General features: G+C 43.8%; 1 protein-coding gene across 1 annotated transcript; it reads right to left on the reverse strand.

Annotated features, from left to right (window-relative positions):
- Positions 1 to 42,011: 42,011 nt before the first annotated feature.
- GFRA2 (GDNF family receptor alpha 2) lies at positions 42,012 to 90,443 on the reverse strand. Its single transcript, XM_075858846.1, has 9 exons — positions 90,140 to 90,443; positions 53,543 to 53,836; positions 51,763 to 51,846; positions 49,875 to 50,214; positions 49,128 to 49,237; positions 48,899 to 49,039; positions 45,586 to 45,761; positions 45,418 to 45,465; positions 42,012 to 42,817 (listed from the first exon to the last, which is right to left on the reverse strand). The coding sequence occupies exons 1-9, from the start codon at positions 90,195 to 90,197 to the stop codon at positions 42,698 to 42,700; spliced, it is 1,371 nt and encodes a 456-aa protein (XP_075714961.1). The 5' UTR covers positions 90,198 to 90,443; the 3' UTR covers positions 42,012 to 42,697.
- Between the last annotated feature and the right edge of the window lie 53,736 nt (positions 90,444 to 144,179).

The following is a 144,179-nucleotide window of genomic DNA, read 5'->3' on the forward strand; positions in this document are numbered from 1 at the left end:
TGCCATGGGGTCTACAAAGTTGTAGGTATTAACCTCAGCGGGATTGGCATATGTACCCTATGTGCAGACATTTCAGCCGCTCTGAGGCCTATGGCGATGTAGGCCCTAGTGCACATCAGCCATTCCTGTGTGAATTTTTTCAGGGTCTAAATAGGGCAGAGTGAGCACACAAGAAAGATTACTTCCCGGTGAATTAGATTGGCTAATGCATATTTGCACCAACAGGCATTTTTAGACTGTGTTGAGCAATGCTGGACTAAGCAGGGGTGGGGCTTGAAATATCACACAATTATCATATTTTGGGAGTTATGTGTAAGGGGCAGGCACACTACTCTTCTACCATGGGTGGGTGCAGTAATCACCAAGGATGAAATGTCCAAGGATGGGACTGTGCGTGGTGGCATGAACCACCATCGTATGGAGGGCCCTCTCACCTGTAGGTACACAGTTTCTAAGTAGTTTATAATACTCTAATTCAGTCGCCAGGTTGACTAGCAAATCAGCCCTGCCTAAAGGTTGTGCCTCCTTTCCTTTATATATTCGGCTGTAATGTAATTTTTATTACTAGAGGAAAAGGAGAAGGACACAAGTGCCATTAAGAGGAGCTCTGTTTTAGCTACTAGGGGTGGTGGGGTAAAACCTCAATTGGGGAAAAAAACAACTAGGTTGACGTTTGAGGCCAGGCACATCATGTGTTTTCTATAGCCTTTGTTCCTCAACCAGATGGTATACACCCGAACCTACAGAACATTGGGAGGTCCTAACGTTGGTATTTGGCTCCTAGGCCTGGGTAAAATTTGTCCAGGTCTTCTCTAAGCTATAGCAGCCTATCAGATCTAATTCAGGGTGGGGAGCCAGTTAGTTCGCAGGCCATATGTACCCTTCCAAGCTTGTTGGTCCCAGTCGTCTCTGAAGAATATGACTTTCTTCTACTCTTTGTTACTGGTGTGATATGTAGATAACTATGTATTTATAACATATACAGAATCCGTGCTATATGAAGTTTTTATTAGCTTATCCCATGGGCAACTTATACTCTAAGTTATATATGAATAACATTCTTTAATCCTTCCATCCTGTCACTAGATTGCATTGTTCATATGCAGGACATCACATTACCACCTTGTCACACACTGTCCTTCGGTTTCATGCTTGGATTTGACTGCTGACCTTTAAATGTCACCTACGCTAAATGACATGTTGATGAGGTGACAATTGTGACCTTTGAGTGATGCTTTTCTGGCGTTGTGGCACTGAGTAGGTTAATATTGCATTGCCTGCAGGTTTCGTTTAGTGGGTAAAAATCATGATGTTGGATGTCGTGTGGGTGGATGGAGAGATAACATGAAGGTTAAATGGCTGATAGATACTATGCACTATATTGTCTTATAGAATAGAGAGCAATGTTATGGGATGAAGGACATAGAGATCCTCTGCATAATTGTTACATTACATTTTTTGATTGAAGGTGGCATACACGACTGGTTACTTAGATGGCAGAAAGTCTCAATCTCGGCATAGAAGTGTTGGTGGAAAGGTTAATGTAATCTACAATGTTCAGGGAAGAATTGTGATGCTCTGCATAGACCTAGCAGAGTTAATATAGAGATGTGGTGCAGATCGCAGAGAAGACAGGCTGAGCAATGTCTTTTTAATGTAGGTAATTATTGAGATGAATTTGGTGAGGTGGTTCCCAGCATTAGAGCGTAGACATTGATCTGTGATTGGGGCATCGATCGGGATATTATACTAGAGCAGCTTAGTCATAAACTCAACATAATGAGACAAGCATTGCTGCAGCTCTCTATACCATCCTGCATTGTCGTATATCACAATGAGAGGCACAGACAGCAGATGGAAGGAAGCAATTTTACATCAGGATTATATGAAATACTTATAAATATTAGTTATAGTAGTAGGTGGAGGAACCAGAGAAATGCAAATATGAGGTACCTAAAGAAAATATAGGAGTTAAAGGGAGTGATTAAAGGGATAACATGGAGGAATTATACCATGGGCTCCAAAACTACCACCATAGATAGAATGGCACTTTCTCTTATATGCTGATATCAGGCACAAGTGAGTTTACCCAGTGCCTGACCATTTCAGTGACAATAGAGCTGCTGCCAGATGGATGTCGCTCCTTCCAGATACCATAGATCAGTGTAGGAAGAGTAGTTAAAAGAAGTACATGTAGTGTTCAGGGGCGTAGCTAGAGGGGGCAGGTGGGGCATGTGCCCCGGGCGCAACATAGAGGGGAGCGCCAGCACCACCCCCTCCTGCACTATAATTGTACCTGCGTCTATAGGACACAGGTACAATTAGAAGCAATGAATAGCCAGGTATGTTCCGTGCCCGGCCATTCAGTGCCTTTCTACAAGTGAAGTGGCACAATACTTTGCGCTGCTTGCGTCGTTGAAAGGCGCTGAATGACAGGGAAAGTCACTCTGCTCTGCCATCAGCGCCTTTCATAGATGCTTCGTTCAACCCCAGGAGACCTGCGCAGAAGAGAGCAGGTCTCCATTGCTGCCGGACGGCGGCGGGAACGGGATTAAGGGGAGTTTGAATAGTTTGTTATTTTATTGTAATAAAAAAGTGTGTGGCTTTATCTACGGAGGTGGCTTTATCTACAGGGGGGGCTTTATCTATGTGGGGGGCTTTATCTACCAGGGGAGCTTTTTCTATGGGGGGACTTTATCTACAGGGAGGCTTTATCTACAGGAGGGGCTTTATCTACGGGTGGGGGGGGGGCTATATACTGGGGTGGGCTATCTATGGAGCACTATATACAGGGGTGGGCTATATCTACAGGGGGGCTATATACAGGGGTGTGCTATCTATGGAGCACTATATACAGGGGTGGGCTATATCTACAGGGGGGCTATATACAGGGGTGGGCTATCTGTGGAGCACTATATACGGGGCTGGGCTATCTGTGGAGCACTATATACAGGGGTGGGCTATCTGTGGAGCACTATATACAGGGGTGGGCTATATCTACAGGGGGGCTATATACAGGGGTGGGCAATCTATGGAGCACTATATACAGGGGTGGGCTATATCTACAGGGGGCTATCTGTTGAGCACTATATACAGGGGTGGGCTATATCTACAGGGGGGCTATATACAGGGGTGAGCTATCTGTGGAGCACTATATACAGGGGTGGGATATCTGTGGAGCACTATATACAGTGGTGGGCTATATCTACAGGGGGCTATATACAGGGGTGGGCTATCTGTAGAGCACTATATACCGGGGTGGGCTATCTGTGGAGCACTATATACAGCGGTGGGCTATATCTACAGGAGGCTATATACAGGGGTGGGCTATCTATGGAGCACTATATACAGGGGGGACTATATACAGGGGTGGACTATATGTGGAGCACTTTATACAGTTGTGGACTATATCTACAGGGGGCTATATACAGGGGTGGGCTCTCTGTGGAGCACTATATACAGTTGTGGACTATATCTACAGGGGGCTATATACAGGGGTGGGCTATCTTTGGAGCACTATAGGGGGAGTTATTTGTGGGACACTATATACAGGGGTGGGCTATATGGGGGCACTATCTACAGGGGGCTCTATGGGGGGGCACAATCTACAGGGGGCTTTATGGCAGGCACTATCTACAGGGGGCACGGTGTGTGTGTGGGACACAGTGTATGGTGCTATTATAATTAGAGGTGCAGTGTATGGCGCTATTATATTTAGGGGCATAGTGTGTGGTATAATGAGAACTTTATCTTTGTTTATAGGTGTAGAAATGTTGGAAAAGTGAGAAGCTTAAGACATCTGAGCGGCAAACTGCAGAACTGGGCTGTGACCGGGAGAAGTCATCATAGAGGTCTGGACCGGATGGAGAAAAGAACTGACAGTGAGACGTCACTGGTGAGTCACTTAATGTAAATGTTTATTCTGCCTCTAATCAGTAATGTAGTCACTGTATGATCTGCAGTGAGATGATGGATGGTATGATTATGATATGATATATTTTTTGTGAAACAGCAACTCCCAGCATATCCTTATCATTGTTCAGGCCATTCTGGGAACTGGAAACAAATTAATGCAAACCTATACGGCAGGGTTGCACTAAATTGAGGTGTATTTGTGCTGGTGTTGATTTATGTACTGAGCTTGGTTCTGGTGCTGTATATATGTACTGAGCTTGGTTCTGGTGTTGTGTATAGAACTACATTGCTTGTAAAATTTACAAATGTTTTTATGCTTGAGTTACATAAAAAGAAATATGGAAAAAAATGACACGTCATTGATTGGTAGAGAAAACAAACATGGCGAGGAAGAAGGAGATTTCGGAAAAGAGGTTTGGGGCGCCAAACTAAATCTTTGTCCCGGGTGATGGTGAACCTAGCTACGCCTCTGAGTTAACCTAAAATCAGCGTTGGAATGGCTGCTTGTATATAGCTTCATGCCAAAGGATGTGAAAGCAGACTGTTTGTTAATCCACCGAGCAACCTGGAATAAGATACTTGTTCCTGGTGACCCAGCGTTCCAAAAAGACTGGTACCACAGAAACAAGAAACTCTATGCCATCAGGTAAGCAGATGTAACGGAGTTACCAGGGAGTGGATGTTAACCTACTAGATCATCGCTACTTGAACCTATAGGACCGCCAGGGAATAGAAACTCGCCTGAGAATTATTTAAGGCTATGTACACCTTTTCAAATCTGTATAAATACATACATGTGTCTATCGGTGTGTTTGGTGCAAATTTCGAAAAACTTTTTATTATAAATTATTTTTACTTTTTGAGATACAGCTGCTTTGTAATCTGTATACAGAGCAGCTGTATCTTGCGCTGAGACCTGAATCCATTAGGTCAGCGTGACTGACGGGTTCAGTGGCAGCATGTCCTATTCCAGCTGTTATCGATCACATCTAGGTTATGAACTTAGATGTGATCGGTAACCGCTCAATCCTGCCTGTGAGAGAAAGGCAAGATCCGCTGACACTGAACCTGTCAGTCCCGCTGACCTGACGGATTCAGGTCTCAGCGCAAGATACAGATGCTCTGTATACAGGATACAAAGCAGCTGTATCTCAAAAAGTTAAAATAATTTTTAATAAAAAGTATTAAGAAAGTTGCACCAAACACACTGAAACACATTGTTGTAAAAAAATTCAAATTCAAAGATGTACATAGCCTTTAAAGGGGATGTCCAGTCCCTAAAAATGTATGGCCTATCCTCAGGATAGGCGATCAATAGCTGATGGGTCGGGGAGAAGAAGGCTGCAATACCTGTGAATTGCCGCTTCATCCGTGTTGACGATTCACAGTGAGCAAGTAGAAATGAAGGGGAAGCAGCGCTCATGCAAGAGCTGCAATCCCTGACTTGCCTAAGTAGAGTCGTGTGCTGTTGAACCCTTTAATTCTCCTTTTTTCTCACCCCCCCCCCCACCAAAGATAGACATGTGGCAACCGAGGTTGGATGTGAAATGGCCACAGCAGCCGTTTATTAATTTACATTAGTTAGAAAAAATGCTATTTAATCCGAAACATTCGGATAAGTACTAGGAATTCAACCAAAGAATTCCTCCTATAATTCACATGACCCAACATGGGTCAGTATCAGTAATAACAACAACATTAACACGAATTAGAGCAGGGGAAGTCCTTGAAGCCATTTTCCCGGTTTTTTACCTTGAGTTAGCCATCTGCAAACCACCACCAACTATTTACCTCCAGACGTAAACCAGCTCGGAGGCAACGCTCACCTCTGCAGATGGCTCCAACCACCAGAAGACCACTTCAAAGGGATAACACCCTATGAAGTCTTCCAAATAATATGCCTTTCTGGGGGACGCATACCCCCGATGCAACCCCCCCACCAGTTCATACTGACCAACCTCAAGGACTCCCCCCGCCACAGCGAAACAAGCCTTGACCACCTTAAGCCTGTGAGTTCCTCCAAACCACCACTGCCCTTTCAATCCCCTCTGCTAGGGCCAGGCTCCACAAATCCATCTCAACCTCGGTCAGATGCACTCTATCAATCCTCCAATAATTACCTTCCCCCGACTCAAAATCCCTGTGACGCACACAAATGCACCTATTCCTGGCCACAAAACGTCACACCGCCCGGTTCACTTTAATGCGGGCTTTGTTAACCCTCTCCACAGACCTTGCCAACCGCCAATGCCTCCTAGGGACTATGTCAGATCAGACTATAACTAGGCGTGGATAAGATGCCCATAAACACAACATATCGTGTTTAATATCCCACACGAACTCCCGCCCACGTGTAACACCAGGACCTCCAGAACCCTATCTAACTGAGAGTATGTCTGAAACTCGGTCAATACCCGGCTCCATAACATACCTCTGATTCCCAGCCAATGTAAGACCGCGTCATTACGCGGAATGTGTAGCTGACGGCCATCGTGGCGGACATCGGCAGTCAAGGCCCCCCAATGCACATTAGAGTGTCCTAACAGCCATACCAAGCACGGGCGCTGATCTGAAATGAAAAGAGGACAAGCACGCACACACGTAAGCCGATCCACCATGACCACAACAGCACAACCCACCTCCAAACAAACAATTAACAGTACAATCTTATAACAAATGAGGGCGAACATAAGTGCGAAACCTGTTGGACTCCCAATGCGACGCACATCCTCAGCTAAGCATTTTTTAAATACCGCACAAAATTGATCCCTAGACAAGTACGATCCATTTTCATGACGGAGCAATGGCAACTCAGATCCCCCTACCCGTGGCTTAAAAGCCATCATGCAATCAACCGGACATATCCCCGACCCCAGGAGGGCAAACAACACAATGCGCTTCCCCCGTCCCAATTGATCCGTCTTGTACCTCCGCAGAAACAATTCGAGTCTGTCCCCATACAGACTGTCACGAAGGGTCTGTGGACCCACTGGGCCGTACCGCCTTGGCGGTAAGGCAGCTGGCCAACAGGGAGCAGGTCAGAGTCTATAGGATATAGGGTACCTGTGGCAGCACGGACAGTAGCTTGGCAGGAACTAGGCAGCAGGTGGACGTCAGGCATGGGGAAGCAGACAAGCGTGGTATCCAGCACAGCACGACTATAGCAAGCACGGCACTAGATCGGAATACAGGTACAGGAACAGGAACAGGAAACACTGGGAGCAGGAAACACTAGGGGACCATTTGCATAGACAGACTAAGGAAAACACAACAACGCTCAGGCATAGAACTAGAGGGCTGGACCCCTCTTATAGTCCAGGGTACTCATGGGTCAAACTTCATCCATGAGGTCCGGTGCACGCGCTGCCCCTGTAAGAGCGGGCATGAGCACCCTATGGAATCCGGCAGAGGTGAGCGGACGCGAGTGCTGACGTCTCCTGAGGAGGAGGCTGGGGCCACCACTTGCCGACTCGTGGCTGCGGCTGTCAGGGGAAGGTTGGAGGTCAGAGGAACGAAGTGGGCCATCTTCGAAAATCGGTCCACCACCACCCAGACAGCACTGCATCCAGCAGAGAGAGGCAGGTCTGTGATAAAGTCCATCGCTATATGCTGCCAGGGAGCATTGGGCACAGGCAATGGCTGGAGCAGGCCAGCAGGTCTGGAGCGAGCGGCCTTGTTGGCTGCACATACAGCACAGGAAGAACCGAAGTCCACAATATCCTTGGGCAGAGTGGGCCACCAGAAATTACGATCAATCAAATCCCAGGTCTTACGTAATCCCGAGTGACCTGCCAGTCTAGAGGATTCTTCCACGATCAGCCAGGGGCATAAAAGTCCTCCCAGGGGGAATGTTCTCAATCTGCAGGGGATTGACCGAGACAATGCAGGATGGATCGATAATATTCTGTGGATTCTCAATGGTGTCTTCTGTCTCGAAAGACCTGGACAAGGCATCGGCCCTCACATTCTTGTCGGCCGGGTGATAATGAAGCTGAAATATAAACCTTGCAAAGAACAGTGACCACCTTGCCTGACGAGGGTTCAGCCGTTGGGCCGTCTGGAGGTAGGTCAGATTCTTGTGGTCCGTAAAAATCAAGATCGGGTGAGCTGCGCCCTCTAGTAGATGTCTCCACTCTTCCAGAGCCAATTTGATGGCCAGTAACTCCAAATCCCCAATCGAGTAGTTGCGTTCTGCGGAAGAGAAGAGCTTAGAGAAGTATCCACATACCCTTGACTTGCCCTTGGGACCTCTCTGGAACAGGAGTGCACCAGCACCGACAGAGGATGCGTCCACTTCCAACGAGAACTGCAGAGAGACATCCAGATGATCGAGGATAGAGGCTGACGTGAAGGCACTCTTCAGGCTGTTGAATGCGGACTCTGCCTCGGGAGTCCACACCTTGGCGTTCATACCCTTCTTAGTAAGTTTAGAGATGGGAGAAGTCAGTGAGGAGAAGTTCGGAATAAACTGCCTGTAAAAGTTAGCAAATCCCAAAAAGCGCTGTATGGTCCTCAAGCCTTGAGGACGTGGCCACTCCAGGACAGACTTTACCTTCTCAGGGTCCATCTCGAGACCTCAATTCGAGACGATGTAGCCCAGGAAGGGTAGAGCATCCTTTTCAAATACGCACTTCTCCAACTTGGCGTACAGACGATTCTCCCTTAACCGTAGCAGAACCTGACAGACATGTCTCTGGTGCGTCACAGGATCTGGGGAGAAAATCAAGATGTCATCAAGGTAGACTACAACACAAACATAGAGAAGGTCACAGAAAATGTAATTCACAAACTCCTGGAAGACAGCGGGAGCATTACATAGGCCGAAGGGCATTACTAGATACTCATAGTGTCCATCACGCGTGTTAAATGCAGTCTTCCATTCATCGCCCTGACGAATCGGATTAGGTTGTAAGCCCCACACAGGTCTAGTTTAGAAAAAAAATTTGCACCACGTATTCGATCAAACAGTTCGGAGATCAGTGGCAATGGTTATTTATTCTTCACTGTGATCTGGTTAAGACCATGGTAGTCGATGCAAGGACGAAGAGAGCCATCTTTCTTTTTGACGAAGAAGAGCCCGGCTCCTGCCGGGGAGGAAGACTTTCGTATGAAGCTCCTTTCTAGGTTCTCTTTCACATAGGAGGACATGGACAGAGTCTCTGGCAAGGAGAGAGGGTACACCCTACCACGGGGTAGGGATGCACCAGGTATCAGTTCAATAGGGCAGTCATACGCCCGATGTGGAGGCAAAGTCTCCGCCTCCCTCTTGCTGAAGACGTCCGAAAAGGCAGCATAATGACCCGGCAATCCTGCCAATGACCGAGGCAGTGAAGGCTTAGCCAAACGAATCCTCACCAGGCAACGACCTTGACACTCAGGGCCCCACTGAAGAACCTCTCCATAACTCCAGTCCAGAACTGGGGCATGCAGTTGGAGCCAAGGCAGGCCCAGCAACACAGGGTTAATAGCTTTGGGCAGGACATAGAAAGGCAGAAGTTCGGAGTGAAGAGCTCCCACTTGGAGCCTCAGTGGCTTGGTCACCGCTAAAACCGGGTCTGGCAGAGGTAGTCCATTTACTGAAGCAACTGTCAATGGGCTCTCCAGGAGGGTGGTGGGCAATTGCAGAAGGTCCAACAGATCTCTGCGGATAAAATTATCAGCGGAACCAGAGTCCAGATACACGGAGACCTGATGCGTTCTCTCACCGGACACTATAGTCACGGGTATGGACAATTTAGACGGAAGTCCATCTTTACCCAAGGTCGTCACTCCAAGCAACCCCAGGCTTTGGGATTTTTGGGGGCAAAGGCGCACTAGATGGCCATCGAGGCCGCAATAAAGACAGAGTCCAGATGTGCGTCTGCGTTGTCTCTCCTGGGTAGATAACTTATACTGATCCATTATTACCGACTTCTTTGGAGGATCGGCATCTGAGGACAGCAGGGGTTTCTGCAACGTAGGGACCAGACTAGGAAGGGCTCCCTCCCGTTGAACCTCTTGGAGGCGTTCACGGATCCGTATATCAATCCGGGCAGACAGAAGGATGAGGTCATCCAGGCTAGACGGCAGATCCCGGGCGGCAAGTTCGTCTTTAAGTCTGGAAGATAGTCCGTGCCAGAATGCAGCCACCAGAGGCTCATTGTTCTATGCGAGCTCTCCCGCCATGGCGTACTCACTCACGGAGGTGTCTCCTTGGCGCAGGTCAATCAAAGAAGCCGCTGCAGATGAGACCCATCCAGGCTCCTCAAACACCATGCGAATAGTCCAAAGGAAGGCAGGGAAGTCACGGGTCTCTGGTCCTTGTCTCTCCCAGACAGGGTTAGCCCATGCAAGGGCGTTTTCGGTGAGGAGAGAAATGATGAAAGCGACCCTGGCACCATCAGACGAAAATGTCCTAGCATACAAGCTGAAGTGGATCTGGCATTGATTAAGAAAACCACGACAGGTAATTGCTTCCCCATCATAGCGGTCAGGAAGTGGTAAATAAACACATGGGTCAATACTGCCAAGAGGTGTAGACTGAGGATCCACATTGCCAGGAGATGTAGTAGGAGGAACGGCAGCTTGTGCCTCCTGCCGACGTGCAAGAATGTTCAACGCCTGGAGGAGTTGGTCCTGTCGGGACCAGAGGTCCAGCATATCCTCTCGCATCTCCTGTGTCGTCGTCATAGTTTTGAACCGGCCAGCGGGGTCCATGGCCTGAGCATACTGTCACGAAGGGTCTGTGGATCCACTGGGCTATAGCGCCTTGGCGGTAAGGCAGCTGGCCAACAGGGCGCAGGTCAGAGTCTATAGGATATAAGGTACCTGTGGCAGCACGGACAGTAGCTTGGCAGGAACTAGGCAGCAGGTGGATGTCAGGCGTGGGGAAGCAGACAAGCGTGGTATCCAGCACAGCACGACTATAACAAGCACGGCACTAGATCGGAATACAGGTACAGGAACAGGAAACACTGGGAGCAGGAAACACTAGGGGACCATTTGCATAGACAGACTAAGGAAAACACAACAACGCTCAGGCATAGAACTAGGGGGCTGGACCCCTCTTATAGTCCAGGGTACTCACGGGTCAAAGTTCGTCCATGAGGTCCGGTGCGCGCGCTGCCCCTTTAAGAGCGGGCACGAGGTCTGGCAGAGGTGAGTGGACGCGAGAGCTGGCGTCTCCTGAGGAGGAGACTGGGGCCAGCGCTTGCCGACTCGTGGCTGCGGCAAACAGGGGGAGGTTGGAGCTGACAACCCGCAGCCACGGACATTACACAGACCCACATCCTCCTGTCTCAATCCCCCTGCCCACGCTGTACTAGGAGAAACCAACTCACCAATTCGAAATGATCCAAAGAACGCGAGAGAAAAAGCGAAACCAAACAGCTGAACTGAAAAGGCGAAGTACAAACAGACTCCACAGATGTGCCTAAGGAACAGAGTAAGTAACAGAAGAGTAAAAGACACGGGTCGCCTCTGATCTGCTTTAGCCCTGCCTCGACGCAAACCTTTCAAAGCTTGCCCTACCAAAAATTCCTTAGTCACATCCCGTAAACCCCGCAACTTAAAACCACAAGCCAAAGCAGAGACGAAATGATTAACCTTACCCAGGGAAAACCCCGCTTCCCAAGCGTCCCCCAACCAATACAATAATGCCACCAACATGTCTTGATCCGTGATGACGTTACCCAAACCTCTTACCCACTCCTCCCACTGCCTCCAACAAGCAGAATAAGCGCTCCACGTCGCGCTCGCCAATGACCTTTGAATCAAACGTTTCGCAGAACAGAAACCAGATCCCAGAGATGCTCCGGACAAGCCAAACCGAACAGATCCGCTCCCGGCGCCAATGGACTGAAACGATCCCACTGCGAGCGAGAAAGAACGTCAGCAATACAATTGTGAACACTCGGCACATGCACTGCAACCACCCACACATTTAATGACAAGCAAACCAGTACTAAATGTCGCAACAACTGAACCACAGGTGGAGAAGACGATATGTTATTAATCGCTAACACTACCCCGATGTTATCACAATGGAAGCAAATCTTTTTATCCCTGAGCCTGTCCCCCCAAATGGTTTCCGCAACCACAATAGGGAACAGCTCGAGCAGGGCCAGATTGCACGTAAGACCACTGACCACCCAGCTAGACGGTCAACTCCCCGCACACCATTGACCCACCCCATATGTGCCAAAACCGCCTACACCATTGACCCACCCCATATGTGCCAAAACCGCCTGACCTTGCCACGTCAGTAAAAAGGTCCAGCTCACTCATATCCTGCACCGGAGACATCCATAGAGATCTACCATTGTATTGACCGAGGAAATCGTCCCATACCTGGAAATCGGCCCGATGTTCCACCCCTATCCTTACAAAATGATGTGGTGCACGTACGCCCGCTGTCGCTGCTGCCAAACGTCTACATAAAACTCTACCCATGGGCATAATACGACATGCAAAGTTCAGCTTCACCATCAGAGACTGAAGATCGCGCAATGTAATTTTCTTTAAATGACAGGCTCGCCGCACCTCCTGACTTAACGATGTTAACTTATCCTCTGGAAGTCTACACCCCATAGCAACCGAATCAATCTCAATTCCTAAAAAACAGATATTAGTGACAGGGCCCTCAGTTTTTTCAGGCGCTAGTGGAATCCCAAATTCCCTCGCAACTTTTTGCAATGAGTACAACAAATTACCACAAACCACTGGGACCGACACACAAAAAATCGTCGAGGTAATGTATCAAAGAATCAAACGCGGCTACGCCCTTCGTTACTGATTCCATGAAGCAACTAAACGCCTGAAGTATGTGCAAGAAAGGGAGCACACCATAGGAAGGCACCGATCGATGTAAAACCCCCCATTCAAGAAACATCCCAACAACCGTTCACTCTCGGGATGAACTGGCAGCAATTGGAAAGCCGCCTCGATATCATTTTTTGCTAACAACGCGTCAGCCCCCGCCCTCCGAACTAACACCACTGCTTTGTCAAAGGACGTGTAGACTACCGAGCATAAATCATGATCAATCCCGTCATTCACCGACGACCACCTGGGAAAAAACAAATGTTGAATCAAACAAAATTTTAGGAACTCGCGCTTTGGCACTATTCCCAATGGGGAGACAATTAAATTCTCTATCGGCGGATCAACGAAAGGGCCCGCCATGTAACCTAAAGAAACCTTCTTAAGAAGTTTCGCTGAAATGACCTCGGAGTGCTGATAAGCCGACTTAAGATTGCGCCGTGTAACCGGAACCTCATGAGGAGGAGGGGGAATAACAAAACCAAAACAAAACCAATCATAAAATAACTTCGCCGCATTCCTATGTGGTTATTCATTTAGATACGGGGCCATCTTTTCCACCCTCACCGGCGACACCCCCTTGACCAGTCGAGGTGGACTGATTACTTGACAGCTTCCCCTTCCGCATACATTTTGAAGCCCCGTGCGAGGATCCATTGCATTTCAAACACACGTGTTTAAATTTACAGGTAGCCCCAAACTTACACTGGCCATCATTGAAATTTTGACCCAGAGCCATGCCCGGCCTGGCTAGACTGACCTCCTTGCCCGATGCTCCCGAGAAAGGACTGCTTAACTGGAGCTGTTACCCTTAACCACAACACAATATCTTTTTTTTATCCCACCTAATAGCCGGCCGAACCGCCTTGCGCTGGCGAAATTGGTTATCGTAAAGCAACCATGCCTGACCACCATACGCTCTATGAGCTTCACCGATGGCATCTAAATAGCAGAATAATGCCGAGCATTTTTCAGGCGCCTTTTGCCTGATCACACTATCCAAAATTGCAAAAGCTTGCAACCAATTGACGAACGTCTGCGGGATAAGCCTATACCGCCAACAGTCCTCCTCCTCCTTCTTACTCTCGTTTCGCTTGCCCTTATCCAAATTGAACTTTGCAAGCAGCAGAAGGAAATTTCAACATATTCATCTTTCCAAATCCGCTCGCGTACCTCCTGTTTAAGGTGAGCCCCTAACGGGCCCTCAAAACAAACGTACACCTCGCCACGAGCATAATCATCAAGACGAATTCTATCCCCGTCCTCTTGCGCCTCGGTTTGTACTGCAACCGCCTCCCTGGACGCCCCAAAAATTTCCCCGACAATGGGACGCGACTGTATCGCCCCTCCCAACCTCACGAGAACCTTCCCAGACTACAACTGGGGACCCCGCCGGGACTACTGGCGCCGATGCCCTATCTAAGCGCCCGACTAACTCCCGCTAACAACCCACTAAATCCGTTAAACCGTCGCTCCCTGCAGCGCCACTAACGATGGCCGATGCATCTGCGCTCGCTGACCTCCCACCCACAACACCCGACATAAAAATTGCTGGATACGGTAAAGAAGGAGTTATATACTCACCAGGCTGCTCAGGCGCTGTGCTCCCGCCAGCCGGAAAATCCTGACCCCGCTAATACACGTCCAACTCGCCATCTTCCAGCTCCTCTAGTGCCGACGACTGGCAATCACACCGACATCTGCGACACGGGGACCCCGGCGTGCTGGCAGATGGGCCGGCAACCTGCCACCTGACAGAAGGGACCCAGACTTCCGACCGGACTTGTTGCCTCACCGCTGCTAATGATCTTAGAGTCCTCTTTGACGACCTCAAGGAAGCTAGCCCCCTGACCGGAACATCGCCATGTAGGGCAGCCGTAGACATCTCCCTGGGAACGGCATCAGAAGGAGGTGGCGTGACTGGGAGCCCGACCTGCGACTCCCTGTGGACCGCCGAGCTCCGTCGCGGCTGAGGATTCCTGCCAGGCCGCAGGACCTGAGAGGAGACGGCCATCCCAGTTGCCTGGCCTGCAGCGTCCTTAGAAGGGCTCCTCCTGCGACGCCGGACCCGCGGGACCACCTCTGGGCTAAGCCTCTCCGGTGGGCGAGAACACCGGGAGCGGCGGGTTGACCGTACCTGAGCAGCTACCGCTCCCGACAGTGCATGATCCTCCATTGGTGCAGGAGCACCGCTTAATGATTCCTCTCCCGCCGCCATGCCACCAGAAGTAGAGAGGGGACCGGGGGAGGGGAGCATGTCTCCTGGCCAGCGCCGCAACATGTTTCTCCAGCCACCTCGGGCCATGGAAATCAGCTGCAGCACGGAGCTGCTCCAGCAGCCTGTTGGCGGACGCCATGACTGAGGTAAGAGCAGGGCAGTGGGAGCATACTGTGTTGCTGTTGCTCTTCCCACTGCTTCCGGCTCAATGCCGAAAACAGTGGGAGGAACCGTTATCCAACCCACCACTCCTCACTTCCCCAACTCCTCCTTGCCCTCCCCTGCACTGACTGACTGACTGACTGACTGTAATAATTAACCCCTTCCCTCCTATGGCAGTCATGGAGGCTTCCCCTTATGTCCTCTGTGCTGCAGTCCAGCCTCTCCTTTCAAAACAGCTAATCAGGGTCCTGTAAGTTGGACCCCGACCCATCAGCTATCGGCCCATCAGCTATTGATGGCCTATCCTGAGGATAGGCCATCATTTTTTTGGGGACTGGATAACCCCTTTAAGAATGAATGTTATGAATCTAATGGTATTTTATGACCAGGGCACCCTGCTAGGGCACCTTCCTCTACGACCTGCCTCTGTCCAATCTAGACTATATAAGCTGTCTGATAGATCACCCTCTGCTCCGTGACTTCTGCCTTTTGCTTTATTCCACACCATAGCAGTCTCTGCTTCTAGATGCCTGTGTCACCCTCCCACATCCACACCCTTTCATCTGCGTTTGCGCAAAACCTGCCATTTTACAGATGCTCTGCCCCAATTGTCTAGATATCACAATTTGGCCCTTGTCAAAGTCGCTCAGATTCATAAACTTGTCAATTTTTACTGCTTCCAACTCATCAACTCCAAGAACTGACTTTTCGCTGGACGCCTAATTTATCCCACCCCTGGACGGGCGCCATTGTAACCAGTTAATCAATGTTATTCACTTCACCGTTCAGAGGTTTTAGTGTTATGGCTGCATGTAGTAATAGGAGATGGGGAGATGTTTTGTGGAATAGACGTAGGCCTTTGGGGTTTGATGGAGTAAGAGGAGTTATAGAAAGCGCTAATATCGAGTGATAGGATGAGTTATGGTCATCCATATAAATAAGAGGAGCATAAAATAGTAAAATAGAATACAACATAAATAAATAATGGGGATTATGTAAGAAAACATTGAATTTCTACAAATCTATGAAACATATTTAACTCAATACCACATATTGTTTTCTAGATGAAATGATACAATATGAAGAACTTTATTTAGATATAAGGTGGAGAAACATACACTGGCAGTAGTAGTATGAACATATAATACCAATACAAAAACAGAAGAGAAATCTTTTTCCCAAGTCATTAATGTGAATGATCTATAGAAGTAAAGGCAGAAGATAGAATTTATAAATGAATGTTCTTGTCGCATGGTCTCCTGGATTTGTCTTCGCCCTACCATAATTAAAGTAAAAATATAAAACATTTCAAGTTAGATTCAGAAGATGATCCAGATGTAAATGTGGCAAACAACACATCTCCCATATTCTCCAGTCTCCGAGGTGTTCAGACATCGCCCCGGGCAGCTTATTAAATAGAAACATTCATGCAGACATAAGAGATGAACCAGGATACGGCACAGAGATGGTTCCCCTTTCCACTCATCTCCTCTGCCTCTCTGCCAACCCTACATAACCCTGGTCAACCCGCATCACATAGTGGACACTTAAGATCAACCCGATCACTCCGCTGTCCCTGAGTTAAGAATTTGGTGCCCTGATGAGTCCTATGTCCAAATCTTCTATTATTGTATGCATAGCCTCAGTGAGGACCATCACTTTGGGGTCTCCTATATAACATATTTTTGTTCTAGAAGGATAAATATACATAATAGGGGATGATGAGGATGATGCTCCATGTTGCACACTTATATAAATACACTCGCTGATTAGGGTCTGGGTGTCTCGCTACTCCTCTCGGCTGCTCCCTAACCTGATTATTTTGCTCCAGATGCCTTTATGATGCGGCTCATTACAATCCTAATGTGATCAGCCTGCGATGCGCTGACAGGGGCCAACTGACATGTCTGGAGCCTCCTGTGTCCCGTCTCTACATAGCGAAGAGTCTTCTTAAGGGTGCAATAGTCTGTCTGTTAGCACATCGGTGCAGGGTAGGCTTAGCATTTCATTTTTCTTTTTTCTCTAGGTAGATTCTCTGCTGGCGTTTTAGGAATAATGTCTTGAAGCAACGCTCTGCAGCAGTGTAACTATTTGCAGCCATAGTCAGCTATTTTGGAGATTACGGAAAAATCTCTCTAGTCATTCGATCACATGCGCAGAAATATACAGACACCTTTTCTGCCATCATCCTTCTCCTTCCCATCTCATCTCCTTACGTTTGTCAGTCAAGTGCAGTGAACTAGAAACTGACGGCTCCCCAGCTGTTGCAAAACTATAACTTCCAGCATGTCCTGACGTCCAGAGTTGCGGAACATTTAAAATGAATCATATTGCAAAAAATCTTAGCATTTTTTACTAGAGTTAAAGAATATTAGAGCATCTGGTATAATTTTAAAGGCAAATTGGAAAAATAGTATTGTGTATGGAAAAAGTGGGCATGAGGCTCTGTTGAAAGAATCGCCATTCCCTTTTTTTCTTTTGTTTTTCTTTCATTGTTTTATTTATTTTTGTTGCCGTATCAGACAGGCAGAAGTTGAGGTTTTCTTAAAATGTTTTCTTAAAAATAGTATAATGTAATGATTTATAAGATAAAAAAGAAATATATAAAAGTTTACAAAAAACCACAGCGTAACAAAAAGGGGGTTTCTTGCCTTGTAAAAAATAAAGAAAAATCAAGTGAACTGTATCTGTGCTAAAATAATATATAAGCAATATACTTATGTGTCAAATGCTTTGCCCCCTCGCACCGATGGTTCCCTGGTCACACACTATTCTTTGTTTATGCTCCTGCAGCGATGACGTGTCATCTCGGCATGTGACCTTAGCAGTCAAGTGGTGACGTCAGTATTGTCGACACGTCACCAATGTGACCAGGTATTGGCTGCGTGTCATTGCTGGGTAAGTATATCTTTAATTGTTATTTTAACACAGATAGAGTGTATTAAAAAAATGTTGACAGGAGTAGAAACTGCTTTGATCGCAGTCTTTTTGGGTCTATTGTCTTATTAATATAAAGGCTGCACAGTGACATGTATACAGAAGGGGATTCATTGGCATCTCAAAGCAATGTCACATTTTTGAATGCCTTCTATCCAAAGCACAGGTTAATTTAACAAGTGTCTCTACTTTTTAAATAGGGGGATGTTTTAATTTTGGCATTACATGCTGCCTACCCTGGAGCAGCAAAGCTTCATATAGTATTATATATGACAGGAGTTGCTATAGCGTTATTTTAATGATGTATTCCAGGACTTCAACAATGATAGCCTGTCCTTAGGGTAGGTCATCAATGGATGATTAGTGGCGGTCCGACCTCCAGGACCCCGGACGATCAGCACAATTGTTTATATAGGCACAGAGGCTCATCCCTACTGCATCTTAATCCCATTGATTATATTGTATATTTTTGTGTATATATATATATATATATATATATATATGTGTGTGTGTGCATATATATATATATATATATATATATATATATATATATATAAAAATAGGCTACACCCTAGACCAGCGAAAAATAAAATATGGTCTCGCTTAAAAGAGTATTACCATCTCCCCTACAAAAAATGTTTTCTCCCCCAATTCTAGTTTTTGTATTAAAAATACACTTTACACCACTTCACGCTCTTTTCTTACGCCAATGTCTCCACTACTTTTCAATCCTTGTTCCTCAGCTTCTCGGCAAGAGTTGACGGTACAAGGCCCTTTATTCACGTATCCTTGCTATTACAGCTTCGCTTGCAGCTGTCACATTGACTAAAGCAAAGAAAATTGTACATAGTTGACACAAAGATATCTGAGAAGAGGTGGTGAAGTCACTGCCCATCACCAGTTACACCCTCCATTGTCTCTACTGTAAAATATCCCTCTAATGCTGTGGAGAAATGGTGGGGAGAGGGGCTGTATTTCAGGTAGTAAATACAGCATATGGCCTCTTTCAGATGAGTGGATTTTGCATCTGTATTGCATTCGTTTTTTGCGAACCGTAATACAGAGCTTATGTTATTGAGGTTATTCACATGCAGGGCCGCCATCAGGGGGGTATTAGGGGTAGTGGTGTGAGGGGCCCGGCCAAACCTAATTGAAAGGGGGGCCCGGCCACTGCTGCGACTTGTCTTTGGTAGAAAAAAACGGGCCCCTGCAAAGGGGCCCGTTTTTTTCACCAAATGAATGTCGTGAGCTGCGGGCCCCCCCTCTCATGGGGGCCGTCAAACACCGCCGACCGATCACGCGCACCCGCAAACTCGCGACCGTCCGAGCACGCACCCGGCAAAAGCGCGCAACCGCGACAGCACGGGCGCTCGCAGAAGCAACAGCACGCACGCTCGCAGCCTCGACAGCACGCGCGCACCCGCGCCTGTTCACATCACCGTTCGCTTCCGTTCCGGGGTTCCGTCTGAGGTTTCCGTCGGGTGAACCCCGCAACGGAAAGTGACAGCACAGCTTCCGTTTCAGTCACCATTGATCTCAATGGTGACGGAAACATCGCTAATGGTTTCCGTTCGTCACCATTCTGGCTGGTTTTCGGACGGAATCAATAGCGTAGTCGACTGCGCTAATGGTGACGGAAACGGAAGCTGTGCTGTCACTTTCACTTTCCGTTGCGGGGTTCACCCGACGGAAACCTCAGACGGAACGGAAGCGAACGGTGATGTGAACAGGCCCTAACACAAAAGTTTAGTATTTTTTTAAGCTGGTTCACAAAAAAAAATAATTCCAAATTCTACTGGACCAACTGCCTATTTAGAGACCGGCAGCAGCTCCAGGAGCGACATCATAAGGAACACACTAGGCGGATATGCTGAGTAAAACTACACAGCTTATCCGCCCCGGTAGCCGCAGGGAATTCTGCCATCAAAACCGCACCAAATAGTGGCGCAGGTTTCGTGAGGCGTGTCCGCTGCGGGAATCCTGCAGTGAAAAAAAAGTTTAGACTTGCCCCGGCCGTAGTCCTGGTGACGCATCTCTCTCTTCTGAACGTAGCCCCGCCTCCTGGGATGACGCTGTAGACCATGTGACCGCTGCAGCGGTCACATGGGATGAAACATCATGACAGGAGGCGGGGCTGCGCTAAGAATAGAGGATCGCGTCACCAGGACTACGGCCGGAGCAAGTCTAAACTTTTTTATAAATTTAAAAAAGTGCCTTTTTATTTTTTCTCATTTGTGATTTTTGCGGCAGAACCGCGGCATTTCCGCAACAGAGGAGCAGCGATTCCACAGAATACATTGACATGCTGCGGCTTAAAAAGCCAAAAGCCGCACTGCAGGTCCATTTTTTTTGCAGCATGTGGATGAGATTTGTTCACATCTCATCCACTCTGCTGCGACTGTGATACGCTGCGGATTATCCACAATAAAATGTGCTGCATAAAATCCGCAGCGTTCATGCCTAGTGTGTTCCTACCCTAAGGCCGGATTTACACGAGCGTGTGCTATTTGCGCGCGCAAAAACGTGGCGTTTTGCGCATGCAAAAGGTCCATAACAGCTCCGTGTGGCAGCAGCGTATGATGCGTGGCTGCGTGATTTTCGCGCAGCCGCCATCATTATGACACTCTGTTTGTATGTTTGTAGCACGTGGTGCTTTTCTGTTTTCATTCATAGTTTATACTGCTGCGGAAGTGCTGGGCGTGATTTTCACGCACCCATTGACTTTAATGGGTGCGTGATGCTCGAACAATGCACAAATATCGGACATGTCGTGAGTTTTACGCAGCGGACACACGGACACACGCTGCGTGAAAATCACTGACAGTCTGAACGGCCCCATAGAGTAACATAGGTCCGTGCGAGGCGCGTGAAAATCACGCACGTTGTACGGATGTATTACACGTTCGTCTGAATAAGCCCTAACAATAAGGCCCAGTTCACAGAGTTTTTGGGCCTTGATATTGACTCGGACACTGCGTCAGAATCAGACCAAAAAACTTCCAAAACCGCCTCCCATTGATTTAATCTGAAATCAATGGGAGCCAGTCGCGGAAAAAAGAAAAAGCAGCACGTCCTTTCTTGTCGCGGTTCCGCCTCTGACCTCCCATCGAAATCAATGGGAGGCAGAAAATGCATTTTTCCCTGCGTTTTTTGTCTGCTGTCCTCAATCGCCGTGGGCAAAAAACGCGGCAAGATAGTGTGGGCAGGTCAAAATCTGCCTCAAAATTCGGTGCGCGGTTCCAGGCGGTCGCGGGTGTGCATGCGCGGGAGTTTGCGGGTGCGCGCGATCGGTCGCACGGGCGGCGGTGTTTGACGGCCCTCATGACGACCCCCATGCTACCCATGGCCGCCATCAGGGGGGGTATTAGGGGTACTGATGTGAGAGGCCCGGCCAAACCTAATTGAAAGGGGGGCCCGCAGCTCACGACATTCTTTTGGTGAAAAAAATGGGCCCCATTGCAGGGGCCTGTTTTTTTTCTACCAAAGGCAAGTCGCGGCAGTTTGCCGGGCCCCCCTTTCAATTAGGTTTGGCCGGGCCTCTCACATCAGTACCCCTAATACCCCCCCTGATGGCGGCCCTGGGTACCATGGTATAGTTCTGGACGGAGTACCGTTAACAGGCGGTGCCACGGTAGGGGGGCCCAGAAAATTTAGCTGTAAGGGGCCCTGAAATTCCTGATGGCGGCCCTGTTCACATGGACGTATAAAATAAGTGCGTATTTTAAAAACGCAGCATGCACTACTTCCATCTGTATTGCAGATGGAAGACGAACACTGAAGCCTATGGCGAGTGATTAAAATACGGTTGCGCCCGTATGTGATCCGCATGTCATCCGTATTGCATCCATTTTTCAAAGGGACAGTCTTATGTCATTCAATTTTCTCCCTAGAAGGCAGCCCATCAGTAATACGGATTTGTAATACTGATGCAATACTGATGAAATACTGACGACATACTGATGCAATATCATCCATAATACGTCCATATAAAGGATACGTATTACGGACATTTACATAAATGCTTGCCTGAAAAAGACCTAAGGCTCCATGCACACGACCATAATTTTAATCAGTAATTACAGATCCGTAATTACGGATGAAATTATGGACCCATTCATTATTATTTGCCATGGACACGTTTCCGTATATTTACAGATGTCCATGCAGATGGCTATGGATCCATATTTGCGGACAGTAAAAACCCTTACGGTCGTGTACATGAGGCCTAAGTCTACATTCAGACAACGGTAACACAGCTTTGTATGGGAGTCGTCTATTTTATACCAAAAATGGGATCAGATATCCTCAGATCTAAGACTTAGGGGAAGGTTTCCTGGCTTTATTATGATTAGATCCAATCCCGTACTTGAAACATAATATACTGCTTCCGTACGAGCCATGTGAAGGCTATCTGAGTACAGCCACATACAAAATGCTCTCATCTTCCTCCTTCCCTCTTTTAGGGAAAAAAAATAAAAAAAATTAGATGAGTCAAGGGAAATCTTCTAGCTATTGGTTAGGGCAGAATGTAGGGCACACGTGCCACACACATACCTGGGATTGAAATCCTTAGCGTGTGTAAATTGCTTTAATTAAATTGCACATGGATTTACACCGCATGTGATCAGTGCAGGGTAATGTTTTCTGTCACCACACAGCATCATTTACTGTCATTTTGTCACCAAATGTTTGCCCCGGGCTCAGACAGACCAAATAACCTCTCCCCTGAAACCACAATCTCCCTAACTGTCCATCTTTATTCCCTCCATTCTCTTCTGTATTCCCCCGTCCTTCTTCACATGCATCAAAATCAGAAATTAGTTATTCAACTTTCTGTTAAAGGGGTTTTCCGGGACTAAAACATTTATGATTTATCCTTAGAATAGTGCAAGGGACCCCTGGATCAAGTCCTGTGAGGCGTCAACCAACAAAGAAGACTTTTTCCAAGTGCTGCGTTTTTTCTTTTGTTTATCCTTAGGAGAGGCCATCATTTAGGGTTCACTAGCGTATAATGCCTTGGACCAAGACTGTTAGCAGGGTGATACCCCCTTTAAGAAATGGTTGAAGTGAAGTACCCCCTGGATGTTACCACAAGTTTAGGGTGTGGGCTCTAATTTTTCCTGGGCTATTGCGTAATTTGGGGTGAGCATATAATATGTCTGGGCAAGCGATAGGCACGCAGCAAAAATCCAGCTTCCTCCCACCTTCCCTACATTTTTGCTTGGGTTTTTGTCTTAGGTTAATTGCCACAGCTGGCAGGATATTGCTTAAAGGAGTATTCCTAAAATCATATATTATCACCTATCCACAGGCCAAGTGATCATTTTCTGATTACTGGGACCCCCCACCGAACGTGAGACAGGGAGTCCTGAACCCCCAGATCCTCCTCACTGCACTCCCCGCCGTGAGGAAGAGCTTGAATTGAGCGGAGGTCTAGCATGCGTCCTTTGCTTCATTCACTGTCTATGAGAATGATGGAACCAGCCGAGTGCTGTGCTCAGCGTTTGCGTCATTTTCATCGATTTTGAATGGAGTGGCAGCACGCATACTCAACTGCCGTTTCATTCGTTGTCCTCTTCACTGCGGTCGAGCAGTGAGGAGGATCTGGGGGTTGGGGACTCCCGGTTACATGATCGGTGGGGGTCCCAGTGGTGGGGCCCCAGCTATAAGAAAATTATGACCTATCTTGTGGATGATTTATGATTTTGGGAATACCCCTTTAACTTTGGTTGCTAGAATCACATGCCTGTCAATACTGTTGGCTGGCATACGGTCGGTGTTCAGTGGGCATGGTAACTTTAAAGTTAATGTTATGGTTGATTGAGTTTTATACAAAATATTTGTATTATACTTCTTCTAATTGTTGGTCACAAATGGTTTAATTGTAGCTGTGGTCGCCCTCAGCGTCGTCCCATCCGTGGTCTCTTGTGTGTTATTTTATAATAGAATTGTTATAAGGGTTTACTCTGGTACGTCCCATTCAACAATAAAGTATGTTTCATGCTTACAGTCATGTTTAATTGGTAGGGGTCCAACCTCTGGCCACCCCCTTCTGCCTGATCATCAATGTTTATGAATGCTTATCCAGGAAGAATGGCTTGTTTGTACGTGCAGTCACTCCATTGAGCACCAGGGCCATTTTATTCATAGGGCAAATAGCGCAACTGCCCCCCCCCACAGTATAAGCCTCTTAATCCTCCTCACCGCTGAGCATACTACAGGTTAGGTTTCCACCTCCCCATCGTAGCACAGCCTCAGCAGTGTAAAGTGTGTAGTGCTTGGCTCCGCATCCTCCTCTTGTGAGCCAACAGCCAACCCCCTCAGCTATAGATCGTAATGGAGCCTCACTCCTGCACACTCCATGCAGCCACCATCTTCACAGTGCATCAATTCACAGTATCAGTGTCTGCACTGTGGGGGGGCATCTGTGGCTGACCCTAAGGGTGGTCTTACACAGCCTGACGTGGGCCGTGTAAACAAGTGCCGATCAACGAGACAGCTCATTGATTTGCGCTTTTTCACAAAGAGTTAGTACGGGGACGAGCGCTCGTTATTCCGATCGCTCGTACTCATACATTTCTATCATGTCGGCAGCACATCTCTGTTTACACAGGGAGATGTGCTGTCGACAACGATAATAGTTTCGGGATTTAAAATGATACCATCAGTCAATGAACAAGCGTTTGCTCGTTCATCGGCTGATCATTTCCCTGTTTACACAGGGCGATTATCGGGAACGAGCCTTCTCTAGCTCAATGTCTGAACAGAGATTGCTCCAGTGATTTTCTTTCTGGAAAGTATCTTCCTTAATTATCCCATTGCATATAGAAGCTTCCTTAGGGGTATTTCTGTCGACAAGGTTGTTGACTGTTTCCAATGACAACTGGGAGAATTGTAAATGAATATCTGGAGTATAATACAGGCTGGGACACAAAATCAGTACAGTATAAGTAATGTGTTTACAAAGCTACTTTTTAAGAAGATTGTCACCAGTGTTTTAGTGTTACACTGCCAGAATATCAACTAATACGTCATGTTCTTTTTTATTTTTGCGGGATGCATGCCTGACTGATAATGCTGGGAGGGAAATGGTTGTCAGTGCACTGTGAGATGATGGGCAGACTGTCTGGTCTAATAGTATGGACATCACTATTAGGCTGATTTTTACATTACTACACCTCATTTTATAGTCAACAAGATTAGGGGCCAATTCCTTACGTTAGTATGGGGCCCTATGAATTCCAGTTACACCTCTGAGTTTTTGCCAATGTTTTTGACCGGGTTGTAGCAAAGAAGCGAGGAGCTGGCGGGGCATGTGCCTTGAGTGCGGGGTTTGGAGAGGGGGGCGCAAACAATTCACTCAACCACGGACAGGACATTTAGACACAGGACTAGGGTAGCAAACTCAATCTTTGCCCCGAGTGAAGGAAAGTCTAGCTACAACTCCAGTTTTTGACCCTATAACCCTCCACTGCCCTGCAGCCATCACAAGTGATCAGCTTCTTTGCGCTCGTACCTATACAAGCTGATCTCATAAAGATATGCTGAAATGCATCCGTATAAGTAATGATAGTACAGACCAGTCGGTGTCCGATAACTTGTTAACTTTTCCCCTAAATCTCCAGGAGCATTTGACGTTGACCTTTGGATTGAAATCTCCATCCATTAAACATATAATTATCTGATCCAACAGATCCCAGGAGTATAAACACTCTTAGTGTTATCAGATACGAGCTGTGTCAGTAACTGTGTTATGTGGAGTCTAAACATTGCCAGAAATAGCCGTAATCCTGGGTGTTAGCAGTGACATGGCGGCTGTGCGCACACAATGGGGGACAGTATGAGTGTCGCACCGCAGATCAGATGTCAGCAGTTCCCAGCAGTGGATAGGAGCAGACAGACGATCAGTGCTAACACAGTTATAGGTGGGGGGGGGGGGATACAGAGAATAGTAGAAGTGAAGGTCTTTAATTATATAGGAACTAAAGGTAATTACAGTGTATATATTGGTATCTCTCCCAGTGTCTTTGTATGGGCAGAAAAAAACGTGTTGCTTAGACCGCTTCACTTCACGTATAATTAAAAAAAAAAAAAAAAGTCACATTTCTACTATAGCACTTTAAATGGTTGGTTGTCCTGATACGGTATATGGACGTCACAAAAGGACATCCCGCGCTTAAGACCCCCTCTATCAGTCAGGGCAGAGAGTAGCTCTGTAAGACTGGGTCCCACTCTGGCGGACTTACAGCCGCCCATGCATAACATGGATAGCTATTCATCTAAAATATCTGCCTGGCTGAGCATTGCCCCGGAAAAATTAGCTGTTTGCCGAGTGGATCAGGAGACAGATCCGCATCGATCTGCTGATCTGTGACGGGACAACCTCTTCCCACATCCAATATAAGAACATTTATACTTCATGGGAGGAGAGTCCCCCAGTTAGGACAAACTCTTCAAGTTTATAATTTTTATCCTAGTAGTCACAACATTTTTGCACCTTCTCTAAAAAAGACCCCTTTCTCAGATAGGCCTTAACAAGGGGTCTGATCTTTAGCTTGATCAGAGAGGCTTGGCATAGGGTGGAGATTTCATGCTTTGGCTGCCCTGTCAGGGGGGATTGGCAGGCTTCTGAAAATCAAACTAGATTATAAAGGTGTCTAACTGGCTGCTAACTTCTATAGTAAATTGTTCACCCCTGGTATAATCAAAACATAACATTTTCTTCTTCTAGCTTCGTCTTCTGATGTATTGGATTTCTTTTTCAGAAAATCATGAAGGATATGGACAGCTTTTTTGTTTATTTTTTTATTTTTAATGAAATGCATGTATTTTAGCATAAAAAGTATGTTTGTAATTTACTTTTATTCACAGTATGAGACCTGATTTACACGAGGGTGTGCGTTTTGCGGACGCAAAAAATGCGGCGTTTTGCGTGCGCAAAAGGCACTTAACAGCTGCGTGTGTCATCAGTGTATGATGCGCGGCTGCGTGATTTTCGCGGAGCCGCCATCATTATGACACTCCGTTTGGATGTTTGTAAACAGAAAAGCACGAGGTGCTTTTCTGTTTACATTCATAGTTTGACAGCTGTTGCGTGAATCACGCAGTTCGCACGGAAGTGCTTCCGTGCGGCATGCGTGGTTTTCACGCACCCATTGACTTCAATGGGTGCGTGATGTGCGAAAAACGGCGAAATATAGAACATGTCGTGAGTTTTACACAGCGGACAAACGCTGCGCAAAACTCACGGACTGTCTGCACTGCCCCATAGACTTTTATAGGTCCGTGCGACCCGCGTAAAAAGCACGCGCGTCGCACGGACGTATATCATGCTCGTGTAAACGAGGCCTTAGGCTCAGAATCACACAGGAGTCATCAGACCAGCTCGCTGACGGATTCAGCTGACAATGGCATTCTGCAGCTTCTATGTACAAACACATGTGCCCCGTATTTGACTAATGTTCTGATATTTTCCACTATTTAGAAGTAGCTCTTTAACCCCTTGATGCAATCTTCTGTAAATGTGTAATGCGGGGAGCTAGTACATAGTGCCCAGCGTCGTATATTTACGGCAATGTGATCTCCCTGGTTCACAGCAATTGTACCCAAGAAATCACAAATAGGGCAGCTCCAAAAAAGCTTTGATTCTGGCTGTTTACTCCTTGGGATGCGGCTATCAATAGTGACCCCGGCATTGCAAGGGAAGGGGTACCTCTTTGTAACCTGATCATCAGCTTCGGCGACCGTTTTTAAAGGTGAATTTACAGGCGGCAGTTTTGTTGCAGATAAAAACATAAAACAGAAAAACAAATACATACATCGACCCATACAATAAGGGTATGTTCACACGCTGAGCCAAAATCGTCTGAAAATACGGAGCTGTTTTCAAGGGAAAACAGCACCTGATTTTCAGACGTTTTTTGAGCAACTCACGTTATTCGCTGCGTTTTTCGTGCCGTTTTCGCTGCGTTTTCGCGCCGTTTTTTCGGACGTTTTTGGAGTCTATGAGAAAACGGCTCTAAAAACGTCCCAAGAAGTGTCCTGCATATAATGTATATGTGTCCTGCATATAATGTATATAAGTGTCCTGCACTTCTTTTGACGAGGCTGTAATTTTACACGTCGTCTTTTGACAGCTGTCAAACGACGACGCGTAAATGACAGGTCGTCGGCACAGTACGTCGGCAAACCCATTCAAATGAATGGGCAGATGTTTGCCGACGTATTGGAGCCGTATTTTCAGGCGTAAATCAAGGCATAATACGCCTCGTTTACGCCTGAAAATAGGTCATGTGAACCCAGCCTAAATGTAAAACATAGTAAAAGGTGTTCGGAGAACTATGGGAAGAAAAAAACTATGGCAAAATTTAATTTCCTGCACATTTTGTAACATGTATATAAATTAAGCTAGGTTTACACCACGTTTTTGCATCCTGTTTAAACTTTCTTTTTTAAAAAAAACTTTAAATACGCCTATCCTGTTGCACAATCCTGTTGCAATAGACTTCTTTTGTAAACAAAAAAAATGGATACGTCGGGATCCTGTTGTTCAACAGGACAGAAAAATAAGACGGTCTTCCTTTGTCTGTCTTGTTTAAAAACAGGATCCAAGCGGAAACCTGTCAAACGGAGGCTAACAGGATACTTTTAAAGCAGACAGAGGTAATCCATAACTCCTATAGAAAAGAAAGGAGAGAGCAGCGCACATGCAGAGCCACCTCTCCGTTCATTCACTGGTGGGTAATAAGCTGCAAACTGGCCCTCATAAACGTGTTTGGCAGGATCCGCTGTCAGCAATGTAATGTGCGGGATTTGGTGCAAGGCATATTAGACTCATTGGTAGTTCTAATGTAGCAACCAAATCAAACGTATCTGAGGTTTGTTTGGTGCTTCTTGAATGTGCAAAAAAACCAAAAACATCTCTACAATTTTTTCTTAAAAAAAAAAAATTGGAGGCAAGAAATCATTTCAGGTATCAACCTGTGTAGAAATATTCTAGAACTCCCATTGTTTCCAGTGAATGCCTCCAGTCCTCCGGAGCCAGGAGGACCCACTTTATTAGTACAATGTGCCCTTATAGGCAAAAACTCACATTTCTTTTTGTAAAGGTTTTTATAAAAAAGTATTCCTTGCTTTGCTGGTAAGTTTCTCACAATTGCTTGACAATTCGATGAAAAGAAAAGGAAAATTAGATCATACAATATCATTCCACAGATTATGCAGGAACAGATGCTGCAGGAATGATATTTTATTACTCAATTAATAGATGATGATTCAATTAATTATCGTCCCCTGTAGAGCTGGATCATTTATAATTGGAGAAACAAAATCACAATATTTAGCCGCGCACACTATCAAAATCAAAGTGTCAATTACCACCCGCAGCCAGGATTTTTATACAGTTAAACAAAAAGCTCCGACTGGAAATGAAAATGACATGATACAACACCATTTGGTTTAGGTGACAGATACAAGATATTCTTTTGTCTCCCTGACAAATGACATCACTTCTTGTCTCGGTGACCACGGAGTCTGGTCTACTAACAGGCCGAACTGTGGTGGTCACAGACAATAATTCAATTCCTGGGAGAGAACAGGGCAAGGAGGCTCCACCCATGAAGCAGTAATGGCTTCCAATTCTGGGCTAAGTTTAGAGGATGTGTTTGAACGAGGAGATAGAATGAAGATATTTAGAAAAAAAAGGTGGTAATGTGCCTAGAACGAGGCATTGTGTTAGATCAGTACAGGGGAGTTTTTAGGGTACATTTAGGCTTAAAGGGTTCAGTTCACACTTTACATTTTGATGCAATTTTTGCGTCCACTTTTTGTTAGACAAATATAAGAATTAATAAAAGAAATAAAGAGGAGACTTCTAAAGCATTAAATTGAACTTCTCTTCCCTGTTGGCCCATTTCTGCTTTAGGCTAAACCCTAAAGATGTATTTCCAGCAGTATTATTGACAGATATAAGATGGCCCAATTAATGCAATTACTAATGCTGTCTAGTTCTAAAAAATTGCTCCTTTCTTGACATTGAGAATATACTACCAGCAGAACAGTGTATTCTGTAAACAGCTTGAATTGTTTACCAAAATTATCCCTGGGTATGACATGAGCATTAGGGTCCTATGACACGGACCGATATGGACCGTAAAAACAAGGGCCAAATGTTGAGACAGCTCATTGACCGGCGCTCGTTTGCTCCTTTCACAAGGATTCAATTATTAGTTATGTATGGGAACAAGCAATTGTTACTATGATCGTTCATCCCCATACATTTCCATTATCTCGGCTGCGCATCTTCCTTTTTACACAGGGAGATGTGCTGCTGACTAGGGACCATTTTATTGGCCGCGTAAACAAGCAGATCAGCCGATGAACAAGCGTTTGCTCGTTCATCGGCTGATCGTTGCTCTGCTTACACAGGGCAATGATCGTGAATTAACGTTCGTATGAACGCTCATTTGCCCAATCATTGGCACGTGTAATAGGGCCTAAAGACTACATCAAGGCAAATGCGCGCTCTCATCTCTTCAGCTCTTGTGAGAGATCAGTCTTCTACTTTGTCTGCCGAACTGGCAAGGGGGCGTGCCACTGCTACGGACAGTGTAAGAGCTGGGGAGCACTTACACTGTCCGTAGCAGAGACACGCCCCCTTGCCAGGTCGGCAGACAATACAAGACTGATCTCTCGCAAGAGCTGAAGAGATGAGAGCGTGCTCTCCTCTCCACAGCTCTTACACTGTCCGTAGCAGTGGCACGCCCCCTTGCCAGGTCGGCAGACAAAGTACAAGACTGATCTCTCACAAGAGCTGAAGAGATGAGAGCGTGCTCTCCTTTCCACAGCTCTTACACTGTCCGTAGCAGTGACATGCCCCCTTGCCAGTTCGGCAGACAATACAAGACTGATCTCTCGCAAGAGCTGAAGAGATGAGAGCGTGCTCTCCTTTCCAGAGCTCTTACACTGTCCGTAGCAGTGACATGCCCCCTTGCCAGTTCGGCAGAAGATTAATCTTGAAAGCTGAAGAGTGAGAGCGTGTGCGCGCGCGCACACACACTCTCTCTCTCTCCTCGCTCTTGCTGTAACACTCTCCATATCTGATTGGACAGTGTCACAGCCATAGTAACACACCCCCTTGCCAGTACACACCCCGTTGACTGTTCAGGGGGTTATTTAAATATCGGGCACCAAATATAACGGCACCGATATCTAAATAATGGAGGGAGGTAGAAAAAATATATAAAGTGCCCCAGGGTTTGTTCAGCCCTCCTCATTACATGCTGCACTCAGCTGCACATGTATGGGGAGGTGAAAGGTTCTCTTTAAATAAATGCAGACCACTGACCAGACCCCTAAATGAATTCACACCCTATACGAGACACCTAAATTAATTCAGACACCCAACCAAACCCTAAAATTAATTCAGACCACCGACCAGACCCCTAATATCACACCCCTGACCGGACCCCTAAATTAATTCACACCACCAATCAGACCCCAGAACCGACCCCAAATAATTCTGATCCCAGACAAACCTCTAAATATTTTAGGCCCCAGACCAGAACCCTCCCAAAAAATGTAGACCCCTATGTTATTACCGGTCCTCTTGATCACTTCTGAGCGTCCGTGCCACACGCTTCTGACACTGGGACCCTCATTCACAAGGTCCTGACGCTAGATAGCGTGAGGACGTTGTGTGCGGTTGTGCTTATAAGATCCTGTCGCCAGCTTTAGGACCTTTTATGCGCCACCGTACACAACCACTTGATGAAGGCTAGCTTCAGGACCTTGGTAGCAGAGCCCCAGCAGTAGTTAGTTTTGATATAAACCAAAATCGAACAAAAGGAGCATATAGACTAGAATATATACATTGTATCAAAAAGATGTTTATTTATTAATTTAAGCAACAACATATAGAAACACAAATATATAATGTTTTACAAAGATAAAAAGATGTCAAACACCAAATATACATCGCCACATTGGTTTCCATCGAGTGAGATATGATATTATGTTGCTACATTAGGTAACAGCAGCATGGCAAGGAATATACGTTGCGGATATACGTCTATAAGTAAAGGTCAGTACATATCACTATAGAGGTATATTGAATCACCACCTTGAAACACCTCTAACATCAGATATGCATGCATATAGTACTGAAACCTTGCCAGAAAAAGAAAAGATTAAACTCTTAGCCCTTATTCACACGACAGGGTTTCCCGGCCGGGTAACGGCCGTTCATAAATCTGGCCGTCAAAAAATGGGACATGCCCTATTGACTTCTCCTGGAGAGGAATTCCCTGCCACAGATCGGGAATTCCGCTTCAGAAGTGAGTGACGTCACTGTGTCCATATATGGACAGTGTAGTCACTCATTTCTCCTGTAGTGGAATCCCCGGCCATAGAGTCGGGGATTCCGCTTCAGAAGTGAGTGACATTGCTGTGTCCATATATGCACAGTGTACTCACTCACTTCTCCTGTAGTGGAATCCCCAATCCCTAGCCGGGGATTGGGGATTCCGACTCCTACAGGGAGCAAAAAAAGACCCTCCTCCTCCTCACATGCACTCTGCACTGTGAGGAGGAGGAGGAGGAGGAGGAGAGAGAGCGCGAGCGACAGAATACATGGCCATCATTCGGGACACATTCCGGTGATGGCCGTGTACTACTCGGCCCCATAGACTTCTATGGGAGCCGGGCGGCCGGGTAAACGGCCGAAAATAGGGCATGTCCAATTTTTTGACGGCCAGGTTTCCCGGGCCGTCAAAAAATCGGTCATGTGAATAGCCCCATAAGGGGTCTATTGTTCCTACTGCAGCCGGGTGACGGCCGATTTATGAACGGCCGTTACCCGGCCGGGAAACCCTGTCGTGTGAATAAGAGCTTACTGCACTGCAATTTATTTAATGTGAGTAAGGCCTTATTCAAACGACAGGGTCCGAGTGTCGGCCGATAGAAACAGCCGTGTTGGGATGTTTTTCCTGGCCTTTTTGCATCCGTTTTGCATCCGTTCCGATTCCGTTCTGGGCCGTGTTGCCGTTTTTAACGCCTGATTTTGACACGTTTTGCATCCGATTTTTCCCTGTCCGTTTTAAAATCGGATGAATTTAATTTGTACATTTTTTGCCACGCACTTCCGTCTGTAGATAATGCCACACACTGCCCTCTGTAGATATTGCCACAGCCCCCCTGTATGTAGTGCCACACAGCGCCCCCTTGTAGGTAATGCCACACAGACCCCCTTGTAGGTAGTGCCACACAGCCCCCTGTAGGTAATGCCACACAGACCCCCTTGTAGGTAGTGCCACACAGACTCCCTCGTAGGTAGTGCCACACAGCCCCTTTTAGGTAAGGCCACACAGACCCTCTGTAAGCAATGCCATACAGCCCCCCTGTAGGTAATGCCGCACAGCCCCCTGTAGGTAATGCCACACAGCCGCCCTGTAGGTAGTGCTACATAGACCCCTTATACATAGTCATCTGCTATAGATGGCACCCCACCCCCCCTACATTCCCGTAGGGGACGGCTCCAGGAGAAGTCCCTGACGTCACTGTGTCCATATATGGACAGTGAAGGCAGGGACTTCTCCTGGAGCGGAATCCCCGGCCACATCGCCAGGGATTCTGCTTCAGAAGTCCCTGACGTCACTGTGTGCATATATGGACACAGTGCAGTCAGGGACTTCTGCTGGAGCGGAATCCCCAATCCCCGGCCACAGCGTTGCCGAAGCTATGGCCGGGAATTAGGGATTCTGCTCCTACAGGGAGCAAAAAAATACCCTCCTCCTCCTCACATGCATTTCGCACTGTAAGGAGGAGAAGGAGAGAGAGCGAGCGACAGAAGACACGGCCGTCACTTGGCGCACATTCAAATGATGGCCGTGTATTACCCAGCCCCATAGACTTCTATGGGAGCCGGGCGGCCGGGAGAACGGCCGAAAATAGGGCATGTCCCATTTTTGATGGCCGGGTTTCCCGGGCCGTCAAAAAATCGGTCATGTGAATAGCCCCATTTGGGGTCTATTGTTCCTACTGCAGCTGTGTGATGGTTGTTTTTTGAACGGCCGTCACAAGGCCGGGAAATCCTGTCGTGTGCATAAGGGCTAAGAGTTTATTTTTTTCTTTTTCTGGCAAGGTTTCGGTACTATATGCATGCATATCTGATGTTAGAGGTTTTTCAAGATGGTGATTCAATATACCTCTATTGTGATATGTACTGACCTTTACTTATAGACGTATATCCGCAATGTATATTCCTTGCCATGCTGCTTTTACCTAATGTAGCAACATAATATCATATCTCACTCCATGGAAACCAATAGGGTGTTGTATATTTGGTGTTTGATATCATTATTTTATCTTTGTAATACATTATCTATTTGTGTTTTTATCTTTGTTGTTGCTTAAATTAATTAATAAACATCTTTTTGATACAATATATATATTCTAGTCTGTATGCTCATTTTGTTCGATTTTGGTTTCTATCATGTCTATTTGGGAGCCATAGGCTGTTCCCTTCTCATTTGAGACGGACTATTTATAGGAATAAGTAGTTACTTTTGAGAAGGGAACGGGCCCTGCAATAAAATGATGCCCATCCTTTCTCCAAACTAACTAGCACTGGGGATAATATTATACGGACTGGGGCAGTGGGCCCCTTTTCTTATGTTTGTGGTCGGACCCCTGACAGGAGGAGCAACCGTACTACATGGATGGCTTTACCATTGTACCATAATGTAACGTCTATGGCCGCAGACCGTCGTCCTGCCTTACCCCCTGACGGCCGCGGCCATGGACGAACGAGTTCCGTGCGGCATCTCCCTCCAGGGAGACGCCGACACTCACTTCCGCGTTCTGAGACTGGCTCCTGCAGGGTGCGTGCGCACGCACGTGCCCACCCTTAAAGGGCCAGTACGCGCACATGCAAAATAGCTGCAAATTAGCCCAGAATGCCTCTGGACTATAAAAGGGGCTCTGCACTCCAAATCATTGCCTGAGCGTTGTTGTGCTACCCTAATTTGTCTTTGCAAATGGTCTCCTAAGTGTTATACAGTTCCCAGTGTTTCCTGTTCCTGCTGCCTGTACCCTGCATCCCATGCTACCTTGCCCTTGTGCCTTGAAGAGTTGTAGTCATGTTTTGCTCTCTGCTGCATCTTCCGTGTCGCACCCGGCTGGGTGTCTGTCTACTGCCGAAGCCTCATCTTAAGCTGAAACCACCGCTACTGTCTACATTGCCTCAGGTATCCTTTCAGAACTATAGACATTGCATATACCTGTTTGGCCAGCTGCTATCCCGCTACGTGGTACGGCCCAGTGGGTCCACACCCTGCGCTGTGACACATATCAGGTGCCAACTGCTAAGTATACTATCGAACACCAAAGACTGCATCCTTAGTTTTCCAATCAGTTTTAGACATTGGATACTGCATGTACTAGCAACTCTGACCACCAGGAAACTGGGCCGGTTTTATAGAAAATTAGGCCTTAAAAACAAGCAAAGTAGGCACTATTTACCTGAATGTTTATGCCAGAATACTGACATACGAATCTTAAATAATACCTCCATACAGTATCCATATAATACTATAATATAACGCACACACAACACTATCATATATAGCCACAAAATACTGCCTTTCAATGCCCAGATAAAACTGCCTTTCAGTGTCCAATTAATACCGCCATGTAATTCCAAAATAATACTCCCTTACAGTGTATGCATAATATTGCATATACAGCCCATTTAATACCGCCACATAGTTCCCAACCAATATGCCGTTTTCAAGTACTGCTCTCTAAAAGAGTCCACATAATACTGCCATATACAGGGTGGGCCATTTATATGGATACACCTAAATAAAATGGGAATGGTTGGTGATATTAACTTCCTGTTTGTGGCACATTAGTATATGGGAGGGGGGAAACTTTTCAAGCTGGGTGTTGACCATGGTGGCCATTTTGAAGTCGGCTATTTTGTATCCAACTTTCGTTTTTTCAATGGGAAGAGGGTCATGTGACACATCAAACTTATCGAGAATTTCACAAGAAAAACAATGGTGTGCTTGGTTTTAACGTTACTTTATTCTTTCATGAGTTATTTACAAGTTTCTGACCACTTATAAAATGTGTTCAAAGTGCTGCCCATTGTGTTGGATTGTCAATGCAACCCTCTTCTCCCACTCTTCACACACTGATAGCAACACCGCAGAAGAAATGCTAGCACAGGCTTCCAGTATCCGTAGTTTCAGTTGCTGCACATCTCGTATCTTCACAGCATATACAATTGCCTTCAGATGACCCCAAAGATAAGAGTCTAAGGGGGTCAGATCGGGAGGCATTTCTTCTGCAGTGTTGCTATCAGTGTGTGAAGAGTGGGAGAAGAGGGTTGCATTGACAATCCAACACAATGGGCAGCACTTTGAACACATTTAATAAGTGGTCAGAAACTTGTAAATAACTCATGAAAGAATAAAGTAACGTTAAAACCAAGCACACCATTGTTTTTCTTGTGAAATTCTCGATAAGTTTGATCTGTCACATGACCCTCTTCCCATTGAAAAAACTAAAGTTGGATACAAAATGGCCGACTTCAAAATGGCCGCCATGGTCAACACCCAGCTTGAAATGTTTCCCCCCTCCCATATATTAATGTGCCACAAACAGGAAGTTAATATCACCAACCATTCCCATTTTATTTAGGTGTATCCATATAAATGGCCCACCCTGTAGTACCCATTGCAATTCAATTTCAAAGAAATCAATACACTGGGGGGGATTGCATGGGCTGAGGGGCTGGGGAAATTGTCCAGTTTTCCATCTCTAAGACTGGCTCTGCCAGGGATCACATTGTCCTCACAGTACCCATGGTGGGTACTTACAATAGAGGCATATAGTCCTTCATATTCCTTACCAATGATTGCATTTTTATACACTTTACTGATTATATGTGCATGTTCCATAAAATATTCAGCTAGTTATACTTGCTCCCCCTGGAGATTCTGTAGACTGAATATGTTTGGTATTAAGTTGGCTTGGCTCACACCTGAGCAATCTGTAACTCTTCATTACTTGTCTGTTTTTGTAATTATTGTCAAGGGCTTGGTTAGCTACCACTGAGAGCAGTAAGAGTATTGTCGAAAATTAATTGAATAATGCAGCATTTTAAATGAAACATCTGCTTAGGAAAACATTGTAAATAATGTGATCTATTATCTGTGTAGACCATCTTCTGGCATTTCTCCCAGATGTAAGTGGACCAGGTCCAGGAGAAATTCCATAAGGGTGGCTGGAGGGGACGAAGATTGGCTAATCCCCAAGGTTCTAGAAATAGAGTTGAGGGATAAGTAGCTCTGGGTTTCTGCCAAAGCTCTTCCAAGATAAAACACATGGCCTATGTGGAGACTGTCTGCTCTTCTTCATCCTGGTGTTCTTAATGGAAATGATCCTCTTCTGCTCTGCACAGAACATTGTGAAATGTACACAACAAATAATCCACGGCTTGGTTAATCTCCACCTGGAGCACAAGGAAGGTTCTTCTGAAAAATAACTCCTCAGCCAAAATAAGAGACGAGATAGGGGTCCTCGTAAGAGTCAAATTTTATTGGCCATAGTAGAAATAATAAACAACACAAATATACATAAAACATCATTAAAATCATAAATTAAACAGTATAAACAAAAAGTTGAGTCAACCCAGCATGGTCCTTTACATGAGAAGAGGACACTACCCTACTAAAGCTCCCCATCTATTAAACGTTCACATAAGCAGCTACAGCATAGGCAGGGTCCAGCCACTACATAGCAGCACACCTCCTACTCAAATGAAAAGGAAAATTCACCCCACACATAATATAAGATCGGTGGGCCGAAGTCTCACTTCCTACGTACCACGATCCATACTTGAGGCCTACTTCATACTTAAAACCTTAATCTCTGCCTGTCTGTAACCTCCCACAATCAATTGCATAGTGCCCCTCTCTACTTGGGGGGACCCAAAGACAGGAATCCCAGGAACAAACCTATACCACTTAGTTTTATTTGGTAGTAGAGGTATTCTTTTGTACTATATGGTAGTATTAGGCAGGCTCCTTAAGGTAGTATTATTTGGATACTGCATATTATTTGGGCTATATGGTCATGGCATGTTGGCTGCATAACGCAGTATTATCTTGGCACCACATTGCATGTTGCCCATTGCCTCATTTTCTTGGCCCTGCCCATATCCTAACAAACTTCCACTCCCCCTTTTTAGATGTGCTTTTTTGTCACAGCCCCCTCCACTATCAGTCAGGTCTTTCAATATCAACAATCTTGAGTTTTATCTATGTATGAGAAGATATCTTTCTCACCATGAGAATTATTAGAACTTCCTTTATACAGGGAGAGTTCAGTCTTTGAAAACGGCATTTCCTCCTATGAGATACATGGAAATATATGTCTCTGAACTGTCCTGTGGTGCCTAATATTCCACTTGTGACTTTTTTTCATCTTAAAGATCCTGTATTTCCAAAGGTAGCGTCACTAATGGCCACCATTAGAATGCCCACAGGAGTCAGGACACCCTTCTGCAGACTTAGAATAACTTACAAATGGTATGTGAATAACTATGTTCTCTCCTGCGGCTTCTCTCCTGTTGCTCTGCCTGTTTATGAAGTATAAATAAATTTTTGTCATGATGAGTCCCTCCCAGATACAATAGTACTGAGTACATGGAATTACTTGACGTCTAGCAGATGCTCTATTCCAATGTGCGCCCACTGCTTGCCTCCTATACTCTACAGTAGTGGTCTCTAGCCTGTGGCTCTCTTGTTAATGTAAAACTACAACTCTCAGCATGCCCAGACAGCCCAATCCTGCCAGGGCATTCTGGGAGATGTAATTTTGCAACAGCTGGAGAGCTATAGGTTGGAGACCACTGCGTTACAGTATTACTGCTTATGTAGTAACATCTGAAGTTTGCATATTTTCCAAGTTGTTGCATGACTATCCTCCGAGTCAAGGGTGTACATATTATAGAGGCAACCGATGCGGCTGTTATGGGGCCCTTGGAGAATGGGACCCTATCCAAGTTGGTCCCATATGTGGCGAGAGCCTGTGCAGGTCTACCTTCTCTAGAGGAAATGCATTGTTAGCAAACAAGGGGATTGGCCCAAGGGTTGTTTCAAGGGTGGGGAAGGGGCCCATTGGAGAAGGGGGCCCCTCCGAAATCTGGCATCATATTGGGGGTTTATTTTGATCTTTGCTATGGGGCCCCTTCTCTTTTATGTGCCCAACAGCTCAGAGTGCTTGTGTATCTTCCACATTGACCTCTTCTTCAAGGAAAGTGTGAACCTGTTCAAGGTTCCTTCTCTCCTTACCTGCCCTAAGTGAAGTCAACAAGAGAGGGGGAAACATGCATTTTACTTACCTATGAAATTAACCCCAGTGTATGTAACAGTGACAGAAAGATTAGCTTATGGGCTCCAATGGAAACTAAGGGTCCTTTTACAGTGGCCAATTATTGGGCAAATGAGCGTTTCCGATCATTACCCTGTGTAAACAGGGCAACAATCAGCCGATGGACGAGCAAACGCTCGTTCATGGACTGATTGTATAGTTTTAAATGCTGAAAATATTATCGATGTAAGTGGGACATCTCCCTGACGTGCTGCCGACATTATAGAAATGTATGGGGACGAGCGATCGTAGTAACGATCACTCGTCCCCATACATAGCTCCTTGTGACAGGAGCAAACGAGTGCCGATCAACGAGCTGTCTCGTTGATCGGCGCTCGTTTACCTGGCCCACGTCGGGTCGTATAAGAGCACCCTGAGACGGATTTGACTGTGTTTATCTGTACTGAACTATACAGTACGTTGGAACTATCTATATACTAAATTATAAAAGTATAAGGATTGACATTTCTCTACGTAAGTAGGTGCCAAATTAAAATTTTGAGCCGGGTCTGTTCTCCTTGCATCCACTTAGTATTATATGGGCACTTTCCAGCACTGTTACGTGTTCACTATATGATAACTGTTAATTTTCAGTGTATGGTAATAGGCAGAGAAGGAAATGTTGCATACTGGATGCAATTACACTTTATTATATTTTATTACCATCTAGTACGAGAGCATTTACATATTTATGTCTTCCATGGTTTTCAGAGTGTTTTTACATTATTTGCTAATGTATTTTTAGATAGAATTTTGCCTCAGGCACAGAAATATTTACAAACGACCCTGCAGCTCTTTAATACCCCCACAGTGTTCATTGCCCCCCCAGTTGCCCTAGGACCAATTTACCGCAGCTAACAGCTTAGGCAATGGCAAGGAAAGACTTCAGAGCCCTGCTGTTAACTCGTTCATGCTAAAACCGACCACATTTTATCTGTGCTGCTATTACATGGGCTCCGAGGAGATATATATATATATTTATATATTTCCACAAATATTTCCCATTTTTTCCATGTCTTGTGCATCTGACCTAATAATACACTGGAAACTCAATTATTATGACTAATGACTGAAAGCCTGATAAAAATCCACGGTTAATTAAGATAAGATTAAAATAGAAAGAGGATGGATTCAATGCAAGTTAATTCTCAGTTAATTACATATTTTCTTCAAAAATGCAGATGTAGCAGAGTTTCTCAGAGGTAGTAGGGCTGAGTACGTCATTGGGCTGAACTCATGATATCATGGCATTAAAGGGATATTTCCACTATAGCGAGTGATGGCTGGGACCCTACTGATCCTTTAGGATTGCTGCTCATTCACTTGAATGGAGCACTGCTGCACAATGGGTGACTGGAAGCGTCACTGTGCAGGTATTAAGCTGAAGGGGCATCGGTCCCTTACTTCTCAAAATGAGTGGAGCTCCCAGAGGTCAGAAGCCCACGAATCATAATGTATTGATATTTATTCTAGTGATATACCATAATATTTCTACATGGGAATACCCCTTTAAGGGAGGTTTACATAGGACTGCAGGTAAACCTACTGCAAGAGTTATTACAATGGGCTTTGTTATATCTGATAAACTCAATATTCTAACTTTAATATTGTTCTCGTTGTCTTCATAAAGATGGAATATACTCAGAGGCGTACCCTGAAACTCCTGGGCCCCAAAGCAAAGTCATTAACCGGCCACCTCCTCCCCCCATCTACCATGTGCCATTTATAATGCTGATACTTCTCATGTAGCAGAGGAGTCATTGGGCCCCCTCAGCCATCAGGACCCATGTGCGACTGCTACCTCTGTACCCCTATTGCTACGCCCCGGAATATACTGTATACTGGTCAACAGTTTGTTTCCCCTTCACACCATTTCCATGACCCTTAGGGCATGTTCACATGGTGCTAAAAAAAACCTGTGTAAACGTGTCAAATACGCTAGCATTTCTTGTGAATTGCTTTTTAAAATACAGGTGTTTTTGATGCGTTTTCCATGTGTTTTTTTATTCGTTTAGTGCGTGCTTTTTGAGCATTTTTTGGAACGCCATTAGGACTCCTATTTACTATGGGAACATTTGGCCCGTTTTAGGTGCCTTTTAGGTGTCCTTTTTACTCAACGTGTTTTTAAAGAAAAAACGACACATTGCATGTACTAACTGCGCGCTTTCCCATTGATTTCAATAGGAACCTTAATCAAGCATTTTTTTAATGCGGATTTCGGCGCATAAAATGCGTCAAAATAAACGTCAAATAAACGCTGTGTGAATAGGACCTTAGGAATGCAGTTCCTCCGTAGAGGAAATCCTGTAGAGCATCTTGTAATCAAGTAGCAAAGGGGATAGGACCAACTAGGTCTGGCCCCCCTCTCTCCGAGGGCCCCATAGCAGCCGCCTGGTCTGCCTCTATGCTATGTATGCCCTTGCTGATCAATCAAGGTGTGCTGTATTCTGCAATGCTCATTGCCATTAATTACATTTTAACATATGGGTCTCTCTGCAGTCTCTTTCCGTCTAATCACAACCCTCCCCCCACCCTCCCCCGCCTTCCCTTGGCAATGTCTAACCATTTTTTACAAGTTCAATAATAAAATGAATGCGACTTAGGGGTCAATACATTTTAATTCGTTGAATGAAGAAAAATGCAGAATTGCAGAAGGAGTATAAAGATATTTATATACAGGGAGCTAGAGCTACAGATCTTCTCGCTGCTAACTCATCACCTGTCGTCTTCACCGCAGATGCGGTTTTATTTTCTTCTTTGCAGGTTCCCTCCTTTATATTCTATTTATCTGGCGTTGGTCAGCACAAGTCAATACAATTGTAATATTTCTTCAGGTGACAGAAAATCTGCTCAGTAATTGTCTATTCGGTGGATTCATCCCAAAAGGAATTTGCAGAGCATCACCCTACTATGAATCTGCAGATCATCTCTCCAACATTACACTCATTATGTACTATTTACTTGCATCTCACTTATTCATTTTTATTCTATTTATACATATATTTTACTCACATAGTTGTGTCCTACCCACCAATAATGTATGTATCTAGAGGCGGCTGTAATGCACAAGTACCAGGCGGGTGACTGTACACGGTAAATTATCAGTCCAGCACGACTCTCCTACATCTGGTGGTCTCAGGTTTGCTGGCTCACACCCCTTCACGGAGGGTTCGGTCCGGTCATTATATACAAGTTTTCAATCAATGTCATTCTTGCGCCATAGGCCTCTCAGAACAGGGTGGTGATGTATAGAGCGAAGAGGGTGGACAACATGCTGGCATGGTGCTTAGATATCCCGGAGTGGTCATCTATCATTAAGTCCGGTGTAAGGTCTGCATTGAGCTGTGACTGCAAAAAAGAGCAAATTGATAAACATAAGTGTGACAGTCACATAGAAGGTGTTGAGTTATATGGAACAAGTCAGACCAGGATTAACCCACTTTAGCGTCTAGAGCCGTGAGGCGACATAACAACTCATCACACTTAGTTTGTCTTGCTGATATAAGCAACGTGACAGAAGTGTTACCGTATTCACAAAGCGACAAGGACCCTAACACAAGGCAACATGTTCAAGATCCTGCTTCTATAGAAGTCTCCGTTTCATAAATGACTACTATGGATTGCTGGTTGAGTCATCCTTGTGGGTGCCGCGCTGCATAAGTGGGGGGCTGCATGACAGCAAGGGCGTAATGTAAAAGAGAGGAGGCCAATCCCATGGTCAGCTGGGGGTTGTTATTTACAGCCCCCTAAAGACAAAAATTCAGGAGAGATAGTAGACTGGGTCTCCAGTCCAGAAGATGTTTTGTGGCCATCTGCCCGTCCTCCTTTTCTTATTTAAGTTATTGGCTGTTATATGGTTTTTGGTTTTTTTCCCCTTGGAAATACTATTTCAATGGTTTGGTATCTGTCTTGTAAGTCACAACTGCCGAAAAAAATGACAATTTGTGGTTTACGGACCAACAGATATCAACATGCCCCAAGATAGCTAGTGCTAGGTATCGGATGCCAGTGGCAATTTTGTCTGAAGTCTTTTTAATAAAATTTGCGGCTGACCCCCACCAAAAATGTAAAATGCGTCCCTTTGTTTATTCAGAGATAAGTTGATAGGGGTAGGCCTAATTTAAACAATACAAAGGGGGTTTTGGGTACGGGATGAGTTCCTAGAGCAGGGGTGGCCAAACCCGGACTTCAAGATCCAGTACAGTACACGGAACATGCACTGTTGGTAGATCTTGAGGAACAGCTTTGGCCACCACTGACTTAGAGCACTGGATATGGGAAGGGAACGCTGACTGAGTTTATAGAACATGTTATGAAAGAAGAGGAGATTGAATGAGTTTGTACAATAATGATGAGGACACTATAAAACATTAGATGAGTTAAGATGACGATGGATGAATTTCTAGAGCAGTGAATGAATTCATATAGTAATATAGTATAAGGGTAGGGAGAATGACACTGTATGAGTTTCTAGAACATTAGACAGCACTGGCTGAGTTTCTAGAGCAATGACTGGCAAGAACATTTGACGAGTGAAGAAAAAAACTTATTGAGTTTATATGACATTGAATGAATAAATGAAGATGACATTGGATGAATCTCCTACAGGGGGTTTTCCAGTTTCGAAAACCCATTTTCAAATACCCTATTATAGAGGGTGGGTCCCCAGTTCAGGATACTCATCTCTTGGCTAGAGTGGAGAGCAGTTACAAAGAGCGTTTTGTTTTTTTGATGAACTGTCCTGTCGTGTATTACAGACAACCTATTAATATAATTGAGCATTGTGTAATGCTCGATTTCCACTGTGGTGGCGCTGCAGGGAAATTGAACAACTACAGCCAGATTTCCTCACAGATTACAACTGATCGCTGGGGATCCCAGCAGGGGGGACAGTTTGTGATCTGCTTATTGTCAAGGGACCCTTCTAACAAGTAGAGGTTGTCCAAAGCAGAGAAGCCTGTAACTCAACATTGGAGGAAAAAGAGAAGCCAGTGTTCTGTCACACAATATGGAACAATGGATAAGTTAAGACAACACTTAATAAGTGAAGAGGACGCTGGATACATTTCTAGAGCAATGAACGTGTGGCTAAACCACTGGACAGAATAGACTGGAGAAGATCATAGAACATTGGATTACTACAGAAAGCACAAATGAGTTTATAGCATATCGGATGACTGGAGAGGATCCCGGATGCGTTTCTAGGACCATAGAGTTCATATTATCTTAAATTCGGGAACAGGAGACTAAATCAGTTTACATAACTTTTATTAACACAAAATAAGGGAAGAGAACACTCAATAAGTTTATGAAATCCCTGGACAAAGTGAAGATAGCACTGAATGAGTTTCTAGAGCGAAGGAAGAACCATAAGTGGATTTGACACTTTATGAGTTTCCAGAGCAATGGTCTCCAGCTGAGGCTGTCCGGGCATGCTGGGAGTTGTAGCTTGCCAACAACTGGGGAGCCACAGGTTTGAGACCACTGTTCTAGAGCAATGGATAAGTGACAAGAACCGTAGAAAAGGAAAATGGGTGAACATTGGATGAGGGATGAGAACACTGGATAAATATAGAAGACAGTCAACAGATTAATATAGACCATATTAAGGAGTTCTAGGAATAGAAAACTATAAGTGACCAGGACCTACATGGATTTATAGGACAGCGGCTGATTAGACACATAAGAACACTTAAGTTAAAAGAACATTGACTGGTTTTATAGAATATGGGCAGAATATATAGACAGAAAATCTGACAATCTTGAAGAACATTAGATGAGTCTATAAGAAGCGATAGTTGCTTTATGGAGAAGGTGACAATTTTATACAGCTATGATAGAGAAGGACAACATTTTCACAATTTCTGGAATATCGTAAAATAACACAGGCCACAAGACATATGAAGATACTACCGGATCAAAAGATAATAAACAGGAATACATAATACCTCAGAAACACAGATCCTAATGTGGGATAAACTGTCATTCTTCTTGTCCTACAACGAGAAATTACACATATCAGTCTATATTACAAGGACAAGCAAATATATAGAACAGAATGATGGATCCACTATTTGAAGTTACTCAGACTCCAGGTAATAGTTTTTGGCTCCTACCTGGATTGAATCACAGATGTCTCGGTTCATCTCATATAATGTGTTGCTATCACTCTGGTTGTCTGGTAGAACGTGCCTCTTCTCAGCCCGTGGAGAGATGGTAGTGATGGGAGGGCGAGAGATGCTCTTCTTGTGTACAACATCTGTACCGTTTCCAAAGGCATAAATAGCATTTCCTAATGGTAAAAGGAGAATTTTAGAATATCTATCTATCTAATCTATCTATCTATCTATCTATCTATCTATCTATCTATCTATCTATCTATCTATCTATCTATCTATCTATCTATCTATCTATCTATCTATCTATCTATCTATCTATCTATCTATCTATCTCATATCTATCTATCTATCTATCTATCTATCTATCTATCTATCTATCTATCTATCTATCTATCTATCTATCTATCTATCTATCTATCTATCTATCTATCTATCTATCTATCTATCTATCTATCTATCTATCTCATATCTATCTATCTATCTATCTATCTATCTATCTATCTATCTATCTATCTATCTATCTATCTATCTATCTATCTATCTATCTATCTATCTATCTATCTATCTATCTATCTATATCTATCTATCTATCTCATATCTATCTATCTATCTCATATCTATCTATCTATCTCATATCTATCTATCTATCTATCTATCTATCTATCTATCTATCTATCTATCTATCTATCTATCTATCTATCTATCTATCTATCTATCTATCTATCTATCTATCTCATATCTATCTATCTATCTATCTATCTCATATCTATCTATCTATCTCATATCTATCTATCTATCTATCTATCTATCTATCTATCTATCTATCTATCTATCTATCTATCTATCTATCTATCTATCTCATATCTATCTATCTATCTATCTATCTATCTATCTATCTATCTATCTATCTATCTATCTATCTATCTATCTATCTATCTATCTATCTATCTATCTATCTATCTATCTATCTAGCTATCATCTATCTATCTATCTATCTATCTATCTATCTATCTATCTATCTATCTATCTATCTATCTATCTATCTATCTATCTATCTATCTATCTATCTATCTATCTATCTATCTATCTAATCTATCTATCCATCTATCCCTCTATCTATCTTATATCTATCTACACTACAGGTCAAATGTTTTAGAACACCTACATTTTTTCAGTTATTTTTGACAGTAAGGACTCATTCACATCAGCGTTCGCTTTCCATTGATGCATTCCGTTTGAGCTTTCCGTCGGAGCTTCCGGAATCATAGCTTCCATTTGCATTACCATTGATTTCAATGGTAAGGCTTCTGTTGCTAACGGTCTCCGCTTGTCTCCGTTCCATAACGGTTCTGTTGTTTTGACAGAATCAATAGCACAGTCGACTATGCTATTGATTCCCATCAAAACGACAAGCAGCACCTCCAGTGGACTACTGAAGAGTGGACTAATACGCCATTCAATACCCTCTAGTGTACGCTTACTTAGTCAGCAAGACAATGATCCAAAACATACTTCTAGGTTATGTCAGAACTACCTAAGAAGACAAGAAGAAGCCGGTAGGATTCAAAGAATGGAATGGCCGTCACACTCTCCATTGAGCTTGTTTGGGATGAACTGGACAGAAGTTTGGAAGCAAAGCAACCTACAAGTGCAGCACATTTGTGGGAACTTCTGTACCAATGTTGGGAGGAAATTTCTGAACAATATCTGAATGCAATTGTAGAAAAAAAATGCCTCGACTGTGTAAAGCTGTTCTGTCAGCTATAGGTGGCGACTTTGAAAAGTCAAAAATCTAGATTTAATTTGTTGAAACAAAGTTAATCCATTATTTTTATTCATCTTAACGTGTTTATTTCTTCTATGCTTTCATTTCAAAGTACATTTGAGGCTTTAAACTGTGTAGATATCAATAAAAACTAGAAAAATTGAGGTATTCTAACTTTTGCCCAGTAGTGTATATGCCTATGTAATTTCTATCCATCTCATATCTATTTATCTATCTAGATAATTCTGATCTTTCATTGCAAAGGACTGTCTAATTTGATTTATTACCCCCCAATTATCCACCTGATATGCCTTCTTTGTAGCGTACATCCATCTTTTTCCCTATAGTAAATTAATCATCTACATTAAGAAAATCTAGAGACAATGCATTACTAAACACATTTTATCGGACCACGCTCTTCCATGTATCTCTAATGTTGATATGTACACACAATTAAATTATCAGGCGGGTCAATGTCACTTGGATCAATCTGAATGCATCTGAGACATAGGTTTAAAATATCTGCGGATTCAAGCCTAGTATGTAGAGTGAACAAAATAAACTGGTGTGTAGGTTAAATCCACTGGTGTTTTATCTCTAGAATATGGATATTCTGTTTATAAAGGGGAAATCAGTGAACAATCAGTCGTGGTCAAAGATCCTAGACTTGATCAGTGTGATCTTCTCCCTCGTATCTATGACATATCAGAAGTTCATTTTGAATAGATTTTCCCTTCGTTTTCCAGGATTAGAAGAAAAGATTTATTTTTTTTCCCCAGAAACAGCGCCATTCTTGTCCATAGGTTGTGTATGCTATTGCCGCTCAGCCTCATTGAGAGCCTAAGCTGCAATACTAGACACAGCCCATGGATGAGTGTGGCGCTGTTTCTGGAAAACACAAAAGCAGACCCTTGTTTCTAATACTGGACAAAGTAAATCAAGTATAAATGCACTAGCACCCATAGATTTGTTATTTTAACCACCACATCCATCCTTTGCCTCTGTTCACACAACTGGACAAATAATGACTGTTCGACATTCAGATAATTGTGTATTGTGCTAGAAAATAGAGACTGATGCTAAATGACTTAGTGCCCACCTAAGCCTACCAGCAAGTGTGGGTTTCACCACGCAATTTTTGAAATATGGAAAACACTGACAATTTTCAAAGTAGCTCTCCGAATTCTTCAGTCCACAATCTTTTCTTCATATTATATATCAAGAAGAGATTGTGTTTTTTTTTTAACCTAGTATATCTCTTTAAATGTACCATCTATAATTTATCTTCTCTGTTCACATGGGCATTAGGAGCCGTAGTCAGGGGTTCGGTCAATTGTAGTGCTTTTCCGGCTAAAAAAAATAAATCTTGATGGAACCGGGACAGACCCCATTATAAGTCAAAAGGGTCCTCAATCGCTGTTTTGTTATAAACCAAAGCCATAATGCCAGTGTGAACTAACCTAAGTAATGACGGCAATGTAGAATATTATGTTCTATATCTCATTCACCCTCTTTCCATGACTTATCCATATCCCTCACACTTACGTAGGCAGCGGTTCTGCGTGAACTCCTTCAAGTACAGTTCACACATAGATTCCTGATCACCACTCCCACTACAAGAACACCAAGGTCCTATGGATATTGAATGGGGATCTGAGTCCAGGAAGTTTAAAACCACATCATATCCTAAGGGAAAAAGAACATTGTCGGTCAATAGTGGATTACGGAAAGTGGTAACGACCACTGGAGCAAAAGGAAGAAGTCAGATACTTACCAATCAGCCCAGCATATGCCCCCAGACAGGCTGCATAGTTATCCCGTACACAGCCGCTCACAGACTGAGGGGAACTCTGACAATTGGTAACAAAGTCTGCCAACCTGGACCTATATATCACAAACATACAGAATGGATAACAGATGAGTAATATACCATATCCTGCGTTTCTTAAATGTTCTGTATTGTTATATATAGTTCACAAATACTACATTGCCAGACAGTTTCCTAAATAACAGTGTCCAATTAATAAACTAGGGAATGTAGCTAGATCGAGTATAGTTCCCTTCGCATAGGTTTGGGAATAATCAAGTGTGGGATTGAGGGTACAAGCTTTGGCTGCCCAGGTCATCAGGGCCATTGGTGCCCCTTCCAGTAGGGACAAGTGATTAGGGTACCACAAAAAATTACATATGAGATTATACGGTTAGCTTTGGGTGGTAATTGTCTAAAATGACGCTTTGATGGTACGTTAACTGTACACTAGCATCTATCTAGTCACAATTTCCTGTGCAGTTGAACATAATCTATTGCGATGAAATCATCCTTGGTTGAATGATGGGAACTCTACAAAAATCCATGTTCCTATGATCATTAATGTTCCAGATACATTTACATACATGTGTGAATGATATATTAAGACGTTCTACTTTGAGAACCTTCCAACTTATCAGTATCTCAAGAACATGGAAAGAGGTTTGAAGAACAATAATGCAATAACCACTCGTGTACAACATGCGACATTACCTGCAAACTGGGTCCTGTCTACAGGTGGCCCACACCTCCAAACAGTTAGGAACCTCAGGGCGATTGAAGGAGCAGCTTGGCACTGTAGTCTGGCGGCGTCTCTCTGCACATGGCTCGTCCCCACAGGGACAGAAGAGAAGTGGGTAGGTCAGATTTGAAGGGATTCGCTCCATGAAGGTACGCAGGCTCTTGTGGCACTTGCGACGGGCACATAGCTCTTCACCTCTCGAGTTGCAGACTGAGATATAGGTGGAACGCAATTTCTTGCATGCATCATTCACATTGCAGAACTTTGCGGCATCCAAGCAAGCACTTTGCTTATTAATGGCAGCTTCTGTGCCTGTGGGATATAATATAAGGAAGCGTCTTCAAAATATTCTTTAGAGAAAATAAAACTAAATATATGAAAATCATAAACCTTATAATCTGGTGTACAAAGGCAGTGGCCTCTCACTGGATATCCAGTTAGGTGATATTTCTTCAACTTAGAAATATTGGAGCCTTATAGAAAAACTGTAATCAGATGACCTGGTCTACAAACATGGGCATAGAGGCCATAGAGACACTGGCCCACCTCAGGTTGGACCCTTTTCTTTTCCACATAACTCCTCTCTCTGCTGACACCACAACGTTGAAAGGATAGGGTTTTTTGGGCCTATCGAAGAAAATTATTCTGAGGGCTCACCTTTCATATATAGAGCACATGTACATGTCCACAATTGTATCTTTGTTGTAATCATTGGACATACAGGATATATAATCAATATAATCTAATGGGTTATTTGTGAATCATCCATTAAGAAACAGACCCTAGTAGCAAATGATTGGCTCCAAAGTCAGCTTCAAATGGCATTGTCTTCTGCTGGACTTTTGGCCACCTGTTATAAGAGGTGCCCATTATTATAGCAGAGCCTGGGCCCACCGGAGGATCCTATGGTATTCTGCTGGGCAGGTGATCATTAAGCCCAATTTTGCTATACACATTTTGGGGCCTGTGTATAAATATTGTGGAAATAGCATGTTATAGTAAGTTTTTGGGGCACAATAGTTCTAGGTGAAGTCTATCTCTAGTTAGGGGCAGCACATGACCAGGACAGATTTAATCTTAGGGAAGTAAACAATAAGGGTATGTTCACACGATGAGAGGCATTTACATGTGAAAAGACAGACTGTTAACAGCTGCCTCGTTCCACTCGTAAATGCTCCTCCTCGCATTTTGCGAGGCGTCTGAGAAGCTCGTAAATCTTGAACTGTGCTTCATTGAGTTCAATGAAGAACAGCTCAAATTACGTGGCAAAGAAGTGCCCTGCACTTCTTTGCCGAGGCAGTCCATTTACGCGTCGTCGTTTGACAGCTGTCAAACGACGACGCGTAAATTACAGGTTGTCTGCACAGTACGTCGGCAAACCCATTCAAATGAATGGGCAGATGTTTGCCGACGTATTGTAGCCCTATTTTCAGGCGTAAAACGAGGCATTATACGCCTCGTTTACGCCTGAAAATAGGTCGTGTGAACCCAGCCTAAAGGTTTCCATTCAATAACTACAAGCATGTCTTGACTATCATGAAGGATTAATAGAGAAGGTCTATTGCAGTATTTTTTATTTTACAAAAAATAAACTTTGTTTGTTGAAACTGAGAAACCCCTTTAAATATGGTGTGTGTTTTATACGTCATATTTCCTAAAAACATTGAATCATATTTCTGTTGTGCAATGTTTAATACATAATTGACATGTCCATTTCAAGAACTCTGGGCTATATACGGTTTCCCAATCTTTTTGGTAATACATATGTGTGATTCTTGCATCCTAAGTATATAATGTTGAAATAGTTTTAGGATTTTATATACAAGGATTTGTACAATCGGCTCCTTTGCTGCCACTCACCAGAGGTGATGGATGCCAATCGAAAGATGTCTGATAAACGGGAGATTACTGGTTCATATGGTGACGACTCATAAAACTCATCTCCTGGGGAGACAAATTAGGATTATTGCGGCATTTCACAATTCTCAGACTGTAACTCCTGTGACAAATGTAGAACATGTAGTGACCTCTCCTCTGAAAGTCTCCGTACATTTCCGAGGACTTCCCATATCACTCCATAACTAAGCAGTCTTACTGTTCATGATTCAGGGACGATAAATTGGCAGTCTTGGTCACTGTCCTTCTAGTTTTGGTGTTTTTATTTTTCACAATACACCAATATTGCACTTAAAAGAGTTGTATGAGATTAAAAACCCAAAAAGGTTTGCCTTTTTTTCCTCCAGAAATAGCGCCACTCATGTCCATGGGTTGTGTCTGGTATTGCAGCCCAGCCAGATTGAAGTGAATAGCTGCAATACCAGGAACAGCTCATATGCAAGTGTGGCGCTATTTATGCCACACAGAGTTTTTCTACAAACTTATTGATACTTTTTTTTTGTGGAGTTAATAGGTATGATTGATATATTAATGTAGCACACCTGACTTTGCTGGACTCAAAAGCACAATAGGGATTTGGGACTCCCATTTTTTACAGGTTAGAACCCCTACCTATCAAGTATTTAAACTATTAAATATGTAATGGCTATTATTGGAACCCCCCCCCCCCCCCGAGGCATTTCAGCCAAAAACATTTATCCCCACTCCACTGGATAGGTGATAAATGTTATATTGGGAATGCTGGGATTCCCACCAATTGGTAGAACGGGGGACCCTGATCCCGCATCCCCCGCAAGGAGGAGTATACGCACTGCTGCTCCATTGAAACTATATGGAAGTGACTGAAACAGAAGCGTGCAGCGGACTACCGCAGAGGTGCATCTGGGAGGGGTGGGGGACCGGGGACTCTCATTCTAGAAATCGCTGGTGGTTTTTGCAGTCAGACCCCCACTGATCTGACATTTATATCCAGTGGAAAGGTGATAAATGTTTTTAAATAGAATACATCTTTAAGGAGGGCTGTAACTGCCTTATGCCCTGTGTAAACAGGGCAACGATCAGCCGTTTAGCTCGTTCATTGGCTGATTGTATAGTTTTAAACGCCGAAAATATTATCGTTGTCGGCAGCACATCTCCCTGTGTAAACGGGGAGATGTGCTGCCAACATGATAAAAATGTATGAGGATGAGCGATCGCAGTAACTCGTCCATACACATAGCTCCTTATAAAAGGAGCAAATGACCGCCGATCAATGAGCTGTCTCGTTGATCGGCGCTCATTTACGCGGCGCACGGCGGGCCGTGCAAGGCCACCCTCTGAAGCTGTGGTCTCCCACTGGCCATGGGCACTGACCTTGTGCTCAAACACTGTCCGCCACTGTTTGACATGTAAACCTGCTATTCAGTTCATTCTACCATGTCAATAAAGTAATCATTGAAAATCTCTGTTGGCGTATACAATTTTAGACAAGCTTGAACCCAACTAAGGGAAGTCCATGTCAGTAGACAAATTCAGTAGGGTCGATGAGCTTATACGCAATATAAATTTACAATACAAAGGGAGCACAGAGCTCTATGAAGATGAGAGTAGACATTTTTGACACTACCTTCTAGAGAGAGCAGCACTGATATCAATGTTACTCTATTCAGGGTGTATATGATTTCTAAGAACAGAAATGGCCCCAAAGGGGTTTGGGCTCCCAAGAAAGTGCCATACGCTCATAGTTAAAGTAACGACTTCTCACCATCTGTAAGGCCAGCATGTATCCCCCAGTACACTTGTAGACATAGAAGCTCCTTCTTCATTCCTCTTCGACAGCGACACATATAGAGGGCACTCTCCTGAAGCACCTCCAGGGCGGTCTTGCATTCCTGGCCGGATAGGAGTACATCACGGTCCCTCCCTGCTAGACATTGCCGCAGTGTACGGAGTCTGGAGCTGCAGGTCTGGTCACTAATGCATTGTTCATTAGCTTGAATACAGTCTGTGTGTGGCCAGGAGGCAGACAGAGACCCAGAGAGAGTCAGGCTGATCTGAGCTGGGAAGAGATAAGACGATATCAGTATGTGTGAACGGTAACATATCAGATCCCATACAAAACAAGGAGTGGCAATGACATTAAAATGTCTCAAGACTCTGTCCTCTTTGGTTATGAACCGCGTACCTATTCAGAGCATCTAATGGGTGAAAGGTTAGAAGAATTATCTTCCTATTAATATTTAAAGAGGCTCTGTCACCAGATTTTGCAGCCCCTATCTGCTATTGCAGCAGATAGGCGCTGCAATGTAGATTACAGTAAAGTTTTTATTTTTAAAAATCGAGCATTTTTGGCCAAGTTATGACCATTTTTGTAGTTATGCAAATGAGGCTTGCAAAAGTCCAAGTGGGTGTGTTTAAAAGTAAAAGTCCAAGTGGGTGTGTATTATGTGCGTACATCGGGCCGTGTATTATGTGCGTACATCGGGGCGTTTTTACTACTTTTACCAGCTGGGCGCTCTGATGAGAAGTAACATCCTCTTCTCTTCAGAACGCCCAGCTTCTGACAGTGCAGATCCGTGACGTCACTCACAGGTCCTGCATCGTGACGGCCACATCGGCACCAGAGGCTACAGTTGATTCTGCAGCAGCATCAGCGTTTGCAGGTAAGATCGACAGAAGCTGGGCGTTCTGAAGAGAAGAGGATGTTACTTCTCTTCAGAGCGCCCAGCTAGTGAAAGTATTAAACACGCCCCGATGTACGCACATAATACACGCCCACTTGGACTTTTACTTTTAAACACGCCCACTTGGACTTTTGCAAGCCTCATTTGCATAAATACAAAAATGGTCATAACTTGGCCAAAAATGCTCGTTTTTTAAAAATAAAAACGTTACTGTAATCTACATTGCAACGCCTATCTGCTGCAATAGCAGATAGGGGTTGCAAGATCTGGTGACAGAGCCTCTTTAAGGCCATAGTCTTTTAAGAACACTGAGTACAAATAGAGATTGTTAGAAAAGGGATGCATTCAGATAAAGGGTTTTACAGTATTAAAGGCTGTGTAAAGCTTCTAAAGCTATTTTTTTTTTTTTAACAAGGTCAGTCAGAGTGTTTTGTGCAACTTTATAATTACTTTTTATTAAAATGTATTTTTACGTTGTGAGCTACAGCTGCTTTGTATCCTATATACAGAGCAGCTGTATCTTGCGCTGAATCCTGTAGCCGTCAGGTCAGCGGGACTGACGGGTTCAATGTCTCTGACACACAGGATCCACTTGTAAGCATTACATCTAAGTTCATGAGCCTTTAATCACTGTATATTGAAAAGTTATTCAGCTTTCTAATATACTTTCTATTTCAATTGTTTTTAATTGTTTGCTGGCAATGAACGGAAATATTCACTGTTCACATTGAGCAATTGAAAATCCCTCCCAATCACATCTTGCTCACACAGCTGCTAAGCTTGTTACAATGTATCAGTATAGACATTCCTCTATGAACTAAAAACAAAATGTTTTTCTGAAATAGACGCCGAAAGCTCAAACCTATACAGTGTAACAAACCCATCGTTGTGTGAGCAGGATTACGACAGCTTTTCAGCCTCTCATTGTAAGCAATGAATGTTTCAATACACTGATAGCAAGTAGAGATCTTGAAATGGCGAGGAATTTACATACAAAATCAGGGCACAGGCTGTATTACAAGTCACTGCTGAAAGGGGTGCTACTGGTCCAGGTGGCCTGGACCCCCGGAGCTTGCACCCCCGATCCCACACGCCTTTCCGAACACATTATCTAGTTTATTCATTGGAAGGTGTTATTTGGGCGCCTTATGGCAATGGTATTTGGACTTCTCTGTCCTTATGAAAAATAATCATATTTCCATATATTCTGAAGCATTGCCTAATATTCTTCTCACCGGTACACTACCAACTAGCATTGGTGAAGACACCTCTGACCCAATCCCCAGTAGTGAAACAGGAGCTCAGGAATATTTGGTATAGTACTGGTTAGGCTATGTTCACATTATGTTATACCTACGTTTGATGTATATATCAGAAAAAATGCTCCCTAAGTAACACAGGCTGTGATATATATATATATCTAAGACCCCATGCACGGGAGAATTGCGGCCCCATTCATTTTTATGGGCCCATGCACACGACCGTGGTTTCCAAGGTCCGTGCATGGCCCAGGAGCCTGGACAGCAGAAAGAACGGACATGTCTTATTACGGCCGTGTTCTGTGGTCCAGGCTCATAGGAAATAATGGACGCAGCCATGTGCACGGCCCGCGACTTGCGGGCGGCTCGCGGCTGACACTCCGCGGCCGGCCGACCCAAAAATCACGTCCCTGCACATGACTGCGGTCGTGTGCATGAGGCCTAACAGTGACATCCATCATCACAGACTTTAATGGTATACGTTTATGATGTTCATGAGGTATCCGTTAAACAGATACCATTATAGTCTATGGGTGACAGATGCCACCATTACGCATCCGTTTAACGTATCCATCTCCCTCAAACTATAATGGTATCTGTTTAACGTATACATCATGAAAGACTATTTCGAAAGCTCATAACTTATACGTTAAACGTATACCTGTGCCGATTTCCATACGGCGCAGTACACTTTTTTTGCAGGATCCAGCGGCATGGAATAGGGTAGTCCACTATGCGACTCCATCTTTAAAAAAAAAATAAAAAAATAGGTATACTGATGTTTACCAGCCACTCTTTTGGCTTTAGTCAGGATAATTGAGCTTTATGGACACACTCTGCGTGTATGTCAAGAGCTTTGCCAACATACACGCTAAACGTAGGGCAAAAACGTGTGTGAACAGGGTCATAGCTGGATTGAAGGATTATACAGCACTATGCAACAATGTTTAATTGTCAATGTCTTTCCACCCTAAGGTAACGTGACTTGCATTCGATGGGTAGACGAGAAGACCTTTTCTCTGAATGTCTCAGTCCACCAGTACCAATTGAACACTGGAGAAACGCATCTTGCTACATCTAATGTATGCGAATAGAATTGTTGTGCAATGTAATGTATTCCCATGGACTGTTGCTAGACCATTGTTTGCTTGTAGCTCCAGCCTAATATAGTAGAGAGCCTATTACACAGCGATAGGTCTTCCAAGGCATGATAAGTGGCTCAAGAAATGGATGAATAAACATGGCAGCCAAAGACACTGAACAACAACTCAAATTGTTAACATGTGCAAAATCAAGACTAAACCGGATACAAGCACAGAAGACCTGGATAATAAATGGAGATTTATAAAGCTAGTTTAGAGATTATTTTCCTTCGTTTCCACTTAATTCCCCACTTTCCACAGAAACTGATGCAATTTATTTCAGTCATGTCTCCTTTATTAATATTAATGAATATCTGCTGATATTTCATTCACGTGCAAAATTTCCACGTCAACACATCTTATGAAACACAGGATTCAATTGCTAGACCCAAGGGGGATGCCTGGTTTGGAAAATCTATTTTTTAAATAGGTTGTTAGGGCATTCTGTGTTAAAAGGGGTAGTCCCACCATTAAATATCATAATTCATAAAAAATGAACAATGTTTTCCATTTACTTGCTGTTAAAAATAATGATCCAATGAAGAGTTATCACAATTACTTACATAGTATGGCGGCACCTGCTGTTCAAAGTGTATAGCAATGTGCACGTCATCCTAGTGAGCTGAGTGTTGGTGGACACGCATGCTCAATCCCTCTCCCTACAGCCAGGTCTCTGCATATTGATTCTTTGTTCACTGCAGAGCAGCCAATAGAAATAACTTTCTGACCTGCTTGTCAGGGAAGGAGCAGAGCCTCTGCAGTAGCATGGCAGTATAGCTGAGGAGACTCCTGCTCAGCCTGTTAGGACTGTAAAACTCTGCATTCTGACAGCAGATGTGAACCCTGTATATTTCTGGACTTTTGGTATAAAAAAATTATTTATGGGATAACCCCTTCAATATAGGGGAGTCACTCATTCAAGACCCCTCTCTAGTAGCCAGAATGGAGCCCAGCTACAAGGAGAATCTCTGTTCCTGGAGGACCAAGCTGGTCCATGCACTACTTCATATGTATAATACATTGTTTCCAATAAGAAATATCTAATGCTTCATTTCCCCTGGTGAAATTGTAAAAAAAAACATAAACATTTCTGCCTTCTCTACTGGGTGTCCAGCTATCTGACTCTCTGTTTTGCAGCACTGCAGAATAAAGCCCCATAACGCCCGCTTTAAAAATGCTTCTTGGTATCCGTTAAGGGGTAAATTAGTAGCGACTGAGAAACATTTTGAAGTAGATTGGAAATTTGTTCCCACTGATGGTAGAAATCCATCAGTGTGAACCAATCGTTTTAGCCTCCTCACATACACTTTATGTGTGGTGTTTTTTGGTTAAAAAAACGCATCCAAAAAAACCTAAAAATATTTTTTTAGTAACATGTTTTTTTGTAGCATTTTCGGTGTTTTTTATGCAAATAGTGTGCTTTACTACCTGCCCTTTGTTTTGTGGTGTTTTTTGACGTTGCAAATCATGTGACTCAAAGAACATGTGATGCAACAATTCCTCCTTGCAATACATGCTTTTTTCTGAATAAACGACACCAAAAACGCCATAAAAATGCAATACACTTTTTAATGAGAAAAAAATAAAATATCGAGGTTTATGGGAGAAAAACGCCACTAAATGATGCAAAAAACGCCTGCGGTGATTTTGGAAGAATGCCCAAATGACCCAAAAAAACCCCGCAAATTAAGACAAAAGAAAAAGACACCTAAAAAAACTTTATGTTTGTAGGGCATTTTATATTTCCTCATTGACATCAAGCTAACATCTGGCTGCACCATTTTGGGAAATGCCGGGAAAAACGCTACTAAAAACATGGCGTTTTTTTCCGTAAAACGCTGTGTATGAATTCTCCCATACAATGATCATCAATAACGATTATTGTTTACGGTTTGGTTGTCAATTATTATAATTATATATATATATATATATATATATATATATATATATATATATATATATATATATATATGGTCAGCTTTACGCTAGACAGATACAAGGTCAATGCTGCACTTTCCTGTACTGTATTCTAGAGACATAATGGACTCCCACCCCATCCTTCTACACGCCATCCTTCTACACCCAATCCTTTCTACACCCCATCCTTCTACACGCCATCCTTTCTACACGCCATGCTTTCTAGGCCACATGGATTCTACGCCCCATCCTTTCTACACGCCATCCTTCTACACACCATCCTTTCTACACCCCATCCTTCTACACACCATCCTTTCTACACGTCATGCTTTCTAGGCCACATGGATTCTACGCCCCATCCTTTCTACACACCATCCTTTCTACGCCCCATCTTTTCTACACCCCATCCTTTTCTACACCTTATTCTTCTACACCCCATCCTTCTACACCCAATCCTTTCTACACGCCATCCTTTCTACGCCCCATGCTTTCTACGCCCCATGGTTTCTACGCCCCATCCTTTCTACACGCCATCCTTTCTACACCCCATCCTTTCTTTATCCCATCCTTTCTATGCCCCATCCTTCTACACCCATCCTTTCTACACCCCATCCTTCCTACACGCCATCCTTTCTACACGCCATCCTATCTACAAGCCATCCTTCCTACGCCCCATCCTTTCTATGCCCCATCCTTTCTACACACCATCCTTTCTACACCCCATCCTTTCTATACCCCATCCTTTCTACACCCAGTCCTTCTACACCCCATCCATTCCACACCCCATCCTTTCTACATGCCATCCTTTCTACACGCCATCCTTTCTACACCCCATCCTTTCTACACCCCATCCTTTCTTTATCCCATCCTTTCTATACCCCATCCTTTCTACACCCTATTCTTCTACACCCCATTCATTCTACACCCCATCCTTTCTACACGCCATCCTTTCTACACGCCATCCTTTCCCCATGCCATCCTTCCTACGTCCCATCCTTTCTACGCCCCATCCTTTCTAAACCCCATCCTTTCTACGCCCCATCCTTTCAACACCCCATCCTTTCTACACCCCATCCTTTCTACACCCCATCCTTTCTACACCCCATCCTTCTACACCCCATCCTTTCTTTATCCCATTCTTCTACACCCCATCCATTCTACACCCCATCCTTTCTACACGCCATCCTTTCTACACCCCATCCTTTCTACACGCCATCCTTTCTACACCCCATCCTTTCTACACGCCATCCTTTCTACCAGGGGCGTAACTAGGAAAGACTGGGCCCCATAGCAAACTCTTGACCAGGCCCTGCCAGGTGCCACAAGCAGCCCCCCTTATAAATAGTGCCCCCTGTAGAATGTGCCATACAGCCCCCCTGTAGAGTGCTATATAGCCCCATCAGTGTCACACCCCATTTGTAGATAACGCCCCAACCTCCCCCTTGTAGATAGTGGCATTCAGCCCCCTGTAGATATCACCATAAAGCCCCCACTGTATATAGCGCTATACAGCTCCCACTGTATATAGTGCCACATAGCCCCCTCCTTTGTATATAGTTCCACACAGCCTCCCTTAGTAGATCATGCAGCACAGCCCCCCTTAGTAGATAGTGCCACACACAGACCCCTGTAGATTGTGCCACACTCAGCCCCCTGTAGATAGAGCCACAGCCCTCCCCCTTGTAAATAGTGCCATACAGTTCCCCATGTGTATAGAGTCACACAGCTCCCCCTTGTGTATAGTGCCACACAGCCCCTCCTTGTGTATAGTGCCACAAGGCAATGGCGCATCCGAGAAAGTTGTATCGGCCAGAGAGATGTCAATCAAACATGAAAAGGTGGGTTTGGAGGCAGGAGTATGTGACTCTTCAGGATAGTGGCACCTCCCCATGAGCCTTTAATGAGTAATTAGCATATAGTGTGCGCCATTTTAAAAGTGGAAATTAAAGATTTTGCTGAAATATCTGAAAAAAAACATACAAGGGAATGTTTGGAAATATTGTCAGGTCATGAATTATCGCATGGTGGCGGTTCAAGGGGTTAAAACTACCAGACAGGTTCCCATTAAATATACAATATATTGAGAACAATTCCATCTGCCCTGCAATTTTGTTATTATAAATATATCCTATATAATTACAGAACCAAGCTCTGACATATAGAGCACCAGAACCAAGCTCAGTACATATATACAGCACTAGAACCAAGCTCAGTACATAAATACGGCACTAGAACAAAGCCCATACATATATACAGCACCAGAACAAACCTCAGTACATATATACAACACCAGAACAAATACAGCTCAATTTAGTGCAACCCCTGCCGTATAGGTTTGTACGGCGTAAAACTACAGCTCCCAGCATGGCCCGAACAATGGTAAGGATATGCTGGGAGATGCTGTTTCACAAAAAAAATAAATCATACCACCATCATCTCACTGCAGATCTTACAGTACTTATAGTACTGATTAGAGGCAGAATAAACATTTACATTAAGTGACTCACCGGTGACATCTCAGATTCTAGTTCTTTTCTTCTCCCTCTGGTCCAGATATCTATGATGGATTTCTCCTAGCCATGACCTATTTCTGCAGTTTTCTGCTCAGATGTCTTCAGCTTCTCACTTTTAAAACATTTCTGCACCTATAAACGAAGATAAAATTTCTCAGCACCTCTGAATACAATAAAGTGTCATACACTGAACCTCTAACTAGAATAGTGCCATACACTGTGTCCATGATTATAATAGTACCATAAACTGTGTCCCCTGTAGATAGTGCCCCCATAGCCCCCTGTAGATAGTGACCCCCATAGAGCCTCTGTAGATATTGCCCTACATAGAAGCCACTGTAGATAGTGCCCCACATACAGCCCTCTGTAGATAGTGCCCACATATGGACTCCAGAGCTGCAAGGCAATAGTGCTACCCACTGAGCCAATGTGCTGCCCTACATATAGCTTCCCCTATAGATAGTGCTACACGTATAGCCCACCTCTGTAGATAGTATCTCACATATAGCTCCCCCTGCATATAGTGTCCCACATATAGCCCACCCCTGTAGACAGTGCCCTACATATAGCCCCCTGTAGCTAGTGCCCCACAGGTAACCCCCCCTGTATATAGTGTCCCACATATAGTCCACCCCTATAGAAAGTGCCCTAAAAATAGCTCCCCTATAGATAGTGCTCTACATATAGCCCACCTCTGTATATAGTGTCTCACATATAGCTCCTGCTGTATATAGTGCCCCACATATAGACCCCCTGTAGATAGTACCCCACATCCCCACATATAGACCCCCCCTGTATATAGTGTCCCACATCCCCACATATAGACCCCCCTGTAGATTGTGGCCCACATATAGACCCACCTGTATATAGAGGCCCACATCCCCACATATAGACCCCCCTGTAGATAATGACCCACATCCCCACATATAGGCCCCCCTGTATATAGTGGCCCACATATAGACTCCTCCTGTATATAGTAGCCCACATTCCCACATATAGACCCCCCTGTATATAGTGGTCCACATCCCCACATATAGACGACCATCTATGCCACTCACAGTTTTATTAGAAAAAAACAAAAAACTTTACATACAATGCAGCTCTGCTCTCTTCTGAGCAGGTCTGCTGGAGTTCAACGATGCCTCGTTCAAAGGCGCTGATTGGCAGGGTAGAATGACTTGCCCGTCAATCAGCGCATTTCAAGCACGGAAGCTAGCGTTGTTGAAAGGCGCTGATTGGCGGGGCAAGTCATTTTGCCCCGCCAATCAGCGTCATTGTAAGGCGCTGAATGGTCGGGCACAGAACATGCCCGGCCATTCAGCGCTAATGCATGTATTTGTACCTGCGTGCTATAGACGCAGGTACAATTATTGCAAGACGGGGTGGCTGTCGCTAGCACCGGGGCCCCCTCCGGTGCTAGCGATGCCTACTGGCATGAGAGGGCCTGTGTCACCCGGCCCATAAATGTTAGAGGCTCAGTGGAGCGAGCCCTGTAGTAGCTGGGCATATGGGGGCCACTATGGCTCCAACTGCGGTAGTTACGCCACTGCTTTCTACACCCCATCCTTTCTACACGCCATCCTTTCTACACCCCATCCCTTCCTTATCCCATCCTTTCTACACCCCATCCTTTCTACACCCCATCCTTTCTACACACCATCCTTTCTTTATCCCATCCTTTCTACACCCCATCCCTTCTTTATCCCATCCTTTCTACACCCCATCCTTTCTACACCCCATCCTTTCTACACCCCATCCTTTCTACACCCCATCCTTTCTACACACCATCCTTTCTTTATCCCATCCTTTCTACACCCCATCCCTTCTTTATCCCATCCTTTCTACACGCCATCCTTTCTACACCCCATCCTTTCTACACGCCATACTTTCTTTATCCCATCCTTTCTACACCCCATCCCTTCTTTATCCCATCCTTTCTACACGCCATCCTTTCTACACCCCATCCTTTCTACACGCCATCCTTTCTTTATCCCATCCTTTCTTTATCCCTGTCCTATTTTCCTCTTTGCCATTTCATGTTTTTTCTTTATTCGATTTCCCCTCTTTTGCATTTTTCTTCTCCTTTAAATGCCTGTGGCTTTCCGTCTTTCAGATATTTCCCTTGGTGGAAGTGGCTTTTGCTATTTAGCCACCGAGGGGACAAAATTCAATTTGATAACTTTGCTAATCCAGCATTTAAGAAACTGCTTTATCAGTTACCCAGGGAAGAGGGGATGCGTACCAGTTTCGCAGCATCAGATAGTAGGTAGGAGGTGAGCGCTGCCAGATGAGAGAATGTGCAGCTCTGTGCTGGAAAAACAGATCATGTTAGGAAATATCACAGCACTGTGCTTGGGAGAGGCTTACAGTCAATGAAACGCGTCGTGCTGTTATTTTGACTATCAGAGACAAGCTGCTTGAGGTCTGACCGATACTGTATTGTGAACTTGCAGGGCAGGTCCCTACGGGTGGTTAAAAAAAAATGACAACTATAACTGAGCTTGAAATGTGCTGGAAGCGGTTGTCACTTCCCTTCCTTCACATAGCCCGGCGGGTGATCAGGGCAGTATTTCAGGGTCATGGAAAATGCATTTAAGGTTTCCCTTAATACTGTACTCAAATGTTAATGGCCTTTAGGCTTAAAGGGATTCTGGTCAAAAGGGTGAAAAAATGGTCCCATTGCAATCTTTCAGTAGGGAGTCAGATACATGACCGCGATGGCTAGGACCTCGTAAGGAGCTGCAGCTCTATATAAACTATGGGAGTGCAGCGCTAGACTTTTTCCGTAATGCCCATAAGGTTTTGTGGAGCGGTCATGCAATTGGGGGAACTACAGATCAGTGGAGATCAGTCCATGCAATTGGATCCGACTGATCTAACATAAAGGTTTCGAGCTCACACATTTGCTTTGGTTGCTACTTTAATGGATCTCCTCAATCTTGTGAATGGGAATATCCTATTCACTTACACCGTGCATTTGGCTTCCATTGTAAAAAAAGAAAGAAACCAATAACACAGCGGCAGTAATGCCATGAAAATGTCCTGTTAAAGCCCAGTCTTAAACCCTTTCACACCAGGGGTGGGACAAATAGGAGCCCTCCTAATGTCCAAGGCATTGTTTCAGAATGCGCCACCCAGGGCCAGGACAAGGTATTTTGGTGCCCCAGGCGGACAAGATAAATAACGCACCCTCCCCCCACAACCCTATTTCTTTGTCAGTGTATTGTCACTGCAGGAGCGCTGCACTGCCAGGAGGTGGTTAAGTGGTGTCCATAGCCATTTGAGTGAAGCATGCAGCAATCATCAAGATCATCATCAGTATATTTAGAAAAAAATTTGAGTTTTGACATGTTCACCTCTAAGTAACATGGTGGTCACCTCCCCTCAATAAGGAGAGTATCGACATTTGTCAAAAATACTTCATTTGGGGATCATCAACCTCCTATTGGGGAGACAACAAGGACAAAACCTCGAGTTCCTGTCCCCCAATGCAAAGTCTTTAAAGGGTAACTAAAAGTTCAACAAACTCCTGAAATGTTATAGTAACATGTTAGAAGTTTTGATTGGTGGGGGACGGAGCAATGGGACCCCCACCAATCGCTAAAACAAAGTGGCAGAAGTGCTCATGGGTGTGCTCAGCCGCTTCGTTTCTGATTGGCTTTTTCTGGAAAGCCGATGTAGCGGGGTACGGGCTCATAGACTTTCTATTGAGCCCGTACTCCGCTACATTGATTTCCGGAAAAAGCCGAATAGAAACAAAGCGGCTGAGCGCTCACCCCCACCAATTATAACTTCTAACATGTCACTATGACATATCAGAAGTTTGCTGAACGTTTAGTTAACCACGGCCCCCCCCCACCTATCATGTGCCAACACTTTCCTTTTTCTTACGTGGCAGAGATTTCAACCCCAGGCATCAACTCCTCCGCACCCACTATAGCTACATAACTGGCGGACAATACTTTTGGCAAATAGCATTACAAAAATATATGACCATGTTCAGACCCTCCGTTATTTTGAAGTAATTTTGTCAATATGAGTAGGTCTATGGTATGGGCATTACTATAGTTGTAGTTAGGGAGAGGGACCACTCAGATGCAGTAACAATGTACCGATATATGACGAGAAAGGGGATAGTAGTGGTTTTCTGCTAACTAGCATTATTAGTAAAAATACGCTGCATAATCCGAAACAGTAATTCCGCAGCAAATAGTGCTGCATATTTGTGTGGAATTCGGTGCGGATTTTCGCATAGCATTGAAGTCTATTCTGCATCCATATTTCGTGTATGTGTTGCGGATTTTGTTTCCGCCCATAGGAATAAATGGTGTCGATTTCTGCAGCGAGTTTTCCCCCTTATGTGGGTTCCGGTTTATACAGCTAGGTTGTAGGGGCCCACCCCTGACTTTGCTATGGAGTCACGACGCTGCTCTATATCCAGATTTAGACAGGCAATGTTACTGCAGACGTCTAGTAGAGAGAGGGTTAAATTCAAAACACTAGTACCATTTATGTCTATCCTTCCCTGGTCAGCAAGCCATTGCGGCTCAGCTGCATTAATCTGTCAGGCATTGTTTATAGAATCCCCTTCTCATCCACGCAGAACGTTCCACCTCCCATCAGAGCACGCAACCCTCATTAATGCTATGCAGAGCGTTGCCCCTCTGCTCTGCGCTGGCTTCTAATGAAGTCCTGTGGGGTCTTCGAGCTCTGATAGAGAGAATGGGGGCAATATCTGGACAGATGTGGGACAGTCCTTGAGATTGGATGGGGACGAGATGATTGGGACGTTAGAGGTGACTTTCACTAACTACTGCTTGGACCGAAAACTAGTCTGGGAGAAGACAGCTCTGGATGTATTTCTCATGTCTTTATATTAAGAGCTGCACAGCTCAACAAATTCAGCTCTGCTACATCTATGTAGAGCCAAATTGTTTTGGAGTATTTGAGTTTCCTCTTTTGTCAGACCATTAAAAATGACAAACAACTTTTTCTATTAATCTTTATCTATTTCAAGTTTTCTTTATCCAGGCTAAAAGCTTCACCCCGCTACCCTAGCCCTGTTTCTAAATACCCTGGATGAGGCAGAGTGACTTCTTGGCGCCTCCCCCTGGCACCCAGCACCCATGGCACATGCCCCCAACAGCCACTCCCCTCCTAGCTACCGCTCTGCTGAATATTGGCAGCCATATTTGTTACCACTCCATAAATCGGTAAAATAATTTAAAGGACAATTAAATTAACTGTGGATTCCTTTTTTTTTTTTTTTAATTTAGGATAAATTGTTCAAGATAAGATTAAAATATAAAAAATTAAAATGATTTTACAATATAATAATTAATAATGTACATCTGAAAATATAATTAAACTTAAAAAAAAATGAAATAGTAGAGTTATATTTGTGGTTTTCAGGGACAGTAATATTGTTGGCCTATTCTTAGGATAGAATATCATATCTGATTTGTTGGGTCTAGGATGCTCCCTTGAATGTTTACCCATGCACAGCGCCGTACATTTAGTTGTGGTTGTGCCTGGTACTGCAGCTCACAGGAGCTTAGTCACACTCAAGTGACTGTAACTGAGTTGCAGTACCAGACACAACCATTACAAAATGTACGGCGCTGTGCATGGGTAAACATTCAAGGGGATACAACCCTCGCTCCCTTCATTTAGCTGATTGGCAGATGGGTCAGGATTTGGAACCCCACCGATCAGATATTAATGGCCTTTCCTAAGGATAGGCAATCTATGTTACAGTCTTGGAAAACCCCTTTAATATGTTTTATATAAAATTGCTTAATGTGACCCTTCAGGGAAGAATCTGAAAATGTGGCTTTATTTTTCTAAGGGATGGCATGTGCATGGACGGTGAAGGAGCCACCTGCGTGAAGACTCCCATGGATCTCCAGAATAGTAGGGACCAGGTACGTATAACTTTGGGGGTGTAGTGGGTGTTTTCCTTCTCTTTTTACTAGGAGAGTCATTTTAAATGGAAATTGCCCATGGTGTTACTATGAGAATCACTCCCTTTACCAACATGGGCATTCTAGTAATATACACCGAATGTGGGAATGTAATTCGTTTCCCCTTCACCCAAAAGTAAGCTATACCAATAATTATAACTCTTTATAAATCAAGTGCTATCTATGCAATTCCATAATATAATAGGATAGATTTACCGGGCTGAACCTATGAATTCGACAAACCAAAAAAACTTCCATATAAAATGAGAGACATTCAGGGCCACAATCATGGCATTACAGATGGTACCACTATCAGGGGCCCAGGCAAAAAGTCCAAAAAGGGGCCCAACCTCATTTGCCAGCTGCAGCTTGTCATCTACAAGTCATCCAAAGGGACCTGCACAATGGCCTTTTTTTATGTGCATTCTACAGGGACCCCCCAAATATGCGGTATGGATCCCACAGATGATGGGCCACTGTGTGTGGGAAAGGGAATAACACAACCTTTATACTGAAAAAAGGTGTCCATAAAAAGGTCCAAGATGGAGGATGGGACCAAGGGTCCTTAACCATTTTTCTGTATGGTGTCAAGATAATACTGATGGCCACCCTGGCCCTATAGACACCTATAGGCACCATATTACAGATCCGTAAACAATTTGTACGGAGCCATAATACGGACGTGTGCAGGAGCCTGAAGTAATTAAAGATCTTTTTTTCCACATTATTTTGGACTCTATCCAGGCTGTTACTGTTGAGTTCCCTTTGCACTGCTATACTCTGGATTTCTGGCTGCGTTTTCTGCATATCTTCCAAAACTTGTATAATCCGGTTCTTTATTTATTAGTCAGATGATTAAGTGGCAATTACAACGACTCACTCTGACGTCACTCCAGCAAATGGGCCTCCATTTTTACTATCTAGAGTATAATTTTCCCATGTCAGGTACTAGAGTTAATATAACTTCCCACAGACTGTGACGGAGATGGACAATTGAACCACCATTGGATCGTTATAATAAGTAGCTCCAGAAGAATATGCAGTACAAGTAAATAACCCTTGATTTATTGGGAGATGGGGGTCAGTCATAACCTTTATAGTATATATGCAAACAGATTTTTCCATGCCAACCATAACATTGAAATTTCCATAGATGGTACTGCCACTGCCAATCCACCTCCTAGCCGAGGACTGGCGATTACCCTGCCAATTCCTCATGTTGGCGAGGACATCATCTACAAATGGTAGAAGAAAAATAAGAGGGGGCTATTCTAATAATTTAAAAACTTCAGAAGGCCTCTGTACACCCACCCTGACCTCAAAGGGGTATCCCAAATGTTGACATTTGTCACCTATTTACAGGACAGGTGATAACTGTTCGATCCAAGAAGTTGGACCAGGGGCATTGGTATAAGGGGTGCAGAGGTAGCAGTTGCAATCGAGCACTGGTTTCGGAGGAGGCCAAAACCCCCTCTGCCACACAAGAAGATATTAGTATTATAAATGGCATATAGTAGGTGGGGGCCCTGCTACAAATTGTTTATTTTGGCCGAGAAAGATTCAAATTAAGCCTTTGAGTTGGACCCCCACCAATTGCTAGAACAAGGGACCCCCGTCTATTGCCGCGAGCACTTCCAAATTGGAGACGGCCACTAGGGTGACAAGCCGTCCATACTGACATCTCTACAGACAGTGCTTGGGTTGCCTTCGTCGTGTGTAGAGAACAAGTCATCGCTGTGGCCAAGTAAACAAAGACCGTGGGGGCTACAGAACCGTCAGCACGCGAGCAGTGGTGGATATGAAGGGTGAGTTTGTGCCTATTTGCTTTTACCACAATGGAGCTATTTCTGGGGTCAGAAAACCCATTTAAACACAAAGAATCCACGAGTGGCAAAGCCTAGGACATTACTATAAGGGATGCAGAGTTCGTTCCTGAGCCCTGGGGCCTGAAGGGGTCAATTGCCCCTCTGCTCCATAGGAGGTCACCAGCACTGTCACTGACATGTTGTAGTTGGCGGCCCCATTACAGATTTTGATTCTGCCCTGGAGCTCCACGTTACGCCTCTGGACAAAGCAGATCATGGTAATGCTTAAAAGTGGATGTCATGCCGAAAAAGATTGGGGTCCTTTGATATAAAGTGTCAGCTAATATGACTGCTGCTTGTAGATAGAGTTCCTGCTGCCGATGGCGATCTGGAGATTTGGATTATGTGAATTACATGCCAGTAAGTGATTAATGTGGTTTGTGGGTGAACACTTAAGATCACCGAATTAGAAACATTTTGTCTCTACTATGTAAATATATATGTCGTATAATTTATAATCCCATTCATCAGCGTATGAATTCCTGGTAATATATCGCTAGGACTTCAATATATATTAAGATTTCCTTATATACTGCCACATATTCCGCAGCACTTTACAATTTAGCGGGTTCATGTACAGACCATAGTGACAAAACTAAAAAGCAATTCAGACAAGAGGAGTGGGGGCCCTGATCACAAGAGCTTACACTCTATCTGGAAATACGGGTGACACAACAGGTAAAAGTGCTCGTTCTGTACAGTGGTCCAGCCATTTTTTATACAGATAGGGTAGTACACATAAAGCTGCATGAGCCGGTCACCAGGCACGCTTAAAACGGTGAATGGTAGGAACTAATCTGATTGTCCGGGGTAGCGCATTCCAGAGGACTGGTGCAGCACGAGAAAAGTCCTGGAGACGGGAGTGGGAGGTTTGGTTTATGGAGGATATTAATCTCAGATCGTTGGCAGAATGTAAACCTCACTTCTTGCACAGCAAAGCATTATGGATTGCAGCAGTGTGTATTCACAATTCATTATCTATTGGAAGTGCGTGGCATTAAAATAAAATTGTGCAAAAATATCCCACTAATAAAATAAAGTCAAAAACAAAAATAAACCTTATAAGTAAAAGGTCCCTTTTTAGTTAACCCCTCTTAATATTCTCTAAAAGGGTGCATAGAGATGATAGAAGTACCCCCCATTAAATAATAACTAGACCTTTACCTCCTTTACCTATGACTTGGCTCGGCTCAGAGGTATGACAGAACCATGGAGGGATTGGACACATGTCAAATACATTCATAGTTCACTTCAAAATCACAGAGGGTCACACTGGCCTACTAGTGTACCAATGGTGCCCATAATGGGCCCAGGTTTTGACACAGTATTGGGCCCCAGAGATACAGAAAAATAAGTTTATCAGGAGTCGGGACAATTTTTACGAAGGTGATTTATAAAATAACCTATTACCATTTATTAACCCTATAACCTGTGTGTGCAATGATAACGGCATAATTTAGGATACTGATAAAAGTGGATGTGCACCAGTTTTACACAGATTGATGGTGGGCCCCTTAGAATAGTTTCCTCTGATGGGCCGAAGGTACCCCAGTCCAACACTCATTTCACAAATTCACTAATCCTATGATTAATTAATTGCTTGACGTAACTTGAAGCTTCTGGGCCCAATGCAGAATTTGTAACAGGGCCCCCCCCCCCCACCACTTATAATACGGGTGTCTTCCTATGTGGTAGAGGGGCCTTTTATACCAGTACCTGGGTGCGACTGCGACTTTTGTGCTCCTTATAGCTATTCTCCTGCGCTTATCATAGTCATATTATCCCTTATTTACTTTATACATAGAATCTATCCTCTAACGTTCGTCATATACTAGTTCGGGTGAGTGTTAAGCTATATGAACAGATAATACAGAAACCATCAAAAAGTGTACTGTCACCTTATAAAATGTATCAAAGTATACGAAACTGAAGCATATACAAACAGGTCTTTACATCGATAAGTCCCATGCTGAATTTAGAGGACACGAGCAAATGAGCAAGCCTACAAAGCCCTTGACCTAGATAGGAAAAATAATATTGGGAAGGATTTGTGGATTGATCCTTTTCTACATTTTCAGGCAATTATAGGGCAGAGAGACAGAAACTTCTAGAAGTATTCGGAATGTTCTTAGAATAAAGTACATTTAAATAAATGCAAGATAAGTCCTACTATTTAAGGAATAGCAGAAATGTCCCTTTCTTCAATTCATTAGCTTTTTCCAAAACAACCATAAAATAAAAAAACAACACTGGTCCCTAGTCACCATCTTCTGTTCTTTTGTAGAAGAGAACACCTCAACCCCTAGTTAACATCTTTCTCTCCTGGGCAGATCGAACTATCTTGGTTCCTGTGCACCATCTACCTCTCCCTGGCAGATGGGAGAATCATGGTCTCCGGCCAAATTCTTTCTTTCTGTGGTAGATAGGACCATCTTGGTCTCTGGTCACAATCTTCCTCTCCATGGTAGATGGAACAATCTTGGTCCCTAGTTACTATCTTCCTCTCCCTGTCAGATGGAACCATCTTGGTCTCTGGTCACATTCTTTCTCTCCATGGTAGATGGGACCATCTTGGTCTCCGGTCACAATCTTCCTCTCCATGGTAAATGGGACCATCTTGGTCTCCGGTCACAATCTTCCACTCCATGGTAAATGGGACCATCTTGGGGCCTGATCACCATCTTTCTCTCCCTGGCAGATATAACCATTTTTGTCCCTGGTCACCATTTTCTTCTATATGGCAGATGAGACAAGAAGTAATGGTGGCACATGACTACAGACCACTAGCCCTTGTAGCTCAATATCTCCACAATCTCCCATCATGGCCTCTGTTGCTATAATCAACCATGTTTGGACCGTTACTTATTCACTAGAGAGTTCTAGTCTGGAAGACCCCTCTTCACGTTGGTTTCACCACCTCTACTCACCGCACCAGATCATATTCATGCTTACTGTTGTCATGGTATGCCTTATTTACATTCTACCCTATCCATCGGTGTATAATACATGGATTACTTATTGTCTTCTTTGCCATGTGATAGACTAATATTTTAGTAGACACCTGTAACTGACCTAGCTCAATGAAATAATCTTGCCATGTAGAATATCATTCTCCCTCTCGGGTCTATCTAAGGCTTTCTTACTTGTCACCACTCCCCTGAATTCGGGAAGATTAAACCTCAGTGAAGGAAACTCTCCGGGATTCAATAACATTAGCACGTAGCCTAACTAGTTGGAAGATTTTGGTTATTACTAATTAGTACATTATCCTAATATCTTATGCTCCTTCCTAATGAAGGGGGTAGTGAAGAATTGTGGTTTATTTTTTAAATACTTAGAACACTATGAATAATGTACTATCTACACTAAGGTCACAGTTCAAAGACGCCATTTCAATTAAACATTAAAGGGGGTCATCTGCTTTAGACAAACCTCCTCTGATACTCTAGGGGGGGGGGTTCCCACATTCAGCCTTAGTAATGAAGGATAGGTTTCATTCATTGCTGCTATTGACCGCAAGGACAAATTAAAGGAACACTCCGGACACAAGTTATACGCCTATTGCATGGCCTGAGGGGGTGGTTTATGAAAAGGGGATTAGTTCTTTGATGTTCTTTGAATCCCTGTGTCATGTTTCGCCCCATCAGGTTCTGCAATGGTTATGCCTTTTGCATGGAGTGTTCCTTTAACAAGCATATTGAAGACTCCAAGGTTACATGGGGCAAATACTGAATACAAAATTCTAACAAAATGTTTGTTCCACTTCGAGTGGTATGGTGGATACACAGAAAAAAAGCTTTTTTTAAAAAAAGTTCAGGCTTGGGTTCTTGATGGACTTGGTTCTTTTAATGTGAACCAAGTCCAAATTCAGGTTCTAGTTGGATTTTTGGTAAACACTGCACGATATGTGTAGAAGGAAAATCGAGGTAAGACTGCAGGCTTTTAGTGTTGGGGAGTCAGGTATTGGTCTGGGAACATTTACAGAACCTCACACCCTGATTTAATAAAATATTTCTGGGAGCCATGTAACCTTCACGTAACCTTGTGACAAACAGGATTTTTTTTTTAATGTTTTAAAACATTACACATAAAACTCACATACAAGCAGAGGTTTACACACAAACACAATGTAAAAATACCATGTATAAAAACACCGTAATGCAACTTTGCATCAAATAGTAATTATACGGTAAGAAAACATTTCATGAAAATTCAACTTTGTATCTAAAATGCGCACTCCAGCAGACCCCTTACGCAAAGCAAATGTACTCTGGAAAAAACTGTAAGGCCGGGTTCCCACGGGTTGGATACGCTGCGTGAAAACTGCACAGCGTATCCGACCTGGAACCCGCAGCACCTTCCGTCCGAAAAATTGCACCACATTGTGGTCGTCATCCCAGAATTTCCTCCTGGGATGACGTTGCAGGCCATGTGACATTGCAGCCTGTGATTGGTTGCAGCGGTCACATGGGATGAAACGTCATCCCAGGAGGCCAGACTGCAGGAGGAAAGCGTTCTGGGTAAGTATGATTTTTTTGATTTTTCCGGAGTTGCCATTCTTGCAGCATAATTGCTGTGATTACGCCGCATAAGTCGCAAAACACTCGGCTTTCTGTTGCAAGTCTTGCCTCCCCATTAAATTAAAAAAATAAACAAAAACGCAGCATAAGTTGACAGGTCAATTTATTAACATTTACTACATTACTACATTTAGTACATTAATTTCAATAAGCCTGGAACGCAAAATGTGGCCGTAATAAGACATGTCCTATCTTTTTGCGGTCCATGCTCCCGGGCAATGCACGGACCATGTGCATGGGCCCATAGAAATGAATGGGACCGCAATTCACCTGCAGTTTTGTGGGTGAATTGCGGCTGCAAAAACATGTTCTTGTGCATGGGGCCCAAGGCTGTGTTCACACATCGTTGTCAAAGCTTGTTTCTTTCACGATTTGAAAAAATAATAAATGGTGGCAAATTTGCTCCATTTTGCCAAAATCGCTATAATCATTATCACTATGACTCTAGCGTGAAACGGTTATCGCTAGAGAAGCGGTCAGCCGATTTTACGCTAAAGATACGGTACGGACAGGATAAGAACAGTGTGAAATGTACAAACTTTATTGATTGCAAGTGGTTGGTGCGACTTATTTGACACTGGACGCTGGTCAACATTCGGGTCATGGAGTCAATAAACGTCCTAATTATGTCTCATGCCCACTTCTGTTTTTTCCTTCAGGGTGCTAGCCATTTTTCTGACGGCTAGCACCCTGACCCATTCATTTCAATGGGGCCATGCACACTTCAGTTTTTTTTGATGGTCCCGTTGTTCCGTTCCGACAAAAGTAGAGCATGTCCTACTTTGGTCCGAGATTCACTGACCGTGGGGCCCATACAAGTCAATGGGTCCGTCAAAAAAAACGTGACGGAGTCGTTGCCTAGCAATGGCCAGGTGGGCAGAAGTACACGTAGAGCGAGATATTGCACTGCACTAATCAGCAGCCCCTTCTCTCTATCCAGCACTGATAGAGAGAAGAGGCTGCTGATCAGTGCTGGATAGAGAGAAGGGGCAGCCCCTTCTCTCTATCCAGCACTGATCGCCAGCCCCTTCTCTCTATCCAGCTCTGATCGGCAGCCTCTTCTCTCTATCAGTGTTGGATAGAGAGAAGAGGCTGGCTATCAGTGCTGAATAGAGAGAAGGGGCAGCTCTTTCGGACAGAGTTTCCGCAGCAGAACGCAGCGATAGAAAGAAAAAGAAGTTCATACATACCCCGGCCGTTGTCTTGGTGACGCATCCCTCTTTTGACATCCAGTCCGACCTCCCTGTGATTGGGATGAAACGTTATCCCAGGAGGCCGGACTGGAGGAAGAAGTAGGGAGTTCTGGGTAAGTATAAACTTTTTCTTTTCTGAGTTTTGATTTTTGCAGCGGAAGTCGCTGCACTTGACTATTTGTTCTGGGTTTTTGAAGGAAACATTAGAAATCTATATTGTGAGCGCCGCGCATGGTACTCACTGTCCAGCAGTAGTCACAGTCCAGGGTGCTGAAAGTTACTGCTGATCAGTGCAGCCCCTTCTCTCTATCCAGCACTGATCAGCAGCCTCTTCTCTCTATCCAGCACTGATCAGCAGCCTCTTCTCTCTATCCAGCACTGATCGTAACTCTTTCAGCACCCTGGACAGTGACTACCGCTGGACAGTGAGTACCATGCGCGGCGCTCACAATATAGATTTCTAATGTTTCAGGTCGCTGTCCATGCTGTGTACTGCTACTCACAATGAAACGCTGTGCCCGCACTGATATCGGGTGTATAGTGTGAATGGGAATTAGTTTCCTCTCGGAAACGGAAATACGGAATTGTACACGGAGTACATACGGGAACCACACTAATACAATCACGGACATACGGATCCGTGAAAAACGGCCGTGAAAACGGTGATGGAAGTGTGCATGAGGCCTTAGGCACAGAAGGATGATTAGATCAGCTACTGCTCTATTTTTCTCACAGAATCTTATCTTTAAAACAAGACTAAAGGGGGTTTTACACTGGCAGATTATCATGCAGACGAGCGTTCATATAACTGCCCTGTGTAAACAGGGGAACGATCAGCAGACGAACGAGCAAACGCTGGATCATCTGCTGTTCGTATCGTTTTAAAAAAGTTAAATATTATCGTTATTGGCAGCACATCTCCCTGTGTAAACAGGGAGACGTGCTGCCGACATTATAATAATGGATCGGGATGAGCGATCGGAGTAACCTCGGAGATATCTCGTTGATCGGCACTCGCTGCACCGGACACTGTAAAAGGCCCTTTAGATCATAGCTCTAGCTCCGCAGTTGAGTTGAAGCAGTTAGAAGCAGGTTGAAGTGACAGCTGCAAGAATATACAGCTCTCACTTCAACCTACTCTAGCTGAAGCTGGATTTCTGAGTTAGAGCCGTTAGTAGCAAGATCATATCAGATACGTCCTTGGCTACTCAGGTGCTCTCCTCTGAAAACGTATGAGATATGTCCTTGGCAGGGAAAGGGTTATAGGGTTTGTTTTCTTTGGACAATTCCTACTTGTAAGAAGGGTCCATTGACAATAAGCTGATCACAAAGTGTCTTCCTGCAAGGGACCCCCAGCAATCTGCTGTAATCTGTAGGGGAACCTGGCAGTAAGTGTTGAACTTCCCTGCAGCGCCACCACAGGGAAAATTGAGCATTACACAGTTCCTATTCAAATCAATGGGTTGTCTGTGTGATGCAGGACAGGAATAGGTCCTCCAGAGCAAGAGACGCTCTTTGTAACCGCTCTCAACTCTGGCCAAGAGATAAGTATACCCCTCTATTAACTCAGCATTCCCTAACAGGGTGTACTAAACTAGACAAACCCTTTAAGAAAGGGATAGAGAGGAGGTACAGAATACACGTTCACTATATACAACTGAATGGTTGGTAAGGTGCTGATAGGAAATGTATATTCCCTCTCTAGTTTGGAGTTATGATATTAAATTGACACGGTCTTTCTAAAATTGCTCTATTTTAAGTGGGAAAGAAGAGGCTGGACGCAGCCCGCAGGGATTAAGGGAAGCCGACATGACCGTCCTGGTAGGGAAAGGGTTAATTAGGTAAGGGAGAGTTGGAGGGAGTTGGAGGGGGGACGGGGAGGAGTTAAGGGGGACGGGGGGCCGTTACTGAGCTTCCCGCTGTTTCTCGGCATTGAGCCGGAAGCAGCGGGAGGAGTAACACAAAAACAGTAAGCTCCCCGTTGCCCGTGCTTCTCAGGATGGCAGAGACTTTAATGTTGGAGCGGCTGCGTGCCGCTGCTGTGCACCACGGTCCCGGATGGCTAGAGGAGACCGTGGCTGCAATAACGAAGATCCCGGACGCCGTTTCGCCACGTCGGGCCCGGCGTTCTGGGTCTGTTGAAAAGGACAGGCTCCCCTCCCCCGGCCCCCTTACAAGCATGGCTATGGCGGCGGGGGGGGAGTCGGCAACAACCGCTCCTGCGCAGAGCAGGCAGAGAGCGTTGCCGGGGGTGACGGCGACGCAGGCCGGGTCGACCCGTCCCTCTCGGCGGTCCCGACCTCCAGAGCACCTCAGTCCGGAGGCAGTCCCGCGGACACGGCGTCGCAGAGGGAGCCCGATCCTGGACGCTGCAGGCCAGGCAGCTGGGAGGACCGCCCCTTCCCAGGCCCTGCGTCCTGGCAGGAATCCCAGGCCGCGACGGGGTCCGGCGGTAAGCAGGGAGTTGCAGGCTGGGCTCCCTGTCACCCCTCCCCCATCAGATGGAAGATTTGGAGGACAAGGTACGGCCGCCCCGCCTGGTGATGTTCCGGCCAGGGGGCAGGCTTCGTCAGGATCGTCTAGACGGACGCCTAGATCTGCAGCGACGTCGAGGCAACAGGTCCGGTCTGAAGTCTGGGTCCCGGCGGTCGGGCGGCAGGTTGCCGGCCCATCGGTCAGCGCGTCCTCATCCCCGTTCCGAAGATGTCGTTGGGATGGACAGTCGTCGGCGAGAGAAGAGCTGGAGGAAGGTGAACTGGACGTGTATCGTCGAGGTCAGGATGGTCCGGCTGACGGGAACACAGCGCCTGTGCAGCCCGGTGAGTGTATAACTCCATCATTGTCTTATCCAGCGATTTTTATGTCGGGTGTCGGCGGGGGGGCTGCTAGCATTGCATCGGGGGCCGGTAGTGGCGCGGGCGGACGCGACGGAGCGGGTTTGGCAGACTTAGTGGGTTGCTTACGGGAGCTGGTGGGGCGCCTAGACAGGGCCGCGGCGCCGGTAGTAACGGAAGTGTCCCCTGCGGTAGTTTGGGAAGGCCCCAGGGACGTGGGATCGTTACAGGCGCGTCCCGTGATGGCGGTTAGAGAGGCGGTCGCGGTGTCGGTACAGACCGAGGCACAAAAGGATGGCGATCGAGTGCGTATGGATGATCGTGCTCGGGGGGAGGTGTACGTTTGTTTTGAGGGTCCGTTGGGGGCGCATTTAAAGCAGGAGGTGCGCGATCGGATCTGGAAGGACGAATATGTTGAAATTTTTTCTCTTTTGCCGCTGGCTAAATTTAATTTGGATAAGAGCAAGCGGGATGAGAGTAAAAAGGACGAGGAGGAACGGCGGCGGTATAGGCTTATCCCGCAGACGTTCGTTAATTGGTCGCAGGCGTTCGCCATATTGGCTAGTGTGATAGGGGAAAAGGCGCCGGAAAATTCTTCGGCGTTGTTTTGTTATTTTGATGCCATTGGGGAGGCTCATAGGGCGTATGGGGGTCAGGCGTGGCTGCGATACGATGAGCAATTCCGTCAGCGGAAGGCGGTTTGGCCGGCGATTCGGTGGGACCAGAAGGATATTGCTCTCTGGTTGCGGGTTACGGCTCCGGTTAGGCAGTCCTTTCCCGGGAGCGCCGGCCAGGGAGGCCAGTCTAGTCAGGTTGGACAAAGCGGCGGGGGAAAGGCGGGGTTTTGCTGGCAATTTAATGAAGGTCAGTGCAAGTTCGGGGCCACGTGCAAGTTCAAGCACGTGTGTTCCGAGTGTAATGGTGCATCACACGGGGCGGCAAAATGTCTGCGAAAAAAGAGGTCAGGGAACCAGCACGCGGCTGGTCAAGGGGGTGTCGCCGGTGAGGGTGGAAAAGATGGCCCCTTATCTAAATGAGTATCCGGATAGGGCGGCGGCTATGTTGCTTTATGAAGGGTTTCGGGTTGGTTTTGTTATTCCTCCGCCTCCTTATGAGGTTCCGGTTACGCGGAGGAATTTAAAATCGGCTTACTTGCATGCGAAAGTCGTGTCGGAAAAGTTGTTAAAAGAAGTTTCGTTGGGCCGCATGTCGGGGCCGTTTGTTGAGTCGCCGGTAAAAGATTTAGTGGTGTCCCCGTTGGGTATTGTCCCTAAACGCGAGCCCGGAAAATTTCGTTTGATTCAACATTTATCGTATCCCAAGGGTTCGTCGGTAAATGACGGGATTGATCACGAGTTGTGCTCCGTAGTTTATACCTCATTCGATAAGGCGGTGGGGTTAGTGCGGGCTGCGGGTCCAGGGGCGCTGCTAGCAAAAACCGACATCGAGGCGGCGTTCAGGTTGTTGCCGGTCCATCCAGAAAGCCAACGGCTGTTGGGTTGTTTTTGGAATGGGGCCTTTTACGTGGATCGGTGCCTTCCGATGGTGTGTTCCCTTTCTTGTGCATACTTCGAGGCGTTTAGTAGCTTCGTGGAGTGGGTAACGAGGGGAGTATCCGGGGTCGACTCGTTGATCCATTACTTAGATGATTTTTTGTGCGTTGGCCCGGGGGGTTCGCCGGTTTGCGGTAATTTGCTTCATGCACTACAGAAGGTGGCGAGGGATTTTGGGATTCCTTTGGCGCCGGAAAAAACGGAGGGCCCGGTAGTGACGATTTGTTTCTTGGGAATCGAAATAGACTCGGTGGCAATGGAGTGTCGTCTCCCGGCGGATAAGTTGGGTGCTTTGAGGCTGGAGGTTCGACGGGCTTGTAGAATGAAGAAAATGACGCTGAGGGAGCTTCAGTCGCTGCTGGGGAAGTTGAATTTCGCCTGCCGGATTATGCCGATGGGGAGGGTGTTTGGTAGGAGGTTGGCGGCGGCAACGGCGGGAGTGCGTGCGCCGCATCATTTTGTGCGGCTCAAGGAGGAGCACCGAGCTGATCTTCAGGTTTGGGATGACTTCTTGGGCCAGTACAATGGTCGCTCGCTATGGATGGCCCCAGCGCAGGATACGAGTGATTTGAATATTTTTACGGATGCGGCTGGGGCGGGTGGTTTTGGAGCTTACGGGGGAGGTCCGTGGTGCGCGGGTCAATGGCCGGCTAGCTGGGTGTCCAGTGGACTCACGCGGAATCTGGCCCTGCTCGAGCTGTTTCCCATCGTGGTGGCGGCTACCATTTGGGGGGACAGGCTCAGGGATAAGAAGGTCCGTTTTTACTGCGACAACATGGGGGTGGTGCTTGCCATTAATAACATCACGGCGTCCTCTCCTCCGGTAGTTCAATTGTTGCGACATTTAGTGTTGGTGTGTTTGTCGTTGAACGCGTGGGTGGTGGCGGTGCATGTCCCGGGTGTACGGAATTGTATCGCTGATGCTCTTTCTCGCTCGCAGTGGGACCAGTTTCGGCAATTGGCACCGGGAGCGGAACGTCTCGGTTTGGCTTGTCCGGAGCATCTTTGGGATCTGGTATCGGTCCCGTAGAGCAGCTGTTACAAAGGTCTTTGGCGCGCACGACGTGGAGTGCTTATGCTGCTTGTTGGAGGCAGTGGGAGGAGTGGGTAAGAGAGTTGGGTGACGTCAATACGGATAGAGACAGGTTGGTGGCACTTTTGTACTGGTTAGGGGACGCCTGGGAGGCGGGGTTTTCAGTAGCGAAGGTGAACCGGTTCATATCTGCGGTGGCGTTTGGGTTTAAGTTGCGGGGCTTTCGGGATGTATCGAAGGAATTTCTGGTATCGCAGGCTTTGAAGGGGTTGCGCCGAGGTAGGGTGGAGGCGGATAGTAGAAGGCCGGTGTCGTTTGCTTTGCTTAGCTCGTTGGGCGGTTCATTAGCATCGGTATGTCGTTCTTCAGATGAAATGGATTTGTTTCGGTTGGCTTTTTCGTTAGCGTTCTTTGGAGCATTTAGAATAGGTGAGTTGGTGTCGCCAAGTACCAAACAGGCTGGGGGGCTGAGATCTGGGGAGGTGAGCCTATTTGCAGATCGGCTGGAGGTATGGTTGCGTCGGTCTAAAACTGACCAAGTAGGGAAGGGTAAACTGATAGTTTTGTTCGCTCTCCCGGGGTCGGTCATGTGCCCAGTAGAGTGCATGCGGGGTTTTACGCAAAACAGGGGGTCTCCTGATTTGCCTTTGTTACGTCATGTGGACGGGTCGTTTTTGTCCAGGTTTCAGTTTGGAGCTGTATTTAAAAAATGTTTGACGGCGGTTGGTGTTGCGGTAGGCTCATATTCATCTCATTCCTTCAGGATTGGCGCGGCAACAGAAGCGGGGCGCTGGGGGTTGGATGATGAGGGGGTGAGGCGTATTGGTCGTTGGGAGTCTAAAAGGTTTAAGTCCTATGTCCGCCCCCACATGTTATGATTTTTGTTGTTTACGCTTTACAAATGTTATATGGTGGTGCCTAATTGTTTTTTCCGTTTCAGATTCGCCTCCGTGTTTGGTGTGGTTGATGGGTCATTCGTACGTGCACTGGGGGGCTTTGAGGGCGGACGTCCGCCCGGATGGTCGCCAGTTGCGCATTCCGCGACAGGACGCGGTTGTGCATTTGCTGGGTTTTAGAGGTATGTCATTGAGCAGGGTGTTGGCGGAATTCCAGACATATGCGCGGCTTGATAGGGTTCCGGAGGTCTTAGTGTTGCACGTGGGTGGGAATGACTTAGGAGTCCGCCCCTTTCGTGAGTTGGTGCGGGATATCAAACATGATATGTTGTGTTTGTGGGTATCTTACCCCAAGTTGGTGATAGTGTGGTCGGACATAGTCCCAAGAAAGCATTGGCGGTTAGCTAGATCGGTGGAGAGAGTCAATAAGGCTCGCATAAAAGTTAACCGGGCGGTGTCCCGCTTTGTGGCAAAGAACGGGGGCATTTGCGTGAGGCATAGGGATTTGGAGTCAGGAGTGGGGAATTTCTGGAGGAGTGACGGGGTTCATCTGACCGAGGTTGGCATTGATCTTTGGAGCTTGGCGATAGCAGAAGGCATAGAAAGGGCGGTGGTGGTGTGGAGGAACTCACAGGCTTGAGGTGGTCAAGGCCTGTTTCGCTGTGGCGGGGGGAGTCCTTGAGGCCAGTCAGTACAAAATGGTGGGGGGGTCGCATCGGGGGTATGCGTCCCCCAAAAAAGGTACATGGTTGAAGACTTCATCGGGTGTTATCCCTTTGAAGTGGTCTTCTGGTAGAAGGTATATCACTTGAAGGCTTCATCGGGTGTTATCCCTTTGAAGTGGACTTCTAGTGGTCGGTATATCACTTGAGGGCTTCATCGGGTGTTATCCCCTTGAAGTGGACTTCTAGTGGTTGGAGCCATCTGCAGAGGTGAACGGTGCTTCCAGGCTGGTTTACGGCTGGAGGTAATTGGTGGTTTGCAGATGGCTAATTCGGTGTGTTCTTAAAAAAGGAATATCTGAAGGGGCTTCAAGGACTTCCTCTGCTCGGGTTAATGTTAACGTTAAATTGTTATTTACGATTCTGACCCATGTTGGGTCATGTGAATTATTAGGAGGAATTCTCGGGTGGATTCCTAACTAGTTATCCGAATGTTTCGGATTTAAATTGTTTTTATAAAACTGTGAAATTAATAAACGGCTGCTGTGGCCATTTCACATCCAACCTCGGTGTCATGTGTCTTTACTAAAGTGGGGGTGGGGGGATAGTATGGTCTAAGGTTAACACACGACTCTACTTAGGCAGGTCAAGAAGAGGCTGGACGCAGCCCGCAGGGATTAAGGGAAGCCGACATGACCGTCCTGGTAGGGAAAGGGTTAATTAGGTAAGGGAGAGTTGGAGGGAGTTGGAGGGGGGACGGGGAGGAGTTAAGGGGGACGGGGGGCCGTTACTGAGCTTCCCGCTGTTTCTCGGCATTGAGCCGGAAGCAGTGGGAGGAGTAACACAAAAACAGTAAGCTCCCACCCTCCCACCCTTGGTTTGTTACTCCTTAGGTCTTATGTACGTCCGTCTATGAGCGTTGTGTTGTATTTGTGTTCTTATTTAACATGTTTTTCTTTCTTCCGGAGTAGGTTCTGTTGTCATGGCAGCTGGCGGGGGGAGTCCTTGAGGCCAGTCAGTACAAAATGGTGGGGGGGTCGCATCGGGGGTATGCGTCCCCCAAAAAAGGTACATGGTTGAAGACTTCATCGGGTGTTATCCCTTTGAAGTGGTCTTCTGGTAGAAGGTATATCACTTGAAGGCTTCATCGGGTGTTATCCCTTTGAAGTGGACTTCTAGTGGTCGGTATATCACTTGAGGGCTTCATCGGGTGTTATCCCCTTGAAGTGGACTTCTAGTGGTTGGAGCCATCTGCAGAGGTGAACGGTGCTTCCGAGCTGGTTTACGGCTGGAGGTAATTGGTGGTTTGCAGATGGCTAATTCGGTGTGTTCTTAAAAAAGGAATATCTGAAGGGGCTTCAAGGACTTCCTCTGCTCGGGTTAATGTTAACGTTAAATTGTTATTTACGATTCTGACCCATGTTGGGTCATGTGAATTATTAGGAGGAATTCTCGGGTGGATTCCTAACTAGTTATCCGAATGTTTCGGATTTAAATTGTTTTTATAAAACTGTGAAATTAATAAATGGCTGCTGTGGCCATTTCACATCCAACCTCGGTGTCATGTGTCTTTACTAAAGTGGGGGTGGGGGGATAGTATGGTCTAAGGTTAACACACGACTCTACTTAGGCAGGTCATGAATTGTGGTGGGGTGCATTGCAATATTATCTGCTTACTACATACGGAGAGCACAGGCTGCTATAAACAGCACCTATACTCTGCTAACAGTGCCCACAGCAAACCTGCAGGGAATCGGATCTCCCAGTTCTACAATGTGAGGAACCTGCAAACATATCCCGATATCTCAGCTTCCAGGACCCCATGAGTTTCGAAGACGAGGAACTGGATATTGGAAATGTTAGGGCTAATGCACATGACTGTGTGTGCCGCCCAATTCCCGTCCGTCATCCGTGGAAAGATAGGACATGTTCAATTTCTCCACGGATCGGAGAGACGGGTCAGTTTTCACGAACCCGATTTACCCACTAAAGTAAAGGGGTCCGTGAAAAAGATTGGGTGCCACTCGGATGCCGTGAAAAACGGACCCAGTGGCATTCGGTCGTGTGCAACTGGGCTAAGGATTCAAGGGCGGAAACGTAAAGTAATCCCTATAGTTCAGTATAATCGCCCTCTAGAGAACATTTGTTGTCCCTGAATGGTCTGTAATTTATTATGCCGGTATGTGAGTATATACCCAGTGTATGTAAGAGTCCATTACTAACAAGGCTTGAATTATCATGTCGATGCCCATTTCATAGACAGCTCTTGTCTTTGTCCGCGGTCTTCCCTTAGTGTCTACATTATGTCATTATCAGCTTTACATAGACAAATAATGGGTCAAAGGGTCATAGCCATTAGTAAGGTTACAGCCATAGAGACTGTACTGAATACATCACATATCCAGCAGTATACTATGCAATGTCATATACCGTATTCAGCTAGGGCAATTAACCCCTTAATGACGCAGCCAATTTTTGTTTTCTATTTTAGTTTTTTCCTCCCCGACTTCCAAAAGCCATAACTATTTTATTTTTTCGTCGACGTAGCATTATTAGGGCTTGTGTTTTGCGGGACAAGTTGTAGTTTCTCCATGGCACCATTTATTGTACCATATAATGTACTGGGAAACGGCAAAAAAATTATTTGTGGGGTGAAATGGGCAAAAAATCAGAAATTGCGCCAATTGGGTTTCGTTTTTAACGTTCATCTTGCAGTAAAAATGACATGTTAACTTTATTCTATGGGTTGATATGATAACGGCAATACAAAATGTATATCGTTATGTTAAAAATTATTTGTTAATAAGAGAGACGTAACTTTTTTATTTTTGTGTAGAGCGACATGAGGACATGAGGAGTGACATGAGGACTTATTTTTTGTGGGGCGAACTGTATTTCTTATTGGTAACTTTTTGGGGTTCATGAGATCTTTTGATCACTTTTTATTCCATTTGCTGGGGTGTGAAGGTGACCAAAAAACAGCAATTTGGGCGTTTTAATTTTTTTTTTTTTTTTACGGCGTCTATGATACCAGTTATGTTAACTTTTATTTTTTTAACATTACAAATGGGAAAAGGTTTTTTTTCTAACTTTTAATATTTTTTTTGTACATATAAAAAAAAACAAACAGCTAAATAAAGTTTTTTTTAAAGTCCCCCTGGGGGACTTGAACCAGAAATTGTTGGATCGCTTGCTCTATATACTGCAATACTAATGTATTGTAGTATATCACAATTTTGTTAGCCCCCTATTAAGATAGTAATAGATAATAGAAGAACAAGGATAGCAGACCTGGTGGTCTTCATTAGGCCCCTAAGCTGCCATAACAACCATCGGCATCCCGCGATCGTCTCGCCGGGGGGGGCTGATGGGTTATTGGAGGAGCTGTATGAAGAGGCTGCAGCCAGTTCATATGGGCAGCTGTGCCTGGTACTACAGCTCATCCCACATCCCCTTCAGTGTGCTGATCGTCAGTGGTTCTAGAGGTTGGACCTCCACCGATCAAGCTTTATTGGCCTATCTTTAGGATTTTAGATGAGAATTTTATAATGCTCCAGGGAAATTTAACGCTTGCTCCAAGATTCCCACAGAGTTTACTGCTAACCACTGGGGTTTACAGCAGCAAGACATCTTGTGACCAGCTCATCTCTGGACAAAAAGGGATTGTCCAAATTAGATTTTTTAAAGTAAATGTCCACCCCCTTTTTTTTTTAACGAAATAGGTTCATTATAGAATTATAGCTGTCTCAGCTTTGTTTTTTAATTGCAGAGCTCCATATCCCCTACACAGAGAGGGATTTAAAATCTAAAAATTTTTTTTACCTGTAGTCACCACTAGAGGGAGCTGACTGACATACTAGTTCAATGTGTGACAGTATGCAGGAAGCTCCAACCCTCCCCCTAGTGGTGACTACCGGTAGCCAGAATGTAATCTTTAAAATCTATGTCTAGAGTATACAGGGGATTTGGAGCTCTGTATCAGAAAAACAAAGCTCAAACCTCTGCAAAGAAATATTAAGAAATTAATCAGAACAGAATTATGGACCTAATAAATGAGTTGATGATTAAAGGTGGAGATTAATTTTAAGGAATTGCTGTTTAATAATAATAATAATAATAATAATAATAATAATATTAATCTTTGGTAGTGTAGCATCATCAACTAAGAGAATAATAAAGGTATCAAGAAGCTTTCAGATACCATATTATACAAGAAGCAGAGATTATACTCACCGCAGACCTACAGAAAGGATATTACAATCATATATACAGTAGACTGCTCATAAAAAGAAGTAAAACAAGCAAATCACAGCAAGGGGATGAATAATTTATCCCTGGACTCTAGTGGGGGTGAAGACATTATACCTTACACCAATGGACGACATGGGAAATGTATCATTACATCATAAAGCATCACTTTTCAATAGGCAGGTGATACATCGCTTTGTGCATGAAAATATTTTTAGGATACGTTTAAAGGGGACCCAGGCGCAAACATAGAGGTGGGGGCACCATAGCAATGGTTAAAATGGGGTCCCTGTATAGTGCTGGTTAACACTACCCCAGAATGCTATGATGATCTAAGTCTGGCTCATCAGTACCACGGGAGGACCGGGTATTGCATCCGTAATATGGACGCTAAAATGCACCCATATTACGGCCGTCTGAAAGCAGCCGTACATTAGTGCCATAGCAACAAATAAGGTTATAGCAATTATATGATTGGCTGCTGTGGGCATCGACTCCGCTTGTTGCTTGCATTACTTTTTACTTTAATTTTGGCCACTATATATTCTTTACTGTGATGTAATAAGGGTCTGGTTAATGACGATTTATTATACTTTCATTGGTTTGTAAAGAGAATACATGAACTTTTTCTAGGGACATCATGGATGGGTCATTTTTAGCCATCTATTTTTTACATTGGTGTCTATTTCTGTTTCAGTCATCTATAGTAAATCACTGACACATAAGGGTATGTTCACACACTTAACAAAAAACGTCTGAAATTATGGAGCTGGTTTGAAGGGAAAACAGCTCCTGATTTTCAGACGTTTTTTGAGCAACTCGCGTTTTTCGCGACGTTTTCGCTGCGTTTTTTTATGCCCATTTTTGGAGCTGTTTTCAATAAAGTCTATGAGAAAACGGCTCCAAAAGTGTCCTGCACTTCTTTTGACGAGCCATCATTTTACGCGCCGTATTTTGACAGCGACACGTAAAATAAAGGCTTGTGGGAACAGAACATCGTAAAACCAATGGAGCCGTCTTTTCAGGCGTAACTTGAGGCGTAAAACGCCTGAATTACGTCTGAAGATAGATAGTGTGAACATACCCTAACGGTATGTTCACACGGCAACGCAAAATATGTCTGAAATTACGGAGCTGTTTTCAGGCGAAAACAGCTCCTGAATTTCAGACGTTTTTGCAAGTACTCGCGTTTTTCACGGCGTCCATTACGGACGTAATTGGAGCTGTTTTTCAATGGAGTCAATGAAAAACAGCTCCAATTACGTCCCAAGAAGTGTCCTGCACTTCTTTGATGTGGGCGTAATTTTACGCGCCGTCTTTTGACAGCGACGCGTAAAATGACAGCTCGTCTGCACAGAACATCGTAAGACCCATTGCAAGCAATGGGCAGATGTTTACCGACGTATTGGAGCCGTCTTTTCAAGCGTAATTCAAGGGGTAAAACGCCACCATTATGTCTGAAAAGAGGTCGTGTGCACATACCCTAACCCTGATTTTCTTCTGGTATTTAGGGACCAGCTGAATCTACTGATATATGAGTCCAAATAGACATGTGAAAATGAAGTATGTGTACAGAGGTAGATGTTATATGCCAAGAAACTTGTTACTTCACCTAAAAATAATTAGATATAAGATAGGACAGACAGACAGACAGACAGACAGACAGACAGACATGTGGATGGATGGATGGATGGATAGATAATTTGTTTAGGTATTTTATAGACCACAGTGTGGAGTCACAACTTTGTCATTATCACGCATATATACAGTGCACATGTCATACACCTCTATATTATATATATAGTATAACACGGAGCAGCATAGATATACACACATACCTAACATACCCACCACACTGTATATTTATATGGATATAATACACTACTACTTCATTTCGTACACTATAGGTTCACTTACAATGTGTAGTAGACAATGTGTAGTAGTCTGTAACTCTAGTTTTACATGTAATGTGACAAGTAATATTTATTATTTTGCCCCAAAATATGATATAGATACAAGGAGCATAAAATACATTTCCACGGCCCCTCACCCACCCTAGTTATATACACCCACCTTTGTGCTATGTACAGAAATTGTATGCACTCCAACTATGATTACAGTTATACAAATGTCATACTTTGGTATATTATGTTATACTGTATAAAACAGGTACAACGCTCTATACATATCATCCCATATATAAACTATACACAAGTTCTACACATATCATCCCATATATAAACTCTATACACAAGTTCTATACATATCATCACATATATAAACTCTATACACAAGTTCTATACATATCATCCCATATATAAACTATACACAAGTTCACGACATATCATCCCATATATAAACTCTATACACAAGTTCTATACATATCATCCCATATATAAACTATACACAAGTTCTATACATATCATCCCATATATAAACTCTATACACAAGTTCTATACATATCATCAAATATATAAACTCTATACACAAGTTCTATACATATCATCCCATATATAAACTCTATACACAAGTTCTATACATATCATCACATATATAAACTCTATACACAAGTTCACGACATATCATCCCATATATAAACTCTATACACAAGTTCTATACATATCATCACATATATAAACTCTATACACAAGTTCACGACATATCATCACATATATAAACTCTATACACAAGTTCTATACATATCATCACATATATAAACTATACACAAGTTCTATACATATCATCCCATATATAAACTCTATACACAAGTTCTACACATATCATCCCATATATAAACTCTATACACAAGTTCTATACATATCATCAAATATATAAACTCTATACACAAGTTCTATACATATCATCCCATATATAAACTATACACAAGTTCTATACATATCATCCCATATATAAACTCTATACACAAGTTCTATACATATCATCACATATATAAACTATACACAAGTTCTATACATATCATCCCATATATAAACTATACACAAGTTCTATACATATCATCCCATATATAAACTCTATACACAAGTTCTATACATATCATCAAATATATAAACTCTATACACAAGTTCTATACATATCATCACATATATAAACTATACACAAGTTCTATACATATCATCACATATATAAACTCTATACACAAGTTCTACACATATCATCCCATATATAAACTCTATACACAAGTTCTACACATATCATCCCATATATAAACTATACACAAGTTCACGACATATCATCACATATATAAACTCTATACACAAGTTCTACACATATCATCCCATATATAAACTATACACAAGTTCTATACATATCATCACATATATATATGTATGTACAATAGATAAATGAATGGATAGAGGAAGAAATTGAAAAACAGAAAGATAGAAAGATGAGGGAGAGAGAGAGAGAGAGAGAGAGAGAGAGAGAGAGGCAGACAGAAGAGAGAGAAAAGGGAGCGAGGGGAGAGTAGAGAGAGAAAACAGAGAGAGAGACACACAGAGAGAGACAAAATATAGAGGCAAAAGCAAGAGAGAGAAAAGAGAGGAAGAAGGAGAGAGAGGGAGAGAAAGCGAGAGAGAAAAAGAGAGAGAAAAAAAGAAAAAGAGAGACAAGAGCCAAAGAGAGAAAAAAGAGGGAGAAAAAGAAGAGTGACAGAAAGAGAGACTGAGAAAGAGAGAGGAGAGGGACTGGGAGATAGAGAAAAGCTTGAGACCGAGAGAAAAAGAGAGAGAGGAAGGGAGAGTGAGAAAAAAAAAGAGAGAAAAGAATTTCCAAGGATTTCCAATATTAGAATATATAATCCATGTTTAAAGTTATGTACTGTTCTTACATACTGTATACAGAAATACAGTTCTAGGAGATAGATAGATAGATAGATAGATAGATAGATAGATAGATAGATAGATAGATAGATAGATAGATAGATAGATAGATAGATAGATAGATAGATAGATAGATAGATAGATAGATAGATAGATAGATAGATAGAATGGATTTACTCACCCAAGAAGAGAAGACTGTATGGGAAGTGAGTGGTCAGCAGCATCTTCATATCTCCCATGGACCAGGTCTTATTCAAAGGGTGCCCAAATATCCCAAATCCTACTCGTTCTCCAGCTCCTAGAACAGTGTCCCCTCTATGTGCTGGATCCTATTTCTAACATCCTTTACAGGGTAGAAGAGCTGATGGCAGGAAATCCAGGAGGGAGAGGGGGAGATGCTGAGTGCAGGGATTTAGCTCCTGAAAGAAGGAGAGGAACAGGGGAAGAGTTTGTGTGTGATGGGGAGGAAGTCCGAGAGGTGCTGATCACTGGAGAGGAGGGGAAGAAGGATGGGAGAGTCATAGGAGGGAAGAGGTTATAAAGGGAGGCAAGTACCACAGAGGAAACTGCTGAGGAGACCAGATACAGGGTCTACAGATCTAGCTCAGCTACTTAATGCAGTAGAGCTGAGTTTGTCATTTGCCCTCATCCTATTACAATGTGTTATCTATGATTTTATTTAGGACTGCAGGTAAACATATTCCTTTGACTTAATTAAGCCATATTCACACGGCTGATTTTCACACTGATTTCAGCGCAAATTCTGTGCCGAAATACGCGTGAAAAACGATCACAAACTGCTTTGCAGAAATAAAAGTGACATTTCACTTCTTAAAGCCCCTATGAATATCTGCGTGTGGCTCGGCGGCAGCTGAAACTGCAAATCTTCGGCAACCTTGGTTTACTGCTGCGGATTCTCAGCCAAATCCGCAATTAATTTCTCCAACGGAAAAATCTTTCGTGTGAACATCACCTCATCTTGATGATGCAGAAATGCTGCAGCTCCAAAGGGTTAAACTGGCCACATACGTGTCAACTTGCCCCAAATCTGACTAGCGTTCCTTTATCCTTGACCAGAAGAGTCCATTCACGCATCGCTGTCATATAGCATTTTTCATTTTACACAATTTCCACAAAATCGTTGCAATACGCCGCGGTTTTGTAAAATTTGCAACAAAAAAGCCAATTTGTCTACGACTTGTGAATAGACCTTTAAGTGACGGCCATTAAAGGAGCATCACTGCAGGATATGTGCAGATCCCAGAGGAAAATCATTCTCGTTGTTGCAAATATTATGACATTTCCTTGTATGACATCTGTAGCGCTGACCGTCTTTTCCAGTTATATCGATACATGTATGAGCACCCTTAAATGACAAACTCAGCTCTGCTATATATAGAGAGCTGTTGTGATCATATGTAGTAGAGGCAAGGATACCACTTTCTTGGTTTTACATAGTATTGTATTAGGTAGTAAGAAATGTATTACATTGAATAGATGATGTACAGACGTAGCAATCTTTAACTTAACAATAAATGTGTTAAAGAGGTTCTGTCCCCACATTATAAGTGCTCTATCTCCTATATAAGGAGATCGGCGCTGTAATGTAGGTGACAGCAGTGCTTTTTATTTAAAAAAAACGATCTGTTTTCACCACTTTATTATCGATTTTAGAATTATGCTAATGAGTTGCTCAATGCCCAAGTGGGCGTATTTTTACTTTAGATCAAGTGGGCGTTGTACAGAGGAGTGTATGACGCTGACCAATCAGTGACCAATCAGCGTCATGCACTCCTCCCCATTCATTTAGGCAGCGTATAGGGATCCTTTTAGATCCTTATGTGCTGTCTTATACTGACATATTAACGATACTGAAGTGTTTAGACAGTGAATAGACATTCCACAGGATGTCTATTCACAATCCCTGCACTTCGTTACTCTGTCTGTGGTAGTTACAGCAGGGCAAAGCGTAATCCCGCGAGATTACGCGGTAAATGACAGGTTACAGCGAGATTACGCTTTGCTCTGCTGTAACTACCATAGAAACAGTAACGAAGTGCAGAGATTGTGAATAAACATCCCGTGGAATGTCTATTCACTGTCTAAACACTTCAGTATTTTTAATGTGTTAGTATAAGACAGCACATAAGGATCTAAAAGGATCCCTATGCGCTGACTAAATGAATGGAGAGGAGTGCATGATGCTGATTGGTCACTGATTGGTCAGCGTCATACACTCCCCTGTACAACGCCCACTTGGTCTAAAGTAAAACACGCCCACTTGGGCATTAAGCAAATCATTAGCAGAAATCTAAAATCTCTAATAAAGTGGTGAAAACAGATCGTTTTATTAAATAAAAAGCACTGCTGTCACCTACATTATAGCGCCCATCTCCTTATGTGGGAGATAAGGCACTTATAATGTGGCGACAGAGCGTCTTTAAATACACAGTAGCAGGAAACATTCTCTTGTCTTTTTCAATGTCTTTTGTTGTGTTAAGTGATGTGTTATCATGAGTGTATCCCAGTATCCCATAAGGTGTGCGGCCGCGCACCTTCCACAGTCAGCCCGCTCACTAAATTTTAAAGCCCGCGCACTGTCACAGGCAGCGGGCAGATGCAGTGGCGTCGCTAGCACCGGAGGGGAGTCCGGTGCTAGCGACAGCCACATTCACTTGTACGTACTACGTCCTCAGGACGCACATACAAATGAATACTATAGGTTGCAGGCCACCTTAAGCCTGCAGCCTATAAGACGCTGGGAGTCGCGCAGGCCGGCGTGATGACATCACATGGGTCCTGCCGGAAAGGCAGTGTAGCACTCCGTCTGTCGCGGGAACGGGGCAAGTTAAGTACGATCTTTATATTTTTATTTTTAAGGAGCTGTGGAGAGGGGCTGTTTAGCGCTATATACAAGGGGAGGAGTGGGGACTGTGTAGCGCTATATACAGGTGGAGAATTGCTATGTAACACTATATACACAAGGGGAGGAGGGGGCTGTGTAGCACTATATACAAGGGGCAGGGGGCTGTGTAGCACTATATACACAAGGGGAGGAGGGGGCTGTGTAGCACTATGTACAAGGGGAGGAGGAGGGCTCTGTAGCACTATATACAAGGGGAGGAGGGGGCTTTGTAGCACTATATACAAGGGGAGGAGGGGGCTGTGTAGCACTATATACAAGGGGAGAGTGGGGCTGTGTAGCACTGTATACATGGGGAAATGCTGTGTAGCGCTGTATACAAGGGGAGGGGGGCTATGTAGCACTATATACAAGGGGAGAGGGGGGCTATGTAGCACTCAATGGCGGATGATCATAGGGCGTTTTGTGCGGCCGCCCGCGAATCACGGCAAAAAACGCAACGAAACGGCATTGTATAATGTCCTGCAAAAGGACCTTTAAACATAAGGTCACATGACCTCATCTCTGAAGTTCATATCTACTGTTTAGAGACCTTCTGGTCACATGACCGCAGCAGCAAGACTCCACAGAGAAGAATGAGGTGAGCTGCTATGTATGTATAAGGGGATGGATTTGTTTAAGGGGTCTGTATTTAGGGGGTCTGGTGTGGGGACTGTATTTAGGGTGTCTGGTGTGGGGACTGTATTTAGGGGGTCTGGTTTGGGGACTGTATTTAGGGGGTCTGGTTTGGGGACTGTATTTAGGGGGTCTGGTTTGGGGACTGTATTTAGGGGGTCTGGTCTGTATTTAGGAAGTTTGTTGTCTGTTCACATTGATAGGTCATCAGTATAAAAACCGGTCTGTGCCCGGACAACCCCTTTAATGTATGGTTCTGGGCCTTGGTGTCTAAATTTGTGTATTTCTTTAGAGCCTGGAAATGGCTGCAGAAGTGATGAACAAAGATGTCTCATCAGGAGAAGTCGCCATAACGGTCTGCGTCACATTGAGAAGAAAAGAAAACTACTCCCATCAGAGAAGACGTCACTTGTGAGTCACTGGATCTTTAGGAGATCTGTCCCCTCCCCTGACATGTCTGTTGTAGGAAATCCTTGTATTCTACATATCTTTGTGTACCCAGGACTAGTAGACAAATGTGTGTTACCGTTCCCATTGTCAAGAGGAAGTGTGATACTGTCAGCGATGGTTGGAGACTGTCAGTATGTAGGGACACAGCCCTTTGACAAGGGGAATCGTAACACCCATTTGTCAGTGCTCGCACCAAAAGGTGGTGTTCACTATAGACACGGCAGAGCGGATGTGTGGCACTATATAGAGGGGGGCTGTGTGGCACTATCTACAGATGGGACCTGTGTAGCACTATCTACAGGGGGGTCTGTGTGGCATTATCTACAGGGGGTCTGTGTGGCACTATCTACAGAGGGTCTCTGTGGCACTATCTGCAGGGGGTCTGTGTGGCACTATCTACAGTGGGGTCTGTGTGGCACTATCTACAGGCGGGTCTGTGTGGCACTATCTGCAGGGGGGGTCTGTGTGGCACTATCTACAGGGGAGGTCTGTGTGGCACTGTCTACAGGGGGGTGTATGTGGCACTATCTACAGGGGGTCTGTGTGGCAGGATCTACAGGGGGGCTGTGTGGCAGGATCTACAGGGGGTCTGTGTAGCAGGATCTACAGGGGGTCTGAGTGGCAGGATCTACAGGGGGGGTCTGAGTGGCAGGCTCTACAGGGGGGATGTGTGTGGCACGATCTACAGGGGCTGCGTGTGACGTTATCTATACGGGGTCTGTGTGGCGCTATCTACAGGGGGTTGGTGTGGCGCTATCTACAGGGGGTTGGTGTGGCGCTATCTACAGGGGGTTGGTGTGTCGCTACCTACAGAGGGTTGGTGTGTCGCTATCTACAGGGGGTCTGTGTGGCGCTATCTACAGGGGGATCTGTGTGGCGCTATCTACAGGGGGTCGGTGTGGCGCTATCTACAGGGGGTCGGTGTGTCGCTATCTACAGGGACAGTGGTGTAATGAGGGATTCTTTCATTAATACCTATAATTGGGGTTTATAACTGTCGTCTATTTTACTGATATTCTTGTAATATTATGGTATTTAAGAAAGTAATTAAAACTAATTTAAAATAAGTTTTCTTATTCTCTTATTTAGTCGCTATATTAGAGTTTACTGGGGGTATTACTGTTGGTCATCAGATCCCCCACCATTGATGGAGACTTGCCCTGCTCCCTAACTGCCCCGCTCAGGAGCTGCCAAGACTTAGAGGGAACATTGGTTATCATGCTGCATCAAGTTATCATGGTCAAGTTAGGCTTCGTTTACATCTGCGCCAGGGCTCCGTTCCGACGGAATGTCTGAGCTTTCCGTCGGAATGGAGCCCTGACTGACACAAACGTAAACCATAGGCTTCTGTTTCCATCGCCATCGATTTCAATGGTGACGGATCCGGTGTTATTGGTTTCCATTTGTCTCAGTTGTGCAAGGGTTCCGTCATTTGAAGTCAATGGTGATGGAAACGGAAACCTATGGTTTCCATTTGTGTCAGTCAGGGCTCTATTCAGACGGAAAGCTCCGACATTCCGTCGGAACGGAGCCCTGGCGCAGATGTGAACGAAGCCTTAAAGAGACATGTGCTTAGAGGAAGTGGTGGGAGATCTAATGATGACAATGGAGGGCGGAGTAATATTGGGTCAATCTGTGTGTGTAAATGGTCAAAAAAATCTTTCCCATCAACCAGAAAATGGATTAAACCTAATTTTTTAAATAAAATTCCAGGTCACTTCTATGGAGCCAGGGGTTGGAGGGAGCGCCAGGATTAAATTATGTTTACCTGCCGCCACCACTAAAGGGAAGCTCACGGCATACATATTTGTACAACTCCCAATGCATATTCATATGCAGGGAGCGCCCCCTAGTGGTGGCTACAGCAAGCGAGAATTGTATTATTTAATTCAGTGTCAAAAAGGGTTCAAATTTGTAAATGAACACACACACACACACAAATAAACACACCAACAATATTGTGATGCTGCAACAAATATAATTATTTTGTTTCTTGGCTGCCTGTATCACAAACTTTAAGGAGTATGTCCCATTGCGATATAGAAAATGGAGGGGGCTGCTCAGGGCTGCCATCAGGAATTTCAGGGCCATATTGTCTGGGGGCCCACCCACCGCAGTGAGGAGGACATTGACTCGAGCGGCGGTCAAGCGTGCGCGCTGCCACTTCATTCAAAGTGTATGGGAATGACGGAATCAGCCGAGTACAGTGTACTTGGCTGTTTCTGTCATTCTCATAGACATTGAATGGAGTAGCGGGCACATGCTTGACCGCCGCTCTGTACAAGCTCCTCCTTCATGCAAAGTTTTATTTTACTCAAAATGCCCAATATGTAAGGCTGGGTTCACACCTGCGTTCAGCTTTCTGTTATTCTGCTCTGTCAGAGGAGCAGAGCAACAGAAAAATAAGAAGCGCTGGTTCCGTTGCACAACGGATAACACCGGCCGCCAACTAAACCTATTGACTTTAATGGGTTTTGTCGGGTTTCCGTTGGGGAGTCTGTGGCTTTAACAAAAAGAATAGGGCAGCATGCTGCATTATTGTATCCGATATTCTTGGCGGGATCTGCGACGGAGGCCCCTAATGGAGACTCCAATGCAGATGTGAACATGGCCTAACACAAATGTTTGGTATTTTTTAAAGCTGGTTATTTTGCGCCACTTTATTTTAATGTTTAACCAAGAGGAAAGGGGGGAAAAAAGACCTCTAAAAAAGGAAATTACTATTAGAAATTATACTGAAGCAACTGCCTATTTAGACAGACAGCATCTTCAGGAGCACATCATGAGGGTAGGAACACACTAGGCGAATACGCTGCGTAAAATGACACAGCATATCCACCCTGGTAACAACAATCGGGGCGGCATGTCCGCTGCAGACATCCTGCAGGGATCCTCCTGTCATGACGATTCATCCCATGTGACTGCTACAGCAAATCAAAGGCTGCAGCAGTCACATGGATGACAGCGTCATCCCAGGAGGTCGGGCTGTGCTCAGAAGAGAGAGACATGTCACCTAGACTACAGCCGGGGTAAGTATAAACGTTTTTTAAATTTAAAATAAAAATTGTTTTTTTTTTCCTAATTTGTGATTTTTGCCGCAAAAGTCGCAACACATAGCAGTTTGTTGCAGGTTTTACTTCTCCATTGAATTCAATGAGAAAAACCCATAACAGAGGAGCAATGATTCCACAGCATGAATTGACATGCTGCAGCTTAAAAAAAATACACCTCAGGTCAATTTATGACGTTTTGTTTTTGGGCAGATTTTTTCTGCTGTGTGTCGAGGACATTTGTTCAAATCTCAACCGCACGGCTGCTACTGTAATACGCTGCAGATTTTCTGCAATTAAATTGGTTGCGTAAAATCAGCAGTGTTCTCAACGAATGTGTTCCTACTGGACCCTAATAAAAATTCACAATGTTTTTTGGCGCTGATTTGGACGCGGAAACCGCATTGGAATCAGCGCCAAAAAGACATCCGAAACCGCCTCCCATTGATTTCAATGGGAGGCGTTTTTTTTCCTAGGCTGTTTTTAGCCGCTCTCGGGGAAAAAAAGCCGGATGTTTTTTCTTGCAGCGGTTCCGCCTCTGACCTCCCATTGAAAATAATGGGAGTTATAAAAAGCGTTGTTCACTGCGTTTTTTGCCGAGGTCCTCAATGGCCGTGGGCGAAAAACGTGGCAAAATACAGGCAGGTCAAAATCTGCCTCAAAATTCCTTTGTGTGAACAGGGCCCAATACTAATTCAGCACTTTTAGATACTTTACCTGTGTCAGAAGAGCTGCTGGCTCCCACTTCATGTTCTCCCACAGTCAGTCCTTGTCCTGGCTCCCAGCTATAAATCCAGGTCTACCAGCCAGATCCAGTCCTCTAGGTCAGTCAGAAAATGGCGGGGATCAGAGAACGCCCGCCTCCACATTATTACTTGACTCCACCTCTCCTCACGCAGCTACGCTATTACATTGATGTGGAGGAGGAGGTCAGTAGAAGAGGGGTCAGATAAGAGAGCGGACCAGGGGGCGGACGGGGTGGTCTGTAAACTCTGAAATTATCAGCGGGGTGGAGCTGGGGATGAGCATGGTGTAGGCGGTGAACAGCAGTATCTACAACGGGGGGCAGCGTCCGCGAACCCAGCAGCCACAGACTTTACTTTGGTGAAAATAACGGGCCCCATTGCAGGGGCCTATTTTTTCAACCAAATGCAAGCCGGGCGGAGAGGCTGTAATGAGTGGCGGCAGTCAGCAGCTGCTGGCAGGCCCCCTTTCAGTTTGATTTGGTCTGGGCCCCTGACAGCAGTACCCTTAGTACTGCCCTGATGGGGGCCCTGGGCTGCTCCTGATTGCCAGCAAGAGAAGAGATTGTCCTGATGATACCGTACTTAAAATGCCCAGGTAGGGATCAGTGCAGAATCTGAGTGGGTAAACCCAGCTTTACTTTGAGCAAAGACAAACCAGCTACAGAATGTGCGTCCTTACAGACAGTCATAGACTTAAAAGTTAAAATGTCTTTCTGCCTTCAGCCGCCACAAGGGGGAGCTCTCTGCATACATATTTATACAGCTCCCATCAAAGTAAATAGAAACAGTATAAATACAATTTCAGCTAGATCCCCCATCCCAATTTCATTCCAGGATTGTAGGTAAGTATGGATGGGATAAGCAGGGGTGCATATTGAGGAGGGAGGGCTCCTGCCAAAATCCACTCCTGTGTTGGGCCCTTCCAATAGCTATTCCAGTGCTATTCTTCAAAGTGCCAAGTTTGGTGTTAGATATTGGAGCTTGGGATAGGTTAGATGGTGCCCCATCCCAAATGAGGTTATAAGGAGGGCAAGATTATAGCAATGCAGAGAAAGAAGTACAGAAAAAAGTGACGCAGTCAGGAAATGAGAAGAATACACTGGCACCGCTGCTCTCTAAGGATCAGCAGCATTTGTTCACAGTAGTAACACTGTACTCTAACATAGCTGATCTGTGCAGTCATTGTTAGATGTGGCATTTTTAAAGGAAACCTTAATGTTCAATTAATCCTTTCAAGAGAGTCAATACACTGTATGGAGACCGGGGGGGGCATTACAACAAGGTGAAGGGGTGCAGAAGAGCAATGTGAGGAGCAGTTAAAGCTCAACTCTACTCAAAACTAGGAAATTCAGGTGTTACGTCAGTTGACCCCGGTATCCCACTCCCATGATGTCATACTTACAGCGGGGCTGAAAATTGAGGTATGGGGAGTTGTTTGGTAAATTCTTTGTATTGTAGAGCTACTTTATTTGTCCCTGTGCCTACCTGTGTCAAGAGAGGAACATCATACTGATTTTTCATCCTTGTGTTACAAAATATCTATATGTGACTACTTAACCGTGCTGAAATGCAGGCAAAAGTGGTGAAATGATAGATAGATAGATAGATAGATAGATAGATAGATAGATAGATACAGGGGCGTAACTAGGAAAGACTGGACCCCATAGCAAACTTTTGACTGGGCCCCCCCCCCTCTGCTGGGTATCACACAACCCCCCCCCCCCTTGTAGATAGTGCCTCCCTATAGATTCCACCACACAGCGCACCCCTATAGATAGCACCATACACAGCCCCCTGTAGATAACGCCATACAGCCCCCTCTGTAGATATAGCCATACAGCCCCCTCTGTAGATTACGCCATACAAGCCCCCCCCCCCAAAAAAACAACGGCCTATAGTTTGTCCTACAAAAGACATGCATCCCCTATCCACAGGCAGCGATAAGGAGAACGGGGGACCGAAAGTCCCCCGAAGTTCTCCATGACTAACCTCGGACTTCCGGCGTCTGCGCAGTTCAATAAAAATGAAAGGAGCGCTGGTCACGCCTGCGCACAAGCACGACCGGTGCGCAAGTCATTTCCATGGAGCTGCAGACAGACTACGGAAGTCCGAGGTTTGTCATGGAGAACTTAGGGGGGACTTTCGGTCCCCCGTTCTCCTCATCGCTGTGCGTCACAGCGATCCCACATGTATCCCCTATCCTGTGGTTAGGGGATGCATGTCTTTTGTAGGAACAACCCCTTCAGTGGCGTCGCGCTGTAGCAGCCATAGCGGCTGCTAGCGGAGCCTGCGGCCATGGGAGGGGCCGTGCCGGCGGGTGGCACGGGCCCCCTCATGCTGCAGGCCCCGTAGAAGTCGCTACGGCTGCTATAGCGGTAGTTACGCCACTGCGCATAGGTTTGTACGGCGTAAAACTACAGCTCCCAGCATGGCCGAAACAATGATAAGGATATGCTGGGAGATGCGGTTTCACACAAAAAAACCATACCACCATCATCTCGCTGCAGATCATACAGTGACTACAATACTGATTAGAGGCAGAATAAACATTTACATTAAGTGACTCACCGGTGACGTCTCAGATTCTAGTTCTTTTCTTCTCCCTCCGGTTCAGACATCTATGATGAATTCTCCCGGCCATGACCCATTTCTGCAGTTTTCCGTTTAGATGTCTTCAGCTTCTCACTTCTAAAACATTTCTGCACCTGTAAACAAAGTTAAAATTCTCAACACATCTAAATATAACTGTCACACACACACACACACACACACACACACACACACACACACACACCGTGCCCCCTGTAGATAGTGCCCCCTGTAGATAGTGACCTACATAGAAGCCCCTGTAGATAGTGCCCACATATGGACTCCAGAGCTGCAAGGCAATAGTGCTAACCACTGAGCCACCGTGCTGCCCTACGTATAGCTTCCCCTATAGTTAGTGCTCCACGTATAGCCCACCTCTGTTGATAGTGTCTCACATATAGCTCCCCCTGTATATAGTGTCCCACATATAGCCCACCCCTGTAGACTGTGCACTACATATAGCCACCCTGTTGCTAGTGCCCCACAGGTAACCCACCCCTGTATATAGTGTCCCACACATAGCCCACCCCTATAGAAAGTACCCTAAAAAATAGCTCCCCTATAGATAGTGCTCTACATATAGCCCACCCCTGTATAGTGTCTCACATATACTGCCCCACATATAGACCCCCCTGTAGATAGTGGCCCACATCCCCACATACAGACCTCCCCTGTAGATAGTGCCCCACATATAGACCCCACCCTGTATATAGTGGCCCACACCCCCACATATAGACCCCCCTGTAGCTACTGCCCCACATATAGACCCCCCTGTATATAGTGGCCCACACCCCCACATATAGACCCCCCTGTAGCTACTGCCCCACATATAGACCCCCCTGTAGCTACTGCCCCACATATAGACCCCCCTATATATAATAGCCCACATAAAGACAACCCCCCCCTGTAGATAGACCCCCCCCCCACTATAGATAATGCCATTCGCATTTTTATGAGGAAAAAAATATATAAAGTTGACATACTCACATTCTCCGGTTCCCACGCTGTTCACTGGCGATGCAGACATGCTCTCTTCTGAGCATGTCTGCAGGAGCTGAATGAGTGTCCTTCAATGACGCTGATTGGCGGGGCAGAATGACTTGCCCCGCCAATCAGCACCTTCCAAGCACGCGCCGCTAGCCAATCAGTGTCATTGTAAGGCACTGGATGGTTAGGCACGGAACATGCCCGGCCATTCAGTGCTAATACATGTATTTAGCTGCCGCTAGCACCGGGGCCCCCTCCGGTGCTAGCGACACCTACAGGCATGAGAGTGCCTGTGTAAGGCTCGGTGGCGCGGGCCACACAGTAGCGGTGCTACCCCTGTAGCAGCCATAACGGCTGCTAGCGGCGCCACCGGGCATTTGGGAGGGCGTGTCGGCTGGCGGCACGGGCCCCCTCAAGCCCCGGGCCGCTACTGCTGCTACCGCGGTAGTTACGCCACTGGATAGATAGATAGATAGATAGATAGATAGATAGATAGATAGATAGATAGATAGATAGATAGATAGATAGATAGATAGATAGATAGATAGATAGATAGATAGATAGATAGATAGATAGATAGATAGATAGATATCAGTATGACTACTTTTAAGTAGGGATCTAACACACGAGTTGAGACATATCTAGGCTGTGGGTCTGTATTGTGCTTGAAAGAATCACTTATATGCCGGGGGAAGGGAACTTGTGTCCAAGTTAGCAGGATGGCCGCCTCTCTGGGGACAAGTGACACAATGGGCTCATTGACGTCCCAAAGTGAATCACAGCGCGCTCCATGCTACTTTGTGGTATGACTGATCCGCATCTTCCTGGGAGATGGAAGGCGGAGGAGGAGGAGAGATCTGGAAGCAAACACAGGTTCTTCTGTCTGAGTTAGACCTGTGTCACCGCTCTGTGTCTGGGTCTGACCTTTCGTCACCCAGCAAGTGTCACAAGTGACTTATTCTCCACAACTAGGTTTGATGTGTAATATGTCGGCTGCTAGTGACATTGTCACCTGCTCTTCTGATTGTCCTACAGGACCTATGTGGATAAAGTTTGCACAGTTTTTTTTTTTTTTTTGTGTTTTTACAGGAAAACATAGAGGATTGACCTTGGTTATCTTATTAGATCAGATCACTTAACCCCTTCTCGACCACCCACTGTCTTTTGATGGCGGGCAGTGCAGGTCCAGAATCTAAAGCAACGTTTTGTTTTTTTTAGAAAAGGGTGATGAGCGCTCCCGTAAGCGCTAATTTCTCCAAGCAGAGGCTGTTACTAACACCTCCTGTACTTAAAGCAGCCTCCTGAACACAGCTGGGATCAGAGGGACCTCTGTCCCAGGCTATTTAACCCTTTGATCGTCGCAGTCCGTAACCATGGCATGATCAAAGGGGACTCCCCTTTTCAATTGCATCACCGGAAATCTGGTGACGAGATCGGAGACTGGGGGAACACTCGGCAGTCAGCCCTGGGGACCTAGAAGGGACCCGTGGGGCTTACTGTTCGGTAAGCCTGCTGTTAGGGCACACTATGTGTTGTCATAGTGACACAGTATAATGTACTAGTATACATGATCTATCGGGTTAACCTCTCAGCGGAAAGTCAAACGTAGGCCTCAGCTTCCGTTTCCCTCAACATTGAACTCAATGGTGACGGAAACCTAGCTAATGGTTTCCGTCTGTCACCGTTGTAACAGGGTTTCGTTGTTTTGTACGGAATCAATAGCGCAGTCGCTGTGCTATTGATTCCTTCAAAATGACCCTTACCAAATGTAACAAAAAAAGATAATACAAAAATGTCCATAAGAAAAGTAATTATTTAGTATGAAACATATTTTATTGTCCATACCTTATATAAAAATTAAAACCTACAGATATAAGGTATCCACTTGATTGTAATAACCTGAAGAATTAAATTAACAGGTTATTCTGCGTAAAATGTGAACGGTATGAAAAGATAAACAAAAAACAATGCCGAAAAACAAATTACATAAATTACACATTAGTCATTAATTTGTACCCCCCAAACTGCGCAGGGATAAAATACAATTTTGCCTCATACCAGGCAAGTCCCTGTAAGTTACGCACTTCTCCATTAAGAATACAATTATTGAGATGCCATTCATTGATATGTTACACATCTTGGCAGGTTGTTTAATGAGTGATGATAACAAACAAAAGATGGAAACCGAATGGATGATGGGTGATGATAACAAGCTAACCCTAAGTAGCTCTCTATATATCTATCCCTGGATATGTTTCTAGCACTGACCCCAACTCCACACCACTGCTCCACCATTGTATTCAACTGTATCTGCATCCTCAGGACGATAGTTGCAAAAAGGGACTTGCGTCAGGCGTCCCGAGAAAACAGCCAAAATCCTGGACTGGCCCACTGGATCTGGGACAGCATTGAGGCATGCTTTATGATAAGTGGAAGAACGACTAATGGAACCCCCAGCGATCATAGGGCATAAAGAGGCCGCAGTGCTGATTTAGCGTTCCATCCCATTAACTTTTTTTTTCTTGCACAGCCGTGCTCCCAGCCAGAAGCGCCCCCGTTCACGGAAAAACAGTGTAGGGGACACAATGCTAAATCAGCACTGCGGTTCCTTCATTCGTACTATCGGTGGGGGTGCCAGAGTTAGGACCCCCACCAATTGATGGCATATACTAGTGATGGGATGTGAATACCCCAATTCCACTGTGTCTCATATAGGAGTCTTCTTTCTTCGTGTAATACTTATAGGGTAACTAAACATTTGACAAACTTCTGACATGTCATAGTGGCATTTCAGAAGTTTTGATTGGTGGGGGTTCTAGCACTGAGACCCCCACCAATCACTGAAACGAAGCGGCAGATGGGCTCATGTGGGCGCTCAGCTGCTTCGTATTTGTTCGGCTTTTACCGGAAATCAATATATCAGAGTACGGGCTCAATAGAAAGTCTATGAGCCCGTTCTCCGATGCTTCGGCTTTCCAGAAAAAGCCAAACAGAAACGAAGCAGCTGAACGCTCACATTGGTGGGGGTCTCAATGCTCGGACCCCCACCAATCAAAACTTCTGACATGTCACTATAACATTGGTTACCCTTTAAAATTATCTCTGTCTAAAGAATGTTTTCCACCTATACATGAAATTGACCTCTATATGTCTTATTGTGACTCACATTGTGACATTCAATTAATACAAATATTAACTAGCAACCAAATATAGCAGATTTATTCACTTAGTGTGTGTGGATTTCTGCAAACCTGCCTGTAACTCTAATGAATGAGGGAAAGCAATTACTTACATAATATGGCTATTTCATAATAAGCTCCGCACTTAATGAAACCTCACAGCCAACCCTGGTACCACGAATCTAGAAGATGAAAGCAAAGGGTCATTCTGATCAATGGCAGTGTGCCTAAGGCTGTGTTCAGTCGACTACGCTGTTGTTTCCGCTAAAAAGACGGAAACTTTACGGAACGGAAACAAATGGAAACCATTTGCAACTGAAGCATTACCATTGAAATCAATGATAATCCAAATGGAAGCTATGGTTTCCCTTTGCTTTTCTGTTCATGGGTTCCTCGGACGGAAAGCTGCAATGGGAACCCATAAACGGAAAAGCAACGCTGATGTGAACAGGTCCTATAATGTTGTGTCAGATTTATAGTAAGGGAATGTGCACACACAAACAAGGGAAAAAAAAGCTCCTGATTTTCAGACGTTTTTTAAGCCACTTGCGATTTTCACAGCGTTTTTTACGTACGAACGTTTTTTTGAGCTGTTTTTCTATAGAGTCTATGGAAAAACTGCTCCAAAAACGGCTGAAGAAGTGACATGCACTTCTTTTTCGCTGCCGGTTTTTTACGCGGCCGTTTTTCAAAACAGAAACGCCGTTTTCCCATTGCAATCAATAGGCAGATGTTTGGAGGCGTTCTTCTTCCGATTTTTCAGCCATTTTTTGGGCGTTTACGGCCGAAAATAAGCCGTGTGAACATACCCTAACAGAAATCTCTGAGCAGTACCAAAGGGGTTTCAGCACTTTGTAGAGCCCTCTAATTCTGGTGTAGAGTTGGTATTTTTTGGGAATTTTATTGCAGTATTATATGGGAACTTTATGGCAGTTCAGCAATAGAATTGAAAAAAAACTTACTCACAATGCGAATTGTTCACTTGGAGGTGATTAGATCCTTTTAGTTTCTTTCCTTTCTTCCTTGTTGTAGAGCCGAGAACGCTGAGTTCTCATACTCATACCTCCTCACCTCGCGGTGACGTTTCGGGAGACTCCGCCCCTTTACCCATGCGTACAGGTGAAGTGGATTGAGAGGCCTAAATAGTAAAGAGATCACAAGTTTTAAATACATATTACCAAATGACAAGATCTATACATGAGTCAAATCACAGCTACTTCTAGGTACAAATACAAATCTAATATCATATAAATAATATAAAAAAATATATAAAACTTATACTAACAGGAACACTTTGAAATTAAAAGCTTCATTTAACCCTTTTGGTTCCAATGTCGTAAATTCTATGTAAACCTCTGAAATCGTTTGTTTTTTTTTGGTTATTTTTAATAAAAATGTGTATCAGTGTGTACGGTGCAACTTTCGAAATACTTTTTATTAAAAGTTATCTTGTATACAGAGCAGCTGAATCTAGTTCTGAAACCTGTATATGTCAGGTCCGCGGCACTGACGGGTTCAGTGTCAGCGGGTCCTGCATGTCTCTTAGATGTGATCGATTACAGGTGGAACCGCAGGACCTGCTGTCACTGAACCCATCAGTCCCGTTGATCTGACAGATTGAGGTCTCAGCGCACGATACAGCTGCTCTGTATATAGTATACAAAGCAGCTGTATCTCTAAAGGTAAAAATAATTTTTTTAAATTAGAAAGTTGCACCAATCACACTGACTGACATTCTTATTAAAAAAAACAACTATTTCAAAGGTGTACATAGCCAAAATACATCTTTTTGTAGTAATAATCGCCTATTTTCTTACTTATTATCTTTTTCCTCCAACAATTCTAATAATATAATAAAACCGGTGCCAGCTTATTGTGGCATTGACCCTTGCCCAACATCAACCACAAATGCTACCATTTCTGTTCATTAGCACACCTTGTTATTCTGACAAATGAAGAAGATTAAGAGCCTGGGAATCTTGGAGTTGTTATAATTATTTTGATTTGTTCTTGTTAGCTTTAAGTATGAGTTATTGTGTTCTCTCTACTTTTCTTGAAGCCTCTCTTGACAAAAAAATAAAAAAAATGCCAGTGTGACCATAACCTAACATACCCTAACTTGCATACAAACATTAAGGGCTAAGGCTCTGTTCACACTGGCATCATGGATTCCGTTATTATAGAGCCATGACAGTTGTATAATGGATCTGTTGGGTATCTGTTTTGTTTTTTTACAGGAAAAAATTGTGCAGTGTACCACCCTATTCTGGATGTAAAAAAGCAACGAACGCCCAATGGAACAGAATTAGAGGTAATGTGAATACAGCCTTATTCACACTAGCTTATGTTGGCTCCATATGGAGTAGGTGCAGAATATGTAGTCAATGTAATTCTATGGTGTTTACATCTGTGTATTTTCACACAAGTTTCTATCATTCAATGGGTTTCTAATAGAGATAAGTGAATCAGAGATAATTTGCTTATCCAGAATTTCTTTTGCAGATCTTTTTTTCCCCTATATAAGACAATGTAGGCTGAAATAGGGATATTTATTAAAGTATTTCAACCTCCATGTGTGAAATAAGGCTTCATAATTGGAAATTCACTTATTTGCAAAAAAAAACAAACAGAAAACATTTTGCTAATCTCTAGTTTCTCATTTCAAGTAGTAATAACACTGCTTAGAATTAAAGGACTATGAGCTTTAGATAATCTCACTGCTGGGACCCTTAGCGATCAGCTGCAATCTGTTAGTAAACTTGCAAGCTAGTGTTCAATTTCCCTGCAGTGCCACCACAGGGGAAATTAAGTATTACACAATCGTCATGTCCATTAATGGCCTGTCTTTGGTGCTGGGTCGAGAGATGCTCTTTGTAGCTGTTCTCTGCTCTGCCTAAAGATGTAAATCCTGAAAAGTGGACCCCCTCATTAGCTCAGAATTTCCTAAGATGGTGTTTATAATGGCAAGTGAATGAGACTGTGCTGCGATACCAGCCACAGCCTATTATCAAGAGTGGCACTGTTTTTGGTAAGAAAAACAGACAAACTTCTTTTCTAAACTCAGATAACCCCATATATATATATATATATATATATATATATATATATATATATATATATATACACTACCGTTCAAAAGTTTAGGGTCACTTAGAAATTTCCTTATTTTTGAAAAAAAAACAGTTTTTTTCAATGAAGATAACATTAAATTAAACAGAAATACACTCTATACATTGTTAATGTGCTAAATGACTATTCTAGCTGCAAACGTCTGGTTTTTAATGCAATATCTACATAGGTATATAGAGGCCCATTTCCAGCAACCATCACTCCAGAGTTCTAATGGTACATTGTGTTTGCTAACTGTGTTAGAAGGCTAATGGATGATTAGAAAACACTTGAAAACCCTTTGCAATTATGTTAGCACTGCTGTAAACAGTTTTGCTGTTTAGAGGAGCTATAAAACTGACCTTCTTTTGAGCTAGTTGAGAATCTGGAGCATTACATGTGTGGGTTCGATTAAACTCTCAAAATGGCTAGAAAAAGAGAGCTTTCATGTGAAACTCGACAGTCTATTCTTGTTCTTAGAAATGAAGGCTATTCCATGTGAGAAATTGGCAAGAAACTGCAACGGTGTGTACTACTCCCTTCAGAGGACAGCAAAAACAGGCTCTAACCAGAGTATAAAGAGAAGTGGGAGGCCCCGCTGCACAACTGAGCAACAAGACAAGTACATTAGAGTCTCTAGTTTGAGAAATAGACGCCTCACAGGTCCTCAACTGGCAGCTTCATTAAACAGTACCCGCAAAACGCCAGTGTCAACGTCTACAGTGAAGAGGAGACTCCGGGATGCTGGCCTTCAGGGCAGAGTGGCAAAGAAAAAGCCATATCTGAGACTGGCTAATAAAAGGAAAAGATTAATATGGGCAATAGCACACAGACATTGGACAGAGGAAGATTGGAACAAAGTGTTATGGACAGACGAATCGAAGTTTGAGGTGTGTGGATCACACAGAAGAACATTTGTGAGACGCAGAACAACTGCAAAGATGCTGGAAGAGTGCCTGACGCAATCTGTCAAGCATGGTGGAGGTAATGTGATGGTCTGGGGTTGCTTTGGTGCTGGTAAAGTGGGAGATTTGTACAAGGTAAAAGGGATTTTGAATAAGGAAGGCTATCACTCCATTTTGCAACGCCATGCCATACCCTGTGGACAGCGCTTGATTGGAGCCAATTTCATCCTACAACAGGACAATGACCCAAAGCACACCTCCAAATTATGCAAGAACTATTTAGGGAAGAAGCAGGCAGCTGGTATTCTATCTGTAATGGAGTGGCCAGCGCAGTCACCAGATCTCAACCCCATAGAGCTGTTGTGAGAGCAGCTTGACCGTATGGTATGCAAAAATTGCCCATCAAGCCAATCCAACTTGTGGGAGGGGCTTCTGGAAGCGTGGGGTGAAATTTCTCCCGATTACCTCAGCAAATTAACAGCTAGAATGCCAAAGGTCTGCAATGCTGGAATTGCTGCAAATGGAGCATTCCAAGACCAAAGCAAAGTTTGAAGGAGAAAATTATTATTTCAAATAAAAATCATTATTTCTAACCTTGTCAATGTCTTGACTATATTTTCTAGTCATTTTGCAACTCATTTGATAAATATAAGTGTGAGTTTTCATGGAAAACACAAAATTGTCTGGGTGACCCCAAACTTTTGAATGGTAGTGTATATGACTAACATGCTGGACATGCCACTCACATAGTTGCCAGCATTTGAAAAAACATTTCCAGGGACACTTAGGGCGTGGCGTCTTTGGTGGGTGTATATGATGGGGCGTGGCTTATCTGGTGGAATTTCTACGGTAGTATATATATATATATATATATATATATATATATATATATATATATATATATGTTATATGCATCACTTAACAAAGTCTTAAAATAAATAAATAATAGACACCTGAGAGGGTATTTTCCCTGTAAGGTTAATAAGCTCATGCACTTTTGCTTTTTATCCCGGCGTTCCTCTTGGCAGTCGTCCAGAAACACATATTAACTTGAAACACAAGACCACAAACACCACAGAGCACTAAATCTCACCATACTTCACAGCGTTGGGATATAAGATGAATATAGGAACCAGACAGGCACCTCTGGGAGTCTGGGAAAAAACTGTATGGCAAACAAAGTATAGCCCTAGTGCAAATGCTATACCTGTTATACCAGAAATGTATACATTCAGATAGCTCCATCTACTGCGATTACATCATTGCGTATTTAGCATAATAGGTCATCACGATTTGCTTACTTGTGGGTACAATAGGTTCAGACGCGTTCTTCTGGAATTTAGGCCCGGTTACAATGGCTATCTCTGCCACTCCTATCATTTTCTATTGTGTTAATGTGTCACTGTTCTGGAATTTCATGTCTTGTGTCAATATGCCATTTTCTGTAACAAAATTATAGTGGTCTGGTTCTGCAATACCCAGAGAAAAAAACAATACGGACAGAACAAATCACCTATAGGGCCAGCCTTTCCTACATCTGGGAATACAGAAGTAAGTAGACATAGTTAGAGTAACCAAGGTCAGTAATGGAGGTTAGGAAGAACCAGGATGTGGAGCAGACATGAGCGTAGTCAAGCAACCCAGGGGCATAGTTGCCAACAGTCCTAAATTTGCCTGGACTGTCCGTACTATTTAAGGGCAATTCTGGCAAATATTTGTCCCGTCACTGCCCCAAAAATTTCCTGATGGCGGCCAGCCTCAGGGCTTCATGTCAATTCAGAGCTAAGAGAACATGGAGCAACTGAAGAGAGTAATTAAAGGGGTACGGTCTGGTGTCTAAATTTTAGGGTCTGAATTAAAGAGTCTGAATTATGGGATCTGGTCTAGGGTCTAAATGATAAGGTTTGGTCAATGCCAAACTGTCCCAAAAAACAATGTTGGCAACTATGCAGGGGTCAGGCAGAAACAGTCAGTGAAGCCGTTATACAACAGGTTTTATTATCACAGACAACTACTTTAAAGTCCAAAACACAATGATCATGCCATCTGTCACCTTAAGTGCATAAAAAGTGGTACATAAATTATTAAAAAAATACATATGGGATACAATCTACCCCTCTAGTCCAGAAAGCACCTGCAAGGGCCTGTACTAACCTGACTTAGCCTAAGCTTCAGCAAGTATTACACCAAAGTCTAAATGACCCTTTACATACAGAGTCACCAGCAAGTGAGGAACCTAAAATACATAAATCAAGCTTTATCCACCTTTATTGTACCGTCGCCATTGCAGGCTTGATCTGGTTTGGTTTCTTTTCTCTCAAAAACTTCCATAAACCCAATAGATACCGTAAATCTTCCACAAAAACTCTCAGGATCCTTTTCATGCATAAAAATTTCTGATTTTTCCATCCTCTTCCTAAAGAACCAAGAGGTTTTTTTTGTACAATTCCTCCTTCCTCAATATCTGATACACTCAGTCCTTCCCTCACTTCTCACTATCTTTCCTTGGGATCTCTTTAGAAACTTCTTCCACATATCATCTTGAGTTTCTCTTCTACTGGCATTCGTACCACTTTCATAGCATGCTTTCTTCTGACACAAGTATTTAGGCGCAGCCAAATCTATCTTAAAGTGTAAGGGGGAGTTCACACTGAGTTCACACTGAGTTTTTTTGCCAAAAAACGTCAGAAAATGCCTCCTATTGATTTCAATGGGAGGTCGAGGCATTTTTTTCCCACCAGCGGAAAAACCGCTTCACGGGAAAAGGAAGGGACATGGCCTATCTTCGGGCGTTTACGCCTCTGACCTCCCATTGACAACAATGGGAGGCAGAGAAAGCGTATTTCGCAGCGTTTTATGCCCGTGGCACTCAATGGCCGCGGGTGAAAAACGCCGCAAAAATCGGCGTGCAGGCAGAGGAAGATTTTCCGCCTGTAAAAAAACTTAGTGTGTACCCAGCCTAACATGGCTACTCAAAAGCTCCAGGACTGTTTGAAATATTCTCATCCAGAGATCATATTGACGTTTACTTTACCTTTCAGAAACAATGTCCTCACAATTATCCATCACCATAATATAATATCACAATATCAAATTCGGTTACATTCTGCAAATTCATATTGGCAGCGATTGATCTGCCCTGACATGAGATATGGGGTGTAACTATAATGCTCTCCAACTTAGGATCGTCTTTCTTCAGTAACAACAGAAAACAAATAGTTATTTTCTTCCAAAAAGGTCACATCATAAACCTTCGATTAGGGTAATTCGTATTCGTTAGAGGCGCTCACAATCCTACTGGAACAAACCAAGCAGAATCTCAAGTACTTAAATGTCCACATCCTTATCCCGAAGAATTTTTTTTCCCCTTTACAGAAAAAACATATGCCAAAAAATTCAGAATATCATCCATTCAAATTCTGCCCTTCAAACCATCTCCAAGGCCTCATTTACCCTTGCGTGTGTTGGATCTTTATTATGTTCATATAGAGTAGGTGCAGAGTACAGAGCCAACGTTACTCCATGGAGGAGTTCACATCTCGGATATTTTGCATTAAGGTTTTCCCAAATCCACTGTGTATTTTCTATTTGCAGCATGTTCCATGGGATGTCGTATAACACATGCTGTAGAAGTTTTTTTTTAGTGGCTCTAGGAGGGAATCAAGTACACATGTGAATGGAACAGTACAGACTCCAATACGATGCAAAATATAGGTCCATATTGCCCACCGTATTATGGATCAAAATTTACACACAAGTGTGAATGAAGCCTAAAACTGAAAATAAAACTTAACTACGAAGAGACAGGGGAACTTTGCCTAGGGACTAAGCCAGCTCCTCTCCAGCAGAAAGGAGCGAGGTTTTTCCAAATAGGATTGATGGCCCCACAAGGCCAAGGAGCCAGGTTCCCCCGAGCACCTTCTAGCAAAGCCAACAACACTTGATTCAAGCCAAAAGGTCAGAAAGCAGCCACTCCATCCTGTTCTCTCCATTCAAGTTCAACAAACAAATAGGTGCAATCCAAGTTGGGACCTTTCTTGAAGTACTTTGCTTAGGTTAAGGTTTGATGATTTAATTTATAGTACTGGTCCAACCGTATGGGGCAGAGGGAAGTTTTGGGACCCCTTAGGCTCCAGGTCCTAGGTGTGACTGCAGTCTGTGCACCTCTTATAGTAACATTCCAAAAATGACCCTTAAATTTTCCATGTGTGGTCAGATTTCCAGTGTATGAGATTACTTCTGCAGAACGTGGTCAACTAGAGCAATGTTCTGCAGTAATGAAGTCACTGCTCAGTACTATCTGACAGGTGAGGGATGATGGGAGAGGTTAATGCTGAATAATTTCTCCAGTGTGGCAAGCTATTATATGGTACCCCCACCACACTGCTGCCAGGCATTGCCTTCATCTCTCCCCCATCTGCCTCCCATGAGGATAATGTACAATATTCATCTGTCTATTGAACGGTTTGTTTCTGAGTAATAAATCTTTTAAATCTACGTGTAACATCCGGCTTTCTGAAAAGTCGACTCCCTCCCTCTATATGTATATATAATGCATGTGTATCTACCTATACATAGACACATGCGCTATTACTTACAGTTAGGACATTTTTCTAGAATAACTTGACACATGATTCATGCACCATAACACTAAACATGAAACACGTGGCGACACGGTAATATTAATACTGTCTTGTCTATCTACAGTCTTCTCTAGGCCTTCGAGGTGTAAAGCCCCCGGATACGTGCCAGATGGATCTCATCTTGCTGCCATAATTTCTCAATTACAGTAAAGACCATTTGTCTCCACCATAGATATTATTTTAAGTTGCCGCTGTTATAGAATTCTACTTGCAAGATTATATAAGCCTACGAAGTGAGGGTCGAAGGACCTCAGTTTTTTTTTCATTATTTTACTGCAATGGGGTACAATGAAGAAATGGGCCTCCTGTTATAGTGACACCCATTCTTGGTCATGGTGTTCGCTTCCCCCTCCGTGCAAGCCCTATGACCCTTGGACCAATTTCCCCACCTTGCTTACTGACAATGCATTTTCTTATAAAAAGGTATGTCTTGCACAGGTTCTCACCACCCAATAGCAGAACTGGGCTCCCTCTCTATAAGGGCCCCTTAGCAACCACATGGTCTGACTATATGGTATGGAGGCCCTTGTTTTACACTTACCTCTAGCCCTAAGGTATACACCTCTTCGAAACTGAATTACTGTCTATCATAGAATCCATACCTACACAAAATTTTGGGACATTGCACTATTTTACGTTATGTTCCAATAGAAATATTATCCTAAAACCGGCAAACAAGGGAGGGAATATAGTTCTGCTGTCAAGGGAATACTACAGTATGTACAGGAGGCTCATCGTCAGTTAGACGATAGCACAGTTTATGAAATTCTTAAAAAGGATCCGACATCGATGTACTCAGGGTTATTGAGATCACTATAAAGAAAGGGAGTTGAAGGTGGATTTTTCTCAGAGAGCATTGCTGAAAAACTATTTACACTGTTCCGGAAGAAACCTTACTGGTATTTCATCCCTAAAGTACACAAATCGATTGAATTTCCCCCCGGATGCCCGATTGTGGTGGGAATTGGCTCAGTTACTGAGCCACTTTCACGCTACCTAGATTGGGTGATGGGCTCACTATTAGGGAATATTCCCTCATATTTACAAAATACACATGACTTTCTGACAATTTTGATGGAATTCGGTTGGCAGCAGGACTTTAAATTAGCTAGTGTTGACGTAGGGAGCCTATATACCCGCATCCTACAGGATGCGGGTGTACAGCCAGTCAGACGTCAACTATATTACACAAAAGGGGATCCTATGTTTATTAAATTTGTCTGCGAAGCATTGCAGTTTGTGTTGAATCACAATTCCTTCCAGTTTGATGGTACATGGTACCGTAAAAAGGCACGAATGGCCATGGGGACCCCAGTGGCCCCAACTTTTGCAAATTCATTTCTAGCCGATCTGGAGGAAAAAATTATCTACAATTTATCTAATCCCTATGCTAGGTACTTACAACTATTTTTGCGTTACATCGACGACATTTTTATAGTGTGGTCTGGAACGCAAGAAGACTTTCTAAAATTTGTGCAATATCTCAATACAAATAATATAAATATGAGTTTTACATATAAATTTGGGGACTAGGAGATAGAATTTTTGGATGTATATGTAACTATAGAGGAAGGAAAGGTTCAAACGAAAGGATACCGAATACCTACTGCTACCAATAATCTTTTAAAGTATGATAGTTACCATCCTAAGCATGTCACCCAATCCCTACCATATGCCCAATTTTGACGTCTTAGAAGAATTAATAGCAGTGATGAAGTATTCTATAAACAGGCAGATGAGATGAGTCGAAGATTGGAGTTAAGGGTCTTATAGAAGCATTGAAAAAGGTAAATAAAAATAATCAAATATCCTTATTACAACAAAATAAAAAGAAGAAAAAATCAAGTGCAAAAGAGAATAAATGGTTTGTTCTATCTTTTGGCCATAGCCCTATGAGTGATGTCATTCGTAATAGCATCAGAAAAAAATCTGGTTAAAAATGACCTGTTGTTAGGGGAGTTCGCAACCAGACAACCAGACAACCAATAGTATCCTTTCGTAGATGTAAAAATTTTAAAAGATGTGCTGGTTAAGGGCCGCTTGTCACAAAGGGACAAAGGAAATGAGAATTGGCTATCAGCAATGGGGCCGAAAGGCAATAACAAATATGGACAAGGCAACTTTTGTAATTCCCTAATACGCACCAGGAACCTTAATCTAGGGGACTGTGCGTTTGAGATAAATGAGCTGATAAACTGCAAAACACAGTATGTGGTATATGTGGTAGTTTGCAATTGTGGCAGATTTTACATAGGAAAAACGATACGAACGATGTATATAAAATTCGGTGAACATATAAAATCATTAAATACAGATGAGGGATGTCCTAGATTGATACAACACATGCAGGAGAAACATGCAAATAATGCACGGTGTATGCGGTTTGCAGGCGTAACTCAACTTAAGCGAATAATGTCCAGAGGAGATAGACGTAAAACCCTCTTACAAAAAGAGGCTGAAATTATTTAACAGACAGGGGCACTAGGACCGCTCGCTCTTAGTGACCGAAACGATCGGAGTGCTTTCATAACATAGACCATGTTATTTTAAGTAAAACAATATAACGCTATTTTATGCTATGAAATGACTATGTTGCATTACCTATTATCTTGTGTTGTGTACTTTTCTGCTTGATATCATGAAAGTTTGTTATGAAAAAATATGCATTGACATTTGGATATAAAAAGGGCAGGAAAAGGAAGGGATGCCCGGGCCTTGACAAAGCGTGTGTGCACGCGAAACGGCCGTAGGCTTACTTCACATCATTTAGACCAAGATCCTGAATAAGAGAAATTGCCAAGTCGGTGAGTGCCTCGATTTTTTCTATTTTGGATTTCAAGTTGTATGTGCTGTACTAGTCGATGAGCACCCCGTGGGCATATTGTCTGCCGTGATCCATTAGTGTGAATAGTGCCAATGTGAACCTCCACTCAACTATCAATTTCTGGTTCAACAGTGCCAGCCCCTTCTTTTTTCCTTCTTTCTTTAATTAACTATTTTACGTTATTATGAGTACAATCACAGATCCCCCATAGACGATAATTATGTTCCAAATGTAAGGAACTGAGATAGAGCTATATTACAAGTGTGATAACGCTACTGAAAACTGCCCATGTAGCTAAAGCTGGCCATACATACTGTATGAGGTAGATATTTCTACAGACTTCAACTTAAATATGTCGGCTGATCCAGTATAGACCTAATAGGGACAGCTGTCATTTGTCAGGGATATTTTCCACTGTATCTGAGGCGGCCACCAAAAAGAAAAAAATCAATAAAGCAATCAAGTCATCAAAGCTCTTTTTTGACCTTTTAAAGGAAACATCATAAAAAAAAAAAAAGAAAGTAACACAAAAAAAAATGTAAAAATAATAAAGATAAACAAACCCTTGCCAATCTATTGTGAAGCCCTGTCTACTATATGGTGACACTTGTTTAATATCATAATAACCATTAGATATTGGGTAAAATTGTTTCTATTTTAGGGGCTTTTAAAGTGTAGCTAAACGTTTGACAAACTTCTGACACAGAAGTTTGGATTGGTGGGGGTCCGAGCACGGAGACCCCCACCAATCGCTAGAACGAAGAAGCTGAAGCGCTCGTGTGAGCGCTCAGCTGCTTCGTGTCTGTTCGGCTTTTTCCGGAAAGCCGATGTATCGGAGTACGGGCTCATAGACTTTCTATTTAGTCCGTACACCGATACATTTATTTCCGGAAATAGCCGAACAGACATGAAGCGGCTGAGCACTCACACGAGGGCTTCAGCTGCTTCATTCTAGGAATTGGTGGGGGTCTCAGTGCTCGGACCCCCACCAATCCAAACTTCTGACATGTCACTATGACATGTCAGTAGTTTGTCAAACGTTTAGCTACACTTTAAGTTATTGATAAAAAAATTACTTAAAAAATGCTTTAAATTTCATGCAATAAAAGGCCTATATTTCTGGAAAAAAAACAAAAAATAAATATTTGGCAAAAATTATAAAACACAAACAAACCATATTTGACATGAAGAAAGAAGCAAAAATGTACTATAAAAAAAATCTAAAAAAACAAATATAGCTATAGTAGGCTAAAAAAAATTGCAAAAATTCTTCTGGTCAATAAGTAATGCCACAACAAATGTTTTAACCAACAGCAACAATGGAGCATCAGATTCCCACAACATTGATCCTATTGAATCGTGTTATCTAACTTTTTACTAGCAAGTCTTCACATGAGACTCTGGACTTAATGACTGGACCCAGGAGACCTGAGTTCAGCATATTTATTTCAATAAGGAGACAAAAGGGGGGGGGTATCTCACTTATCTCCCACGGGAACAGAGGATCGGGAAAGTTGAAATACAGATTTCAAAAGAGTCATGAGGTCCCCATACACTCTAGACCAGGCAGAGGCGTAGCTAGATTCTCCAGCACCCGGGGCAAAGATTCAGTTTGGCCCCCCCAACCTCTTTCTCAACAGCTCCTTCCCCCTCGCCATGTTTGTTTTCCCTACCAATCAATGACGTGTCATTTCTTTTCCACATTTTTTTTAATGTAACTCGAGCATAAAAACATTTGTACATTTAACAAGCAATATAGTTCTATACACAACGCCAGAACCAAGCTCATAACATATATGCAGCACCAGAACAAGCTCATTACATATATACAGCACCAGAACCAAGCTCAGTACACATATACAGCGCCAAAACCAAGCTCAGTACATATATACAACACCAGAACCAAGCTCATTACATATATACAGTGCCAGAACAAAGCTTATTATATATATATACAGCACCAGAACAAAGCTCAGTACATGAATACAACACCAGAACAAAGCTCGGGACAAATACATTTCAGTACAGAGATCATTTGCAAAGTCAGGTTAGCAGCTTCCAGTATGACCTGAATAATGGTAGTCATATACTGGGAGTTGCTTATACCCCAAAAAATAGTACCCTCCGCCATCTGTAAAGATCATACAGTAATAATTAGGCTTCGTTCTCACCTGCGTCGTGGTTCCGTTCATGGGTTCCGTCAGACCTTTCTGTCAGGGGAACCCTCGAATGGAAACCATAGCTTTCCGTTACCATTTCAATGGTAACGCTTCCATTGCTAATGGTTTCTGTTTATCCCCGTTTCACAAGGTTTCCATTTTATTGGCGGTATCAATAGAGTAGTCGACTGTATCCACCTGTAATCTATCACATCTATCTTAAATGTGAAGTATTACAGGTGGATCCAGAGTGTCAGAGACACACAGGACCTGCTGACACTGATCCCATCAGTCCCACCAGTGGCGGACACAGACTGCAAAAGGCCCCTGTGCAGATAATGTGCCAGGGCCCCCCCCCCCCACCCCGCAAACTTCTCATGGCCGACGGTCCGCTTTCAGCTGCATCGCTGGGTCTCCTAAGTGACCCAACAATGCAGCACTAGCAGCCGGTGCGTCACTAAGGCTGGGTTCACACACACACTATTTACGGACGTAATTTGGGCGTTTTAGCATTGAATTACATCCGAAAATGCGGCTCAAAAGCGTCGGAAAACATCTGCCCATTCATTTGAATGGGTCTTACGATGTTCTGTGCCGATGGTCATTTTTTTTTACGCGCCGCTGTCGAAAGGCGGCGCGTAAAAAACTGCCTGTCACTTCTTCAGATGTAAATGGAGCCGTTTTCCATGGACTCCATGGAAAACCAGCTTCAATTACTTCCGTAGTGGACGCAGCAAAAGACGCCTGCACATGCCATTACGGCTGAAATTACGGTGCTGTTTTCTCCTGAAAACAGCACAGTAATTTCAGCCGTAACAGACGCTGCCGTGTGAACATACCCTCAGGGCTTAAAATGTCCGGGAAATAGCCCCAATACATATGTGTCCGCCCCAAAAAAAAGTGTGTGTATAGGAGACAGCATAGCATATCTATAGCACTACGACCCTATAAACTATGGATAGGATTAGATACAGTGGCTGAGCAGACAGTATCACACATGATAGGATTAGATACAGTGGCTCAGAAGGCAGTATCACACATGATAGGATTAGATACACAGCTCAGCAGACAGTATCACACATGATAGGATTAGATACAGTGGCCCAGCAGACAGTATCACACATGATAGGATTAGATACAGTGGCTCAGCAGACAGTACCACACATGATAGGATTAGATACAGTGGCTCAGCAGACAGTACCACACATGATAGGATTAGATACAGTGGCTCAGCAGACAGTATCACACATGATAGGATTAGATACAGTGGCTCAGCAGACAGTACCACACATTATAGGATTAGATACAGTGGCTCAGCAGACAGTATCACACATGATAGGATTAGATACAGTGGCTCAGCAGACAGTATCACACATGATCGGATTAGATATAGGGCCCAGCACAGTATCATACATGATTGGATTAGATACACAGCTCAGCAGACTGTATCACACATGATAGGATTAGATACAGGGCCCAGCTCGCTGACATTGCGGCTCCAGCGCTGGACCCAGGAAAGGTAAGAATAATAATTTTGCTTCTTTATGTGTTACTGATTATTTTTGTGTGTTTGTGTTTTTTTTACAGGTTCGGTTGTTGGACTTCGGATACGAGGACTTCAATGACGGCGTTTTTTTTATTCTCAATAAAATGGTTAATGAGGGTTGTGTTTTTATTTCAATAAAAAAAAATTTCTATGTGCTTGTATCTTTTTAAACTTTATTATCACCGCCTTAGTAATGGCCGCTGGCTGATTGACAACCTCCATTACTAAGGCGAGGCTTAATGTTAGCCGGTGCAGAGTCTACACTAACCCCCATTATTACCCCGGTACCCACCGCCACCAGGGGTACTGGGAAGAGCCGGGTACAAACCAGTACCCGACCAGCTGTAGTGACGGGCAGGCACCGGGGTGGCCGCAGGCTGGTAGTATTAGGCTGGGGAAGGCCAAAAACAGTGGCCCTTCCCACCCTTGTAATGCTGCCTGCTGCTGCTGTGTTGTATCTGGCTGGTTATGAAAATTGGGGGGGACCCGACATCGTTCTTTCCAATTATTTTTTAAATGACGTGGCGTCCCCCCCATTTTCATAACCAGCCAGATACAATAAAGCAGCAGCAGCCTAGCATCACCAGGGTAGGAAGGGCCACTGTATCTGGCCTTTCCCCTCCTGATAATACCAGCCTGCGGCCACCCCAGTGGCCGACCATCACTACAGATGGTCAGGTACTGGATCGTACCCGGCTCTTCCCAGCACCCCTGGTGGCGGTGGGTACCGGGGTAATAAAGGGGGTTAGTGTTAGCCTCTGCACCGGCTAACACTAAGCCCTGCCTTAGCAATGGATGCTGTCAATCAGCCGGCGGCCATTACTAAGGCGGTAGTAATATAGTTTAAAAAAAACCACAAAGACATAGAAAAAATATTTTATTGAAATAAAAAAAAAAAACACAACCCTCATTAACCATTTTATTAATAAAAAAAAAAGCTGTCATCGAAGTAGTCCTGGAATCCGCCGTAGTCCAACGACCGAACCTGTAAGAAAACACACAAAAAATGATTAGTAACACATGTGTTAGGGTATGTGCACACACACTAATTACGTCCGGAATTGACGGACGTATTTCGGCCGCAAGTACCGGACCGAACACACTGCAGGGAGCCGGGCTCCTAGCATCATAGTTATGTACGACGCTAGGAGTCCCTGCCTCGCTGCCGGACAACTGTCCGGTACTGAAAACATGATTACAGTACAGGACAGTTGTCCCACAGCGAGGCAGGGACTCCTAGCGTCGTACATAAGTACGACGCTAGGAGCCCGGCTCCCTGCAGTGTGTTCGGTCCGGTACTTGCGGCCGAAATACATCCGTCACTTACGGACGTAATTAGTGTCTGTGCACATACCCTAAGGCTTAGATACAGGGCCCATGTGTGATACTGTCTGTGGGACCCTGTATCTAAGCCTACCACAAGGTAGGCTTAGATACAGGGTCCAGCAGACAGTAATCTTATACAGTATAAGATTACTGTGTGCTGGGGCCCTGTATCTAAACCTACAGTGTGGTAGGCTTAGATACAGGGCCCAGCAGACAGGATCACGCATGGGCCATGTATCTAAGCCTACCATGTGATTGGCTTAGATACAGGGCCCAGCAGACAGCATCACACAATCTGTGATCCTGTCTCATGGGCCCCCTAAGCCTGCTACATCGTAGGCTTAGGGGTTGTGCAGTCCCTAAACATTGATGGCCTATCCTCAGGATAGGCCATCAATAGCTGATGTGTCGCCCGGGACCCGCAAATCAGCTGTTTTGAAGGGGCCGCAGCACTCGTACGAGAGCTGCTTCCCCTTCATTTCACTACTCGCCCACACTGTGAATCGCCGAAACCGATTCACAGTGTGACCGGAATGAAGTGACAGGAATGAAGGGGAGCAGCTCTCGTACGAGTGCTGCGGCCCCTTCAAAACAGCTGATTGGCGGGTCCCAGGAGTCGGACCCCGCCAGTCAGGGCTATCTTACCTTCCTCTTCGGCCGCGGCGGGAGTTCTGTCGTCTCGATGCTGTGCGCGGCGCATAGCGCTGTGACGTCATGTGCTGCGCACAGCGCCTGACGTCAGGACCTCCGCTGCGATCCGGAACCAGGAAGGTAAGTAAAGTATGTTACTATAGTAACAGGGGCCCGCGGCCCGAGTTACTATAGTAACTTTTTATTGATGTGGTGCGGGGGGCCGTGGGCCCCCCTGGCTTCGGGGCCCGGTCGCAATTGCGACCGCTGCGACCCCTATAGCTACGCCAGTGGTCCACGGGCCTCTGTCTCAGTCCTCAGCATCGCGCAGCTGAGAACTGAGTCGGCCAGCAGAGGAACGGGCCCCCTTCCCACGCGGGGCCCTTGTGCAGCTGCACCGGCTGCACATGCGGTATGTCCGCCCCTGAGTCCCACAGACCTGACAAGTTCAGGATTCAGCGTAAGACACAGCTGCTCTGTATACAGGATACAGAGCAGCTGTATCTCAAAAAGTAAAAATATTTTTTTAATAAAAACTAATTATAAAGTTGCACAAAACACACTGACTGACATTTAAAAAAAAAAATCCATTTCAAAGGTGTACATAACCTTTACTGCAAACAATCAGATCGTAACAACCATTGTCCAGTAAAACACGCAGCACATGCAATTTTACCAAAAGTCGGTGCAGTTTTTAAATGATTGTTAATGTCTGCAAAATGCTCCATGGACATTAACAAATCATTTGAAAACTGCGCTAACTCGTGGGAAGGCAGCATGTTGACGTGGTTTGCAGCTGTATCGTTGTAAGACACCAGCTACTATATGTACATACTGTACGGGTATGTTCACACAGGGCAGATACACTGTGTAAAAGCAGTGCCCTGTGGTGCAGGTTTTCGGCCAGGAATGGCCGCTGCGGAAAACTGAGCAGAAAAAAAAAATGGATACTTACCATGGTGACGCTTCCCTCCTACATGCTGCAGCCATGAGATGATGTTTCATCCCATGTGACCGCTGCAGCCTGCGATTGAGTGCAGTGGTCACATGGGATGAAACGTGGTCCCAGGAGGCCGACCCAAAAAAAGAAACAGAATTCTAGGTAAGTATAAGATTAAAATTTTTCCTGAGTTGCGTTTTTTGCAGCGCAATTGCTGCATTTCTGCTGCAAAAAAACACTACATCTGCTATTTGTTGCGAGCTTTACTTCCCCATTGAATTAAATGGGGAAAACCCGAAACAAATAAGCAGAATTTATGCAAATACAATTAACATGCTGCGGATTTTAAAAAAACGCTCATCGTGTGGGTGAGATTTGTTCAAATCTCATCCACTCTGTTGCTACTGCATTTGGGCTTTTCCACACGTAACGGAATTGCTGTGTATTTTCCATCCGGTATTTCTGACGGAAAATACGCAGCAAAATACAGTAGCAGCAAAGTGGGTGATACTTATCAAATCCCATCCACACGCTGCATAAAATTTCTGACCAGAAATTGACCTGCGGTGAGTATTTTTTGTACTGCAGCATGTCAATTCCTGCTGCGGAAAGTGGACTGAATTGCTGCATTTTTCAGAGATGTCACCATCCCCCAACATTGTGAAAAACGCAGCAAAATCCGCACCATTTTATGCAGCAAAAAACGCAAGAAATGGTGCTGTTTTTGCACAGCGGAATATCTGCTAGCTACTGCAGAAATTTTCTGTGGCAATTCCAATACGTGTGGAGAAGCCCTTATACTGCGGATTTAGGGTTCGTCCACACACAACAGAATTGCTGCAGAAAATTTCTGCAGCAATTCTGTTCAAAGACACATCACTATATGTACACCGCGTTCCAAATTATTATGCAAATGTTATTTTTCGCTGATTTTCCTAAATAGTCGATGCAAATGACAGTCAGTATAATCTTCAAGCCATCAACCGTTGGAGTATAATGCGAATTTTATTGAACAAATCTCCTAATGATAACAGGGTTTTTTTAGAAGTAAAAAACTCAAAATGCACTGTTTCAAATTATTATGCACAACAGAGATAAAAACATTTTAAAGGTTGTAAAGAGAACTAAAATGGTCATTTGTTGAATTTGCAGGATCAGGAGGACATATTTACAGAAATCAAAAGCTCTTTCAATAAGTTACATGTTAACATAGGACCCCTTCTTTGATATCACCTTCACAATTCTTGCATCCATTGAATTTGTGAGTATTTGGACAGTTTCTGCTTGAATATCTTTGCAGGATGTCAGAATAACCTCCCAGAGCTTCTGTTTTGATGTGAACTGCCTCCCACCCTCATAGATATTTTGCTTGAGAACGCTCCAAAGGTTCTCAATAGGGTTGAGGTCAGGGGAACATGGGGGCCACGCCATGAGTTTCTCTCCTTTTATGCCCATAGCAGCCAATGACACAGAGGTATACTTTGCAGCATGAGATGGTGCATTGTCATGCATGAAGATAATTTTGCTACGGAAGGCACGGTTCTTCTTTTTGTACCACGGAAGAAAGTGGTTAGTCATAAACTCTACCTACTTTGCAGAGATCATTTTCACACCGTCAGGGACCCTAAAGGGGCCTTCCAGCTCTCTCCCCATGATTCCAGCCCAAAACATGACTCTGCCACCTCCTTGCTGACGTCGCAGCCTTGTTGGGACATGGTGGCCATTCACCAACCATCCACTACTCCATCCATCTGGACCATCCAGGGTTGCACGGCACTCATCAGTAAACAACACGGTTTGAAAATTTGTCTGCATCTATTTCTGAGCCCACTGCAACCGTTTCTGCTTGTGAGCATTGTTTAGGGGTGGCCGAATTATAGCTTTTTGCACACTTGCAAACCTCTGGAGGATCCTACACCTTGAGGTTCGCGGAACTCCAAATTCCTGTTTGCTGCTTTGCAATGGCATCCTAATCCTATTAATTTGTCTGGCAGAAACCTTCCTCATTATGCCTTTATCTGAACAAACCCGTCTGTGCTCTGAATCAGCCACAAATCTTTTCACAGTACGATGATCACGCTTAAGTTTTCTTGAAATATCCAATGTTTTCATACCTTGTCCAAGGTATTGCACTATTTCACGCTTTTCGGCAGCAGAGAGATCCTTTTTCTTTCCCATATTGCTTGAAACCTGTGGCCTGCTTAATAATGTGGAACGTCCTTCTTAAGTAGTTTTCCTCTGATTGGGCACACCTGGCAAACTAATTATCACAGGAGTCTGAGATTGATTACAATGATCCAAAGAGCCCTAAGACACAATACCATCCATGAGTTTAAATGAAAAACTAATAATTAAATGTTTATTACACTTAAATCCAATGTGCATAATTATTTGGAACACAGTGTACACACATGAACACATCACACACTATATATATATATAATATATATATATATATATATATATACACACACATGTACACATCACATACACTATATATACACACACATGAACACATCACACACTATATATACACACACATGTACACATCACACACTATATATACACACATGAACACATCACACACTATATTTACACATGAACACCTCACACACTATATATACACACATGTACACATCACATACACTATACATACACATGAACACATCACACACTATATATACACATGTACACATTAGATACACTATATATACACACACACACACACACATGTATACATCACAGTCACACAAATATGCACATTACATGCACACATTATACACATATAAAGTACACATTGTAACCTCACATGCACTTACCTTTTATGTAGGATAATTGTGAAGGGAGTTCTGCAGCTTGATGGCCCGACACAGTGCCGCAGACAGTCTCCCTCCCCTCCTTCAAGTCCGAAATGATAACAGCAGCCCGAGGAGAGAGTAGGGAGGGGGGCTGGAAGGGGAGATTTGTTTTGTAGCACAGACTACAGCTGCTGTTACAGTCGGGTGGCAGATCTTAGCTGCTGTGCCCTGCGCCTGAGTCCAGAAGCTCACCTAGAAGGCAGGCCGCCGACACTGATCATTGGCGCTCCCCCTCTAAGTTGTGCCTGGGACACATGCCCCGTCTGCGGCCCCTCAGGCTGTCATCTGTGGCCCTCGGGACACAGAGCCGCTAGTATAGGCTCTGCTCCGGGACTCTGTGGAATTCCCTGACATTGCTGTCCATATATGGACAGTTTTGTCAGGGTCTTCCCCAGAGCGGAGTCCCGGGCAGAGCGCTAGCAAAGTCTCTGTCCTGGGACTCTTCGGAATCCCCTGACATTGCTGTCCATAAATGGACACACGATGTCTGGGGCTTTCCCAGAGACGGAGTCCCGGGCAGAGCGCTAGTATAGGCTGTGCTCCGGGACTCTGTGGAATCCCTTGACATCGCTGTCCACATATGGACAGCGATGTCTAGGGCTTCCCCAGAGCTGGACAGTGATGGAGCACAGCTGGAGTCCCAGTAGGAGCACTAGTAGCACTCTGCCCAGGACTCCAGCTCTGGGGTTGCCCCTGACATCTCTGTCCATATATGAACAGTGATGTCAGGAGCAGAGCTGGAATCCCAGGCAGGTTGCTAGAAGTGGCTCTGCTCCGGGACTCCAGCTCTGGGCAAGCCCCTGACATCACTGTCCATATATGGACACTGAGGTCAGTTGCTTCCCCAGAGTTCCGGAGCAGAGCCTATACTAGTGCTCCGCTCTGGCACACCGGCTCTGGGGTTGCCCCTGACATCACATTCCGGTCCAGGAGGATCCCCTGACATCACTGTGTATGGACAGTGACATCAGGGGCTCCTCCAGAAGAGGAATCCCTAGCCAAAGCGTCGGCAACGCTCTGGCTGCGGATTCCAATCCTAGAGGGAGCCCTAATGGAGCTATCTACTGGGGATGTCTGTGGCACTATCTACAAGGGGGGGGTGGCATTATCTGCAGAGGGCACTGTGGCAGCATCTACAGAGGGCACTGTGGCAGCATCTACAGAGGCCACTGTGGAATTGTCTACAGAGGCCACTGTGGAATTATCTACAGAGGGCACTGTGGAATTATCTACAGGGGGCACTGTGGAATCATCTACAGGGGGCATTGTGGAATTATCTACAGGGGGCACTGTGGAATTATCTACAGAGGGCACTGTAAAATTATCTACAGAGGGCACTGTGGCATTATCTACAGAGGGCACTGTGGCAGCATCTACAGAGGACACTGTGGCATTATCTAGGGGTGTGTGGCATTATCTACAGAGGGTACTGTGGCAGTATCTACAGAGGGCACTGTGGCAGTATCTACAGAGGGCACTGTGGTAGTATCTATAGTGGGCTCTGTGGCAGTATCTATAGAGGGCTCTGTGGCACGATCTATAAAGGGGCTGCCTAATCTTGATATTTGTGTGTCTGCCAAATGCTTCCAACTGAGCCGCCGGACTGCATTTAGCGACACTTATACTGTAAAACGGAATTGTTTAAATAAGCACGTGGAGAAATCTCGCAAATTTCTGTTAAGTTTAAACCTAGCGCTATAATTATAATAATGTAGTATTATTATAGTAATGTAGTATTCTTATAGTAATGGTCCATGTCGTGGTCCATGTCGGTACCAACGACAGAATAAATGGTAGGTGGAGGAGCCTTAAGAATAATTTTAAAGAACTAGGCTACAAGCTGAAGGGAAGGACCTCCAAAGTAGTATTCTCAGGAATACTGCCTGTGCCATGCGCATCACAGGAAAGACAGCGGGAGCTCAGGGAGTTAAATGCATGGCTGAAGTCTTGGTGTAGAGGAGAAGGATTTGGGTTCCTAGAGCACTGGGCTGACTTTTCATTGGGGTACAAACTGTATTCTGCAGATGATTTGCACCTAAATGGAAGGGGGTCCGCTGTGCTGGGGGAGAGAATTCTAGCTGGGGTGGCGGAGTATTTAAACTAGGGCTGAGGAGGGAGGTCAATGTAGAAAAAAAAGGGGTAGCCAGGTTAGAGAGGGGTCAGACTATATTGGTGGGGGGAGAAACAGAATGTGGGGAGAGGACTAGACAACAAGATAAGGAGATCCTTTCGTTACAAAACATCAGTGTAAATAAAAAGGACCGATTAATGTCAAATCACATTTCTGATAATAAAAGTGAAAAACTGACAGGCAAGTTAAAGTGTATGTTCACAAATGCCAGAAGTCTAGCAAGCAAAATGGGGGAGCTGGAGGCCTTGATACTGGAAGAAAATATAGATATAGTTGGTGTTGCTGAAACATGGCTGGACTCTTCACATGACTGGGCTGTAAATCTACAGGGTTTTACACTTTTTCGTAAAGACAGGACAAATAGGAAAGATGGTGGTGTATGTCTGTATGTGAGAAGTGAAATGAAGGCGAGTGTGAAAGAGACAATAGTTGGTGAATACTGTGAGGAGGTTGAAACCTTGTGGGTGGAACTAGAAAGGGAGGTAAACACTGAAAAAATTACTTTTGGTGTAATCTATAGACCCCCCAATATAACTGAGGAGATGGAAGTTCAGCTATATAAACAGATGGAGCGGGCTGCACAGGCGGGTACTGTAGTGATAATGGGAGATTTTAATTTCCGGGATATTAATTGGTGTCATGGTTCGGCTTCAACTGCAAAGGGGAGACATTTCCTCAACCTGTTGCAGGAAAATTTTATGGGCCAGTTTGTGGAAGACCCGACTAGAGGTGAAGCTCTGTTGGATCTGGTCATTTCTAATAATGCAGATCTTGTTGGGAATGTCAATGTTCGTGAAAGCCTCGGTAACAGTGATCACAATATAGTTACATTTTACCTATACTGTAAAAAACAAACGCAGGCTGGGAGGGCAAAAACATTTAATTTTAAGAAGGCCAATTTCCCCAGGATGAGGGCGGCAATTCAGGATATAGACTGGGAAGAACTAATGTCAAATAATGGAACAAATGATAAATGGGAGATTTTCAAATCTACTTTGAGTTATTATAGTGCAAAATTTATTCCTACAGGTAACAAGTATAAACGACTCAAATTAAACCCCACATGGCTTACACCTTCTGTGAAAGGGGCAATACATGACAAAAAAAGGGCATTTAAAAAATACAAATCTGAGGGTACAGCTGTAGCCTTTGTAAAATATAAAGAGCTTAATAAAATCTGTAAAAATGTAATAAAATTAGCAAAAATACAAAATGAAAGGCAGGTGGCCAAGGATAGTAAAACAAATCCCCAAAAATTCTTCAAGCATATAAATGCAAAAAAGCCAAGGTCTGAACATGTAGGACCCCTAGATAATGGTAATGGGGAGTTGATCACAGGGGATCAAGAGAAGGCAGAGTTACTAAATGGGTTCTTTAGCTCTGTATATACAACTGAAGAAGGAGCAGCTGATGTAGCCAGTGCCAGTGCTGTTAATATATCAGTTGATATACTGAATTGGATGAATGTAGAGATGGTCCAAGCTAAATTAAATAAAATAAATGTGCACAAGGCCCCGGGACCAGATGGGTTACACCCTAGAGTTCTTAAAGAGCTTAGTTCAGTTATTTCTGTCCCCTTTTCATAATATACAGAGAATCTCTAGTGACTGGTATAGTGCCAAGGGACTGGCGCAGGGCAAATGTGGTGCCTATTTTCAAAAAGGGCTCTAGGTCTTCCCCGGGTAATTATAGACCAGTAAGCTTAACATCCATCGTGGGGAAAATGTTTGAGGGGCTATTGAGGGACTATATACAGGATTATGTGACAATAAATAGCATTATAAGTGACAGCCAGCACGGTTTTACTAAGGACAGAAGTTGTCAAACTAACCTAATCTGTTTTTATGAAGAGGTAAGCAGAAGCCTAGACAGAGGGGCCGCTGTGGATTTAGTGTTTTTGGACTTTGCAAAGGCATTTGACACTGTCCCCCATAGACGCCTAATGGGTAAATTAAGGACTATAGGTTTAGAAAATATAGTTTGTAATTGGATTGAGAATTGGCTCAAGGACCGTATCCAGAGAGTTGTGGTCAATGATTCCTTCTCTGAATGGTCACCGGTTATAAGTGGTGTACCCCAGGGTTCAGTGCTGGGACCAATATTATTCAACTTATTTATTAATGATATAGAGGATGGGATTAATAGCACGATTTCTATTTTTGCAGATGACACCAAGCTATGTAATATAGTTCAGACTATGGAAGATGTTCATGAATTACAGGCAGATTTAAACAAACTAAGTGTTTGGGCGTCCACTTGGCAGATGAAGTTTAATGTAGATAAATGTAAAGTTATGCATATGGGTACCAACAACCTGCATGCATCATATGTCCTAGGGGGAGCTACACTGGCGGATTCACTTGTTGAGAAGGATCTGGGTGTACTTGTAAATCATAAACTCAATAACAGCATGCAGTGTCAATCAGCTGCTTCAAAGGCCAGCCGGATATTGTCGTGTATTAAAAGAGGCATGGACTCGCGGGACAGGGATGTAATATTACCACTTTACAAAGCATTAGTGAGGCCTCATCTAGAATATGCAGTCCAGTTCTGGGCTCCAGTTCATAGAAAGGATGCCCTGGAGTTGGAAAAAATACAAAGAAGAGCAACGAAGCTAATAAGGGGCATGGAGAATTTAAGTTATGAGGAAAGATTGAAAGAATTAAACCTATTTAGCCTTGAAAAAAGACGACTAAGGGGGGATATGATTAACTTATATAAATATATTAATGGCACATACAAAAAATATGGTGAAATCCTGTTCCTTGTAAAACCCCCTCAAAAAACAAGGGGGCGCTCCCTCCGTCTGGAGAAAAAAAGGTTCAAGCTGCAGAGGCGACAAGGCTTCTTTACAGTGAGAACTGTGAATCTATGGAATAGTCTACCGCAGGAGCTCGTCACAGCAGGGACAGTAGATGGCTTTAAAAAAGGGTTAGATAATTTCCTAGAACAAAAAAATATTAGCTCCTATGTGTAGAAATTTTCCCTTCCCTTTTCCCTTCCCTTGGTTGAACTTGATGGACATGTGTCTTTTTTCAGCCGTACTAACTATGTAATGTAATATTATTATAGTAATGTATTATTGTTATAGTAATGTATTGTTGTAGCAAATTTCCGTTAAGTTTAAACCTAGCGCTATTATTATAGTAAAGTAGTATTGTTATAGTAATGTAGTATTATTATAGTAATGTAGTGTTATAGTAATGTAGTGTTATTATAGTATTGTAGTATTGTTATAGTAATGTAGTATTATTATAGTAATGTAGTGTTGTTATAGTAATGTAGTATTATTATAGTATTGTAGTATTGTTATAGTAATGTAGTATTATTATAGTAATGTAGTGTTGTTATAGTAATGTAGTATTATTATAGTAATGTAGTGTTGTTATAGTAATGTAATATTATAATAGTAATGTAGTATTATTATAGTAATGTAGTATTTTTATTATAGTAATGTAATATTGTTATAGTAATGTAGTATTTTTATAGTAATGTAGTATTATTATAGTAATGTAATATTATTAGAGTAATGTAGTATTGTTATAGTAATGTAGTATTATTATAGTAATGTAATATTATTAGAGTAATGTAGTATTGTTATAGTAATGTAGTAGTATTATAGTAATGTAGTGTTATAGTAATGTCGTATTATTATAGTAATGTAGTGTTATTATAGTAATGGAGTATTGTTATAGTAATGTAGTATTATTATAGTAATTTAGTATTGTTATAATAATGTAGTATTATTATTATAGTAATGTAGTATTATTATAGAAATGTAGTATTGTTATAGTAATGTAGTATTATTATAGTAATGTAGTATTATTATAGTAATGTAGTATTATTATAGAAATGTAGTATTGTTATAGTAATGTAGTATTATTATAGTAATGTAGTATTGTTATAGTAATGTAGTATTATAGTAATGTAGTATTATTATAGAAATGTAGTATTGTTATAGTAATGTAGTATTATTATAGTTATGTAGTATTGTTATAGTAATGTAGTATTATTATAGTAATGAAGTATTATAGTAATGTATTATTGTTATAGTAATGTGGTATTATTATTATTATAATAGTAATGTTGTATTATTATAGTAGTGTAGTATTATTATAGTAATGTAGTAATGTTATAGGAATGTAGTGTTATAGTAATGTAGTAGTATTATAGCAATGTAGTAATGTTATAGTAATGTCGTATTATTATAGTAATGTAGTAATATAGTAATGTAGTATTGTTATGGTTGTGTAGTATTATTATAGTAATGTAGTATTGTTATAGTAATGTAGTATTATTATAGTAATGTAGTATTATTATAGTAATGTAGTATTATTATAGAAATGTAGTATTGTTATAGTAATGTAGTATTATTATAGTAATGTAGTATTATTATAGAAATGTAGTATTGTTATAGTAATGTAGTATTATTATAGTTATGTAGTATTGTTATAGTAATGTAGTATTATTATAGTAATGAAGTATTATAGTAATGTATTATTGTTATAGTAATGTGGTATTATTATTATTATAATAGTAATGTTGTATTATTATAGTAGTGTAGTATTATTATAGTAATGTAGTAATGTTATAGGAATGTAGTGTTATAGTAATGTAGTAGTATTATAGCAATGTAGTAATGTTATAGTAATGTCGTATTATTATAGTAATGTAGTAATATAGTAATGTAGTATTATTATAGTAATGTAGTACTGTTATAGTAATGTAGTACTGTTATAGCAATGTAGTATTGTAGTAATGTAGTATTGTAGTAATGTAGTATTATAGTAATGTAGTATTGTTATAGTAATGTAGTAATGTAGTATTGTAGTAATGTAGTATTATAGTAATGTAGTATTGTTATAGTAATGTAGTATTAGGGCAGATTCAGACGAACGTTGCGTTTTTGCGCGCGCAAACAACGCAGCGTTTTGCGCGCGCAAAAACCACTTGACAGCTGCGTGTGTCATCCGTGTATGATGCGCGGCTGCGTGATTTTCGCGCAGCCGCCATCATAGAGATGAGGCTAGTCGACGCCCGTCACTGTCCAAGGTGCTGAAAGAGCTAACTGATCGGCTGTAACTCTTTCAGCACCCTCGACAGTGAATGCCGAACACAATATCGAGAAACCTGTTAAAAAAAAAGAAAAAGTTCGTACTTACCGAGAACTTCCCTCCCGGCCGTTGCCTTGGTGACGCGTCCTTGGTGACGCGCCTCTCTTGACATCGGGCCCCACCTCCCTGGATGACGCGGCAGTCCATGTGACCGCTGCATCCTGTGCTTGGCCTGCGATTGGCTGGAGCTGTCACTTGGACTGAATTGTCATCCCGGGAGGTCAGACTGGAGGAAGAAGCCGGGAGTTATCGGTAAGTCAGAACTTGTTTTTTTTTTTACAGGTTCATGTATATTGGGATCGGAAGTCACTGTCCATGGTGCTGAAACAGTTTAACTCTTTCAGCACCCTGGACAGTGACTATCTCCTGACGTCGCGTACCGGAAATTTTTTTGCCAAGTTCGGCCGAACCCGGTGAAGTTCGGTTCGGTTGTCCGGGTTCGCTCATCTCAAAGACACTCCGTTTGGATGTTTGGAAACAGAAAAGCACATGGTGCTTTTCTGTTTACATTCATCCTTTTGACAGCTGGTGCGCTGTTTCAGTCGGTTCGCACGGAAGTGCTTCCGTGCGACCTGCGTGGTTTTCACGCACCCATTGGGTGCGTGATGCGCAAAATACGCGGAGATATTGAGCATGTCACGCTTTTTGCGCAGCTGACAAACGCTGCGCAAAAAGCACGGACTGTCTGTACTGCCCCATAGACTTGTATTGGTCTGTGCATGGCGCGTGAAAACCACGCGGCCCGCACGGACCCAATACACGCTCGTGTGAATCCCCCCTTATAGTAATGCAGTATTGCTATTATAGTAATGTAGTAATGTAGTATTGTAGTAATGTAGTATTATAGTAATGTAATATTGTTATAGTAATGTAGTATTGTAGTAATGTAGTAATGTAGTATTATAGTAATGTAGTATTATAGTAATGTAGTAGTATTATAGTAATGTAGAATTATAGTAATGGAGTAGTGTTATAGTAATGTAGTATTGTTATAGTAATGTAGTATTGTTATAGTAATGTAGTATTATAGTAATGTAGTATTGTTATAGTAATGTAGTATTATAGTAATGTAGTAATGTAGTATTGTAGTAATGTAGTATTATAGTAATGTAGTATTATTATAGTAATGTAGTATTATAGTAATGTAGTATTGTAGTAATGTAGTATTATAGTAATGTAGTATTCTTATAGTAATGTAGTATTATAGTAATGTAGTATTATAGTAATGTAGTATTGTTATTATAGTAATGTAGTATTATAGTAATGTAGTATTGTAGTAATGTAGTATTATAGTAATGTAGTATTGTTATTATAGTAATGTAGTATTGTTATAGTAATGTAGTATTGTTATTATAGTAATGTAGTATTGTAGTAATGTAGTAATGTAGTATTATAGTAATGTAGTATTATAGTAATGTAGTAGTATTATAGTAATGTAGAATTATAGTAATGGAGTAGTGTTATAGTAATGTAGTATTGTTATAGTAATGTAGTATTGTTATAGTAATGTAGTATTATAGTAATGTAGTATTGTTATAGTAATGTAGTATTATAGTAATGTAGTAATGTAGTATTGTAGTAATGTAGTATTATAGTAATGTAGTATTATTATAGTAATGTAGTATTATAGTAATGTAGTATTGTAGTAATGTAGTATTATAGTAATGTAGTATTCTTATAGTAATGTAGTATTATAGTAATGTAGTATTATAGTAATGTAGTATTGTTATTATAGTAATGTAGTATTATAGTAATGTAGTATTGTAGTAATGTAGTATTATAGTAATGTAGTATTGTTATTATAGTAATGTAGTATTGTTATAGTAATGTAGTATTGTTATTATAGTAATGTAGTATTGTTATAGTAATGTAGTATTGTTATAGTAATGTAGTATTGTTATTATAGTAATGTAGTATTGTTATAGTAATGTAGTATTATTGTTATAGTAATGTAGTATTATACTAATGTAGTATTGTTATAGTAATGTAGTATTGTTATTATAGTAATGTAGTATTGTTATAGTAATGTAGTATTATAGTAATGTAGTATTATTATAGTAATGTAGTATTGTTATAGTAATGTAGTATTGTTATAGTAATGTAGTATTATAGTAATGTAGTATTATTATAGTAATGTAGTAGTATAGTAATGTAGTACTATTATAGTAATGTAGTATTATAGGAATGTAGTATTATTATAGTAATGTAGTATTGTTATAGTAATGTAGTATTGTTATAGTAATGTAGTATTATTATAGTAATGTAGTATTATAGTAATGTAGTATTATTATAGTAATGTAGTATTATAGGAATGTAGTATTATTATAGTAATGTAGTATTATTATAGTAATGTAGTATTATTATAGTAATGTAGTAATATTATAGTAATGTAGTATTATTATAGTAATGTAGTATTGTTATAGTAATGTAGTATTGTTATAGTAATGTAGTATTATTATAGTAATGTAGTGTTATAGTAATGTAGTATTATTATAGTAATGTAGTATTGTTATAGTAATGTAGTATTATTATAGTAGTTCAAATAACTAATTGATTAATCATAATTTTGAAATGTATCAAATTTGAAAGTAATGCAGCACATCAACTTCACATTTTTTCTATATGTGACCCACTTACCCGGCCGAGTTTGAGACCCCTGCTTTAGACTATTGGCCGATCCCACCGGGTTTGGACAACTTTTATCTAATGTGTATGGCCAGCGTTAGACCTTAAATCCAAGTTCCAAGCTCTATCAGAGAATTACTCACGACTCCAGAAAAACTGCGTTGGTACTTGCAGATCAGAGTGTGATTGTATTTTCTGCAATTTTACTGACAATTAGCTTCCTTTAGATATAATTAGTTAAAAACAAGCTCACATTTCAATTAAATATAGGCTGAAACAGTGATCACTACTCATTAAATAAGTTCTTTCTCTTCAGACATTGATGGCATATCAGTAGGATTATGTCCATTGGTGGCTGCGACCTTAAAAAAAGCTGAGCAGAGCTCCAGGAAGAGCTGTCATGGGGAATTTGATTTTCCTACCTTCCTTCGCCTTATTAAACCTACACCGTAAAGCCATTCCCAGGCTAATAATTTGATCAGCACATGTCAAGATCATAATCCATTTAGGATAGGCCTATAGACTAGTCCATGGACAGCTCAGTCCAAAATCATGATACAACCAGACAATATTGGGACAAGGTAATGAATTACACTACTAGTTCAGATTCACCTGTATTCGTTTTAAATTATTGCTCCATTGCATCTAAATAAAAAAAACTAAGCATCTTGGCAAATAGTCTTTATTAAAAATATCCTACCATTTTGTGTCTACAGCTTCTATGAACATCTTTGTGTCTCCATGGTTACAGACTACAAACAAACCCTGTGAAGTCAGATTCTGTCATCTTACTTCCTTTTATCTGTCCTCTACTTCATTTTAACCTACCGTTCTTATATATCATGATATGGTCTGAATACTTCCATGGCTTCATCAAGCATTGACATTTTACCACTGTAATTACATCCATGAGGCTCAAACTTTCTTCCATAGACCATGTTTGGTTTTTATTTGCAATATACTCTATTTTTTCATGTTAAGTCCCTGACAACACAATCCCCCATTTATATCTTCCCACTCACAAACTTTATTATATTTTGCAATTACTGGAAGTCAATTTTTTTGGGCAAGTTTTTTAAATAATTACATTCTGTTTCCAGAATCTTCCTAATAAAGAATATACTTAAAATATTCCCAGATAGCGCCAAGATTACTCCATCCACACAGAACCAGATAAAACAGGATGAAGGGCAAGCAGCAAGGAATTGAGGGTAGAGACATGTAAATCATTACAACTTAAGTGTTTGACTCTTAATACCCCTCTAAGGACTTATTATAGCATTGCAGCCATCGTAACAGATACGGATCTAAAATTCTGGTGTGGAGGTCGCAGTGAAGCACCAAATGCAACTATAACAATGGGAGAAATTGTAAACACATGTGGGATTGGATTTTATTTGAGTTGCTCGCTCCTAGTTTTGATCATTTTGTCTTCTACAATATTATTATTTTTCTATTTTCCATTGAAGATCCCTGATGGCATATCCCTAATCTGTGGTGCTAGCAAGGGGGTACTAGACGCGGTCCATGTGCCTGCTATGGTCCCCCTAAAAAGAGCCCAGGTTCGTTGCATCCCTTATATCCCTTCTTTTAATGGGTAGTGTGAACTTGTGCAGAGATCTCCTCTCCTCCACAATGTTAGCAAACAAGGGTGTGGGGAAATGATCCAAGGATCTAGTAAAAGAGATTACTAATCGCCGCAGGTCTGGCTTCTCTCACCCCGACAATCAGCTAACATCGCCAGAGGAAGGTGCGTAAGCCATACATTTCCACTGTAGCATTGAATGAATGGCCGTCCATGTACTGAGCTGCTCTCTGTTTTTGCATATAGAGGGGAGTCCAAACCCTCTATGATGTCAATATGACCTAATAGGGCAAATGGACAGGGATCATTGCCCTGAGACAACCCCTTGAGGGTTTATTGGTACGGGTCCATCCTCAGCATGGTCCCTTACTCTTAAAATAGAGCAGATTGAAGATTATATCTCACACCTGGTTCACAGCGCTCTATACAATATAAACTTGAACTTCCTACTATCAGTTTATATCCACGATGCATCTGTTCTGAATTATGTAAAATATGTGGATGTTATTATAATGCAGCCGCCATGTGAAATATAAATGTTGTTATTGTTGATGCTTTCCTCAGATATCGGAGTGAGACTATGAACATCAACTGGGTTTTATTCAGATAGTTGCTGTTTCCTCAAAGTAAAATTCTAGGCAAACAGACATGACCCTGGCATTAGGGCCTGCATACAAGGAACAAACTAGATGGAAGACCATTCCTAAGTAAGAGTATTTAGAAAGGTACCAGGTACATGTACCTCCAGCTAAAAATTGATTGTGTTCCTGAGTCCTTTATAGCAGTAATATGTCTAGTCTTTCAGCTGTTTGTGCTCCAGACTACTTTTGCCTGTAGTTATCATTGTCAGCCATATTAGCTCACATGGAGCTAGTTTGTCTGTCACCCAGAGTTTCCTCCACCTCCCTCTCTAAGGTTTCTTTGTCAGTCAATGGGCTGTCTGTGTAATGCACAGACCTGCAAGGACCTCCAAAAGCAAAGATACCCTTTGTAGCTGCTCTCTTCTCTGGCTAATAGATGAGAGTTCTGAATAGGAGGCCTCCACCCACTATAAACAGACAACAATTTTATGTGTTGGATTTTCTTGGCCAATACTTGGATTTAATCTGATGTAGAGTAGTTTTTTTTTCTTTGCGCCTCATCAGTTTTAGACTGTATTTAACTGCACTATCTTTGGCAGCCCCATAGAAATAAATGCAGAGGTGGGCAAACATTACCGCTCCATTAATATGAGGCTCACAGAGATGGCAAGGTAAGCCTGCAGATAGGTGATAAATATTGATTATGGTAAAACCCCTTTAACCCTTTCCCACTTTTAGGCTTACTATTACATCCTAATTGTGGTCTCCTAATAGAACATACTAGTATGTCCTGGCGATCATGGGGGAAACAGCAGCTATACCTGCGAGCAGGGGCATAACTAGGAAAGACTGGGCCTCATAGCAAACTCTTGACTGGGGCCCCCCAGGTGCCACAAACAGCCCCCCTTATAGATAGTGCCCCCTGTAGAATGTGCCATACAGCCCCCCTGTAGACAGTGCTATACAGCCCCGCCTATAGACAGTGTTACACCCGACTTGTAGATAGTACTCCCCACCTCCCCCTTTTAGATAGTGTCATACAGCCCCCCTATAGATATCGCCATAAAGCCCCAACTGTATATAGCGCTATACAGCTCCCACTGTATATACTGCAACACAGCCCCCCTCCCTTATATATAGTACTACACAGCCACCCCCTTAGTAGATAGTGCCGCACAGCCCCTCTTAGTAGATAGTGCCACACACAGACTCCTGTAGATTACGCCACACACAGCCCCCAGTAGATAGAGCCACGGCCCTCCCCTTTCTAAATAGTGCCATACAGCCCCCCTAGTAGATAGTGCCACACAACCCCCCCCCCTTAGTGCCACACAGCCCCTTGTATATAGTGCCACACAGCTCCCCCTTGTGTATTGTGCCACACAGCTCCCCATTGTGTATAGTGCCACACAGCCCCCCTTGTGTATAGTGCCACACAGCCCCCCTTGTGTATAGTGCCACACAGCCCCCCTTGTGTATAGTGCCACATAGCCCCCACTTATGTATAGTGCCACAAGGCAATGACGCATCCAAGAAAGTTGTATCAGCCAGGGGTATGACAATCAAGCATGGAAAGGTGGGTTTGGAGGCTGGACTATGTGACTCTTCAGGATAGCGGCCCCATGACCCTTTAATGAGTAATTAGCATATAGTGTGCACCGTCTTAAAAGTGGATTTTAATGATTTTGCTGCATCTGAAAAAAACATACTTTTGGAAATATTGTCAGTTCATGTATTACCGTATGGTGGTGGTTCAAGTAGTTAAAACTACAAGACAGGTTCCCATGAAATATACAGTGAATTGAGAACAATTCCATCTGCCCTGCAATTTTGTTATTATAAATATATCCTATATAATTACAGCTCCAGAACCATGCTCATACATATATACAGTACCTATCACGGACAAATACACGGTAAACATTGAGGTCCCTGTTCTTCCCAAACCTCTGTCCCTACCTACTTGTATGACCCAACCTAAACAACGACGCACAACTGGGCGGCGTACCCTATACTAGTACAAGTGAAACTGACAAACGGATAAGACAGAGATAGTACGAAAACACAAAGGGTCACCTGGGAAGTACACGGAGGGAGAGGCAGGGCAATTGAGCCATGGACAAGTCCAGGCGCAAAAGGCGGAGTCAGGCAGGCAAGGTCAAACCGGGAGAGTACGTAAAAACAAAAAGTCAGAGTGCAAAGAAAAGTCAGGAGTCCTGGGGTCACAAAGGAGTCAAAATGCAAGTCGCTCAGGGGAGTCTGAAACAAGGGAAAGCACAAGGCTAGGTAACTCTAATTACAGGCAAAGGCCTACTACCCCAGGCTGAACTAAATAAGGAGAGGGCGGGAGCTCAGGATCATCAGCCAGGCTTTGATTGGCCCGACGTTCCTGAGCTCCTATTGGCTGCAGACTGCCTCAGTCTATAAGGCCGGGCGACGCCCGAGCGACTCTCGATTTCCTGGAGACCAAGGGAGCCGCAGGAAGGGAGTACGTGACAGCACCAGAACCAAGCTCAGTACATATATACAGCACCAAAACCAACCTCAGTACATAAATACAGCACCAGAACAAATCTCAGTACATAAATACAGCACTAGAACCAAGCTCAGTACATATATACAATACCAGAAGTAAGATCAGTACATAAATACATCCCCAGAACCAAGCTCAGTTCATATATACATTCCCACTGTCACGGTCACAGGGTATGTGGACCCACTAGGCCGCTTCGCCGTAGTGGAGAGGCAGCTGACCAGGTCTCAGTCTAGACAAAAGTCTATAGCAGTTCGTAACACTCGGGTACCTGAACTAGTCCAGACAGTGGCTGTGGCTTCAGTACGAATGGAGGTCGGTGCAGCAGGTTGTGCCAGACGTGGCGGACAGTACAAGATGTGGCAGAAGACACTGGACAAGGCACAAGACACTGGACGTGGCAGAAGACACTGGACGTGGCAGGAGACACTGGACGTGGCAAACGACAGCATGTGCAGTAGGACACGACTCCGACACTAGTAGGCAAAGGAACACAGCACGGGATACAGGAACAGGTAACAGGGCACGGGTAACAACTGGAACGGGAAACACTAAGGGACCATTTGCAAGACAGACTTGGGATATACTAACAACGCCCAGGCAAGGATCAGAAGGACTGGGGCCTTCTTATAGTCCAGGAAAACATGTGAGTTGATGATGTGTCCTATGGGACACAGCGAACCGGAGCGGAAGTGAGCACTGGCGTCTCCTAGGAAGGAGATGGGGACCAGCGCTCACAGATCCATGGCTGCGGGCGTCGGGACGTGGGTAAAACCGACGGCCCGCGCCCATGGACGCTACAGTATCCCCAGTCCTATGCTCCCTCTTCTTGAGGCCAGAGCGAGAGAGGAATTTCTTAATGAGAGCAGGAGCACTAACGTTCTCCTCCGGCTCCCAGGACCTCTCCTCAGGACCAAACCCTCTCCAGTCCACCAAATAGAGAGTCCTTCCTCCTACCCTTTTGCAGTCCAGGATCTCCCTCACCTCGAACACATCAGAAGAACCACTGGGAGCAATTGTGGAACTGGAAGTTTTGCTGTAGCGGTCCAGGACCACTGGTTTCAGGAGGGACACATGAAAGGAGTTGGGGATTCTGAGGGTAGGGGGCAGCCGCAGCTTATAGGAGACAGGGTTTATCTGTTGCAGAATCTCAAAAGGACTAAGGAACCTGGGAGCAAACTTGTATGAAGACACCTTCAAACGAATGTTCCAAGAGGACAGCCAGACTTTGGTACCCGGAAGATACTGAGGCAGTTCTCTTCTTTTTGTATCCGCTTTTCACTTCATGCGATCAACTGCCAGCAAAATAGGGGACCGGGTCTGTTGCCAGATTTGCAGAAAGTCCCCAAATGCAGAGTCAGCAGCGGGTACCTGAGATGTAGTCAACACAGGAAGAGGGACTCTCGGTTGTTGACAGTACACAATGTAAAACGGAGTGGAAGTGGTGGACTCACTTGTGTGATTGTTGTACGAGAACTCGGGCCATGGAAGAAGCTGTACCCAGTTATCGTGTTGTAAAGAGATGAAGTGGCAGAGATAATTCTCCATGATGTGGTTGATCCTTTTGACTTGCCCATTGGGCTGGGGCTAATAAGCTGAGGAAAAGTCCAATCTCACATCCAGGAGTTTACAGAGGGCTCTCCAGAACTTTGAGGTAAATTGAACCCCCTGGTCAGGCACAATGTGAAGGGGCAAGCCATGCAAGCGAAAGATGTGCTGAATGAAGAGACTCGCCAGTCGGGGAGCAGAAGGTAGGCCGGTCAGCGGGATCAAATGTGACATCTATGAGAATCGGTCCACCACCACCCAGACAGTGTTGCATCCTGCTGAGGAAGGAAGGTCTGTGACAAAGTCCATCGCAATGTGTTGCCAGGGGGTATTGGGTAGAGACAGAGGTTGAAGCAGGCCGGCAGGCTTGGAGTGAGTAACTTTGTTAGAAGCATACACCGTACAAGAAGAGACAAAGTCCAGAACATCTTTAGGTAGCGTGGGCCACCAGAAGTGACGAGCAATCAGGTCTCTGGTTTTACGAACACCAGCGCGCCCAGCCAGTTTAGAACTGTGTCGCCAGCGGAGAATTCTTCTCCTGTCTGCCAACCGAACAAAAGTCCCCCACGAAGGGATGTCTCTAACCTGCAAAGGATTAGCAGTGACAATGCAGGACGGGTCTATGATAGTCTGAAGGGACTCCACCGTGTCATCTGTCTCAAATGAACTGGAGAGGGCATCGGCCCTCACATTCTTGTCAGCGTGACGGTAGTGGAGCACAAATTGGAAACGGGTGAAGAACAGCGACTACCTGGCTTGACAGGGATATAGTCGTTGAGCGGACTAAAGATAGGTAAGGTTCTTGTGGTTGGTGTAGACCAAGATGGGTTGAGCTGCGCCCTCTAGAAGATGTCTCCACTCCTCCAGAGCCAATTGGATGGCCAGTAGCTCCCGATCCCCAATAGAGTAATTGCGCTCCGCAGAAGAAAAATGTCTCGAGTAATAGCCACATACTACTGATTTTCCTTTGGAGCTCCTCTGGAACAGAAGTGCACCTGCACCAACAGAGGAAGCGTCCACCTCCAATGAGAACTGCCGAGATACGTCAGGATGATGGAGGATCGAGGCTGAAGTGAAGGCTTTCTTGAGGCTAATAAATGCGGACTCTGCCTCTGGAGTCCACACCTTGGCGTTCACACCCTTCTTGGTAAGGGTAGAGATGGGAGCTATCAGAGATGAGAAGTTTGGAATAAACTGCCGGTAGAAATTGGCGAATCCAAGCAACCGCTGTATGGCCCTCAGGCCTTGAGGACGTGGCCATTCCAGGACAGACTTTAGTTTCTCAGGATCCATCTTGAGACCTTGATCCGAGATGATGTAGCCCAGAAAGGGCAAGGACCTCTTTTCAAAGACGCATTTCTCCAACTTGGCATATAAGCGATTCTCCCTTAGTCGCAGAAGAACCTGACGGACAAGCCTCCGATGGGTCATCCGATCTGGGGAGAAAATCAAAATATCATCGAGATAAACTATAACACACATATAGAGGAGATCTCGGAAGATATCATTGATGAATTCCTGAAAGACTGCGAGAGCGTTACACAGTCCGAAGGACATCACTAGGTATTTGTAGTGCCTGTCACGGGTGTTAAATGCCGTCTTCCATTCGTCACCCCGGCGAATCTGGATTAGGTTATAAGCCCCCCGCAGGTCTAGCTTAGAAAATTTTTTGGCTCCTCATATTAGATCAATCAGCTCGGATATAAGTGGCAATGGGTATTTGTTCTTGACCATGATCTGGTTAAGACCATAGTAGTCAATGCAGGGTCGAAGAGATCCGTCTCTCTTCTTAGCGAAGAAGAAGCCGGCCCCAGCTGGGGAGGAAAATTTTCATATAAAACCCTTCTCCAAATTCTCCTTGATATAGGCTGACATGGATAAAGTCTCTGGCAAGGAGAGAGGGTATACCCGTCCATGGGGAAGAGAAGCATTTGGAACCAGTTCAATGGGACAGTCATAATTCTGATGTGGAGGCAACGTCTCAGCCTCTCGTTTGCAGAAGACATCCGCAAAGTTGGCATACTGAGATGGTAGATCGGAGAGTGACTGAGGCAGAGGGGGCATAACAGGATGAACTTGTGACAGGCAATGGCTATGGCATCTGGAACCCCATTGAAGAATCTCTCCGGAACTCCAGTCAAGAACCGGGGGTGTAGGCGAAGCCATGGCAGACCCAGCAGGATAGAATTTATAGCCTTAGGTAGTACAAGGAAAGCGATCTGCTCTGGGCGAAGAGCTCCGACCCGTAGTGTCAACGGCTCAGTTATGAACACAACCCTTTCGGGCAATGGTGGACCATTCACAGAGGCAACAGCCAGGGGTCTTTCCAGAAGAACTGTCGGTAGATGTAAACGATCCACTAAATCCTGCTGGATGAAATTAGCAGCTGCTCCGGAGTCAAGATAGGCAGAGGAGGGATGTGACGTCTCTCCGGAGACGATGGACACAGGAATCGATAATTTGGAAGAGGTTTTAACGTCTGGAGATGTCCCACCTAGCGTTGCCTCTCCAACCAACCCTAGGTACTGGAGTTTCCCGGTTTCTGTGGGCATTGGTGCACAAAATGACCCCTAAGGCCACAATACATACTTAGTCCAGAAGAGCGTCTGCGCTGCTTCTCTTGTTC

Source organism: Rhinoderma darwinii, chromosome 3 (genome assembly GCF_050947455.1).
Source record: "Rhinoderma darwinii isolate aRhiDar2 chromosome 3, aRhiDar2.hap1, whole genome shotgun sequence".
Lineage (NCBI taxonomy): Eukaryota > Metazoa > Chordata > Amphibia > Anura > Rhinodermatidae > Rhinoderma > Rhinoderma darwinii.

What these genes read in the sequence shown, in the direction of transcription:
- GFRA2 (XM_075858846.1), bottom strand. Translation starts at nt 90,197, where the DNA reads ATGGGAGATATGAAGATGCTGCTGACCACTCACTTCCCATACAGTCTT. An exon ending in ACATGCTGGCCTTACAGATG is followed by an intron (nt 51,847 to 53,542) that starts GTGAGAAGTCGT and finishes TTGTCTCCCCAG; the next exon opens with GAGATGAGTTTTATGAGTCG. An exon ending in GGCATATGCTGGGCTGATTG is followed by an intron (nt 49,040 to 49,127) that starts GTAAGTATCTGA and finishes TTTTTCCCTTAG; the next exon opens with GATATGATGTGGTTTTAAAC.